The following is a 144,179-nucleotide window of genomic DNA, read 5'->3' as shown; positions in this document are numbered from 1 at the left end:
CCCCTTTAGTAAAACTAAAGAGTATCCCCTGCTAATCTCAGCAGTGTCTCACCCCAAACAACTCCAGGCCAGGGGGGCACGAGCCTTTCATCCCCCCAATCCCACGTTTTACCCCCTCCTACCAGGTAGGGATAGAAAGGCTCTCCAGCCACGGCAGGGACCCAGCTGGGAGACGCTCCGAAGTCCATCTCTTTTTACTAACCACCCGCTTCAATTGCGCCAAGTCCTGGGAAGCGACGGTTGTGGCTGATTTCTTCACGCCACCCTCACCAGGTGAACAAGCTCCTCCCGCAGCACAACGCCGGCTGCCGCGGTAGGGAACCAGCGTCAGGAGGTGCGGCAGGGAGACGGACACCGCTGCAGAAGAGCCGCTCCTGCTCGTCCATCAGTCAGGTAAGCGGTGCGAGTTTTCTTCTTTTGGAGCGCCGACTCCACATTAGGTGGAGTGAAGCTGGGTGGTTGCTGCAACAGGTGGCGGGCGGGAGGCACTACTGAAGGGCCCACGGCCTCAGAGACCGGAGAGCACATGGGGAACCGCCCGGATCTCAAGATGCTGCGAAGGTGGGCACTATCTTCACCTTCAACAGTTTCTTTTTAAGCAGAACTGAGAGCGGCCTGTGGGCCTTTGCCAAACACACCTGATGGCATGGTGACTATTGGCACCCCGCGAGGGGGTAATGCAGGAGTTCATTGCTGCAAAGTAAAGTACAACTGTTTTCACATTGTTCAGCAGCACCTCCTGACGCCAGAACAATAAAACTTCAGCTTTCTTTTACAAACTGTACGGATGTATTCATTGAACGCTCCCCAAAAGGTTAAAAAATTAGTGCTCAACTAAAGTTAACACAAACATTTACCCTCCTTACATATGAACAGGGTAAAAAGGTCATTTACATATATATTTTGTTATCTTGATTGTGTGAACTATGTAGTACGATATTTAATCATCAGTAAAGCTGAAAAATGCAATACATCTTTATTATATGTGATGCTTTATGAAAAGGTTAACAGTGTTTGGATAAGTAAAATTGTAAGCATACCTGCTTTTTTTTCAAATGCCCTGTGACAATGCCTAAGGTACCTTGAGTCCTTTCTAAAGAAGGTTCCTGCTCCCAAAGGCAAGTGTGTTAATAAACATACTTTACAACTGTTAAATAAATAAATTCTGTAGCTGGTATGAGGCATTTCAAAATTGAGCGCAATAATGTCATTTATGTGAGATAGATTTAATTAAATTACTTTTCAACGGAGACTTATATGAGCTGATTGCCGGCAGAGCAGGGGAGAATGATGAGAGCTGTCTTCAGCAACCTGCGCCGGGGAACAGCGATAGCTGTACCACTGCTTCCCAGGCACCGGTATGTATCAGACTGATGACACATGGTTATCATCCTGGTGTCATCCGTGTGCACATGCGCTGTTAAAAATGGACATCTCAGCATATTTTGCCCACAGACAAAGTCCGTGGAAGCACACTCACATGTGCACAGACCCAAACAACTAAGAAAGTAGCATTTAAAGGCAAGGATCACCATTGAATATACAAGATTTAACAAAATGATCTTTATTCAAAATTAGACAAGCAAAACAAGACGTGATTTAAAAACAATTAAAAAAAAACAAAGGTTAGATGAACAACAACATGGAAGGTCATATAAGTACCCTCCAGACTCCTCCACTATGTGCACCGGAGGTGTGCTAAGGTCAGGCACACTATACAGAAAAATAACAATATAAACAGTACAAAATATACAAAGCTCAAAAAAACTCCAAAATTACTAAATATGAAAATACATCCTTTGACTGTAAATAATTGAACCCCTTTAAACGGAATATAATAATTCCTGAGAATGGAAAGAGTAAGGAATTATCCTTATAAAATGAAAATAATAAACATGAGTCAGAGGGAAAGAAGAAGAAGAAAGAGCAAATAAATGAGGCTGTATAGGACCTGTTGGAATTTAAGAAGGATCACAAGGTCACATCATAGAGGAGGGGGAAGAGCCCATGTGCACAGACCCATTCACTTGAATGGGTCTACGTGCCTAAGTGTCTCCGATACATGGGAAAACTGTAATCACTTGTACCAGACACACTGACATCTGAAAGATATATTTCATTTTGTAGGGACTGTGAAGCAGGTTTCCAGCCAATTCCCTGTCCTCTGTGGTAATATATTTGGAAGCTCACTTTTGAAAAGTCCAACTTGTCAATGCCCTGAAAATGATTTTTCCAAAAATGGAAACCCTATGCCACTTAGCCAACACTGTCCTGAACTGTAAAGGATGTACACATCCTTTGTTGGCTGGAATGGGTTCTCGTTGATCCTGTTATGGTCAAGAATCCTGGTTGCTTTAGCTACCTAATTACTATCCAAATGCCAGTATTATGCTGTTGCATGTTATACTGTGTACATCTGAGATCCCCAACCTATGGCTTGGAGTCATCTTGCGGCTTTCAGGCCCATTTTTTTGTGGCTTGCGGCAACCTTCCTGCTTGGTGTGTTAGTGTAAACAGGTTACTAGTATGCAACACACAACTAAACTATTTATTTAAAATATCAAAAACACTGGCGCTCTCCCAAAGGCACAATGCTCCTCAGCTGCCGGGATCAAAACTGGGTAGTGCCCACCCGTGCACATAATATAAAATCAAATAATTGAATTAGAATCCGCACGTGAGGAGTGAAACATAGATGGATAATACTAGAATACTCCAAAGATGTCCCAACAAAAGTAACAATACTGCTCCACTGGAGGAACAGTAGTAACAATAGGCAAGTACTAAGATTGCGATCATTCACTGAGCTCCCCACCTCTTGAATATACAATCGTGCAGCTACAAAAACAAATGCGGCTGTCAGCTTACCTAGGTGTTCAAAGTGCTATGGCGTGCTGGTTCCAGGCTGCCGGTACCCGGGGCTGCGGCCCTGTCTATATCCGGCGGTGAAGCACTCCTTGCCGTGCACTATAGGGGTGGAACTGTCTGGGTGTACAGGGTTACGGCACTACTTGTGCCAGATGGTGGAACGCACTCGTGGGACCAGGTGCGCTCCGGCCGGTAGCGCTTCCTGGAATACCACGAGAAAAGAAAAAAATGTCCGTTAGGCTCCTCCTACCAGTGATGTCACCTGTGGTATGGATCGCCGAAGTGCTCACAAAAGGAAGGGAACTAACCAACGCGTTTCAAAGAGGCTAAGCTCTTCTTCGTCAGGGTTAGCCTATTGCTACTACTGTTCCTCCTGTGGAGCAGTATTGTTACTTTTGTTGGGACATCTTTGGAGTATTCTAGTATTATCCATCTATGTTTCACTCCTCACGCGCGGGTTCTATTTCAATTATTTGATTTTAAACTATTTATTTCATTAACATGGAGTGAAGGAGTTGTTTGTGCGAATGGTCATTTATTTGAATACAGGGTATTAGGTCAAACAATATTAGCAATAGTGAAGTAAACATAATTTAACAGCTGCAGTATCTTATTCTCTATTCTATCTAACTATCTTTCAGTAAGGACGGCGCCCTGATGGCCATTGTGTGATAAATTCCTCAGGTGGCTCTCACATTGATGAAGCCATCAATAGAATGTTTCTTCAGAGCGTTTACCAGTTAACATAATGGTGCTAATGACTGTCACCAGTGTTTCCCGCTGGGCCACAAGCCATCAGTACAGAGTCACGTACTGCTGTATGGGCCCTTCTCTCACTGGCCAGTTTCTCTACCTTCTGCTGCATAGCCCTGGCCTGAACTTTGTACCATATGTCAGTGTAGGAAGTAATAGCCTGGTTCACTAGCGCTTCCTGGTCATCACAGTGGACGTTCACTTCCGGGCACTGATCCACATTTGGAATTCAGTGGTTTACCTATGACGTCTGGCTATCTGGTCTCCACTCGACTGATGAAGGCTGGACTTTGGGTTTGGACCTCAGTAGTTGTCTCAAGAAATCTCTCCTGTCTTGATCCTCATACCCCGGTAACTCGGCCTCTGAGTCTGTCCGCTCCAATGACCTGCTGGTTTCGTTTCTTGGCGTCAATTGCTTTCTCACCTTTTCATTCCAGCCTTTTATACTATATAACTGTGTCACAGCTATCATCTGACACGGTGTTATCTTTAGATCAGAAACACTTCTTCTATCTTTTGGTTCCACCTTATTCAATTTGAACAATAGATGGTGACTAGGGTTGAGCGAAACGGGTCGATCAATTTCAAAAGTCGCCGACTTTTGGCTAAGTCGGCGTCTCATGAAACCCGATCCGACCCCTGTGCTTGTCGGCCATGCGGTACGCGACTTTCGCGCCAAAGTCGCGTTTCAATGACGCGAAAAGCGCCATTTCTCAGCCAATGAAGGTGAACGCAGAGTGTGGGCAGCGTGATGACATAGGTCCTGGTCCCCACCATCTTAGAGAAGGGCATTGCAGTGATTGGCTTGCTGTCTGCGGCGTCACAGGGGCTATAAAGGGGCGTTCCCGCCGACCGCCATCTTACTGCTGCTGATCTGAGCTTAGGGAGAGGTTGCTGCCGCTTCGTCAGAAGCAGGGAGAGCGTTAGGCAGGGTCCACTAACCACCAAACCGCTTGTGCTGCAGCGATTTCCACTGTCCAACACCACCTTCGGTGTGCAGGAACAGTGGAAGCTATTTTTTTTTTTTTTTTCCCTCAGCGCTGTAGCTCATTGGGCTGCCCTAGAAGGCTCCGTGATAGCTGTATTGCTGTGTGTACGCCACTGTGGAAACCAACTGCTTTTTTCAAAGCACATATCCTCTTGTTCTTTCCTTTCTGCACAGCTATCTTTTTTGTTTGTCCACACTTTTTATTTAATTTGTGCATCAGTCCACTCCTATTGCTGCCTGCCATACCTGGCTTAGATTACTGCAGGGAGATAGTAATTGTAGGACAGTCCCTGTTTTTTTTTTTTTTTTTTTTTTTTTTTTTTGTGGGAGATTAAGATTGGCATTTCTGCTACAGTGCCATCCCTGTGTGTGCCATCTCTCACTGAGTGGGCCATAGAAAGCCTATTTATTTTTTCTGTGATTTGTGTTCTAAATTCTACCTCAACACAAAAACACTACATCAATCAGTGGGAGAAAAATATTGGCCTCAGTCAGGGCTTGTGTGCCACTGCTGTGTGTGCTATCTCTCATTCAGTGTGCTATAGAAAGCCTATTTTTTTTTTTTTTGTTTTTAATATTATTTGGTTTCTAAAGTCTCCCTGCCAAAAAAAAAAAAAACCTAAAAAAACAGTGGGAGAGTAATATTGCCCTTTCAGCTTGTGTGCCAGTCTTGACTCCTGGGTGTGCCACCTCTCTCTCTCTAATTGTGGGCCAGAGAAAGCCTATTTATTTTTTCCGTGATTTGTGTTCTAAATTCTACCTCAACACAAAAGCACTACATCAATCAGTGGGAGAAAAATATTGGCCTCAGTCAGGACTTGTGTGCCACTGCTGTGTGTGCTATCTCTCATTCAGTGGGCTATAGAAAGCCTTTTTTTTTTTTTTTTTTTTTAAATATTATTTGGTTTCTAAAGTCTCTCTGAGAAAAAAAAATAAATTAATTAGATGGGAGATTAATATTGACATTAGTGCTTGAGTGACAGTCCTGCGTGTGTGTCATCTCTGTGATTTGGTGCCACAGAAAACAGTGTGTAACATTGTGCCTGATTTTCCTTGTGGTCTCACCAACCTGTTAAGGGATATAGAAATCATACTGAAGTTATAGCTCACCGTGTAAGTTGTTTGACAGCAAGAAATAAAGTTACTTTGGTTAAGATTTTAAAACAATGAGGAAGTCTGGTGCAAGAGGTCGTCGTGGGCGTTCATTGTCAGCTGGTAATGATGGTAGTGGTAGTGGAGCATCAGGTGGTCGTGGGGATAAAAATATTCTACCTAAGTCTGGAGCTGTGGAGCCAGTTTCGTCGTCAGGCTACACAAGGCCTCGAACGCTCTCTTTTCTGGGAGTAGGAAAACCGCTTTTAAAGGCGGAGCAGCAACAGCAAGTTTTGGCTTACATTGCAGACTCAGCCTCTAGCTCTTTTGCCTCCTCTTCAGAAACTGGTAAATGTAAAAGCAGCGCGTCGCTTGTGGATGTTCACGGTCAGGGACAAGTCGCTTCCTTGTCCTCCTCAGCAAAAACTACAACAAGAGAGAAGGATGCAGCAGGCGACACAACGGGTCACTCCATGGAGCTCTTTACACATACCGTCCCTGGGTTAGAAAGTGAAACATTTAACAGGCCATGCCCATTACAAGTAGATTCTGACATGGAGTGCACTGATGCACAGCCACAGCCAGAGTACTATGCTGCTCCTTTGACTCAGACCACCACATTGCCCTCTCAGGGTACAGATCCACAATCAGACCCTGATGAGACTATGTTGCCCCGCCACGAACGCTATACCACCGACCGACACAGTGACACAGACGAAGTTGCACACGAGCTCGAAGAGGAGGTAATAGATGACCCAGTTATTGACCCCGATTGGCAGCCATTGGGGGAACAGGGTGCAGGCGGCAGTAGTTCAGAAGCGGAGGTGGAGGAGGGGCCGCAGCAGGCATCAACATCGCAACAGGTTCCATCTGCCGGGCCCGTATCTGGCCCAAAACGCGTGTCAAAGCCAAAACCTGTTGGAGGACAGCGTGGCCATCCGGTTAAAGCTCAGTCTGCAATCCCTGAAAAGGGATCCGAGTCTAGGAAGAGTGCAGTCTGGCATTTTTTTAAACAACATCCAACTGATCAGCGCAAAGTCATCTGTCAAAAATGTTCAACTAGCTTAAGCAGAGGTCAGAATCTGAAAAGTCTAAATACTAGTTGCATGCATAGACACTTAACCACCATGCATTCTCAAGCGTGGACTAACTACCAAACGTCCCTTAAGGTTGTAGCACCCTCGGCCAATGAAGCTAGTCAGCAACGCAACATCCCTTCCGTCACTGTAAGGCCACCATTTTCCGCACCACCGGCAGTATCTGTGCAGGTTTCTTTGCCAGCCAAAAGCAGTCAGGGTCAGGGAATCACCAGTTTTGTAGGAGGAAATATTGCATCTAGGGCACCGGCAGAAACAATACCGTCTCCAACCGTCTCTCAGTCTGCCATGTACACCGGCACACCCGAAAGTTCCACGATCTCCTGCTCTCCAGTCCAGCTCACCCTACATGAGACTCTAGTTAGAAAAAGGAAGTACTTATCCTCGCATCCGCGTACACAGGGTTTTAACGCCCACATAGCTAGACTAATCTCGTTAGAGATGATGCCCTACCGGTTAGTTGAAAGCGAAGCTTTCAAAGCCCTGATGGAGTACGCTGAACCACGATACGAGCTACCCAGTCGACACTTTTTTTCCAGAAAAGCCATCCCAGCCCTGCACCAGCATGTTAAACAGCGCATTGTCCATGCACTTAGGCAATCTGTGAGTACAAAGGTGCACCTGACTACAGATGCATGGACCAGTAGGCATGGCCAGGGACGTTATGTGTCCATCACTGCACACTGGGTGAATGTGGTGGATGCAGTGTCCACAGGCGACATCAATTTAGGGACAGTTGTGCCTAGCCCACGGTCTAGGAAACAGTTGGCTGTAGGCGTTCGCACCCCCTCCTCCTCCTCCTCGTCCTCCTGCAGAAGCTACAGCTCTTCCACAGAACGCAGTCGGCCTACCACTCCATCGGCAGATGACACTGTTGCACACCAGTTGTCCCATTATGGGCCAGCTACTGCCAAGCGTCAGCAGGCTGTATTGGCTATGAAGTGTTTGGGCGACAACAGACACACCGCGGAAGTTCTGTCCGAGTTCTTGCAACAAGAAACGCAGTCGTGGCTGGGCACAGTAGATCTTGAGGCAGGCAAGGTAGTGAGTGATAACGGAAGGAATTTCATGGCTGCCATCTCCCTTTCCCAACTGAAACACATTCCTTGCCTGGCTCACACCTTAAACCTGGTGGTGCAGTGCTTATTGAAAACTTATCCTGGGTTCTCCGACCTGCTCCTCAAAGTGCGTGCACTTTGCTCACATATCCGACGTTCGCCTGTACACGCCAGCCGTATGCAGACCTATCAGCGGTCTTTGAACCTTCCCCAGCATCGCCTAATCATAGACGTTGCAACAAGGTGGAACTCAACACTGCACATGCTTCAGAGACTGTGCGAACAGAGGCGTGCTGTTATTTATTTGTGGGAGGATACACGGGCAGGCAGTAGGATGGCAGACATGGAGTTGTCCGTTGTGCAGTGGTCTAAGATACAAGACATGTGTCAAGTCCTTCAGTGTTTTGAGGAATGCACACGGCTGGTTAGTGCAGACAACGCCGTAATAAGCATGAGCATCCCCCTAATGCGTCTGCTGATGCAAAGTTTGACGCACATAAAGGAGCAGGCGTCTGCACCAGAGGAAGAGGAAAGCCTTGATGACAGTCAGCCATTGTCTGGTCAGGGCAGTGTACAGGACGAGGTAGCGGGCGAAGAGGAGGTGGAGGACGAGGAGGATGATGGGGATGAGTATATTTTTAATGCGGAAACTTTCCCGGGGGCACAGGAAATTGGTTGCGTGTCACGGCCGGGTTCTGGTTTTTGGAGGGACACAAGTGACGTAGATTTGCCTGCAACTGCCCCTCAAACAATCACAACCGGAGATTTGACAACTGGAACTTTGGCCCACATGGCGGATTATGCCTTACGTATCCTAAAAAGGGACACACGCATTACGAAAATGATGAACGATGACGATTACTGGTTGGCCTGCCTCCTTGATCCACGCTATAAAGGCAAATTGCAAAATATTATGCCACATGAGAACTTGGAACTAATATTAGCAACCAAACAATCAACTCTTGTTGACCGTTTGCTTCAGGCATTCCCAGCACACAGCGCACGTGATCGTTCTCACACGAGCTCCAGGGGGCAGCAGACTAGGAGTGTTAGGGGTGCACACATCAGAAGTGGCGTTGGACAGAGGGGTTTTCTGACCAGGTTGTGGAGTGATTTTGCTATGACCGCAGACAGGACAGGTACTGCTGCGTCAATTGAAAGTGACAGGAGACAACATTTGTCCAGTATGGTTACTAACTATTTTTCATCCCTTATCGATGTTCTCCCTCAACCGTCATTCCCATTTGATTACTGGGCCTCCAAATTAGACACCTGGCCAGAATTGGCAGAATATGCATTGCAGGAGCTTGCTTGCCCGGCAGCAAGTGTCCTATCAGAAAGAGTATTCAGTGCTGCAGGTTCAATATTAACCGAAAAAAGGACTCGTCTGGCTACTCAAAATGTTGACGATCTGACATTCATTAAAATGAACCACAACTGGATTTCGAAATCTTTTGCCCCACCTTGCCCGGCCGACACCTAGCTTTCCTATGAAACACTCTTGCCTGTGAATTACTTTTCTAATGTCTAATTTGCTGCAGCTGATTGTACAGCATACGACATGTTTACACCTCCCTAAATGGCCAAACTCCCCACACGGGGCCGTGGTATCGCGACTTGGCGCAAGCACCCGTGAGACTGCTGTTTGTCTGAAGAGGTGGGTGTGCTCGCTTTTGGTTGACGGCATTGCTACTGGGTCCCTCATAGTACAATGTAGTGTCTCTGGCGGTGGTGGTGCGCACCCAACGTCAGACACACCGTTGTAACATGAGGGGCCCTGGGGCGGTCCCGCCGGCCTCTAGAGAGTTCCCCCCTACCCCAGCTCAAAATGTGCTCTACCGCGTGCAAAATTATGTCGCACAGCTCCACCAATCTTTAGTCTATTCGCTGACATCATTCAATGTCTGGCACTGACAATACAAATTTGTAGACATCTATGATGCAACTTAAAGTAGTCTGTGTCTGTGTCCTATATTGGCACCATTAAATAGTTACTGCCAAATTACTATGTCAGAAACTCAGTAGATGAGCCCACCCCTGTACCTAAGTATGCCACCTTTTTTTTTGTTGTGGTTGTTTTGCGAGACATTAACATCTATTTATATTTTGGGAGTACTGGGACAGACACTCCTTGCACTACTCCTCCACTCACCACCAAGCTGCCTGTGTATCCATGTAACCGCTGTAAAGCTGCCATGAGCCTATTGTTTGTTATTTTAGGCCTTTGATAGCCTGTCTGCGGTCCCTACTTTAAATACTCCTCCACTCATCACCTAGCTGCCTGTGTATCCATGTAACCGCTGTAAAACTGCCATGAGCCTATTGTTTGTTATGTTAGGCCTTTGATAGCCTGTCTGCGGTCCTTACTTTAAATACTCCTCCACTCACCACCAAGCTGCCTGCCCGTGTATCCATGTAACCGCTGTAAAACTGCCATGAGCCTATTGTTTGTTATGTTAGGCCTTTGATAGCCTGTCTGCGGTCCCTCCTTTAAATACTCCTCCACTCACCACCTAGCTGCCCGTGTATCCATGTAACCGCTGTAAAACTGCCATGAGCCTATTGTTTGTTATGTTAGGCCTTTGATAGCCTGTCTGCGGTCCCTCCTTTAAATACTCCTCCACTCACCACCTAGCTGCCTGTGTATCCATGTAACCGCTGTAAAACTGCCATGAGCCTATTGTTTGTTATGTTAGGCCTTTGATAGCCTGTCTGCGGTCCTTACTTTAAATACTCCTCCACTCACCACCAAGCTGCCTGCCCGTGTATCCATGTAACCGCTGTAAAACTGCCATGAGCCTATTGTTTGTTATGTTAGGCCTTTGATAGCCTGTCTGCGGTCCCTCCTTTAAATACTCCTCCACTCACCACCTAGCTGCCTGTGTATCCATGTAACCGCTGTAAAACTGCCATGAGCCTATTGTTTGTTATGTTAGGCCTTTGATAGCCTGTCTGCGGTCCCTCCTTTAAATACTCCTCCACTCACCACCTAGCTGCCCGTGTATCCATGTAACCGCTGTAAAACTGCCATGAGCCTATTGTTTGTTATGTTAGGCCTTTGATAGCCTGTCTGCGGTCCTTACTTTAAATACTCCTCCACTCACCACCAAGCTGCCTGCCCGTGTATCCATGTAACCGCTGTAAAACTGCCATGAGCCTATTGTTTGTTATGTTAGGCCTTCGAAGCCTGTCTGCGCTCCCTCCTTCCACTAGGCCTCCACTGGCCAGACCACTGCTGCCCATGTACCCCTGGAACCAATTATAAAGTGCCTACAGCCAGCCCATTTTATTATGTTAGGCCTTCGAAGCCTGTCTGCGCTCCCTCCTTCCACTACGGCTCCACTGACCAGACCACTGCTGCCCGTGTACCCCTGGAACCAATTATAAAGTGCCTACAGCCAGCCCAATTTTAATATGTTAGGCCTTCGAAGCCTGTCTGCGCTCCCTCCTTCCACTAGGCCTCCACTGACCAGACCACTGCTGCCCGTGTACCCCTGGAACCAATTATAAAGTGCCTACAGCCAGCCCAATTTTAATATGTTAGGCCTTCGAAGCCTGTCTGCGCTCCCTCCTTCCACTAGGCCTCCACTGACCAGACCACTGCTGCCCGTGTACCCCTGGAACCAATTATAAAGTGCCTACAGCCAGCCCAATTTAATTATTTTATGCCTTCGAAGCCTGTCTGCGGTCCCTCCTTCCACTAGGCCTCCACTGACCAGACCACTGCTGCCCGTGTACCCCTGGAACCAATTATAAAGTGCCTACAGCCAGCCCAATTTTAATATGTTAGGCCTTCGAAGCCTGTCTGCGCTCCCTCCTTCCACTAGGCCTCCACTGACCAGACCACTGCTGCCCGTGTACCCCTGGAACCAATTATAAAGTGCCTACAGCCAGCCCAATTTTAATATGTTAGGCCTTCGAAGCCTGTCTGCGCTCCCTCCTTCCACTAGGCCTCCACTGACCAGACCACTGCTGCCTGTGTACCCCTGGAACCTATTTTTAATTGCCTAGCGCATCCTTTTTTAATTGTAGGCGCACAAAGTCTGTCTGCGGTACACTATTGAAATTGTCCTCCACTGACCAGAACAATGCTGCCTGTGTACCCCTGTAAGCTTTTTTAAACTGCAGTGAGCCACATTTTTGGTTTAAGGCCTACTCCATGCAGTTTTTAGTATATATAACAGTAAAGGCATAACAATAATTTCCAAACCATGAAATCTTTGAGATCTCTTAGAGCCACAATTAAAAAAAAAATATAATGTGACTCATTAGAAACACATATATAAGACACTTTCTTTTTTTTTGTTTCAATAATTTTTATTTGAAAGATAATACAAACATTTCCCATTCTGGGAATGTTAAGTGTACTTAAGTCACAATAATATCAACATTAACATGAATTTGTATGGGGGAACTTCAGTTTGAGACAAGACAGAGACAGGACAGACACAAAGGGGGACAAATTTCAGATTAGATACAATGTAAAACCATTCTACACATTTACAAAAAGAAAGATTCTACTTATATCAGCAAATATCATTCGTGCACCAACACCGGTCGGGTCAGGCCCTTTCTGTTCACCATGGAACAAGAAGTGAGTCAACACTCACGGAGAGAGGGTGAGAGCCAACTTTATCTGGTCATTCGGGAATAAGTCCAGCCATGGCGACCAAATTTGGAAAAAGGAGTTCCAGCTATCAGTTCTCGTCGCTTGGATACGCTCATATATCAAGATAGTGTTCATTCTATCTATGACAGTAGATATTGAGAGCGATGGAGACTTCCAATTTGACGCTATGTGTATTTTAGTCGCCATTCCCAATAGTACCACCAGTCTGTGTAAGTTTCTGGATAGTCCCTGCGGTTTTAATCCCAGAAGAAAAGTCAGATGGCTTCCTGGTATTTATTTTCCGCATAACCTATCGGCCAAATTCCCCACTTCCCGCCACAAACCAGCTGCTACCGGGCACTTCCACCAAATATGGCCCATGTTTCCAGGAGTATCGCAGCCTCTAAAACATTTGTCGGAGATCTGAGGGTATATGGTATGCAACCTCGTAGGGACCAGGTACGTTCTATGTAATACTCTGAGGGAGGATTCTACTAAGGCTACCTGGTGTGAGCCTTTTGATAATACGTTACAACTGCTATGCCAGTCCCCCCGCCGAGATATCGAACCCCAGGTCTTCCTCCCACTGTTGCATAAATGGAAGTTTTTTCTCCTCCCGTACAATGGCAAAGGAAGAGTATAAATAAGAAATAACCCCTCTGCCTAATGGGTCACTTGAACATTTTTGCTCAAATCCAGTGAGTCGGAAAGGTCTCCTACTTTGTACACTCTTTCTAATAAAATCAAAAATTTGATTAATACGAAAGGTTTCTCGAATTGGCGGTTCATACTTTTGTATAAATTCCTGTTTAGATAGGACTATATTAAACGGAGAACAGAGATGGCGTATTGTAGTTATACCCTTCAGGATCCACCAGGAGTAGGGTTGTGGGTCAAGACCCGGGGGGAAAGCTGGGTTGCAGAACAGTGAATTCAGCGGCGAATTCCTAGTTTGCAGTTCCCTCTTAAACCTTTCTTTTCTCCAAAGGAGCAGAGATTGGGCCGCATAAGGCGAGATGTTGGTGATATGTTTAGGAAGCTTAGCTTCAGTCCACAACAAGCCCATCAAAGAGTAGGGTTTTAATAGAAATGACTCTAGTTGGACCCATCTAGGTTTATCCACACTCGAACATACTCTAGTTAGCTGGGCAATTTGCGCTGCCTTAAAATAATTTATAAAATTAGGTAAGGAGAGTCCACCCTTTTTTTCGGTGAATGAACATAATCTGCTGTTTGATTCTTGGCTTTTTCCCTTTCCAAATAAATTTAGAAACCATGGAATGCATATCGCGAAATATTCTGGCGGGGACCGGAATGGGGAGGGAGCGGAAGAGGTATAGAAATCTTGGGAGAGAAACCATTTTTATGGCATGTATTCTGCCCAGCCATGAGAGTGTCAGCGACGACCACCTAGCTAGATCTTGCTGGAAGTTCTTTATAAGGGGAGCATAATTCCATTTATATAGTGTAGACCTGTTAGATGTAAGGTTAATTCCCAGATAGGTTAGATAGTGTTCTTTTTTTTCAAACCCAAATTGTGACACTAGATATTCTTGCTCTTTTTCAGATGTGTTCAAGAAAAGGGCTTCTGACTTATCGATATTTATTTTAATTCCTGATATCAATTCAAAATCGTGAAGTAGTGAAAATAAATTTGGGAGGGTGGTATGGGGATTGGTGAGGGTTAGGAGCAGATCATCTGCGAACAAGCTGACTTTATATTGGTCTCCCAGATCGGCAGGTCCTAAGATATCGGGGTTCTTTCTTATGGCTGCGGCGAGAGGCTCCATTGCCAATGCAAACAGAGCTGGTGAAAGGGGGCATCCCTGTCTAGTTCCTCTCATTATATTTTTCGGAATAGGATGCAATGATGGGAGTTTCAAATATGCTGTTGGCTTGTCATATAGTAAAGTTAAACAATTGATTAGTCTGTGAGGCAGTCCGAATAAAGATAGTATCTTGAAAAGGTATGACCATGACACAGAGTCAAAAGCCTTTTCGATATCTAAAGCTAGAAGCAAAGTAGGCCGCTGAGATTTGGTTGCTGAGTCTATGATATCCAGGTTACGCCTTATATTATCCGGCCCTTGTCTCCTTGGTATAAAACCTACTTGATCTCTATGTATAAGGGATGGGAGTATCTTATTAATTCTATCTGTAATAATAGATGTGAATATCTTTAGGTCAACATTAAGTAACGATATGGGGCGGTAGTTTTTAGTTAATTGATGATCTTTTTTGGGCTTGGGAATCACCGCAACATGGGCTATATAGAACTCTGGCGGCATCTGGGTACCATTTAAAAGTGCATTACAAAATTTTGTGATGTGTGGCGTGAGAATTTCTTTGAATTTTTTGTAGTATGGGGCAGTAAGTCCGTCAGGTCCAGGGGCTTTATCAGCCTTTAGCTTTTGGATTATTTGGTCCACATCCTCATCTGTTATTTCAGTCTGCAGTGCCTGAGAAGAGGATTCATTAAGTTTTGGGAGTGATAGGTGTTGCAGGAAGGTTTGTATATGATGTGGAGGAGGCGACTTAGGTGATGAATATAATTTTTGATAAAAATTATGGAACTCTTTATAAATATCTTCAGGGTGAGCAGAGATATGTCCGTTACATTTTTTAATTGAGTGGATAGTATTTAAGGACTCTTTCTGGCGCAGTTGTCGTGCTAGTAGCGAGCTCGGGTTATTTGCTAATCTATAAAAGGAGGCCTTTGTCCACGCCATGGCACGTTCTGTTCTATGTGTAAGGACGGTATTTAGCTGGAGTTTGACATCTTGTATCTGCTTAATTAGGTACCGTGAAGGGGATTGCTGGTTTGCTAGCTCAAGATTCTGTAGTTTATTTTCTAGTTTGATTTGTAGCTCCAATCTGTTTTTTTTCTTAGCTGTCGCTAGTTTAATTATGGTACCCGTAATATACTTCTTGTGTGCTAGCCATATGATTCCCGGGGATGTTTCTTCATTAACGTTCATTTGAAAATAAAGTTTAAGGTCGTTGCTGATGGCTGTCTTTATTTCAGGGTCTGTCAATAAGGAGTTATTTAATCGCCATCTGAATAGTTTAGATGTGTTGACATCAAACTTAAATACAGATAGGACTGCGTCGTGGTCCGACCACGAGGACGGTACATGACGGGAGAAGAGGACCCCCGGCAGTGTATTTGCTGTGGTTATGTGTAAATCTATTCTTGAATAAGTTTTATGTACATTAGACAGAAAGGTGTATCCCCTTGTGGTACCATTCATCTCCCTCCATACATCGACCAATCTATTTTCACTCATCAATTTAATTATTCTTCGTCTATCTCTCTTGGACATGTCTGACCGCTTCGTTGCAGTAGAGTCTAGGGTGGGGTTCAGAGTAAAATTGAAATCTCCACACCAGATCAAATGCTGATATGAGATTCTCAATATCTTAGACAATATTAATTTAAATGTTAGTGTCTGAATTACAGTGGGCATGTAGCTATTGATAATGCAGATGCTTTGTCCTTGCAGGTTTCCATATATAATGATAAATCTACCCCCCGGATCCCCAATAGTTCCCTCCACTTGAAATGGGAGGCTATTTTTGAGTAATATGGCGACCCCTCTAGTCTTATGTTCCCACGTCGCTAAGTAAAAACGAGAGTAGTTGGAATCAAAGTATTTAGGACTAGAAGTTTTAGAGAAGTGGGTTTCCTGTAGACATATAATGTCAGGCTTGTGTTTGTGATAGTCTAGGAATGCTTTTTTACGCTTCATGGGCGAGTTAAACCCATGTACATTATGGGACATTACTCTACACATGGTTGTAAAAAATTTTTACCGCTAATGATCCACCAGTATCCAGTACCCGAATTCTTCAATCCGCCATACATTCGTACACAAGATAGGTGCAGTAATGGAGTATATTGAAACCTGTAGAGAAACAAGAGGGAAAGGACGATACAGGGGGAAACAAAGACACTAAACAATGAACAATTAGACATGCGGGTAAATTACCCGTAGAAGGCAGAGTACCAGGGTCCCACAATAAAAGGGATCCTAGAAGTCGGCCTGATCAGGCAGCAAGCAATGGTACCCAACAGCCTAACCCTTGCTAATTATAAAGCTAATATGGAAGGATCATATACTTAGGTTACAATCAATTGCAATTCTAACTTTCAACTATAGCAGGTTAACTCTGCTATTAACTGTTTACAGATGCCCATCTCAGGGCCAGGGCCTCCGGACTGCAGCAATACAGTTTTCCTCATGAAGGAGATCATCATGGAGACCCAGGGGTGTTTCAAGTGATCCGCACATTTTGGCTCCTGGTTCTGGGAGCCTGCATCCATTCTTTTTGCGGGCGTGGTTTCCTCTTCGGTTGGGGAGGCATGGTTTCTGAGATTGGTATTCCTGCACGTTCAAGGGCTTTTGTTCCTTCTTAGGATCGGCAAATAAACGATTCACCTCCATAGGTAAAAAATAAAGCAAATGGAAACCCCCATCGGTACTTGGTGTTTACTGCCTGGAGTGCCACAGTGATTGGTTTAAGTGACCTTCTCCTCGCCAGCGTAGAGGGTGATAAATCCGCAAAAAGTTTCACTGAATTTGGCAGTCCAGGTAGGGATGACATTTCCCTGGTTGCTGACAAGATTAGGTCCCTTGATTCTTCATAATGCATTTTAAGCACTACATCCCTAGGGGCGTCAGGTGCTCTCGGTCTGCCTAAGGCTCTATGAATCCTTGTGATGTGAAGTAGTGTTGGATCTATATCTGGGAGTAATGCTTTAAATAATGCTGCAGCCGTGTCTTTAAGTGCTAGAATAGACTCTGGGAGGCCTCTGATGCGTATGTTGCCTCTGCGGGACCTGTTCTCAAAGTCCTCACATTTTAATTCCAGTTCCATTATGCGCTCTGTGTGGAGTTTAATGTTTTCCTGATCTTCCTCTAAGGCTTCTACTGCTGCCTCCAATTTATTTTCAAGATTGTAGGTGCGCTGCACTATCTCCTGGATCTGTGAGGTGACATTGTGCATAGCAGCCTTCAGTTCAGAGCGAAATGTCTCTTGTAATGTTCTTACTAAGGCTGCCGTGGGAATTACTGCCTCCCCTGCTGCGTTTGGATCCTCTATTTCCATGTCCGCGCTTACCGCTGTGATGGGGGTTGGTGAAGGAGCTACTGCGGCGGCCATGTTGCCCGCGCTGTTGTTGAGGAGGAGCTCCTCTATTGTGCGGTTTGCCGACTGACCTCCGGCTCCTTTCTTCGGCATAATCACTCCCGCAGTGTTCTGTGGTGAGCCCTCGCTGCAGCCGTTGTTTTCGCTGCGATCCCGGTGCTGTGTGGGGTTATTTCGGCTTATCGGGTTGCGGAGCTCAGTCAGTCATGTCCGACTCAGCTAAGTCCCACGCATGCGCCTATAAGACACTTTCTAAGCGTGTCCCGAGGAACACTCCGGTATAAAACATTAGAAAATATAAAAAAAAAAGAATTTTGCTTATAAAAAAGAAAATACTGGAGAGATATCAAATGCAGACATTTTAACATTTAAAACAGAAACACATACAACCAAAAACTGATACTGTAGCAAAATTGGCCACCAGCTACAAAAACTTTCTACTGCAAGTAGTTAACTGAAAGTTTTTTTTCCCATTGATAACACAGATATGGCATCCACCGAGTGTTGTCCTGTCGCGTCTTCTTTATATTATTGCCAAGAAGCTGCAACTGAATACAGCTGAGCTTCAACCTTCTGCCTCTCATTAACTGGTGTTATTTTAAAAACAAAATGGTGGTTCCGGCCTACTAACGCTGCCTGCCCCTCCCTGGTGTTGCCCTCAACCCAATACAGCTGAGCTTCAACCTTCTGCCTCTCATTAACTGGTGTTATTTTAAAAACAAAATGGTGGTTCCGGCCTACTAACGCTGTCTGCCCCTCCCTGGTGTTGCCCTCAACCGAATACAGCTGAGCTTCAACCTTCTGCCTCTCATTAACTGGTGTTATTTTAAAAACAAAATGGTGGTTCCGGCCTACTAACGCTGTCTGCCCCTCCCTGGTGTTGCCCTCAACCGAATACAGCTGAGCTTCAACCTTCTGCCTCTCATTAACTGGTGTTATTTTAAAAACAAAATGGTGGTTCCGGCCTACTAACGCTGTCTGCCCCTCCCTGGTGTTGCCCTCAACCGAATACAGCTGAGCTTCAACCTTCTGCCTCTCATTAACTGGTGTTATTTTAAAAACAAAATGGTGGTTCTGGCCTACTAACGCTGTCTGCCCCTCCCTGGTGTTGCCCTCAACCGAATACAGCTGAGCTTCAACCTTCTGCCTCTCATTAACTGGTGTTATTTTAAAAACAAAATGGTGGTTCCGGCCTACTAACGCTGTCTGCCCCTCCCTGGTGTTGCCCTCAACCCAATACAGCTGAGCTTCAACCTTCTGCCTCTCATTAACTGGTGTTATTTTAAAAACAAAATGGTGGTTCCGGCCTACTAACGCTGTCTGCCCCTCCCTGGTGTTGCCCTCAACCGAATACAGCTGAGCTTCAACCTTCTGCCTCTCATTAACTGGTGTTATTTTAAAAACAAAATGGTGGTTCCGGCCTACTAACGCTGTCTGCCCCTCCCTGGTGTTGCCCTCAACCGAATACAGCTGAGCTTCAACCTTCTGCCTCTCATTAACTGGTGTTATTTTAAAAACAAAATGGTGGTTAGGGCCTACTAACGGCTTCTGCCCCTCCCTGGTGTTGCCCTCAACTGAATAAAGCTGAGCTTCAACCTTCTGGCTCTCATTAAGTGTTTTTTAAAAAACAAAATGGTGGTTAGGGCCTACTAACGGCTTCTGCCCCTCCCTGGTGTTGCCCTCAACTGAATAAAGCTGAGCTTCTACCTTCCGGCTCTGATTAACTGCTGTTTTTAAACAAAATGGTGGTTAGGGCCTACTAACGGCTTCTGCCCCTCCCTGGTGTTGCCCTCAACTGAATAAAGCTGAGCTTCTACCTTCCGGCTCTGATTAACTGCTGTTTTTAAACAAAATGGTGGATAGGGCCTACTAACGGCTTCTGCCCCTCCCTGGTGTTGCCCTCAACTAAATAAAGCTGAGCTTCAACCTTCCGGCTCTCATTAAGTGGTTTTGAAAAAACTAAATGGTGGATAGGGCCTACTAACGGCTTCTGCCCCTCCCTGGTGTTGCCCTCAACTAAATAAAGCTGAGCTTCAACCTTCCGGCTCTCATTAAGTGGTTTTGAAAAAACAAAATGGTGGATAGGGCCTACTAACGGCTTCTGCCCCTCCCTGGTGTTGCCCTCAACTAAATAAAGCTGAGCTTCAACCTTCCGGCTCTCATTAAGTGGTTTTGAAAAAACAAAATGGTGGATAGGGCCTACTAACGGCTTCTGCCCCTCCCTGGTGTTGCCCTCAACTAAATAAAGCTGAGCTTCAACCTTCCGGCTCTCATTAAGTGGTTTTGAAAAAACAAAATGGTGGATAGGGCCTACTAACGGCTTCTGCCCCTCCCTGGTGTTGCCCTCAACTAAATAAAGCTGAGCTTCAACCTTCCGGCTCTCATTAAGTGGTTTTGAAAAAACAAAATGGTGGATAGGGCCTACTAACGGCTTCTGCCCCTCCCTGGTGTTGCCCTCAACTAAATAAAGCTGAGCTTCAACCTTCCGGCTCTCATTAAGTGGTTTTGAAAAAACAAAATGGTGGATAGGGCCTACTAACGGCTTCTGCCCCTCCCTGGTGTTGCCCTCAACTAAATAAAGCTGAGCTTCAACCTTCCGGCTCTCATTAAGTGGTTTTGAAAAAACAAAATGGTGGATAGGGCCTACTAACGGCTTCTGCCCCTCCCTGGTGTTGCCCTCAACTAAATAAAGCTGAGCTTCAACCTTCCGGCTCTCATTAAGTGTTTTTTAAAAAACAAAATGGTGGTTAGGGCCTACTAACGGCTTCTGCCCCTCCCTGGTGTTGCCCTCAACTGAATAAAGCTGAGCTTCAACCTTCTGGCTCTCATTAAGTGTTTTTTAAAAAACAAAATGGTGGTTAGGGCCTACTAACGGCTTCTGCCCCTCCCTGGTGTTGCCCTCAACTGAATAAAGCTGAGCTTCTACCTTCCGGCTCTGATTAACTGCTGTTTTTAAACAAAATGGTGGTTAGGGCCTACTAACGGCTTCTGCCCCTCCCTGGTGTTGCCCTCAACTGAATAAAGCTGAGCTTCTACCTTCCGGCTCTGATTAACTGCTGTTTTTAAACAAAATGGTGGATAGGGCCTACTAACGGCTTCTGCCCCTCCCTGGTGTTGCCCTCAACTAAATAAAGCTGAGCTTCAACCTTCCGGCTCTCATTAAGTGGTTTTTAAAAAACAAAATGGTGGATAGGGCCTACTAACGGCTTCTGCCCCTCCCTGGTGTTGCCCTCAACTAAATAAAGCTGAGCTTCAACCTTCCGGCTCTCATTAAGTGGTTTTGAAAAAACAAAATGGTGGATAGGGCCTACTAACGGCTTCTGCCCCTCCCTGGTGTTGCCCTCAACTAAATAAAGCTGAGCTTCAACCTTCCGGCTCTCATTAAGTGGTTTTGAAAAAACAAAATGGTGGATAGGGCCTACTAACGGCTTCTGCCCCTCCCTGGTGTTGCCCTCAACTAAATAAAGCTGAGCTTCAACCTTCCGGCTCTCATTAAGTGGTTTTTAAAAAACAAAATGGTGGATAGGGCCTACTAACGGCTTCTGCCCCTCCCTGGTGTTGCCCTCAACTAAATAAAGCTGAGCTTCAACCTTCCGGCTCTCATTAAGTGGTTTTGAAAAAACAAAATGGTGGATAGGGCCTACTAACGGCTTCTGCCCCTCCCTGGTGTTGCCCTCAACTAAATAAAGCTGAGCTTCAACCTTCCGGCTCTCATTAAGTGGTTTTGAAAAAACAAAATGGTGGATAGGGCCTACTAACGGCTTCTGCCCCTCCCTGGTGTTGCCCTCAACTAAATAAAGCTGAGCTTCAACCTTCCGGCTCTCATTAAGTGGTTTTGAAAAAGCAAAATGGTGGATAGGGCCTACTAACGGCTTCTGCCCCTCCCTGGTGTTGCCCTCAACTAAATAAAGCTGAGCTTCAACCTTCCGGCTCTCATTAAGTGGTTTTGAAAAAACAAAATGGTGGATAGGGCCTACTAACGGCTTCTGCCCCTCCCTGGTGTTGCCCACAACTAAATAAAGCTGAGCTTCAACCTTCTGCTCCAAATTACCATTTTAAAAAATGCAATAGGCTTTTCCGGCCTACTAAAGGTGTCTGTCTGTGTGCCCCTGCCTGGTGTTGTCCTCAACTAAATAAAGCTGAGCTTCAACCTTCCGGCTCTCATTAAGTGGTTTTGAAAAAACAAAATGGTGGTTAGGGCCTACTAACGGCTTCTGCCCCTCCCTGGTGTTGTCCTCAACTGAACAAAGCTGAGCTTCCACATTCTGCCTTTCGCCCTATACTATCAGATATTAAACTGCATTTGGCCTACTAGTGTGGTTAGGCCCTTGAAACAGTGTCTGCTGCTCCTGGGTTTGCTACTCCACTGAACAAAGCAATGCCGCCTGTTTAGTCCTGTTACCAATTTAGAACTGCATTTAGCCTACTTTATTCTTTGGCCCTATATCTGTGTTTCCTCCTCATCCTGCCCATTGCCCAGCCACTGCTAGATGAGTCTGCCGGTACATTGACCTACACCACTACATTCCCCTTGCACTCTACACAGCCAGAATCTGACCCTGCTGAAAGTAAGGTTCCCCTTCCCGCATGTTATACCACCTTACACAGGGACAAAGAGGAAGGTGCAGAGGAAAGTGCAGGTTCCTTCATCAGGTGGGGGGGGCATACTCGTTGGAGACGTCACTGGCACAGGGCCCCTCGGAGTACGCAAAAGTGTCGCTGCTGGTGGGAGGCGCCCCCGCCATGCAAACACACCGCCGTACTTTGAGGGGCCCTGTGCCAGTGCCAATGCGAACGAGTGGGCCCCCCCTGCTTGCTCTGGATCACAGCACTTGCAACGTTGAAATACTTACCTCTCCCTGCTCCACCGCCGTGACGTAGTCCACGTTTCCTGGGCCCACTAAAGGCTTGAACCAGCCCTACCCCCCACAACTTTAGCCAAATGACCCCCAATTTCCTATGCCCAACTATTATTACAACGTTAATTAAGAATTACAAGCTTGAGAAACAAGAATGGATGTTTTTGGCAGTAAAATGGGCACTGTAGGTGTTTTCCTGCCCTCCACTCACTGCCGGCTATGCTTCCCCATTGACTTGCATTGGGTTTCGTGTTTCGGTCGATCCCGACTTTTAGCGATAATCGGCCGACTGCACTCGACTCGACCCTGGACAAAATCGGGTTTCCCAAAACCCTCCTCGATCTTAAAAAAATGAAAGTCGCTCAACTCTAATGGTGACATTTGGTCCCAAGTGCTACACATAGTTGAGGAACCTCACCTACTGCACACCTCCTTTCATTAGCACCAGGTTTACCAAACACGTATTAGGAGAAGGTCTTGAGATGATGACTATTGTGACTATTGCTGCACAGAGGAGCAGATCTAGATGTGTATATACTTGTAGAGAGAGCAGAATAAATAGTAAAGTGAATATAACATGATGCTACAAGTTAGAGGTGTGCTTGCCCTGGGTGCAATAGTGTGGTAAATGTGCTTTATGCAAAAATACCGAAAAATTGTAAAATGGGTATCTCTAAATATACAGCAAGTATACTGTACTGACTATAAGGGTGAAGGCACAGAGTTTTGGTGTGCTTTCTGTCGGTTTTTCATTATATTGGAACCGTGGGGCTCTTGATGTCACTACTATAGTATAAGTGAGAGGTGTCCAGTTTAATGTGACTTGCAACCATCTAACAGACCTGAGTATGGCTATCAAAGTAAGAGACGCTCAATATATAGTACATTGTGTTATACAGTGGGGGAAATAAGTATTTGATCCCTTGTTGATTTTGTAAGTTTGCCCACTAACGAAGACATGAACAGTCTATAATTTTAATGGTAGTTTAATTATAACATTGAGAGATAGAATATAAAAAAAATCCAGAAAATCACATTGTATAAATTATATAAATTTATTTGCATTTTGCAAGGAGAAATAAGTATTTGATCCCCTACCAACTATTAAGAGTTGTTTCCTACAAACCAGTTACACGCTCCTAATCAACTCGTTACCTGCATTAAAAACAGCTTTCTTACATAGTCACCTTTATAAAAGAATCCTGTCCACAGACTCAATTAATCATTCAGACTCCAACCTCTACAACATGGGCAAGACCAAAAAGCTTTATAAGGATGTCAGGGACAAGATCATAAACCTGAACAAAGCTGGAATGGGCTACAAAACCATATGTAAGACGCTGGGTGAAAAGGAGACAAGTTTTGGTGTAGTAGTAACAAAATGGAAGAAATACAAAATGACTATCAATCAACATCGATCTGGGGCACCATGCAAAATCTCACCTCGTGGGGTATCCTTGATCATGAGGAAGGTGAGAAATCAGACTAAATCTACACAAGGGAAAATTGTTAATGATCTCCAGGCAGCTGGGACCACAGTCACCAAGAAAAACCATTGCTAACACATTACGCTTTAAAGGTTTAGAATCCTGCAGTGCCCTCAAGGTCCCTCTGCTCAAGAAGGCACATGTGCAGGCCCATCTTAAGTTTACCAGTGAACACCTGGATGATTCCCTGAGTGATTGGGAAAAGGTGCTGTGGTCAGATGAGACAAAAATTGAGGTCTTTGGCATTAACTCAACTCGCCGTGTTTGGAGGAAGAGAAATGCTGCCTATGACCCAAAGAGCACTGTCACCACTGTCAAGCATAGAGGTGGAAATATTATATTTTGGGGGTGTTTCTCTGCTAAAGGCACAGAAATACTTCACCGCATCAATGGGAGAATGGATGGAGTCATGTACCGTAAAATCCTGAGTGACAACCTCCTTCCCTCCACCAGGACATTAAAAATGGGTCGTGGCTGGGTTTTCAAGCAAGACAATAACCCAAAACATACAACCAAGGCAACAAAGGAGTGGCTCAAAAAGAAGCACATTAAGGTCATGGAGTGGCCTAGACAGTCTTCAAACCTTAATCCCATAGAAAACTAGGGAGTTGAAGATCCGAATTGTCACGCGACAGCCTCAAAATCTTAATGACTTAGAGATGATCTGTAAAGAGGAGAAGACCAAAATTCCTCTTGATATGTGCGCAAACCTCATCATCAACTACAAAAAATGTCTGACTGCTGTGCTTGCCAACAAGGGTTTTGTCACCAAGTATTAAGTCTTATTTGTCAGCGGGATCAAAGACTGATTTCTCACTGCAAAATGCAAATAAATTTATATAATTATACAATGTGATTTTCTGGGTTTTATTTTTGATATTCTATCTCTCAATGTTAAAATGTGCCTACCCTTAAAATTATAGACTGTTCATGTCTTTGACAGTGGGCAAACTTAGAAAATCAGCAAGGGATTTAATACTTATCTCCCCCACTGTAACTGCTGAGTACCACCAGCAATTTCTTATTTGCTAGATGATATTATGATTAGAGATGAGCAAATTTGTTAGGAAAACGCTCACCAATTTCAAATTCAGCACAAACGTAGCACATTTGGATTCGTGTTCGGTTTCCCGAGCATTTTTCCTGAAGGTCAGCAAAATTTGGTCACAGATCAGTAAATGATCGCGTTTCCACTAATGCTTTTGTTTTACTTTGTCTATGATAGCAATGCTGTCTAATGAGCAGAGGGGAGGGGGACGTGTTTTATGAGGGGGGGGGGGGTGTTTCTAGGCCAGAGGAGCGATGCAGTGTAATTTTTGATTGCTGAAGTCACATGTCACTGTCCATATAGAAAAGTGGACATCTTGTTTTGCTGGCGACATTTTCTCAGTGTAACAATGCAGAGAGATTCCTCCTGCTGATGCTGCTGCAAGTGAACTTGTCATTTAGTTATATAGGATCGTGTCTTGTGCTTTGTCCTTGTGGCAGCGAAACGTGCGTTGGAGTGGTGTGTAGGGGACACTGGAATCTCAGACCGGTTGGTATTATTCGCTTACACTGGTATTAATTTCACTTTTGGCACTTTGGCTGGTTTAACCCCTTTCTGACATTAGACGATTAGACGTACTATCCCGTCGAGGTGGTAAGAGCCCGTATGACCACCGACTGGATAGTACATCTAATGTGATCAGCCACGCTCACGGACTGCTCCTGGCACATTAACCCCCGGAACACTGCGATCAGACATGATCGCAGTGTTCCGGCGACATAGGGATGCATCGCGCAGGGAGGGGGCTCCCTGCGTGCTTCCCTGAGACCCACGGAGCAACGCGATGTGATCGTGTTGCTCCGATGGTCTCCTCCATCCTCCTACCTGCAGGCCCCGGATCCAAAATGGCCACGAGGCTCCTTCCGAGTCCTGCAGGGAGGTGGCTTGCAAGCCTCCTGCTGAGCCTATCAGATCGCTGATCTGACACAGTGCACTGCAAAGTGTCAGATCAGCGATCTGACAATATATAGTGATGTCCCCCCCCCCCCCCGGGACAAAGTAAAAAGGTAAAAAAAAAAAATATTTAAATGTATTAAAAAAAAACAACCCTAAATAAATAATAATAGAAAAAATATATTGTTCCAATAAATACATTTCTTTATGTATATAAAATAAATAAATAAATAAAAGTACACATATGTAGCATCGCCGCATCCGTAACGACCCGACCTATAAAACTGTCCCACTAGTTAACCCCTTCAGTGAACACCGTAAAAAAAAAAAAACTTGGCAAAAAACAATGCTTTATCATCATACTGCAGAACAAAAAGTGGAATAACACACAATCAAAAAGACAGATATAAATAAACATTGTACCACTGAAAACATCATCTTGTCCTGCAAAAATCGAGCTACCGTACAATGTCATCAGCGAAAAAATAAAAGTTATAACCTCAGAATAAAGCAATGCAAAAATAATTATTCTTTCTATAAAATAGTTTTTATTGTATAAAAGTGCCAAAACATAAAAAAAGATATAAATGAGGTATCACAGTAATCGTACTGACCCAAAGAATAAAACTGCTTTATCAATTTTACCAAACACGGAACAGTATAAACGCCTCCCCCAAAAGAAATTCACGAATTGCTGGTTTCTGTTCTTTCTGCCTAACAAAAACCGGAATAAAAAGCGATCAAAAAATGTCATGTGCCCAAAAATGATACCAATAAAAACGTCAACTCGTTCCGCAAAAAACAAGACCTCACATGACTCTGTGGACCAAAAAATGGAAAAATTATAGCTCTCAGAATGTGGTAACGCCAAAAATATTTTTTGCAATAAAAAACGTCTTTAAGGCCATGTTCACACGTTGCGGTTTTTACCGCGGATCCACGGCGATTTTGATGCTGCGGGTCCGCAGCAGTTTCCATTGCGTTTACATTAACATGTAAACCCTATGGAAACCGCAAACCGCAGTGCACATGCTGCGGGAAAAAACGCGTAGAAACGCAGCGGTTTACAACCCACAGCATGTCACTTCTTTGTGCAGAATCGCTGCGATTCTGCACCCATAGGAATTCATTGATCCGCTTACTTCCCGCATGGGGCTGTGCCCATGATGCGGGAAGTAAGCGGATAATGTGCGGTTGCTACCCGGGGTGGAGGAGAGGAGACTCTCCTCCAGGCCTTGGGAAGCCTAAATAGTGTAAAAAAAAAAGAATTAAAATAAAAAATGATGCTATACTCACCTCTCAGCGCTGCACGCGGCTATCCGGTCTTAGTTGCTGTGCGAGTAGGACCTGCGGTGACGTCACGAAGGTCCTTCTCGGCACAGCATCTTTGGAACCGGATCGCCGCGTGCAGCGCCGAGGAGATCCGGACATCAGAGGGTGAGTATATAACCAATTTTTATTATTTTTAACATTACTATTGATGCTGCATATTACTGCATATGCAGCATCAATAGTATAGGAGTAAACCCGCAGCGGAAATCGCAAAACAAACAGCGATAAATCTGCAGGCATAACCGCAGCGGTTTTGCCCTACAGATTTATCAATTCCGCTGTGGGAGAACCCGCAGAGCACGCCGCAAAGTGTGCACATAGCCTTAGTGTGTGACAGCTGCCAAACATAAAAATCCGGTATAGAAACCCGCCATTAATAGTAAATCAACCCCCCCATTATCACCACCTTAGGGAAAAATAATAAAATAAAAAAATGTATTTATTTCCATTTTCCCATTAGGGTTAGGGTTAGGGTTGGGGCTAAAGTTAGGGTTGGGGCTAAAATTAGGGTTAGAGTTGGGGCTAAAGTTAGGGTTGGGGCTACAGTTAGGGTTAGGGTTGGGGCTAAAATTAGGGTTAGGGTTGGGGCTAAAGTTAGGGTTAGGGTTGGGGCTAAAGTTAGGATTGGGCTAAAGTTAGGGTTGGGGCTAAATTTAGGGTTGGGGCTAGAGTTGGGGTTAGGGTTTGGATTACGTTTACGGTTGGGTTAGGGGTGTGTCAGGGTTAGGGGTGTGGTTAGGGTTGGGATTAGGGTTAGGGGTGTGTTGGGGTTAGGGGTTTGTTGGGGTTGGGATTAGGGTTAGGGGTGTGTTGAGGTTAGGAGTGTGGTTAGGGTTGGGATTAGGGTTAGGGGTGTGTTGGGGTTAGGGGTGTGTTGGGGTTAGGGGTGTGGTTAGGGTTGGGATTAGACTTGGTGGTGTGTTGGGGTTAGGATTGGAGTTAGAATTGGGAGGTTTCCACTGTTTAGGCACACCAGGGGCTCTGCAAATGCAACATGACGTCCGATCTCAATCCATACAATTCTGCGTTGAAAAAGTAAAACGGTGCTCCTTCCCTTCCCAGCTCTGCCGTGCGCCCAAACAGTGGTATACTCCCACATATGGGGTACCAGCGTACTCAGGACAAATTGTACAATAACTTTTGGGGTCCAATTTCTCCTGTTACCCATGGGAAAATATAAAACTGGGGGCTGAAAAATATTTTTTGGAAAAAAAAGATTTTTTATTTTCACGGCTCTGCGTTATAAACTTTAGAGAAACACTTGGGGGTTCAAAGTGCTCACCACACATCTAGATAAGTTCCTTGGGGGGTCTAGTTTCCAAAATGGGGTAACTTTGGGAAATTTCTACTGTTTAGTTACATCAGGGGCTCTGCAAAAGCAGTGTGACGCCCGCAGACCATTCCATCAAAGTCTGCATTCCAAAACGCCACTTCTTCCCTTCCGAGCTCTGCCATGCACCCAAACAGTAGTTTTATCCCACATATGGGATATCAACGTACTCAGGACAAATTGCACAACAACTTTTGGGGTCCAATTTCTCCAGAAACCCTTGGGAAAATGCAAAACTGGGGGCTAAAAATTCATTTTTGAGGAAAAATAAAAGATTTTTTATTTTCAAGGCTCTGCGTTATAAACTTTAGTGAAAAACTTTGGGGTTCAAAGTGTTCACCACACATCTAGATAAGTTCCTTTGGGGGTTTAGTTTCCAAAATGGGGTCACTTCTGATGGGTTTCTACTGTTTAGATACATCAGGGGCTCTGCAAACGCAATGTGATGCCCGCAGACCATTCCATCAAAGTCTGCATTCCAAAACACCACTTCTTCCCTTCCGAGCTCTGCCATGAACCCAAACAGTAGTTTTCTCCCACATATGGGGTATCATCGTACTTAGTACAAATTGCTCAACAACATTTGGGGTCCAATTTCTCCAGATACTCTTGGGAAAATTCAAAATTGGGGGCTAAAAATCATTTTTGAGGAAAAATCGATTTTTTAACTTTCACGGCTCTACATTATAAACTTCTGTGAAGCACTTGGGGGTTCAAAGTGCTCACCACACATCTAGATAAGTTCTTTAGGGGTCACTTTTGGGGGGTTTCAACTGTTTAGGCATATCAGGGGCTCTCCAAATGAGACATGGCGTCCCATCTCAATTCCAGCCAATTTTGCATTGAAAAGTCAAATGGCGCTCCTTCCCTTCTGAGCTCTGCCATGCGCCCAAACAGTCATTTACCCCCACATATGGCATATCAGTGTACTCAGGACAAATTGTACAACAACTTTTGTGGTCCAATTTCTCCTGTTACCCTTGGGAAAATAAAAAATTGGGGGCGAAAACTCATTTTTGTAAAAAAAAATAAGACTTTTTATTTTTACGGCTTACATTAAAAACTTCTATGAAGCACTTGGGGGTTCAAAGTGCTAACCACACATCTAGATAAGTTCCTTAGGGGGTCTACTTTCCAAAATGGGGTCACTTGTTGGGGGTTTCCACTGTTTAGGCACATCAGGGGCTCTCCAAACGCAATATAGCGTCCTATCTCAATTCCAGCTAATTTTGCATTGAAAAGTCAAATGGCGCTCCTTCCCTTCAAAGCTCTCCCATGCGCCCAAACTGCAGTTTACCCCCACATATGGGGTATAAGCATACTCAGGACAAATTCTCAGGTCCAATTTCTCCTGTTACCCTTGGTAAATTAAAACAAATTGGATCAGATTTAAATTTTTTGTGAAAAAAAGTTAAATGTTCATTTTTTTTTAAACATTCCAAAAATTCCTGTGAATCACTTGAAAGGTTAATAAACTTCTTGCATGTGGTTTTGAGGACCTTGAGGGGTGCCGTTTTTACAATGGTGTCACACTTGGGTATTTTCTATCATATAGACCCTTCAAAGTGACTTCAAATGTGATGTGGTCCCTAAAAAAAATGGTGTTGTAAAAATGAGAAATTGATTTTAACCCTTATAACTCCGTAACAAAACAAAAATTGGTTCCAAAATTGTGCTGATGTAAAGTAGACATGTGGGAAATGTTATTTATTACACATGGGCAACAGGATAAAATGGATCCTAAAATTTGTTGGGCAATTTCTCCTGAGTATGCCGATACCTCATATGTGGGGGTAAACCACTGTTTGGGTGCACGGCAAGGCTCGGAAGGGGAGGCGTGCCATTTGACTTTTTGAATGGAAAATTAGCTCCAATCGTTAGCGGACACCATGTCGCGTTTGGAGAGCCCCTGTGTGCCTAAACATTGGAGCTCCCCTACAAGTGACCCCATTTTGGAAACTAGACCCCCCAAGGAACTTATCTAGATGCATAGTGAGCACTTATAACCCCCAGGTGCTTCACAGAAGTTTATAACGCAGAGCCGTGAAAATAAAAAAATTTTTCTTTCCTCAAAAATGATTTTTAGCCCAGAATTTTTTATTTTCCCAAGGGTAATAGGAGAAATTGGACCCCAAATGTTGTTGTCCAGTTTGTCCTGAGTACGATAATACCCCATATGTGGGGGTAAACCACTGTTTGGGCGCAAGGCAGGGCTCGGAAGGGAAGGCACGCCATTTGGCTTTTTGAATGGAAAATTAGCTCCAATCATTAGCGGACACCATGTTGCGTTTGGAGAACCCCTGTGTGCCTAAACATTGGAGCTCCCGCACAAGTGACCCCATTTTGGAAACTAGACCTCCCAAGGAACTAATCTAGATGTGTGGTGAGCACTTTGAAGCCCCAAGTGCTTCACAGAAGTTTATAACGCAGAGCCGTGAAAATAAAAAATGTTTCCTTTCCTCAAAAATATTTTTTTAGCCCAGAATTTTTTTATTTTTGCAAGAGTAACAGGAGAAATTGGACCCCAAAAGTTGTTGTCCAGTTTCTCCTGAGTACGCTGATACCGCATATGTGGGGGTAAACCACTGTTTTGGCACACGTCGGGGTTCGGAAGGGAAGTAGTGACGTTTTGAAATGCAGACTTTGATGGAATGCTCTGCGGGCATCAGGTTGCGTTTGCAGAGCCCCTGATGTGCCTAAACAGTAGGAACTCCCCACAAGTGACTCCATTTTGGAAACTAGACCCCCAAGGGAACTTATCTAGATGTGTGGTGAGCACTTTGAACCCCCAAGTGCTTCACAAAAGTTTATAACGCAGAGCCGTGAAAATAATAAATGTGTTTCCTTTCCTCAAAAATATTTTTTTAGCCCAGAATTTTTTATTTTTGCAAGAGTAACAGGAGAAATCGGACCTCAAAAGTTGTTGTCCAGTTTCTCCTGAGTACGCTGATACCCCATATGTGGGGGTAAACCACTGTTTGGGCACATGCCGGGGCTCGGAAGGGAAGTAGTGACGTTTTGGAATGCAGACTTTGATGGAATGGTCTGCGGGCATCATGTTACGTTTGCAGAGCCCCTGATATGCCTAAACAGTAGAAACCCCCCACAAGTGACCCCATTTTGGAAACTAGACCCCCCCAAGGAACTTATCTAGATGTGTGGTGAGCACGTTCAACCCCCAAGTGCTTCACAGAAGTTTACAACGCAGAGCCGTGAAAATAAAAAATCATTTTTCTTTCCTCAAAAAAGATGTTTTAGCAAGCAATTTTTTATTTTCACAAGGGTAACAGGAGAATTTGGACCCCAATATTTGTTGCCCAGTTTGTTGTGAGTACGCTGATACCCCATATGTGGGGGTAAACCACTGTTTGGGCGCACGTCAGGGCTCGGAAGGGAAGTAGTGACATTTGAAATGCAGACTTTGATGGAATGGTCTGCGGGCGTCACATTGCATTTGCAGAGCCCCTGATGTGCCTAAACAGTAGAAACACCCCACATTTGACCCCATTTTGGAAACTAGACCCCCGAAGGAACTTATCTAGATGTGTGGTGAGCACTTTCAACCCCCAAGTGCTTCACAGAAGTTTATAACGCAGAGCCGTGAAAATAAAAAATAATTGTTCTTTCCTCAATAATTATGATTTAGCAAGTAATTTTTTATTTTTGCAAGGGTAACAGGAGAAATTGGACCCCAACAGTTGTTGCCCAGTTTGTCCTGAGTACGCTGGTACCCCAAATGTGGGGGTAAACCACTGTTTGGGCGCACGTCGGGGCTTGGAAGGGCGGGAGCACCATTTGACTTTTTGAACGCAAGATTGGCTGGAATCAATGGTGGCGCCATGTTGCGTTTGGAGACCCCTGATGTGCCTAAACAGTGGAAACCCCTCAATTCTAACTTCAACACTAACCCCAACACACCCCTAATCCTAATCCCAACTGTAGCCATAACCCTAATCACAACCCTAACCCCAACACACCCCTAACCACAACCCTAACCGCAACACACCCGTAACCCTAATTCCAACCCTAATCCTAACCCTAATCCCAACCGTAACCCTAATCCCAATCCTAACCACAACTGTAACCCCAACACACCCCTAACCCTATCCGTAACCCTAACCACAAGCCTAATCTTAACCCTATTTCAAACCCTAGCCCTAATTCCAACCCTAACTCTAATTCCAACCCTAACCCTAAGGCTATGTGCCCACGTTGTGGATTCGTGTGAGATTTTTCCGCACGATTTTTGAAAAATCTGCAGGTAAAAGGCACTGCGTTTTACCTGCGGATTTACAGCAGATTTCCAGTGTTTTTTTGTGCGGATTTCACCTGCGGATTCCTATTGAGGAACAGGTGTAAAACGCTGCGGAATCCGCACAAAGAATTGACATGCTGCGGAAAATACAACGCAGCGTTTCTGCACGGAATTTTCCGCACCATGGGCACAGCGGATTTGGTTTTCCTTAGGTGTACATGGTACTGTAAACCTGATGGAAAACTGCTTCGAATTCGCAGCGGCCAATCCGCTGCGGATCCGCGGCCAATCCGCTGCAGATCCGCGGCCAATCCGCTGCCAATCCGCTGCGGATCCGCGGCCAATCCGCTGCCAATCCGCTGCGGATCCGCGGCCAATCCGCTGCGGATCCGCTGCCGATCCGCTGCGGATCCGCGGCCGGTCCGCTGCAGATCCACGGCCGATCCGCTGTGGATCCGCTGCCGATCCGCTGCGGATCCGCGGCCGATCCGCTGCGGATCCACGGCCGATCCGCTGTGGATCCGCGGCCGATCCGCTGCGGATCCGCTGCCGATCTGCTGCGTATCCGCTGCGGATCCGCGGCCGATCCGCTGCGGATCCGCGGCCGATCCGCTGCGTATCCGCTGCGGATCCGCGGCCGATCCGCTGCGGATCCGCGGCCGATCCGCTCTGTGTGCACATGCCATAACCCTAACCCTACCCGTAACCCTAACCCTACCCCTAACCCTACCCCTAGTTCTAACCCTAGTTCTAACCCTAACCCTAGTGGAAAAAGAAAAAAAAAATTTCTTCATTTTATTATTGTCCCTACCTATGGGGGTGATAAAGGGGGGGGGGGTTATTTATTATTTTTTTTATTTTGATCGCTGTGATAGAACCTACCACAGCGATCAAAATGTACTTGTAAGGAATCTGCCGGCTGGCAGATTCGGCGGGCGCACTGAGCATGCGCCCGCCATTTTGGAAGATGGCGGCGCCCAGCGAGGAGACGTACGGACACCGGGAGGATCGGTAAGTATGAAGGGGTGGTGGGGGGGTGGATCGGAGCACAGGGGGGGTGATCGGAGCACAGGGGGGGTGGATCTGAGCAAGGAGGGAGCGGACAGGAGGACGGGGGAGCCAGCAGGCGGACGGAGGGGACCGGACCCCATAACGGAGGACTGGGGGGGCGATCGGTGGGTGTGGGGGGGGCACTTCAGTATTTCCAGCCATGGCCGATGATATTGCAGCATCGGCCATGGCTGGATTGTAATATTTCACCAGTTTTTTAGGTGAAATATTACAAATCGCTCTGATTGGCAGTTTCACTTTCAACAGCCAATCAGAGCGATCGTAGCCACGGGGGGGGTGAAGCCACCCCCCCCCCTGGGCTGAAGTACCACTCCCCCTCTCCCTGCAGATCGGGTAAAATAGGAGTTAACCCCTTCACCCGATCTGCAGGGACGCGATCATTCCATGACGCCACATAGGCGTCATGGGTCGGATTGGCACGGGTTTTCATGACGCCTACATGGCGTCATGGGTCGGGAAGGGGTTAAAAATCGTGGTGGTGTAAAAAAAGGCGCTTGAAATCTATAATGAACAGTCAGATCATTAAACAAAAGAGGCAGTGGCTGTGCATCTTAGTACACCAACCCCACAAACAAGGCAACACAAACAAGGGTTAACGGAAAACTCCAGCTGTACAAAATATTCACTCACATAGTAACATAGTTATTAAGGTTGAAGGAAGACTTTAAGTCCATCTAGTTCAACCCATAGCCTAACCTAACATGCCCTAACATGTTGATCCAGAGGAAGGCAAAAAAAACGTGGCAAAGAGTAAGCTCCACATTGGGGAAAAAAATTCTGCTCTGTATGCCCCTACCAGGTCAATAATAATATGTTAAAAAGAAGAGGGCCCAATACTTACCTCTGTGGTATCCCACTGCTATCAGCGACCCAGTCCGTGTGTGCTCCATTAATAACCACCCTTTGTTTTCTATCCCTGAGCCAGCTCTTAACCCACTTACACATATTTTCCCCTCTCCCCATTATTCTCATTTTATGTATCAACCTTTTGTGTGGCACCATATCAAACCCTTTTGAAATGTCCATATACACTATGTCCACTATGTTCCCTTGGTCCAGTCCGAAACTTACCTCTTCATAGAAATTGATAAGATTTGTCTGACAGGAAGGGTCCCTAGTAAACCCATGTTGGTATTGGGTCATGAGTAGGGTTGAGCGAAACGGGTCGACCATTTTCAGAAGTCGCCGACTTTTGGCAAAGTCGGGTTTCATGAAACCCGACCCGACCCCTGTGTGGGGTCGGCCATGAGGTCGGCGATCTTCTGAATCTGGTATCGGGATTCCGATACCGAGTTCCGATATGTTTGCGATATCGGAAATCGGTATCAGAATCCACATTTAAGTGTAAAATAAAGAATTAAAATAAAAAATATTGATATACTCACCTCTCCGACGCAGCCTGAACATCGCCGCTGGTAACCGGCATATTCCGTTCCTAAAAATGGTGCTTAAGAAGGAAGGCTGCTGGAAAGAAGCCGAGGGTGAGTATATTCCTATTAGGTATATACTCACCCTCGTACGTGCCCTGCTTCTTTCCGGCAGCCTTCCTTCTTAAGAATGAACGCGTGAAGGACCTTCCGATGACGTCACGGCTTTGTGATTGGTCGCGGCGGCCCACGTGACCGCTCAGCGACCAATCACAAGCCGTGCCGTAATTCTCATGTACCTGAGAACCAGAACAGGACCTGAGAATTACGTCACCGGCTTGTGATTGGTCGCTCAGCGGTCACGTGGGCCGCCGCGACCAATCACAAGCCGTGAAGCATTCGAAAGGTCTTTCAAGCGCCATTTTTAGGAACGGAAGATGCCGGTTACTACCAGGGCGTGTCAGAGTGTGAGTATATAAATTTTTTTTATTTTAATTCTTTATTTTACACGTAAATATGGATCCCAGGGCCTGAAGGAGAGTTTCCTCTCCTTCAGACCCTGGGAACCATAGTATCCCATTGCACTGCATTGGGTTTCGCGTTTCGGTCGACCCCGACTTTTTTATAGGATCGGCCGATTTCACTTGACCCGACTTTTGAGAAAGTCGGGTTTCGTGAAACCCGACCCGATCCTATAAAAATAAAAGTCGCTCAACCCTAGTCATGAGGTTATTCCTCGTCATATAACAGAGGAATGCCCCGGGGTGTGAAGGTAGAGAAATAAACCACAATAGGGAAGGATAAGGAATTACCACGCATGCAAACCAAGCAAACGTCACTAATAACTCCTTGAACTCTCCTTTTAATATCAACTCCACTTCCATCTCGTTATCTATGCAGCAATAAAGCTAGCTCTGACAAGGATTAGTAAAAGAGCCCAGATTATAAAGGGAAAAGGAGTGGCTAACTGAGCACAGCTGTGAGCACAGGGATTTCCAACATGGCCGGCTAACCCCTGTTCTGACAGAACAAATAATCCCATTTAAAATGAAGGAGAAGTGCTTCTTCTCAGCGCCAGAGTAGGAGCAGTCATACGCTGCAGTCTTCTGGCTCCACAATATTACGGTAACTCCATGACAGAGCCCTACTGCTACAGGCCACACACATGAAGGAGACCCAACTTGGAGTACAAACATTTCATAAAATAATTACCACATTCCACTAAAGTTTCATTAATTTTCCCAGTGTAGAAATAGAATAATTGTGCAGCTTTTTTGAAAAATTCTGTTACTGTACTGTCTACTCCTTTTCTTTTGTAACCACACAGCAGTAATATTATTATTATTTATTGTTATAGCGCTATTTATTCCATGGTGCTTTACATGTGAAAAGGGTATACGTAATAAAAAGGACAATAATCTTAAACAACACAAGTCACCGACTGGTACTTGTTAAATATTAATTATTAATTGAATTATTCTTGTTCTCAATTCTGTACTGAGCACATAGCTTCTTGCTGACATCACAAAAAACTATCTCTGTATATGTAGCTCAGAGTATAAGTTAACACCATATAGAGAGAACACGTGATCTGTGGGACACATTTATAAACACAGCTCTTAGGAGGAGGGGGGCCTTGTCACGTGGGGGCTGTCACCTCCTGCCTTCACCATCACTCTCCATGGACGTCGGACAAGTCACACAAGGAAGGAACAGCTGGTAGCCATGATTCTATTCCATGAAAGAAATATGACTTCTATTCCATCTCAGAAACGAAGAGGAACAAGCGCTGATATTTACAAATGGACAATCTGTTCGTAACTATTTCATCTATTTTTATGTTTTTCTGCAATGTGGTTTTTCTGTGGACAATTCAATAAACCACTACATTTTTTATGAAAATATCATGACATTTTTTCTTTAAGAGTAATGCACCTTGTCTTGATTAAATAAATATGCAAAATAAGCATATTTAACAGTACTGGAGGAGAGAGGACCCTGCCCATGAAGGCTCACAGACTACAACGGATGAGTAAGGATGCAATAAGTGAGGGTAGAGCTGCTTGTGCTTCGGTATGGTGGAGTGGTGGTTGGTGGAGGTTGTAGACTTGTCGGAAGAGGTGGTTCTTTAGGATTATTTTGAAGGTTCCCATGGTAGTCGAGAGATGATATGTTGGGATAAACAGTTCAAGAGTAGAGGGGATCTACAGAAGAAAACTATTATGTGATTGTGGGAATAGGAGAAAAAAGGGAAGTAGAGAAGGAGATCTTGTGAAGTTGCATGCAGGTAAGTATCAGGAGACTATGTCACAGGTGTATGGAGGAGACAGGTTTTGGATGGCTTTCTATGCCAAAGTTAGGGTTTTGAACAGGAGTCTCTGGGCAATGAGAAGGCAGTGCAGGGATTGACAGAGGGGAGAAGCTGTGGAATAGCAGGGTGACAGGTGTTATTGCACAGTTCTCTGTCCACCGAACCTCCACTTGTTTACCCACTACAGTCATGGTGAGTGAGAGCCCGCCAGCTGTTACGGAAGATGACATGCTTTTACAGAAGTTGACACCGAGCACATCATATCTTTCTCAATCCACCATGACATCCCTGCCTGCACATGTCACGGGAAGCCTAGGTATGCAAGAGCTAATAACCCAGGCCCCTGCGATCTCCCTCAACTCTGGGAAACCCTGACTGACCCTCTCCCAGAGTTTACACTGATGGTGTGCATGTCTGGGCCTCCACCCTCACCCTGTCTCCTGTTTCAACCCTAGGCTGAAACCTCCACCCACCACCCAGTGACGAGACCACACACCAATACCCACAGTTAGCACAGACAAGGATAACAGAAAATATGCACCACGCCGCAGTCACACAGGAATACACTATAAGTGCACAGGGCAAAACAAATACAAATAAAGGAAGGAGGAAATACGACAAAGGTAAATACACCACCAGATACGATACTCCTTCTCCTAGACCACCACTCCAAACCGAGATAACCAAGCACAAGACAGAAGCTATAATCGGCGACGCCCAATGTTCAGAAGAACTATTTAAAGGCAGTGGGCATGACCCAGCTTCCAATCCAAGCACCAGCTAAATTAACCCCGGAACAGCTAGATAAAAACTAGCCGACGCCACTGAGCGCATAGTGGACAAAAGCGGAATTACCACTGTCTGTCGAACGCCCCAGTATGAACAGCGTCCGACATGACAGTACCCCGCCTTCTATGAGGGACCCCAGGGCCCTCACGACTTATAGGACCCGGCTTGTCCAGATGGCGGCGGTGGAACATACTGACCTGCCGATCCGCATGAATGTCCGAGGCTGGTACCCAAGACCTCTCCTCAGGCCCATAACCACGCCAGTGTACCAAGTACTGTAAAGTGCGGCGCACTACACGAGAGTCAACCACCTTGGAGACTTCAAATTCCAAATTACCATCCACCAAGACTGGAGGTGGCATCGGCGCCGCGTCCACGGAACACACCACCTTCTTTAAAAGAGATCTGTGGAACACGTTGTGTATCTTATACACCGTAGGAAGCTCCAATCGGTACGCTACTGGGTTAATGACGGCGGTGACCCTAAATGGACCAATAATCCTAGGACCCAATTTAAGGGATGGTATTTTGAGTCTTATGTTTTTTGTGGATAACCACACAGAGTCATCCACACTCAGGTCCGGACCTGGCACACGCCTACTGTCAGCCACACGTTTGTACCTAGCACCCACACTCAGCAAGCGCTGTTTAACTCTCCTCCAGACTGATGACAGTTGTGCTCCTAACTGGTCTTCTTCCGGGACGCCGGAAGAGCCCCCCGACTCAAAGTACAAAATTGAGGATGTAGCCCATAAACACAAAAAAACGGAGACTCCCCAGAAGACTCCTGGCAGTGATTATTGATGGCAAACTCAGCCAAAGGAAGGAACGTCGACCACTCCTCCTGGTTATCAGAAACAAAGCAGCGTAAGTACTGCTCCAAATTTTGGTTCATACGCTCGGTCTGACCATTTGACTGAGGATGAAACGCCGAAGAATGAGACAACTTGATCCCCAGCCGTGAGCAAAACGCTTTCCAAAATTTTGCCACAAACTGAGTACCTCTATCAGAAACGATGTCAGACGGAACCCCATGAAGTCTGACCACCTCCTGCACAAATACCTGAGCCAGAGTCTTAGCGTTAGGCAACGAAGGCAAAGACACAAAGTGCGACATTTTTGAGAACCGATCAACAATCACCAAAATGACTGTGTTCCCGGCTGAGGAGGGCAAGTCAGTGATAAAATCCATGGAGATCTCTGTCCATGGCTTACTAGGTACCTCGAGAGGAAGTAGTGTGCCAACAGGACGGGAACGGGGCGTTTTAGCCCTAGTGCACGTGGTGCAAGCTGACACGTATGAGACCACGTCCTGTCGGATTTTGGGCCACCAAAACCAACGTGACACCAACTCCAAAGTCCCCTGACCCCTATGTGGCCAGCCAGGACAGCATCATGATGCTCCGCCAAAACCTTTAAGTGGAGATGAAGCGGTACAAACGATTTGTTGATGGGAAGCTCAGATGGTACCTCCTCCTGGGCCTCGGCAATCTCAGCCTCAACCTTGGTTGTGAGAGCCGAAACCACAACACCCTTTTGGAGGATGGGTACCGGATCTTCCCGAGGTTCTCCCCCCGGAAAACACCTGGACAGAGCGTCCGCCTTAGTGTTTTTAGACCCAGGTCTGTAAGTAACAACAAAGTTGAACCGTGTGAAAAACAATGCCCAGCGAGCCTGCCTGGGAGATAGACGCTTGGCAGACTCCAAATAAAGCAAATTCTTATGGTCGGTAATAACAGTAACCTGATGAACCGACCCCTCCAAGAAGTGTCGCCATTCCTCAAAGGCCAACTTGATTGCCAACAATTCCCTGTTGCCGATTATAATGTCACAGGAAGCCTAGGTAGGCAAGAGCTAATAACCCAGGTCCCTGCGATCTCCCTCAACTCTGGGAAACCCTGACTGACCCTCTCCCAGAGTTTACACTGATGGTGTGCATGTCTGGGCCTCCACCCTCACCCTGTCTCCTGTTTCAACCCTAGGCTGAAACCTCCACCCACCACCCAGTGACGAGACCACACACCAATACCCACAGTTAGCACAGACAAGGATAACAGAAAATATGCACCACGCCGCAGTCACACAGGAATACACTATAAGTGCACAGGGCAAAACAAATACAAATAAAGGAAGGAGAAAATACGACAAAGGGAAATACACCACCAGATACGATACTCCTCCTAGACCACCACTCCAGACCGAGATAACCAAGCACAAGACAGAAGCTATAATCGGCGACGCCCAATGTTCAGAAGAACTATTTAAAGGCAGTGGGCATGACCCAGCTTCCAATCTGAGCACCAGCTAAGTTAACCCCGGAACAGCTAGATAAAAACTAGCCGACGCCACTGAGCGCATAGTGGACAAAAGCGGAATTACCGCTGTCTGTCGAACGCCCTAGTATGAACAGCGTCCGACATGACAGCACCTCACTCACAGTACAGCAGTTTGTCATGTTCATACTACTCCACACTCAGGAAAGTAGCTAGCCCTCATTAGGGCAGTTATGGTCATGTAAAAGATTGTTTCCTCCTACACATGGCAAAGCTAAGAGCTTGAACTTCACCATCTACAATCTACTAATAATAATAATCTTCTTTTATATAGCGCAAATAGTGTTGAGCGATACCGTCCGATACTTGAAAGTATCGGTATCGGAAAGTATCGGCCGATACCGGCAAAGTATCGGATCCAATCCGATACCGATACCCGATACCAATACAAGTCAATGGGACTCAAGTATCGGACGGTATTCCTGATGGTTCCCAGGGTCTGAAGGAGAGGAAACTCTCCTTCAGGCCCTGGGAACCATATTAATGTGTAAAAGAAAGAATTAAAATAAAAAAATATTGCTATACTCACCTCTCCGACGCAGCCTGGACCTCACCGAGGGAACCGGCAGCGTTGTTTGCTTAAAACTCGCGCGTTTACTTCCTTACGTGAAGTCCCGGCTTGTGATTGGTCGCGTGCCGCCCATGTGGCCGCGACGCGACCAATCACGGCAAGCCGTGACGTAATTTCAGGTCCTTCAAGATTTTAAAATTACGTTCTGGCTTGTGATTGGTCGCGTCGCGGTCACATGGGCGACGCGACCAATCACAAGCCGTGACGTCACGGGAGGCTGGACACGCGCGCATTTTAAAATGCGCGCGTGTCCAGCCTCCCGTGACGTCACGGCTTGTGATTGGTCGCGTCGCGTCACGACCAATCATAAGCCAGAACGTAATTTTAAAATCCTGAAGGACCTGAAATTACGTCACGGCTTGCCGTGATTGGTCGCGTCGCAGCCACATGGGCGACGCGACCAATCACAAGCCGGGACGTCACGGGAGGCAGGACACGCGCGCATTTTAAAATGCGCGCGTGTCCAGCCTCCCGTGACGTCACGACTTGTGATTGGTCGCGTCGCCCATGTGACCGCGACACGACCAAGCACAAGCCAGAACGTAATTTTAAAATCCTGAAGGACCTGAAATTACGTCACGGCTTGCTGTGATTGGTCGCGTCGCGGCCACATGGGCGGCACGCGACCAATCACAAGCCGGGACTTCACGTAAGGAAGTAAAAGCGCGAATTTTAAGCAAACAACGCTGCCGGTTCCCTCGGTGAGGTCCAGGCTGCGTCGGAGAGGTGAGTATAGCAATATTTTTTATTTTAATTCTCTCTTTTACACATTTTTACATTAATGTTGTTTCGATACCGATACCCGATACCACAAAAGTATCGGATCTCGGTATCGGAATTCCGATACCCGCAAGTATCGGCCGATACCCGATACTTGCGGTATCGGAATGCTCAACACTAAGCGCAAACATATTCTGCAGTGCTTTACAAATCAGCAGTTCATATAAAACAGTTATCAGTTACAAAGTTATTGATAATCCAATAATTAAAGCAAAAATAATGACAACCCTGCTTGTAAGAGCTTACAATCTACAATGAGGTGGTGGTGACACAAAGTACAGTGGCTTATCTACAATGATGGTTCAGCGATCTTGAGGTAATGGGGGGTAGATAAAGGTTGCCTGAAGTAATCATCAGCCAATATTTGTAGTGCTTTTTGTTGCTGTGGAGATTGATGGCGAATTATGTTTAGAGAAGTAGAGAATGGGCTGTATATACAAAAAGGACTTTGATTAGGGAATGAGATAGGCCGCCCTAAACAGATGTGTTTTTAGGGAGCACCTAAAACTGTGAATGTTGTGGTTAGTCCTAATTTATTGGGGTAGAGAGTCAAAGAGGGGAGTTATCTAGGTAGGAGATTGAACAGACTAGATCAAAGGTGTTACCGTCTTTGTGCATCTCAGAGGTTAAAAGTTGTGTGAGAGGCCAAGAGAAGGGGTTATAGGTAGAAGCTGGGATGGATTTGGGGATGTGGAGCTGTTTATGGGGATGTTGAAGACTCCCTGGATAAGTGTTGGCAATTCTGAGGACATGAAGTGCGGTAGCCAGGACAAAAAGTGGTCAAGAAAGTGGGTGATTGAGCCTGGGGGATGGTATATGACTCTACTCTGAGGGAGTGGGGATGAAAGAGCCTGATGCTGTGGACCTCAAAAGAAGAATGATGTAAAATCGGCCTGTATTTATTAGAAAAAAAAAAAAAAGTATTGATAGTGGCAGTAAGTAGTGTGGGATTATCGTGGAGTTAGTAGTGATTGTACGGTGGTATATACTCATATTCCATTCATGTAATCTGGAGATATACTGTATATGTCATATATTCGCTGCTGGTTTTTCAGTAACTAATTATTGGGAATAGCCTGCGGCCTCCTCGGTTGATCGTCGCCCAACTGTGTAATTGTCTGAAAGATATGGGCCAGCTGAGAGCTGTTTGCTCCAAAAATCACAGTGGGTGGTTCTGTGTGACTCCCGGCTAGTGATCTCCGTGATATTGGGATGAAATCCTTGACAAATTGGTTGGCCAATCCAATTTGTTGGCCACGAAAATGCAGCATTTTAACCTGATAGATACAGACAGTTTCCAAAAGCTGATGGCCGTCGTAGTCCCCCAGTACCAGTTGCCCAGTCACCATTACTTCTTTAAGAAACATGTGCCTGTGCTACACCAGCATGTAGTAGACAACTTCACCCATTCCTTGAAAAAATCTATGTCTGACAGAGTGAATTTGAACACTGACACCTGGATGAGCAAGCATGGCCAGGGGCCTAAAATCTTGCCAACTGGGCACTGGGTGACTCTGGTGGCTGTGGGGTCAGGCGGGAAAGGGGCTACTCCACAAGTCGTGGAATCTCCAAGGCTTGCAGAGTGCTTGGAGATGGAGAGCTAAACCACTACACACCATAAGATGGAGAAGTAAATTACTAGACGACAGGGATTGGAGAACTAAACTACTAAACGCCTATAGTTGGATAACTAAATTACTACACACTATATGTGTGAAAATCTAAACTACTAGAGAAGATGGGTTGGAGAACTAAACTACTAGACACATAGGGTTGACTAACTAAACTACTACACACCAGAAGATGGAGAACTAAACTACTAGACATAAGGGGTTGGAGAACTAAACTACTAAACATTTGGTTTTGGAGAACTAAACTACTACACAACAAGTGATGGTGAACTAAAACATTGAACGCCAAGGTGTCTCTAGACAGCACATCTTGGAATCCTCAAGTCAACATTTCCTCCACTGCTTCTGCCTCCTTCACATCCTGTAGGGCCTCTACCTGTGCCCTCAACCTCTCCCTTAATGAGACACGCTTTCCACCAGTGCAGAGAGAATCCCCCCAACCTCCACACTGCACAGCCAGGGAAAACCGTAATCAGGCAGTGTTTAAGTTATTATGCCTTGGAGATCGCAGTCACACAGTTCATAAGTTGTGGACAGCTATCTTGGCCGAGTTTGAGTGATGACTGTCTTCACTGAACCTGGAGTCTGGGAAGGCCGTGTGCGATAACAGTGCAAACCTGGTGTTGGACCCATACCTGGGCAACCTCACACACGTGCCTTGCATGGCTCACATCCTCAATCTGGTGGTACAGCTATTTCTATGCCACTATCCCAGCCTGGATGCGCTGCAGCAGAAAGCACAGTTGGTGTGTGCTCATTTCTAGCATCAACACCCCACGTGTCATCTACTTGCATCGCTATAGATTTCTTACTACCATTTAACAGGAACCTACATCAAAAGAAGTTTATGCCACAATTCTTAGAAAATTATAGTAAGCTTTATTAGATAATTAGAAAAATAATATATAAAAACATTAAAATAAGGGGAAAATAAAGACAGATACTACACCTACAGAATAAATATACAAGTACAATTCATCTAGTAATCATAAATTCAATCAGCAATATATGCTCCACATAAATTGACATGCATCTCCACACCAATATTTTGGAGACCCCCAAAGAAGAAGCTGTACTGCGAAACGCACGTCTGGGCCCGGACTTCACCTACAGGTTATGACTTCTTTACTTGCTGTTTACTAAATATCTGCACTTTATTTAGCAATTAGCACTATGCACTTTGGCACCGCACAAATACTTGTGTGCTCTAGGTCTATATATGACCAGATGACATTTTTGTTAGTTTGATATATGCTTTGTACCATAAACTCATCACTATTGATTTAAATACAGACTGTATGGACTGTTGGCTACCGTATGCTAAATATTTGTGTGGAGATGCATATCAATCTATGTGGAGCATATTTTGCTGATTGAATTTATTATTACTGGATGAATTGTACTTGTATATTCATTCTGTAGGTGTAGTATCTGTCTTTATTTTCCCCTTATTTTAATGTTTTTATTTATTATTTGTCTAATTATCTAATAAAGCTTACTATAATTTTCTAAGAATTGTGGCATAAACTTCTTTTCATGTAGGTTTTTGTTCTTGTATTGGAAGTGCCAGTTTACTATAGGTTCCTTTGGGTGCTACCATTTGACAGGTTCATAAGTGCTGTACATGGTGGAATTCCACTCTGCACATGTTGCAGCGACTGTGGCAGCAGCATATCCCTAATAAACTGTGACATTTGACATAGTCTGGCCTAATGCAGTAAGAATGTGTAGCAAATCATGCTTGCAGAGTGGGCACAGATGAGGGACCTCTGGACCCTTCTGTCGAAGTGATAACAATATCTATAAGTTTTGGACTGTTGTCACACAGGAGGGTGCCATGGGAGAGTGGATTACAGTGATCGGGAGGCTCATGTTACCAAACGAACGGTAATTGGTTATTAAAGGTGCAGAAACCAAGGAACAAACGGAGGAGGACAAGGAAAAAGCGGTGATGGGCACACAACAATAAGGAGATGAGGATAATGATCCCCTCCCTGTTGTCCATGGTTGGTGGGAGGGGATGAAGGAAGTAAGCCTGACTGTTACCCCGCCACCAACACACCATGTACTTGTACTTCATAAAATCACGTGACACATGAGTGCCTTCTTGCTGCACTATCTGCAACATGATTGTTGGCTGTATTGTTATGATTAGAAATAGTACTGACTGCTGGGTTGCCACTCTGTTAGCTGAATGGTACGAGAGTATATTTTGCTAGATGCTTCCCCACCAGAAAAGGATGTGCACATGCTAGAGTATAGAAATACGCTTATAGACAAGCTTAAGGGTGATTTTCCCCAAGACAGCAGTAAGGCACACAGTGTACATCACAGTAATAGACTTCCAACCCTGGAAACGTTGAGTCGTCAACGCAAATACATTAGCAGTAATTTAAGTTGCAGAGGCAGCATGATTGCTTAGTGGTTAGCACTGCCGCACTGGGGTTCTAGGTTCAAACCCCAGCAAAGACAACATCTGCAAGGAGTTTGTATGTTCTCCCTGTATGTGTGTGTGTTTTCTCCAGGTATTCCAGTTTCCTCCCACACTCCAAAGACATATAGATAGGATATTTAGATTATAAGCTCCAATGGAGACAGTGCTGAAAATGTGTATGAAGTGCTGTGTAATTAATGGCGCTATATAAATGAGTAAAATAAACTAACAAAAAACAATTTCTGTGAGTCATTTCACACATTTTTTAGACCAGCCCGTGCACCAGCAGAACCGAGTATAAGTCTTACACGTAGTGAACGACTGGAGAAGATGGTGTAGAAGTATCTTAAGCTCAAAATCAATGCCCTCAGCGGGGGTTTGGACGTTTTTGCATTATGGTATTAAAAAATGGAAGAGTGGCCTGAGCTCACCTGTCATGCCTGTCACGCCTTGAAGGTTTTGTCATGCCCGGCAGCCAGCATTCTCAGAATATGCCTTCAGTGGTGCTGGTGGTGTCCTGATGGATAAGCACATTCGGCTGTCCAATGAAAGTATAGTAACATTCATCAAGATGAACAAGTCATGGATCTCCAATTACTTTTGCACCCCAGTCGTTTTAATAATGCAGAGGCTCATCTTGTGTATTTTTTGAAAGGGAAAACACCATGGGCAATATTGGAAGGTTCATATAGACCACCTCAGGGTTTGTTGTTTGCACGTAGCTTGGCAAAACAGATTTGGCGAGAAAGTAAGCGTACTTTAAAATTTACTGATCAAGTTGGGGAAATTCAGATATGGGATAATCCGGAGTTCTCACATCTCCAAAATCTACAGGACCCAAATTTCCAGAAATAAAAAGGAATATCAACACTCAATCAAATTTTTGAAAATGAAACTTTATTATCATTTGAACAAATTCATGTAAAGTTTGGGATGTTGCTGTTGAAAGTAAATGGAGGCACTTAATCCCCTCTATCACTAATGAGCAGTGGAATGATGCCCTAGAGGCACATACGATGGTGTCGCCTGCTGTAAATAACAAGTTAACCCAATTATATATACTTCACCAACCCTATTTGACCCCAAGCAGACTGTGTAGATTTGGTAGAGGGGTAAATGAAGAATGCCACAGGTTTGGGGATCCGAGGGCGGACTTTTGGCATCTCATTTGGAATTGTAAAATTATACGAAGATATTGGAGAGAAGTAATTAATACATTGGAACGGATAATTTGGATACCAATTGAATGTAGTCCTGAGTTGTGTATTCTGGGTGTTCTAGATGAGGAGACGTGGACCCACTATGATAGAATATTTCTCCGAGAAGTTCTGTTTATGGCTAGAAAGGCGATAGCATTGAGGTGGATGGGAGGGGGAGATTCCTTCGATTAACCGATGAGAAAAACTAGTGAATGATATAATTCCATATGAGAATATATTATATTCAAACAGAGGATATCCTCAGACGTTCCATAGGATTTGGGAAAAGTGGTGTGACTCACCCTTGACACACCTATCCCCTGGTGCAATGGTCTCCTCAATCTCGGCCCCTGAAGTAATACATGTCTATTATAATCTGACTTAGTGTGAACTCTAATCTCTGATAAAGAACCTGTTGGTTTAACGGTGCAATGCTTTGTAGAATACATTATGTTAAATGTTATGGTTTATTTGTTTTGTTTGTTTACTCTATTATTGGAAGTGCAATATCATATGTATGTCACTGTGAATAGTGAATATATGGATTATTTTGACTTCACGCTGTATTGTTATATGCGTGTTGCATTATTCTGTGGAATCTTTCAATAAAAAGTAATCATGTAGCTGGAATTGGGTAGCCCCCTCATAGAATATAAAGTGGCCCCATCATAGAAAATAATGTAGCCTCCCTCATGGAATATAATGCAGCCCCCCTCAAACAATATAATGTAGCGCCCCTCATAGAATAAAATGCAGCCCCCCTCATAGGGTATAATGCAGCCCACCACAAAATATAATGCCTCCCCCTCGTAAGGTATAACACAGCCCCCCATAGAATATAATGTAGCCCGCTCAGAGTATAATGCAACCCCCTCATAAGGTATAATGCAGCCCCCCATAGAATATACTGTAGCCCCATCCTCTCATATTGTATAATGTAGCACCCTGAGAGAATAATGCAGCCCCACACAGAATATAATGTAGCCCCCTGCCGAATATAATGTAGCCCCCTCATAAAGTATAATGCAGCTCCCCTCAAAGGGTATAATGCAGCCCCCCACCTCCATCATTGCTCTCTCCCTCCACCCCATCATAGTAACATAGTAACATAGTTAGCAAGGCCGAAAAAATACATTTATCCATCCAGTTCAGTCTATATTCCATCAGAATAAATCCCAAGATGAACGTCTATCTAAAGAACCTGATAACTGTAAGATACAATATTGTTATGCTCCAGGAAGACATCCAGGCCTCATCACCACCTCCATCACTGCTTTCTCAACCCCCACCCCTATCATTGCCATTTCACCACCTCCATCATTGCTTTCTCCCTTACTACCCCCATCATTGCCTCCTCCCCCACCACCACTATCGCTGTCCTTTCCACCACTTCCATCATTGTCCTTTCCATCACAACCATCATAGCCTTCTCCCCCACCACCCCACCATTGCCCTTTCCACCATCTCCATCATTGCCGCCTCCATCATTCCTCCTCCCTTACCCCCATTGTCCTTTCCACCACCAACAACATTGCCTTCTCCCCCACCTCCCCCATCACTGCTCTTTCCATCACCCACAACATTGCCCTCTCCAATACACATGCACATGCAGAAGCACACGCGCACACAGACAGACACACAGCACCTCTCCGCACATTTCCCATAGCAAAAGCATATCCCGGCAGCATCTTCTTTGGCGGCAGCTTTCTCGGTTGTAGCTAGAATGTATAGGCTCCTTCCAGGTCCTGACTACAGCCCATACCTTCTAGCTATCTCCCAGAAATGACATCACACCTGGAAGCAGCCCATACATTCTAGCTTGTAACTAACACTGCCCGCTATTAAAGTAAAATGAAAACTCACTCCTCTCCATGCCCATGGGGGCATGGGGAAGCATGAATATTCATTTCTCTTTAGCAGTGGGGACAGACACCTGTCTCTATCTGCTGCTTCGCTGGCACCGGGTGGGCTCCCTGACTCAGGGGCCCCATAGCAGCTGGGTGTGCCACTATTAGTGACATGCCACTGGTTCGGGGCCCCTGGAGCAGCAGGGGCCTTAGGCACCTGATGGCCCTGTATGCCAGCAGGTGTAAGTGCTTGTGTAGAGCCTGAGAGTCCTGGTCGTTGCAGTACTGACGCTCCGCCACTAAGGGGAGTGATGGTACGTCTGATGGCACTAAAGGAGTTCACCTGACCAGGTATCACAGTCACACATTACACTTCACACTCTGGCCTCCAGGGGGAGCAAAGGGTTCTATGTATTAGGCCACTCCTCACAATCTGGTAAAACTGGGGGTGGGATAGGAAGTTAGGGAGAAGCTGACTGGGTTTGATCCAGGCAACATCCTGTGGCAGAGTGTGTTGCAGGGGAAGATTCAGGGGGGTCTGTTGTGAATTTACCTTTTGGCTCCCTCTAGTGGCTACTCCACCTGACAGATAATTTAAGCCTCGCTTCATTGGTCCTTACAAGATATTGGAAATCATTAATCCTGTATCCTTTCACCTGGATCTTCCGGTGTAGACCCATAATCCAGTCTTGGACTGGAAGGCTAGGCCAGTATTAAATATTCTTAAGGAAGGAGTTATCTTGTCAGCTATTTCTCCAGATCTGCGACGTTATTAATTAAATTTAAGAGGGGACTGGATACCTTTCTGGAAAAGTATAATGTTATAGGGTATATACACTAGATTCCTTGATAAGGCGTTGATCCAGGGAACTAGTCTGATTGCCGTATGTGGAGTCGGGAAGGAATTTTTTTCCCCATGGTGGAGTTACTCTTTGCCACATGGGGTTTTTTTGCCTTCCCCTGGATCAACATGTTAGGGCATGTTAGGTTAGGCTATGGGTTGAACTAGATGGACTTACAGTCTTCCTTCAACCTTAATAACTATGTAACTATGTAACTATGTAACTATGTGTGTTGCAGAGATTTCAGGCTGGCACAAAACAGGCGCCGAAGTAACCTATCCACCACAGAATCCACCCCAGGACAGTCAGAAGGCTCCACATGCCCCGAGGAAAAACGAGGATGGAAACCAGAGTTGCAGAAAAATGGCGAAACCAAGGTGGCAGAACTAGCCCGATTATTAAGGGCAAATTCAGCCAACGGCAAGAAGGTCACCCAAAAGGACCTTCGGGCGTATTGAAGAAATCTCTGCAACACACGTCGCAGATCTGGAGAAATAGCTGACAAGATAACTCCTTCCTTAAGAATATTTAATACTGGCCTAGCCTTCCAGTCCAAGACTGGATTATGGGTCTACACCGGAAGATCCAGGCGAAAGGATACAGGATTAATGATTTCCAATATCTTGTAAGGACCAATGAAGCGAGGCTTAAATTATCTGTCAGGTGGAGTAGCCACTAGAGGGAGCCAAAAGGTAAATTCACAACAGTACCCCCCCCTTAGTGAGGGGTCACCGAACCCTCACCAAGACCACCAGGGCGATCAGGATGAGCCGATTTAGTTCGTGCCTTTCACGCCGCTCATCCTGATCGCCCTGGTGGTCTTGGTGAGGGTTCGGTGACCCCTCACTAAGGGGGGGGTACTGTTGTGAATTTACCTTTTGGCTCCCTCTAGTGGCTACTCCACCTGACAGATAATTTAAGCCTCGCTTCATTGGTCCTTACAAGATATTGGAAATCATTAATCCTGTATCCTTTCGCCTGGATCTTCCGGTGTAGACCCATAATCCAGTCTTGGACTGGAAGGCTAGGCCAGTATTAAATATTCTTAAGGAAGGAGTTATCTTGTCAGCTATTTCTCCAGATCTGCGACGTGTGTTGCAGAGATTTCTATTATTATATTGCGCTCCCGCAACCGCCGGTCAATTTGAATTGCCAGAGCCATGGAATCATTCAGACCTGTGGGAATGGGAAAACCCACCATCACATTCTTAAGGGTTTTTGTTGGCCATGAAGTGGGCATTTGAGGAGGGCGAGTTGGAGTCGCTGAACCTGTGGGATGTCATTCATCCCTTGTATGCTCACCTGGGTCGTTATGCTTAATCAAGCAGGAACCAGGATCAGATTATAAAAAAGGACGGATCTTTGAGGCAAAACCGCAAATTCCCTCATGGTGTCAAACTGTTATGACCCCAATGGCGAGGGTCTCAGAGATATCAGCAAGTCTGCGAAGTACAAAAATCCAGCTCATAGGGCAGTGGTAACTGGGTTGACCATATATCTACTCCTAACGCCAACACTAGAAGTAGCCGGGGAACATGCCTACGTTGGTCGCTAGATGTCTCGCGCCAGCCGGAGAGCTAACTACCCCTAGAAGAGGAAAACAAAGACCTCTCTTGCCTCCAGAGAAAAGACCCCAAAAGTAGGATAGAAGCCCCCCACAAATAATAACGGTGAGGTAAGAGGAAATGACAAACACAGAGATGAACTAGGTTTAGCAAATTACCAAATCATGCATCTTTGGCAGAAAATAAACCGCAGTTTTGGACACAGGTTACCATGTGCATGACTCCTGAACATCGGGAGGTGATACGTTTTCTTGTTCTGCATAAGATGCATGATTTGGTAATTTGCTAAACCTAGTTCATCTCTGTGTTTGTCATTTCCTCTTACCTCACCGTTATTATTTGTGGGGGGCTTCTATCCTACTTTTGGGGTCTTTTCTCTGGAGGCAAGAGAGGTCTTTGTTTTCCTCTTCTAGGGGTAGTTAGCTCTCCGGCTGGCGCGAGACATCTAGCGACCAACGTAGGCATGTTCCCCGGCTACTTCTAGTGTTGGCGTTAGGAGTAGATATATGGTCAACCCAGTTACCACTGCCCTATGAGCTGGATTTTTGTACTTCGCAGACTTGCTGATATCTCTGAGACCCTCGCCATTGGGGTCATAACAGGGGTCCCTGTCAGTGGTGGTTTCCTGACAGAGGCCTAGCGAAAAGGACAGATCGTTACAGAACCGCGCCTGCACCTGATTGCAGCGGTATCTTAAGAAAGGATAAGAAGCGAGGTTTATTGTGGAGAAGTGAGAAACGAGATCACAGCACAAAGGAGAATAGAACCAGTAGGAGTCGTGCCTTAAGATCGTGGCAACATCCTACTGAGGCGCATAGCCGGTGGCCGGAATACCGAGGAAGTATTGGGCTCCAAGCATTACTTCAAATAGAGGCAGGGCAGTTGACTTTAGGTTGGCTCTCTCACCTAAATCACCTAAACAGACATAGGAGGCAATTGTGGGAGAGGGGCGACTCTGGGGTCCCGGAAGAACTCCAGGCCTACCCGTCATACGGGTGCGTCCTAGCCATATCATCTGGGGGACGGAGAAGAACATCAAAACAGAAACGAGAGTTGTGAGGAAGAACATCAGAAACAGACACAACAGTTGTGAGGACTATCCCGTGGTGCTCAGCAGGGAGGTACTACAACACACAGGCGCTAGAAGGTAGGCACTGATTTCCACCTGCAAAGGGAACTCTGGATGTGCCTTCGGACCGGCTGGTCTCAGCCAGCCCTGTTAGCAGTGCTCTAGATTGCGGACCCTGAAGCCTTCAGTAAAGAGGTAAAGAGACTGCAACCCTGTGTCCTCGTTATTCATCGCAACTTGCACCACATACCACCATCACACCTTTCATTGGACGCCCCTTAGCAGGGTCACGGACCGGGTCTAGCCACCGTGACAACCCCAGGACAGAGACAGAGAGGCCCGGTATCGAGTACCTCGCGGCCCTGCGTCTGGGGGCGCTCCAACTTGGCGTCACGAACAGGATCTACTTAAGCCTGAAGAATCAGGTCATGTGTGCCTTGGAACTGTGTCAGAATTGTGCTTGAACTGTGACTTATTGTAAAGATTGTGCATTGCCGATTCCCGCCAAAACCGCCGCCATTACAGCGCTAGGAGGAGCGCAGGAGAAGAAGAAGGGCGTGGAAGTGGGCGTACACAAGCTGAAGAGCGCGAAAGATAATGGCCGCCCAGTCTAAATATTTCTGTACCGTGAGGACGTGTTCATCAGCAGCCGAGATCCGCCTCCTAATCCTCAATGGAGGGCGGCGACAACGAAAGAAAAACCGCCCACGAAGGAGAGAGCGGGAAAGAGACCAGGAAGTGAGCCACGTGGAGAATGCCAAGGCTGACAGCTCAGAACCAGAGTGTGGGGTGGAAGCGGAGGACTCCCCCAGCTACCCGGAAGAGCAGAACGGTCAAATCTCCACAGTTGGCACTGACCTCCTGCAGCTTGAGCTGGAGGAATTAATTGGGCAGCTCCGTCAACTGTGGATGGAGACCAAGGCCGCACCCCAGGGGACGCCAACGGAGGATCCCCCGACATCGGTTCCTGTGCTGCTGCTTGAGCTGCTGCCGATGTCCCCACCGATGTCACCGCCGGCGGAGCCAGCCGCGAGGGAGGACGCCACACCGGCCGGTAAGCCCGCCGACCCTGCCCCGCTAGCGGAGGACCTGCTGATAGGCCCCGTCGCGGCGCCATCTCCCCCTGGGACCTATCGACTCCAGCGCCTCCTTCCCTGGGACCAGGCCACGGGCATGGAGCACCTCTTAAAAGCCCCGATCTCGCCAATTACCTTGCCGGGCGAGGTCTATGCAGAGCGCACGGTGTTCCGCTGGGTGAACCCAGGGTCCAACTTCATGGGGTTCCCCGGGGTGAAGACACAGGAAGGGGAGTTGGTGGAGGCCCTTAGCTGGGAGGAATACCAGGCCCAGTTGGACCAACAATGGGATGAGAAGGAGAAGGAGTACCAGGCCCGGCGAGAGGCTCATCACCAGAAGGACCTAGCAGTGAAGGACCGAGCCCGCAAGGACCGCACCAGCCACCAGGCCCCATGCAGGCAGGGCATCGTCACCGCCTTCAGACTCCGAGGAGGCTGGGGATTCATTACGGAGCCGGGCCTGTATGCTGAGGTTTTTGTGAATCGGAGGGATGTAGAGTCCCACCTTAAAGAGGGCCACCTGGATCGGGATCTCTACAGATAATAAATGGAAAATGGAAAATGTTTAAGAACATCCTAAATAGGCACTGTAAGCGGTTTATACCTTGTGGGAATAAAAGGACTAGAAATAGGAAAAACCCAATGTGGCTAAACAAAGAAGTAAGACAGGCAATTAACAGTAAAAAGAAAGCATTTGCACTACTAAAGCAGGATGGCACCATTGAAGCTCTAAAAAACTATAGGGAGAAAAATACTTTATCTAAAAAACTAATTAAAGCTGCCAAAAAGGAAACAGAGAAGCACATTGCTAAGGAGAGTAAAACTAATCCCAAACTGTTCTTCAACTATATCAATAGTAAAAGAATAAAAACTGAAAATGTAGGCCCCTTAAAAAATAGTGAGGAAAGAATGGTTGTAAATGATGAGGAAAAGGCTAACATATTAAACACCTTCTTCTCCACGGTATTCACGGTGGAAAATGAAATGCTAGGTGAAATCCCAAGAAACAATGAAAACCCTATATTAAGGGTCACCAATCTAACCCAAGAAGAGGTGCGAAACCGGCTAAATAAGATTAAAATAGATAAATCTCCGGGTCCGGATGGCATACACCCACGAGTACTAAGAGAACTAAGTAATGTAATAGATAAACCATTATTTCTTATTTTTAGGGACTCTATAGCGACGGGGTCTGTTCCGCAGGACTGGCGCATAGCAAATGTGGTGCCAATATTCAAAAAGGGCTCTAAAAGTGAACCTGGAAATTATAGGCCAGTAAGTCTAACCTCTACTGTTGGTAAAATATTTCAAGGGTTTCTGAAGGATGTTATTCTGGATTATCTCAATGAGAATAACTGTTTAACTCCATATCAGCATGGGTTTATGAGAAATCGCTCATTTCAAACCAATCTAATCAGTTTTTATGAAGAGGTAAGCTATAGGCTAGACCACGGTGAGTCATTGGATGTGGTATATCTCGATTTTTCCAAAGCGTTTGATACCGTGCCGCACAAGAGGTAGGTACACAAAATGAGAATGCTTGGTCTGGGGGAAAATGTGTGTAAATGGGTTAGTAACTGGCTTAGTGATAGAAAGCAGAGGGTGTTTATAAATGGTATAGTCTCTAACTGGGTCGCTGTGACCAGTGGGGTACCGCAGGGGTCGGTATTGGGACCTGTTCTCTTCAACATATTCATTAATGATCTGGTAGAAGGTTTACACAGTAAAATATTGATATTTGCAGATGATACAAAACTATGTAAAGCAGTTAATACAAGAGAAGATAGTATTCTGCTACAGATGGATCTGGATAAGTTGGAAACTTGGGCTGAAAGGTGGCAGATGAGGTTTAACAATGATAAATGTAAGGTTATACACATGGGAAGAAGGAATCAATATCACCATTACACACTGAACGGGAAACCACTGGGTAAATCTGACAGGGAGAAGGACTTGGGGATCCTAGTTAATGATAAACTTACCTGGAGCAGCCAGTGCCAGGCAGCAGCTGCCAAGGCAAACAGGATCATGGGGTGCATTAAAAGAGGTCTGGATACACATGATGAGAGCATTATACTGCCTCTGTACAAATCCCTAGTTAGACCGCACATGGAGTACTGTGTCCAGTTTTGGGCACCGGTGCTCAGGAAGGATATAATGGAACTAGAGAGAGTACAAAGGAGGGCAACAAAGTTAATAAAGGGGATGGGAGAACTACAATACCCAGATAGATTAGCGAAATTAGGATTATTTAGTCTAGAAAAAAGACAACTGAGGGGCGATCTAATAACCATGTATAAGTATATAAGGGGACAATACAAATATCTCGCTGAGGATCTGTTTATACCAAGGAAGGTGACGGGCACAAGGGGGCATTCTTTGCGTCTGGAGGAGAGAAGGTTTTTCCACCAACATAGAAGAGGATTCTTTACTGTTAGGGCAGTGAGAATCTGGAATTGCTTGCCTGAGGAGGTGGTGATGGCGAACTCAGTCGAGGGGTTCAAGAGAGGCCTGGATGTCTTCCTGGAGCAGAACAATATTGTATCATACAATTATTAGGTTCTGTAGAAGGATGTAGATCTGGGGATTTATTATGATGGAATATAGGAATATAGGCTGAACTGGATGGACAAATGTCTTTTTTCGGCCTTACTAACTATGTTACTATGTTACTATGTTACCCTGGGGATGAAGTCACCTACACCCGGCACTTTGGGGAGAAGGGGTGGTTCGCTCTGAACGTCTACAAGAGGTGAAGCCCCGTGACACCCCCAACCAAGGTGCTGGAGAAATTGTCCCCCATGGTGAAGGCGCCCCCTTGTGGTGAGGCTACAGTTACCACCAAGACCACCGTTGCCACCCCGATGTGCACTATCGTCAAGACCACGACCTGCACCATAGCCACCACCGCCACTGTGGTGGCTAGGGAACTGACTGCGGTGATGGCTAGCACCCAGGCCATCCCAAGATCTAAAACTGTGGGGACCCAGACCCCTAACTGGAGTGAGGAAGCTCCTGAAGCAACATCTGGTAGCTGCAGGTATTCGGGTGGATGGCCCCGCCCATTGCTACCTGTGGAGCTGCTGCTGCCTCAACAAGAGTAAACCTTGAAACTGGAACCAATGTAAATAGTTAACTGTTTGTCTTCCTGATGTTTGCTGCTAGTACCCGACCAGGGTTATTCTTAAAGGGATCCCTTTGTTTACCCGGGATCCCTATTGTTTTTGCTTTTAGATTTTGCTTTTGTTCATCTCTGTTTTAAAGACTGCCGAATCATGGACGGTGAATGGTTCACAAACTGTGTTGTAAATAGTTCGCACCTTCTTAAAGGTGCCCCCTACTGGTTTTACAAAAAAGGAGAGCTTTTTGAAGAGACTGTTTTTGAATGCAGCACAGAAGTTCTTGCCTTTAAATGGACTTGCAGAAAGAGAGTCTGCACTACTTCAAAGAGACTTGAGTCCCTCTTAAAGGGAATGTTCATATGTTGCACTTAAGTATAATGTTACTTTAAGAAAGTTGAATGATAATAGATAGTGTGTAGTTACAGTTATATGAAAAAGTTTGGGCACCCCTATTAATCTTAAGCTTAATGTTTTATAAAAATTGTTTTTTTTTGCAACAGCTATTTCAGTTTCATATATCTAATAACTGTTGGACACAGTAATGTTTCTGCCTTGAAATGAGGTTTATTGTACTAACAGAAAATGTGCAATCTGCATTCAAACAAAATTTGACAGGTGCATAAGTATGGGCACCCTTATCATTTTATTGTTTTAAATACTCCTACCTACTTTTTACTGACTTACTAAAGCACTTTTTTGGTTTTGTAACCTCATTGAGCTTTGAACTTCATAGCCAGGAGTATGCAATCATGAGAAAAGCTACTTAAAGTGGCCACTTGCAAGTTGTTCTCCTGTTTGAATCTCCTCTGAAGAGTGGCATCATGGGCTCCTCAAAACAACTGCCAAATGATCTGAAAACAAAGATTATTCAACATAGCTGTTCAATGGAAGGATACAAAAAGCTGTCTCAGAGATTTAACCTGTCAATTTCCACTGTGAGGAACATAGTAAGGAAATGGAAGAACACAGGTACAGTTCTTGTTAAGGCCAGAAGTGGCAGGACAAGAAAAACATCAGAAAGGCAGAGAAGAAGAATGGTGAGATCAGTCAAGGACAATCCTCAGACCACCTCCAGAGAGCTGCAGCTTCAACTTGCTGCAGATGGTGTCACTGTGCATCGGTCAACTATACAACGCACTGTTTTCTTGCCACCATGCATAACGCCTTTTTCTATGACCAAACAACTCAATCTTGGTTTCATCAGTCCACAGGACCTTCTTCCAAAAAGAAATTGGCTTCTCCAAATGTGCTTTTGCATACCTCAGCCGACTCTGTTTGTGGTGTGCTTGCAGAAACAGCTTCTTTCGCATCACTCTCCCATACAGCTTATGCTTGTTCAAAGTGCGTTGTATAGTTGACCGATGCACAGTGACACCATCTGCAGCAAGTTGATGCTGCAGCTCTCTGGAGGTGGTCTGAGGATTGATGGTCTGAGCATGCTGTGCAAGCGCCGCACAACGGGGGCAGTGGATGCTGTTTTTCCACGCATCCGCTGCCCCATTGTGAGGTGCGGGGAGGTGGGGGCGGAGTTCCAGACGCGCATGCGCGGTCGGAAATGGTGGACCGTCGGCACAAAAAAAGTTACATGTAACGTTTTTTGCTGCCGGCGGTCCGCCACAACACGACGCAACCGTCGCACGACGGTTGCGACGTGTGTCAATACGTCGCAATGCATCGCTAATGTTAGTCTATGGGGAAAAAATGCATCCTGCAAAGTCATCTGCGTTTTTTCGCCAAAACGACGCATTGCGACGTATGCAAAAAAACGCTAGTGTGAAAGTAGCGCTAGGGTTAGGACTAGGGTTAGGGCTAGGGTTGGGGTTAGGGCTAGGGTTAGGGCTGGTGTTAGGGTTGGGGTTAGGGTTTCAGTTAGAATTGGGGAGTTTTCACTGTTTAGGCACATCAGGGGCTCTCCAAACGCGACATGGCGTCCGATCTCAATTCCAGCCAATTCTGCTTTGAAAAACTAAAACAGTGCTCCTTCCCTTCCGAGTTCTCCTGTGCACCCAAACAGTGGTTCCCCCCAACATATGGGGTATCAGCGTTCTCAGGACAAGTTGGACAACAACTTTTGGGGTCCAATTTGTCCTGTTACCCTTGGGAAAATAAAAATGTGGGGGCTAAAATATCATTTTCGTGGAAAAAAAATATTTTTTATTTTCGCGGCTCTGCGTGACAAACTGTAGTGAAACACTTGTTGGTTCAAAGTTCTCACAACACATCTAGATAAGTTCCCTGGGGGGTCTGTTATGACCCCAATGGCGAGGGTCTCAGAGGAACGTGGAAGTCTGCAGAATACAAAAATCCAGCTCATAGGGCAGTGGTAACTGGGTTGACCATATATCTACTCCTAACGCCAACACTAGAAGTAGCCGGGGATTATTCCTACGTTGATTCTAGATGACACGCGCCAGCCGGAGAATCTAACTACCCCTAGTAGAGGAAAACAAAGACCTTTCTTGCCTCCAGAGAAGGGGACCCCAAAGCTGGATAGAAGCCCCCCACAAATAATAACGGTGAGGTAAGAGGAAATGACAAACACAGAAATGAACCAGGTTTAGCACAGAGAGGCCCGCTTACTGATAGCAGAATAAAGAAAGGTAACTTATATGGTCAACAAAAACCCTATCAAAATCCACACTGGAAATTCAAGAACCCCCGAACCGTCTAACGGTCCGGGGGGAGAACACCAGCCCCCTAGAGCTTCCAGCAAAGGTCAGGATATAGATTTGGAACAAGCTGGACAAAAAATACATAACCAAAACAAATAGCAAAAAGCAAAAAGCAAACTTAGCTGATATAACCGGAACCAGGATCAGTAGACAAGAGCACAGCAGACTAGCTCTGATAACTACGTTGCCAGGCATTGAACTGAAGGTCCAGGGAGCTTATATAGCAACACCCCTAACTAACGACCCAGGTGCGGATAAAAGGAATGACAGAAAAAACCAGAGTCAAAAAACTAGTAACCACTAGAGGGAGCAAAAAGCAAATTCACAACAGGGGTCTAGTTTCCAATATGGGGTCACTTGTGGGGGGTTTCTACTGTTTGGGTACATCAGGGGCTTTGCAAATGCAACATGACACCTGCAGACCAATCCATCTAAGTCTGCAATTCAAACGGCGCTCCTTCCCTTCCGAGCTCTGCCGTGCGCCCAAACAGTGGTTCCCCCCCATATATGGGGTATCAGCATACTCAGGACAAATTGTACAACAACTTTTGTTGTCCAATTTCTCCTGTTACCCTTGGGAAAATAAAAACGTGGGGGCTAAAATATCATTTTCGTGGAAAAAAAAATATTTTTTATTTTCGCGGCTCTGCGTGATAAACTGTAGTGAAACACTAGTTGGTTCAAAGTTCTCACAACACATCTAGATAAGTTCCTCGGGGGGTCTAGTTTCCAATATGGGGTCACTTGTGGGGGATTTCCACTGTTTAGGTACATCAGGGGCTCTGCAAATGCAACATGACACCTGCAGACCAATCCATCTAAGTCTGCATTTCAAACGGCGCTCCTTCCCTTCCGAGCTCTGCCGTGCGCCCAAACAGTGGTTCCCCCCAATGTATGGGGTATCAGCGTACTCAGGACAAATTGGACAATAACTTTTGTGGTCCAATTTCTCCTGTTACCCTTGGGAAAAAAAAATTGCGGGCTAAAACATCATTTTGTGGAAAGAAAAAATTATTTTTTAATTTTCACAGCGCTACATTCTAAACTTTAGTGAAACAATTGGGGGTTAAAAGTGCTCACCACACATCTAGATAAGTTCCTTAGGGGGTCTTCTTTCCAAAATGGTGTCACTTGTGGGGGTTTCCACTGTTTAGGCACGTCAGGGGCTCTCCAAACACGACATGGGTTCCGATCTCAATTCCAGCCAATTTTGCATTGAAAAGTCAAATGGCGCTCCTTCCCTTCCGAGCTCTGCCATGCGCCCAAACAGTGGTTTATCCCCATATATGAAGTATCAGCATACTCAGGACAAATTGCACAACAACTTTTGGGGTCCAATTTATCCTGTTACCCTTGGGAAAATAAAAAATTTGGGGCAAAAAGATCATTTTTTGTGAAAATTAATATTAATTTTTTTTTTACGGCTCTACATTATAAACTTCTGTGAAGCACTTGGAGGTTCAAAGTGCTCACCACACATCTAGATTAGTTCCTTAGAGGGTCTTCTTTCCAAAATGGTGTCACTTGTGGGGGTTTCCACTGTTTAGGCACGTCAGGGGCTCTCCAAACACGACATGGGTTCCGATCTCAATTCCAGCCAATTTTGCATTGAAAAGTCAAATGGCGCTCCTTCCCTTCCGAGCTCTGCCATGCGCCCAAACAGTGGTTTATCCCCATATATCAAATATCAGCGTACTCAGGACAAATTGCGCAACAACTTTTGGGGTCCAATTTATCCTGTTACCCTTGGGAAAATAAAAAATTTGGGGCAAAAAGATATTTTTTTGTGAAAATTAATATGAATTTTTTTTTACGGCTTTACATTATAAACTTCTGTGAAGCACTTGGAGGTTCAAAGTGCTCAACACACATCTAGATTAGTTCCTTAGAGGGTCTACTTTCCAAAATGGTGTCACTTGTGGGGGTTTCCACTGTTTAGGCACATCAGGGGCTCTCCAATTGCGACATGGGTTCCGATCTCAATTCCAGCAAATCTTGCATTGAAAAGTCAAATGGCGCTCCTTCCCTTCCGAGCTCTGCCATGTGCCCAATCAATGGTTTACCCCAACATGTGGGGTATCGGCGTACTCAGGACAAATTGTACAACGACTTTTTTGGTCCAATTTCTCCTGTTATCCTTGGTAAAATAAAACAAATTGGATCTGAAGTAAAAATTTTGTGAAAAAAAAGTTGAATGTTCAATTTTTTTTAAACATTCCAAAAATTCCTGTGAAGCACCTGAAGGGTTAATAAACTTTTTGAATATGGTTTTGAGTACTTGAGGGGTCAGTTTTTAGAATGGTGTCACTTTTGGGCATTTTCTGTCATATAGACCCCTCAAAGTCACTTCAAGTGTGAGGTGGTCTGTAAAAAAAATGGTTTTGCAAATTTTGTTGCAAAAATGAGAAATCGCTGGTCAAATTTTAACCCTTATAACTCCCTAACAAAAAAAAATAATGTTTCCAAAATTGTGCTGATGTAAAGCAGACATGTGGGAAATGTTGTTTATTAACTATATTATGAGATATAACTCTGTAATTTAAGGGCATAAAAACTAAAAGTTAGAAAATTGCTAAATTTTCATAATTTTCGACAAATTTTTGTTTTTTTCACAAATAAATGCAAGTCATATCGAAGAAGTTTTACCACTATCATGAAGTACAATATGTCACGAGAAAACAGTGTCAGAATCCCCAGGATCCGTTGAAGCGTTTTAGAGTTATGACCTCATAAATTGACAGTGGTCAGAATTCTAAAAATTGGCCGTGTCACTTAGGTGAAAACAGGCTTTGGGGTGAAGGGGTTAAAGAAAAAGTTAAATTATTGTTCCAGAATTTGCACTTAGTAGATAGAATACCCCGCTGGGTAAAGATGGTTATTTATAGTTAGTTATTTAATAAGTGTTATTTAAAAACGTAAATATGTTTCTGTTTGTAACGTTCAAGTGTCCTTACCTCCCATAAAGGGAAGCACTGTTAAATTTACTTGTTCAATGCATTTCAAAATTTCGTATGTCTTTTACTAATATGTATTGTTGTTCTTCTTCCCAGTCTGGGAGTACTGGATTTAACCGGGGGGGGGGGGGAGTGCAGCGCCCCAGAGTCCTGGTCGTTGCAGTACTGATGCTCCGCCACTAAGGGGAGTTATGGTACGTCTGATGGCACTAAAGGAGTTCACCTGACCAGGTATCACAGTCACACATTACACTTCACACTCTGGCCTCCAGGGGGAGCAAAGGGTTCTATGTATTAGGCCACTCCTCACAATCTGGTAAAACTGGGGGTTGGATAGGAAGTTAGGGAGAAGCTGACTGGGTTTGATCCAGGCAACATCCTGTGGCAGAGGGTGTTGCAGGGGAAGATTCAGGGGGGTCCCTGTCAGGGGTGGGATCCTGACAGAGGCCTAGCGAAAAGGACAGATCGTTACAGAACCACGCCTGCACCTGATTGCGGCGGTATCTTAAGAAAGGATAAGAAGCGAGGTTTATTGTGGAGAAGTGAGAAACGAGATCACAGAACAAAGGAGAATAGAACCAGTAGGAGTCTTGCCTTAAGATCGTGGCAACATCCTACTGAGGCGCGTAGCCGGTGGCCGGAACGCCGAGGAAGTATTGGGCTCCAAGCATTACTTCAAACAGCGGCAGGGCAGTTGACTTTAGGTTGGCTGTCTCACCTAAATCACCTAAGCAGACATAGGAGGCAATTGTGTGAGAGGGGCGACTCTAGGGTCCCGGAAGAACTCCAGGCCTACCCGTCACACGGGTGCGTCCTAGCCATATCATCTGGGGGACGGAGAAGAACATCAGAACAGAAACGAGAGTTGTGAGGAAGAACATCAGAAACAGACACAACAGTTGTGAGGACTATCCCGTGGTGCTCAGCAGGGAGGTACTACAACACACAGGCGCTAGAAGGTAGGCACTGATTTCCACCTGCAAAGGGAACTCTGGATGTGCCTTCGGACCGGCCGGTCTCAGCCAGCCCTGTTAGCAGTGCTCTGGATTGCGGACCCTGAAGCCTTCAGTAAAGAGGTAAAGAGACTGCAAGCCTGTGTTCTCGTTATTCATCGCGACTTGCACCACGCACCACCATCACACCTTTCATTGGACGCCCCTTAGCAGGGTCACGGACCGGGTCTAGCCACTGTGACAACCCCAGGACCGAGACAGAGAGGCTCGGTATCGAGTACCTCGCGGCCCTGCATCTGGGGGCGCTCCACTTGGGCCCGCACCAGAGAATCCTCCAGTTCTCTGGTGGGCCAGTCTGACTCTGGCTGTGTCTGATAAAGGTGTGAACCTGGTGACGGTCCTACGGTGAGGCAAGCTCACACATGTGCCTTGCATGGCTCATGTCCTCAACCTTGTGGTACAGCATTTTCTCTGCCGCTGTCCTAACTTGGGTGAGCTGCTTCTGAAAGCACGTAAGCTGTGAGCTCATTTCCGCCGTTCACACCCCTCTGGTTATCGACTTGCATCGACACAGAGGTCTTTGTCCATGCCAGTTAACATGTTGATATGCCATGTGCCGACATGTTGGATTTCCATTCTGCACATGTTGCAGTGACTGTGGCAGCAGTAACGAGCCCTCATGCAGTATGTCATGTCATATAGCCTGGGCCAACGCAGTATGGACATGGCGCATATCACGTTTACAGAGTGGGCACAGATTGAGGACCTCTGCACCCTTTTGCACAGTTTCGAAGAAATGGCTACTAAGATGGTTAGCGCTGTTGATGCTGTCATTAACATCACTATTTCGGTTATCTATATGCTGGAGCAGACTTTGAATAGCCTGCAGGAGGAGATGGTGGTCCCAGAAGAAGAGGAGGATGCAGAGGAGGCTGCGGAAGGGATAACATTGTCTATAAGTTCAAGGCTGTCATAACACATGTGGGTGCCAAGGGAAGGTGGATTACTGCGATCAAAGGGGGCTGGTGATAAGGCCCCGTCTCACACAGCGACGCTGCAGCGATACAGACAACGATGCTGATCGCTGCAGCATCGCTGTTTTGTCGCTGTGTGGTCGCTGGGGAGCTGTCACACAGACCGCTCTCTCCAGCGACCAACGATCAGGGGAACGACTTCGGCATCGTTGAAACTGTCATCAACGATGCCGAAGTCCCCCTGCAGCACCCGGGTAACCAGGGTAAACATCGGGTTACTAAGCGCAGGGCCGCGCTTAGTAACCCGATGTTTACCCTGGTTACCAAAAAAAAACAAACAGTACATACTCGCCTTTCGGTGTCCAGGTCCCTTGCCGTCTGCTTCCTGCTCTGACTGAGCCGCTGTACAGTGAGAGCAGAGCGCAGCGGTGACGTCACTGCTGTGCTCTCACTTCTCACTGTACGGCCGGCAGTCAGAGCAGGAAGCAGACGGCAAGTGACCTGGACACCGAAAGGCGAGTATGTACTGTTTGTTTTTTTTTGGTAACCAGGGTAAACATCGGGTTACTAAGCGCGGCCCTGCGCTTAGTAACCCGATGTTTACCCTGGTTACCAGTGAAGACATCGCTGGATCGGTGTCACACACACCGATTCAGCGATGTCAGCGGGGCCTCAACGACCAAAAAAAGGTCCAGGCCATTCCGACACGACCAGCGATCTCGCAGCAGGGGCCTGATCGCTGGTACGTGTCACACATAGCGAGATCGCTACTGAGATCGCTGTTGCGTCACAAAACTTGTGACTCAGCAGCGATCTCGCTAGCGATCTCGCTATGTGAGACGGGGCCTATAGCTTACAAACTGTTATCAAAGGGGCAAGATCCGAGGAACAATTGGAGGAGGAAGAGATGATGGGCGATCAACTGTCAGATAAAGAGGATAATCCTCCCCTCTCTGTTGTTCGTGGTTGGTGGGAGGGATGGAGGAAATGAGCCTCGTTGTTACCCAGCCATCAGCACAGCATGGGCTTGGACCTTATGGTAGAGCCCGACATATGAGTACCTTCTTACTGCACTATCTACACATCTTATTGTGAAGTTCAATTGATAGCTGTAAATGCTGTCCCAGACCCCGATACCTCATGTCTGGCTGACTGCTGCAGTTCCATGCTAAAATTTGTACTGTGGGTGAATTGAGGCCTCTTTCCTGGTGTCTGTCCCTCATTTGAAGTGTTTCGGCAGCATCTGGGGCCATTACAAGGTGCTGTGCATGCGTTTGTTTTTGCCTCCAATTGACTTGAATGGCATTCGGCTAGGTTCAGCGAATATTCGATGAATTATTTGACGAATATTGCAAATTTGGCGATTGTAATCTGATCCAAACATTGAAATATTCGCTCATCTCTATTCACTACTAGCAAATGTTTTTTTTTATCTCCTCCTGCTGTTTATTTGTCGCCTTAGTGTTAGCTCACTGTGCCTTTTCAATAATTAAAAATTATTTTGTATATATTTTTCAATAAGGATTGTACTTATTGCTTATTTTTGACTATATGCCTTTTTTGTGAATAGGTTATAATTTCTTTATGTATGCTCATCTATTATTAAATACTTATTCATGTACACCTTTTTTGTCTTTTGCTTTATATATACCATATAATAAGTGAACCATACCATTTACTGTTGGGGTTCCCATCAATTTTATTCTTTGTCTGTATTGCTGTGATTTATATGTAGCCATTGTTTTTATGATTTGTACCCAGTAAAGCTCACTATTTTTTTTAGTTATTTGTATTATTAACTCTGCCCCGACACATATCTCCCTCTTCAGTTTGTCCTGTTGATCTAGTGCCTTTTTGGGACAATGACAGTGTCTAGGACTACAATCCTTGGTTGCTCAAAAATTAGATTTGCAGCAAGTAATTTTGTGGGAAAGCTTGTAATTGCTTGGAAAATACATATGGGAGAGAGGAGAGTGAGAGAGAGGACTCCACTCAACAAAAGAGCCTTCAATCTAAAAGGAGAGAGAGGACCACACTCACCATAAGAGCCTTCACTTTATAGGAGAGAGAGGACTCCGCTGACACTATGACATTCCACTCTGCAGGCAGAAGAGAAATAAGACCCTGCTGACCATAAGAGCTTACACTCTACAGGAGAAAGAGATTTATTCAGTGACTCTGGAGATAGAATACGCCATATAAACTGTGCTTCAAAGGGAACTGCTCATCTCTGATGGCCCAGGTACTGACCACCTCTCTACAAGGTATGATAATCCGTAAGAAGTCACAGCTGCAGGGCATTGTGTGGTTGTCCACACAGCAACACAAAATTGCAAGCCCACTCTCTGATGCTTCAGCAGTGTAGGAAATGTCATAGTATTCAAATTCGAGTGGAACCACCAATTTCAGGAAATGCTACTCAAACTTGACCTTCAGCTGATCGAACCACTCATCTCTAGTACAGACTTATCCCTGCTGATTGCTCAAGTTTGTTAGAATTGTATCCATGGTAGCTAATTTTTTGTGAGATGCATATGATATTATATATTTATTAAATCATACGCAAACTATAAATTTACAGAGGATTATGTAGATTACATACATGAGCAAATTATGGCGAGCTACTTTATAGGGTGGTGTTTTATGGATAATTTTTAACTAGGCACCTTTTCCCTTTTCCTTATGTTTTGCTTCTATGTTAAAATACAACAGGGTTCTGATATTACGTTGTTTTATACTGAATTGTATGAATGCCCATTTACACACTGCAAAGGAAAAATACACATTTTTTAAAAGTAGGATCCAGTTGCCCTAACTTTGGTGCTTTGCACCTAGGCACATAGGCTTTTATACAATCACATAGCTCTACAATGCATCTAACATGCTTATAAAGTCTAATAAATATATTAAAATATTTTTAGTATAATCTAATGCTTATCATACGTTGGTTAAGCATATGACTATAGTATTCAAAAACAATAAGAACTTGAGAAATGGATTTCTTCAAAAAAATGTTCAATTCTGGGTCATTACCTTTGCTAAAACTTAAGTAATTTACGTCAAAACATTGTTACCCCCTAGAGACTCGCCCAGTCCTGCTATTCAGGTAAGTCAAGTATAAGAGAAGTGCTTTCTGTCATTCATCTGCTCCTGGTTATGGGAAACACTGCACAATGGTGTCGCTGCTAGGCTCCGTGCTGCTACTGGCTACCATCGGGATTGCAGGTATGGAGCATAGGTAGCTGGAGCTCCTCCAAGAATCATTATCACATGTCTAGCAAATCTTAATTAAAAAGTATTATTTTTTTCAGTATTTGAAATATTTTTCATGTGCATTTTTGTTTGAATTAGTCTTGCATTACAATATTTGGTTTCAATGCACGTAATATTAATCTTATTGATTAAAGAACTGATGTAAATGCAGAGACCTAAATCATGGTCCCTCTGTATGCATCATTTTATAAATTACTTTATGTTTCACAGAAGAAATGTAAAAAACTGAGATAAGTAGAAACTGCATTGCCACCTGCCCACCCTACAACAATGCTGCTTTCTAGATGTTGTTTTTCCACTGCAGGTCTTATATAAATGTGCGTGAGTGCGAATTGTACAGTATGTAGGAGGAACAGATAGATATGAGATAGATAGATATGAGATAGATACATATATCTATCTATCATCTATCTGTTATCTATCTATCTATCTATCTAATATGTATGTATCTATCTCAGATAGATAGATAGATAGATAGATAGATAGATAGATAGATAGATAGATAGATAGATATGGGATAGATAGATAACAGATAGATAGCTAGCTAGCTGTCTATCCCATATCGATCATCTATCTTTCTGTTATCTATCTATCTATCTATCTATCTATCTATCTATCTATCTATCTATCTATCCCGTATCTATCTATCTATCTATCTATCTATCTATCTATCTATCTATCTATCCATCTATCTATCTATCTATCCCATATCTACCTATATGATATAGATAGATACATACATACATATGGGATAGATAGATGATAGATAGATAGATAGATAGATAGATAGATAGATATGGGATAGATAGGTAGATAGATAGATAGATAGATAGATAGATAGATAGATAGATAGATAATGATAGATAACAGAAAGATAGATGACAGATATCTCATATCTATCTATCTATCTATCTATCTATCTATCTATCATCTATCTATCTATATATCTATCTATCTGTTATCTATCAACTATTTATCAATCAATCTATCTATCTATCTATCTATCTATCTATCTATCTATCTATCTATCTATCTATCTATCTATCCCACATCTATCTATATGAGATAGATAGATAGATAGATAGATAGATAGATAGATAGATAACAGATAGATAGATAGATAGATAGATATGGGATAGATAGATAACAGATAGATAGCTAGCTAGCTGTCTATCCCATATCGATCATCTATCTTTCTGTTATCTATCTATCTATCTATCTATCTATCTATCTATCTATCTATCCCATATCTATCTATCTATCTATCTATCTATCTATCTATCTATCTATCTATCTATCTATCTATCTATCCATCTATCTATCTCTATCTATCTATCTATCCCATATCTACCTATATGATATAGATAGATACATACATACATATGGGATAGATAGATGATAGATAGATAGATAGATAGATAGATAGATAGATAGATAGATATGGGATAGATAGATAGATAGATAATGATAGATAACAGAAAGATAGATGACAGATATCTCATATCTATCTATCTATCTATCTATCTATCTATCTATCTATCATCTATCTATCTATCTATCTATCTATCTATCTATCTATCTATCATCTATCTATCTATATATATATCTATCTGTTATCTATCAACTATTTATCAATCTATCTATCTATCTATCTATCTATCTATCTATCTATCTATCTATCTATCTATCTATCTATCTATCTATCTATCTATCTATCCCACATCTATCTATATGAGATAGATAGATAGATAGATAGATAGATAGATAGATAGATAGATAGATAGATAGATAGATAGATAGATATGGGATAGATAGATGATAGATATGGGATAGACAGGTAGATAATGATAGATAACAGAAAGATAGATGACAGATATCTCATATCTATCTATCTATCTATCATTTATCTATCATCTATGTGATAGATAGATAACTGATAGATACATGATAGACATAGAGCTAGATAGGTATAGTAGATTGATAGATGATAGATAGTGAGATAGATAGTGAGAAAGACAGAAAGTAATATATATGATAGATAGATATGAGATAGATAGACAGATAGATAATCACTACTGATACGTTCACAAAACCATATACAAAATCATCCGATTTTCATCCAGAAAATACCATGATTTTTCATCTATATTGCCATCTGTATGCTGTCCTTATGCATTTTTTTATGGCATCCATTTTTATGCATAAGCACTTCATATTTATTAGACTGAATATGATCAGTACAGGATCCAAATTTTTTGCACACCCATAAACTTGAATAGGCGAGTTTTAGCCAAAATACGGAGACTAGTGCAGGCAATCCATCCTTGTGAAAAAAATGTCAACCGAACAGCCCAATTGAATAACATTGCTGCAGTTGCTGTTTGTAAGGTAATTTTTTTTTCACAGACAAAAGTTCATCTGAACATCCGTACCGTAATAGCACACATTAAATGTGGTTTATATTAGAATTATTTGTTTGCTTGTCATTTCTATGAGATTATTCTGAGTGCATTCACACTGCTTCTGCAATGTAGCCCAGCAGTATACATCATTCAGGACACATCCTCCAAGTGCCTCCAATGTATACCATTGTACAGTATAATAGGCAAACAGCAGCAGACTAACAATCTAATATATAAAGCTGAATGTGTGTGTGTGTGTATGTATGTATGTCCGGGATTGGCATCTGAACCGTAGCAGCTACAGCCACAAAATTTTGCACAGTCACACGTCTGGACCCCGAGAGCGTCATAGGCTATGTTGTGAGGTGAAATTTTAACCCCGCGCTTTCCAATTCACCAAACAATTTTGCCCCTATCTACATAATGGGGAAAAAGTGAAAGGAAAAGTGTTGGAGGCGTCGCAGCTACAGGCACAAAATTTTGCACAGTCACACGTCTGGACCCTGAGAGCGTCAAAGCTATATTGTGAGGTGAAATTTTAACCCCGCGCTTTCCAAGTCACCAAACAATTTTGCCCCTATCTACATAATGGGGAAAAAATGAAAGGAAAAGTGTTGGAGGCAAATTAACAGCTGCCAGATGTGAACAAGGGGGACTTAAAGAATGACAGCGATGGCACCAAAGAGTATATACTGTACAGTTGCTAAGGTGGGGCCCCAACATGGGATAATCACACCACCACGGGGATATGAACACACACACAAAATGCGCCACACACTACCACGTGCTCGAACACATATACCACCCTCAGTGCACATTTCACCACACATACACCAACCTCGCCACATAAAAGTAGAAACACAAAAGTCGCCGCTCAAAACTCGCCACGCGCAAAACTCTCCACATGCAAAACTCGCCACACGTGCAAAACTCGCCACACGCAAAACTTGCACACGCAGAAAAATTGCCACACGCAGAAAAATTGCCACATGCACAAAAGTTGCAACACATGCAAAAGTTGCCTCACACAAAACTTGCACATACTCAAAAGGCACCACACATAAAACTCGCCACGCGCAAAACTCGCCATGCGCAAAACTTGCTGCACACAACTTGCTACACTAACCTGTCACATGCAACTCGACACACAAAAAGTTGCTACACGCATGTCGCCACACAAAACTCATCTCACAAAAGTCCCTACATGCATGTCGCCACACGCAACTCAACACACACAACTTGACACACGAAACTCGCCCTAAAACACACACAAGTCTGGTATCCTTCAAAAATAAAAATCTGATTAATAAGCAGACAAACTACAAGAGCAACAAATGTACCATATAGGAATCCGGCAGCTGTCAGTCACATGACCAGTCTATTATGTGTATGTGTGAGCTAATATATACTGCCAGGGGGTGGGCTTACTGTTGGCTGGGGATTTATCAGGCTGCCATTTTAGCTTACAAATACTGAGGTAAAAATACTGACCAAATAACGTGTGAACGAGGGCTAATACAGGAGGAGATGGCATACAGCTATATACTATATACAGGAGATGACACACAGGTATATACTATTTACAGGGGAGATGACACACAGGTATATACTATATACAGGAGGAGATGACACACAGATATATACTATATACAGGAGAGATGACACACAGGTATATACTATATAGAGGAGGAGATGACATACAGGTACATACTACATACAGGAGGAGATGACATACAGGTATATACTATATACAGGAGGAGATGACACACAGGTATATACTATATACAGGAGCAGATTACCTACAGGTATATAGTATATACAGGAGGAGATGACACAGGTATATGCTATGTATAGGAGGAGATGACATACAGGTATATACTATATACAGGAGATGACACACAGATATATACTATATATAGGTGACATGACACACAGGTATATACTATATACAGGAGATTACATACAGGTATATCTAATATATAAAGCTGAATGTGTGTATGTATGTATGTGTGTATGTCCGGGATTGGCATCTGTACCGTCGCAGCTACAGCCACAAAATTTTGCACAGTCACACGTCTGGACCCCGAGAGCGTCATAGGCTATGTTGTGAGGTGAAATTTTAACCCCGCGCGTTCCAATTCACCAAACAATTTTGCTCCTATCTACATAATGGGGAAAAAGTGAAGGGAAAAGTGTTGGAGGAAAATTGACAGCTGCCAGATGTGAACAATGAGGACTTAAAGAATGAGAGCGATGGCGACAAAGAGTATATACCGTACAGTTGCTAAGGTGGGGCCCCGACATGGGATACTCACCACACACGGGGATATGAACACAAACACAAAATGCGCCACACACTACCACGTGCTTGAACACATATACCACCCTCAGCACACATTTCACCACACACACACACCAACCTCGCCACATAAAAGTCGAAACACAAAAGTCACCACTCAAAACTCGCTACATGCAAAACTCGCCATATGCAAAACTAGGCTCACGCAAAACTCGCCACACGTGCAAAACTCACCTCATGGAAAACTCACCTCATGCAAAACTTGCACACACAGAAAAATTGCCACATGTACAAAAGTTGCACCACATGCAAAAGTTGCCTCACACAAAACTTGCACATACTCAAAATGCACCACACATAAAACTCGCCACGCGCAAAACTCGCCATGCACAAATCTTGCTGCACACAACTTGCTACACTAACCTGTCACATGCAACTCAACACACAAAATGTTGCTACACGCATGTCGCCACACAAAACTCATCTCACAAAAGTCGCTACATGCATGTCGCCACACGCAACTCAACACACACAACTTGACACATAAAACTCGCCCTAAAACACACACAAGTCTGGTATTGTCCTTCAAAAATAAAAATCTGATTAATAAGCAAACTACAAGAGCAACAAATGTACCATATAGGAAATACGGCAGCTGTCAGTCACATGACCTGTCTATTATGTGTATGTGTGAGCTAATATATACTGCCAGGGGGGAGGGCTTCCTGTTGGCTGGGGATTTATCAGGCTGCCAATAGCAACCAATCACAGCTCAGCTTCTATTTTGCTACAGTTAATTAACCTGAGCTCTGATTGGTTAATATAGGCAACAAAGACATTCTCAGTATAACAAAGCTAATATATGTTGTGAAATGCTTCTATTTGCTTAGTTTTTGCCTTTTAATAATTACATTTCTATCTATTTGTTTTGTGGTTTTTGTGTGCAGAATAAATTTTTGTTAACACATTCTATTTTGCTAACAGCAGTCATTAACCCGGGCGAAGCCGGGTAGTACAGCTAGTCTAATATATAAAGCTGAATGTGTGTGTGTATGTATGTATGTGTGTATGTCTGGGATTGGCATCTGCACCGTCGCAGCTACAGTCACAAAATTTTGCACAGTCACACGTCGGGACCCCGAGAGCGTCATAGGCTATGTTGTGAGGCGAAATTTTAACCCCGCGCGTTCCGATTCACCAAACAATTTTGCCCCTATCTACATAATGGGGAAAAAGTGAAAGGAAAAGTGTTGGAGGCAAATTGACAGCTGCCAGATGTGAACAAAGGGGACTTAAAGAGTGAAAACGATGGCGCCAAAGAGTATATACCATACAGTTGCTAAGGTGGGGCCCCAACATGGGATACTCACCACACACGGGGATATGAACACACACACACAATGCGCCACACACTACCACGTGCTTGAACACATATATCACACTCAGCACACATTTCACCACACATACACCAACCTCGCCACATAAAAGTCGAAACACAAAAGTCGCCGCTCAAAACTCGCCACGCGCAAAACTCGCGACATGCAAAACTAGGCTCACGCAAAACTCGCCACACGTGCAAAACTCACCTCATGGAAAACTCACCACACGCAAAACTTGCACACGTGGAAAAATTGCCACATGCACAAAAGTTGCAACACATGCAAAAGTTGCCTCACACAAAACTTGCACATACTCAAAACGCACGACACATAAAACTCGCCACGCGCAAAACTCGCCATGCGCAATACTTGCTGCACACAACTTGCTACACTAACCTGTCACATGCAACTCGACACACAAAAAGTTGCTACACGCATGTCGCCACACAAAACTCATCTCACAAAAGTCGCTACATGCATGTCGCCACACGCAACTCAACACACAAAACTTGACACATGAAAATCGACCTAAAACACACACAAGTCTGGCATTATCCTTCAAAAATAAAAATCTGATTAATAAGCAGACAAACTACAAGAGCAACAACTGTACCATATAGGAAATACGCAAGCTGTCAGTCACATGACCTGTCTATTATGTGTATGTGTGAGCTAATATATACTGCCAGGGGGGAGGGCTTCCTGTTGGCTGGGGATTTATCAGGCTGCCAATTGAGCTTACAAATACTGAGGTAAAAATACTGAGCAAATAACGTGTGAACGAGGTCTAATACAGGAGGAGATGACACACAGATATATACTATATACAGGAGGAGATGACACACAGGTATATACTATATACAGGGGAGATGACACACACATATATACTATATACAGGGGAGATGACACACAGGTATATACTATATACAGGAGGAGATGACATACAGGTACATACTATATACAGGGGAGATGACACACAGATATATACTATATACAGGAGGAGATGACACACAGGTATATACTATATACAGGAGGAGATGACACACAGATATATACTATATACAGGAGCAGATGACACACAGGTATATACTATATATAGGAGGAGATGACACACAGGTATATACTATATACAGGAGGAGGGAGGAGATGACATACAGGTACATACTATATACAGGAGGAGATGACTTACAGGTATATACTATATACAGGAGATGATGACACACGTATATACTATATACAGGAGGAGATGACATACAGGTATATACTATATAAAAGAGGAGATGACACATAGGTATATAGAGGAGGAGATGACATACAGCAGGTATATACTATATACAGGGGAGATGACATACAGGTATATACTATATACAGGAGATGACATACAGGTATATACTATATATAGGAGGAGATAACATACAGGTATATAGTATATACAGAAGATATGACATACAGGTATATACTATATACATGAGGAGATGACACATAGGTATATACAATATACAGGAGGAGATGACATACAGGTATATACTATATACAGGAGATGACATACAGGTGTATACTATATATAAGGGAGATGACAAACATGTATACACTGAGGGGAAAATGAGAGATGTGAGGTGAAAATGAGGGATGTGAGGTGAAAATGAAAAGGTGTGAGTGCAAAATGAGAGGAGTGAGGGAAAATACTGGAGTGATCGGAAAATGACAGATGTGAGGTCAAAATGACAAGTGTTAGAGGGGAATGAGAGGAGTGAGGGGGAAAATAAGAGAAGTGAGGGGGAAAATGAGAGGTGTAAGGGAGAAAATGAGAGATGTGAGGGGTAAAATGAGAGGCGTGATGGGAAAATAAGAGAAGTGAGGTGCTATAACTAACCACAGATATTTACTATGCCCAGGCAACGCCGGACTCTTCAGCTAGTAACTAATAAAAACTTTGGTCATAAGCTTCTATCTTCAAAAAAACCCTGATGTGACACAAATGCATTTGATGACTTACATGATAATAGAGTCGGTGAATTATTGACATTTTAAGAGCTTTAATATAGATGTTTTTTATGTTTTTTTAGTAGTCTTTTTTTAGTAAACTAATAACATAACATTCTAGAATATGGCTCTGTTCACGTCTGTGCTCAGGCTACTATACATAGTGGGAGCCACAACAATGTGCTGGAACCATAACAGATCAGTGGTGCCCAACAAACTATTCACTTCGGAGGAGTTGTCTTTTTTTGTTGGTTAAACAAGGAACTGTAGTTCAGGATGTGGCATCTGACATAGATGTGAACACAGCATAAAGTTGTTACTCTTCGTGATAAATCTGCATCTGTCTCTTGTGCATTTCTGTGCCTGTTCACCCAGACTCTGTATCGAGCACATATGGTACATTTTCTAATAAATCATATTTAACTTCACTGATGTACTGTATGTTTTTCAGTATATAATCTCAGAGAAATTGTACCCAAATAATTGAAAGCCTATCATATATCTCCTTATGGTTAAGTTCGCTCATAAAGTACATTTAAAAGGTTATTAAACATATATTTACATATCTATTGAAATGGAGGGGAAATGTATAAAGTTAAAACTGTTAACTAAGGATGAGTGAACGTGCTCGGCGATACTCGGTTATCACTTGAGTATCACGATGCTCGGGTAAGCTCGTTACTCACCAAGCAATAGGTGGTGCTCGATGTAAAACTCAAATCCCCATCTTTGGCACCTCTAAGGCTGGGGTCACACTACAGAGCATTACGGACATATGAGAGGCAAAAAAACGCATTGCACACTGACCAATGTTTCTCTATGGGGCAGCTCCTATCTGGAGTATATTTCTCAGCCATATTTTACGGGCTGAGAAAATCGCAGCATGCGATTGTAATAAAAACTGATCAAAAAATGTCATGTGCCCGAAAATGATACCAATAAAAACGTCAGCTCGTCACGCAAAAAGCAAGACCTCACATGACTCTGTGGGCCAAAATATAGAAAAATTATAGCTCTCAAAGTGTGGTGATGCAAAAACTATTTTTTGCAATAAAAAGCGTCTTTTAGTGTGTGACAGCTGCCAAACATAAAAACCTGCTATAAATAGTAAATCAAGCCCCCCTTTATCGCTCCTTTAGTTAGGGAAAAATAATAAATTTAAAAAATTATTTATTTTCGTTTTTCCATTAGGGTTAGGGCTAAGGTTAGGGTTGGGGATGAAGTTAGGGTTTGGATTACATTTATGGTTGGGATTAGGGTTAGGGGTGTGAGAATGTGACCTAATACTATATACTTTTGTGTCCGTCCAGGAACTTCTAACTATCAGTTAGTTTTAAAGTGCTGTGGAATATGTTGACGCTATATAAATAAAATTATTATTATTTAAGACCAACTGGAACAACAATACTGTACAGAAAGTTGTTACTTGCAGCTCAATATTAGAAAATAATTTACAATTGATTATTTTAATATATATCTCTCACTATTAATCTATTTTTCTTCTTTACAGGTTCCAGCCCTTCATGTTATGGTAAGTTTAATTATGTCCTGATTACTTTAGAACACATAATAATTAGAATGTAAAATGTTTCTATAAATATTCTTCAGGAAATCTTTAATCCAGAGCCATGGAAAACTGATCAGCTAGATCTACCTCCAGCACTACTGGCATCTCCTTCATTATGGCCCACCCACCTCTCCATGATTGACAGCTCTGCTCTCCACTGGCCAAAGGCCTATTGCAGAAGAGGGCAGAGCTGTGAATTATGGAGAGGAGGAAGGGAAGCAATGAAGAATGCTTATGCCCTTGCCATGCACCGGTCAACCCCTCATCCATTTTATTCTCATTAGTATATCCATTCAGAACACTATTTCTCAGTAGTGGAGCAAACCTTTGGGACCATACAACTGTTCAGTCTCCTGTACAGTATTTTAAAGACTACACCGCTATGCATGCTGTTGGGAGGGTCTAAAGTTGAACATTGGATCCTTTGAGGCTACATTTGCATACAGCGAAAAAGCAGTGAAATTTCAGCTGAATGTTCCCTTGCAAAAAAATCAGTTACTTTTTCCAGTGCCCCCATAGTGCATGGAATTTTCAGAATTATCATGCGTACACTACAATATTTATATTAGACCGTACTGTACAAGACTCTCCTGAAGAAACTAAACTTACCTGAATAAAATAAAATACCTACAAAAAAATACCAGGAATAAAACAGCCAACATAAAAAGAAATAAATCTTTATTGAAAGCACATAATAAACGCCACTCAGGCATTTTTTTATCTTCAGAGTTGGAGTGGCATTTTAAATGTAAGCCCCCTGCTCCCTGGTCAAATACTTCCCCTCCTGTGGTCCCACGGAATCATCTTTTGATAGTAGCTTCTGACGGGCCGGAAGTCAGAAGCTACATCAAAACCTCTCAATTCAAATCTATGAGAGACAGAACAAGGCCAGAGCGAGGCTCTTATGATTGTCGAGCATCTGTGGACACATAGTGGACATCGGATTTCTTGAAATCCCATCCACTATGCTGTAACAGCTGGCAACTGCCGATTTGACGCTGCACTAGTACACAGTGTCATACCCATTGCAACTCCGGATCATGGCTAAGTTATCACTTATCTTGTTATCCCAGGACAACCACTTCGGAAATGCCATTAGCTTTACATATCATGCTCAATGTACATAATGGGTGCTTTCTTGGATTTATCAAAACAAGAATCTGGGAGGATATTTCATGAAAAAATATGACTTTCCCAGTCTTGAATGCAGGAAACTTAATATCCCTTATATTGACAACTCCAAAATCATAAAAAGTGACTGAAAACTGCATCCAAAAAGGTTATGTTTATTTTGTTGTTCCATTTTTCTCTAATCCCCTCCATGACAGCACACAGGAGGTTGCCTCCCCATCCTAATTAGGACAGGAAACAAGAGGTTTAAATAGTCCTCCCCTTCCCCTAATCCCCAGTGTTTTCCTTTCCCTAAAGGGATGAAGAGGTTTTTCATGTGTGCTCCTGGGATGGGCCGGCAACATCCTAGGGGATTACCTTTAGCCGGGAAGCCTGGGTTGATTGTTCCGGACCTTCCTCCCTGAAGCTGCTCCTGCCACTGGCAGGACTGCACCATCCTCTGGCGCCTCTGCCAATGCTAGATGGGAAGACGGGGCTTGGGGCCTCCCGTAGCCCCCAGCTTCATAACTCGCACTCCCACTCACTCCTGTTTGCCGACGGTGGCGCCTGCTCGCCGGCATCTCGGGGCATACAGAGGAAGTGACATACACCGCTGAGACACAGAGCACGACGTCACTTCCGCCCACCGTTCCCACGGTAGAATGCATCGCCATGTTGGCGGGAAATTTGAAATTTTTTTATTTTTTTGTTTCTCAACCTGGAAGGCGCCAGGATACATCCTATCACAGAGGGGGAGAGATCTCATCCCATTGGATGAGAGGGGGAAAAGTGCTGAATCTCGGTTCCTCTAAAAAGGACCCTGATGGAAGACTACATAAGGTAGGACTGAGGTCTGAATGATGGAAGTATCTTCCCTGAGAGCTGCATCTGCAGAGCCAAGTGCAAACCCTGGCCCAGTGAGTATATCAGGTAAAGGGATACCCATCTTTGGTTCAGGACCCATCCTTATGGGACCCCCCTTTTCTCTCTTCTAGAGAGACAAGGATCCTGCACCAAAAACACAGGAAAAAACTGCATACCGCAAGTGAGCCATCTGCAGTAAAAAACTCCCCTCTGGTTACAACAAAGTCTTGTGCCAGCTATGCACAAACAAAATTGTCCAGGAAGAACAACCATCCCTGATGGATGAAGTAAGAGGGATGGGGCGACAGGAGATTCAGTATTCTCTGGCTACTTTTTCCCAGTCATTCTCGAGGGGGCCCGCAGTTTCAAAAAAGAGGAAATATAACCCTGAAGACATCTTGGACTCAGAAGCTGAATTATCAGTCTCTGGGGATTGGAGGGAAGAAGGTGAATTTACTCCAAGTCAGACAGAGAATGATAAGAAACTGTTTTTCTCCTCAGAAGATATGGAGAAGCTGCTGTCAGTGGTCAGAAACACGATGGGGGTTGAGGAAGAGAAACCATCCCACTCAGTCCAGGAAGATTTATTTGGTAGTCGGAAGTCAACAAGAAAGATGGTCTTTCCTGTTCATGACAACAACCAGAATTTAATCCTGGAGGAATGGAAATTTCCGGAAAGGAAGTTGAACATTCCAAACAAGATGAAGGATCGCTACCCCCTGGATGAAGACACCTTAAAGTGTTGGACTGAAGTCCCTAAAGTAGATATCCAGATGGCTAGGGTTGCCAAAAAAACTACACTACCCTTTGAAGATACCTCACAGCTCAAGGACCCCCTTGACCGCAAGATGGACAGCTTATTGAGAAATTCCTGGGAGGCATCAGCAGCTTCCTTAAAAACAAATGCCGCATCCACCTGTGTCACGAGAACCTTGTTTCTCTGGCTACAACTGGAGGATCATATTAGGAATGGTACCCCAAGGGAAGATCTTCTAACATCTTTACCTCTCCTTCAGAAGGCGGCGGGCTTTCTGGCAGATGCCTCCGCTGAGTCAGTTCACATTGCGGCAAGGACATCGGTATTCTCCAACACTACCCAGAGAGCCCCTTTGGCTAAAGATATGGAGCGGAGACATTCTATCCAAATCTAAGCTATGCTCTATTCCGTTCAAGGGCGAATATGTGTTTGGCGCCGCACTGGATGAATTACTGTAACCGACAAGAAGGAAAATCTTCCAGAACGAAAACCACCCAGTAAAAAGCCTTTATGTCCTCCCCAGACTCAGACCCCTCATTACAGGGGAAAAGGTAAAACTGGACGATGGAGTTACCCTAAAAGGGGTAAGGTGAAGAATATTTTTCAGAACCCTTGCTCAGGCAGGAAATGACGCCAAGCAGATAGGGGGCAGGATTTCGAACCACTTCCCAAAATGGCAGGAGATAACATAAAACCAAAAGATCCTGGACTCAGTCAGAGGGGGAGTGAAAATAGAATTCTCCTCCTTTCCCCCACAAAGGCTAGAAGTAACACACCTTCCGTCTGCAAGGCTTCAGAAGATTCTACGTACAGAGCTACAACAGATGCTATCTTCAGCAGTAATAGCTCTGCTTCCAGAAGCACAGCATGGTCAGGGCCACTACTCCCGGCTGTTTCTAGTAAAGAAGCCAAGTGGGAATTACGGGTTCATCATCAACTTTAAAAAGCTGAACCAGCATATTGTGTACCGATGCTTCAAAATGGAATCAATAAAAACTACAATACAATTGATAGGGAAGAACTTTGTCATGGCTACCATAGCCCCAGGAGGCATATTACCATGTACTCATCCATCCGTCCTACCACCGGTATCTAAGATTTGCGGTTACTCTAGATCAGTATTTCCCAAACTCCAGTCCTCATGGGACTCATGTTTTCGGGATTTCCATAGTGTAACACAGGTGATGCCTTGATGATACTTCCACTACTTGCGCAATACTAAGGAAATCCTGAAAACATGACCCGTGTGGTCTGTGAGGACTGGAGTTTGGGAAACACTCCTCTAGCTCAAGAAATACATCACTTCCAGTTCAGGGTTCTTCCTTTCGGTATATCATCGGCGTCCTGAACATTTACAAAGATAATGGCCGAGGTGGTAGCTTTCTTCAGAAAGCAAGATATCTGTATCGTTCCCTACCTGGACGACCTTCTCGTCATGGCTCCCTCCAACACCACTGTAAAAGAGAACCTTCGATCAGCCCTATATACCCTGGCATCTTTGGGCTGGATGGTAAATCAGGAAAAATCGGACCTGAATCCATCAACTAAGAAAATCTTCCTAGGAATCCTGCTAGATTCCCTAAACCTAAAATCATATCTCCCGGTCTCCAAGCAGTTATGCATAAGATCAAAAGTGCGGACGCTAAAAATACAGAAGAGGGTGACCATAAGATTTGCCATGTCAGCTTTAGGATCCATTAGAGCTGTCTCCGTCTCCTGGGCAGAAAGGGCCAATGCGTCCATTGAACAAATTTGCAATTTGTTCCTCGGTCCATACCTTCACTAGATACTTTAGAGTAGATCTAATGTCAAAAAGAGATCTAGCCTTTGGCAGGAAAGTCCTGCAAGCTGTTGTCCCCCCTAACCATTATTCTTTGGTATTCTCCTGTGTGCTGTCGTGGAGGGGATTAGAGAAAATAGAATTACACTTACCAGTAATTGGGTTTCTAAGACCATCCATGACAGCATGGTTAATAAACCCCCTAATAAATTATGTTCTTTTGATTCCTTTGTGTAAATAAATAAATCAAGCATTCACTCCTTGTGGTCCTTGGAAAACACTGAGGATTTGGGGAAGGGGAGGACTATTTAAACCTCTTGTTTCCTGTCCCTAATTGGGATGGGGAGGCAACCTCCTGTGTGCTGTCTTGGAGGGTATTAGAATTACCCTTACCGGTAATTGGGTTTCTATTTTTATTCTCGATTTCATCATGAATTGAAGTTTAATCTTCCTGTAGTTGAGAGGTTTCTAGGCGAGGTCACTTAAATGACAGTTATTGAGACAAGGAATAATTAGAACTTTCTTTATTAACCCCTTAATAACCAAGCCTGTTTGAATAATAGATGAGTTAATCATTTAAGTTTTTGATTTATTCCATCCTCACATACAGTTTCACAGTTTTTTGTCTTTCCGGGTCTATACCTGTACAAATTGTATTTGTATTACCACCATTTATGGGGCACAAATACTTTATTGATCAGCTTTCCACAGCAATTCTGCTACTGTTCTAAGTGCTTTTTTCTCATATCATAAAGCATGCAGTAAAAATATCAAGATAAAGAATTATTCCCATCTTCATAATTGGGTATTGTACATACAAGCAATTTTAATATTTATGGCTTATTTTCAACCATTCTTGATATATTAACATTTTACTTTCTCTTGTTTCCAGCTCGTTGCCTAAGAACTGACCACCACTGCTAGATGGCAGAACATGCACAGTGCTTACAAGCTCTATTCAATTGTGCTTGTAAGCACTGATCTGAAGCTGGGCAAGATCGCTGGAACGTGCCGTTACTTCCTAATCTCGGCCATCTTCAACACAGTATTTACAAGTCAAACAACTGTTAGTGGTCAGTCTCCAAGGCAATGAGATGTAAACAAAAGAAAAAAGAAAAGGGTTCATATCTCAAGAGTGATTGCCAATTTTAATGAGCAGTTATATTGCAATAGTGCTTGTTTTCTGACAATATCCATCTATGAAGATGGGAAAAATCTTTTAACTTTACTCTATAGGTTGATATGAATGCAGAAATATAAAACATACATAGGTTTTTCAAATTTTTCTTTTCTTCTACTCTATCACAGTTAAAACACAATTGACAAATAAAGGAATTTTTACATCACTGAGCCATGGCTTTTTTATTTTTATGCCAATATAGCTTGTTTTAAGGGTATGAGTTCCTATAGTTATTTTCTGGCATATATAATTTATTGACTAATTTATATTTTTTTTTTGGGGGGGAGGCTTGAGTTTCTTTCACCACTTATATAATGTAGTGGAATTAATAGAAAAGGCGTTAGGTTATGCTTCTGTCATGGACTACTACCTGGCAGCCATTGTTAGACCCCCCACAGCTATGGTGTACCATCAGCACCCGGTCATCATGTTGCCTCACTTTGTCAAACACTTCCCATACTGTGGCTGCTATTGACTGCAGCATTTAGAGAGTTATACTGTAGGCATTGGAAGTAACTACAATGCCAGAAGGTGCTGTATACAATAGTAGGGTCTGCAAAGATGAAAAACACCACATGCCACAGTGTGAAGATAATCAGAGAGCAACCTGCAAGTCAGGTGCGTGCTTGGAAAGTGCAGAACCCCAACTGCCAGAACTACAAGAAAAATAAGCTAGCACAGAAGAGTTTCTTGCCAAACTATTGGTGTATTTTATTTAAAGATGTCATCCAGGCTTGGGGTACAAGTCTGCAATCACTCTATGTAACTGCAGACTTGTGAATCCTCACAGTGTGCAGTCAGTGTGCTGTCAGAATTCTTTGGTACGGCACCAGAAATGGACAGTGGTGTGACTGCAAGTATGCGATTTGTGAGGCTTCTGACTAGATGTGTCCAGCATTGCTCTTTTCTCTTGTATCGAGGAATGCCTCAAACATCTAATCAGCATGTAACTGCATGTATGCAAATCTCATACTTGCGGTGATGCGCCCGCCTGCTATCCGTGCAGGTACTGGAGAATACTGACAGCATGCACACTGCGCAATGTGAGGATTCACAAGTCTGCAGTCACATAGAGTGACTATACACTGGTACCCAGAGCCTGGACAACCCTTTAATTGGTACAGATATATGAACAAAACTTGGCTAACACTGTTGTGTTTTTTGAACTATCAGCTCTTAGTTATGGCCGCATCCAAGAAAAAAAGTAAGAACCTGCGACATTGACTGTATATGTGCACACTACATGTATTGAGTAAGCTAAGAAGCAGAGCCTGCTCTTTACAGTGCTTGTGCTGGCTTTGCTATAAAGCTGATACCGGAGTCTATGGGTACTGTCACACAGTGCAATTTTGATCGCTACGACGGCACGATTCGTGACGTTCTAGCGATATCGTTACGATCTCGCAGTGTCTGACACGCTACTGCGATCAGGGACCCTGCTGAGAATCGTACGTCGTAGCAGATCGTTTGAAACTTTCTTTCGTCGCTGGATCTCCCGCTGTCATCGCTGGATCGTTGTGTGTGACAGCGATCCAGCGATGCGTTCGCTGGTAACCAGGGTAAACATCGGGTAACTAAGCGCAGGGCCACGCTTAGTAACCCGATGTTTACCGTGGTTACCAGCGTAAAAGTAAAAAAAAACAAACCGTACATGCTCACCATCTGATGTCCGTCCGGTCCCTTGCCGTCCGCTTCCCGCTCTGACTGTCTGCCGGCCGGAAAGTGAGAGCAGATCACAGCGGTGACGTCACCGCTGCGCTCTGCTCTCACTGTACGGCCAGATCTCAGTCAGAGCAGGAAGCGGACGGCAAGGGACCTGACGGACATCAGATGGTGAGCATGTACGGTTTTTTTTTTTTTACTTTTACGCTGGTAACCACGGTAAACATCGGGTTACTAAGCGCGGCCCTGCGCTTAGTAACCCGATGTTTACCCTGGTTACCCGGGGACTTCGGCATCGCTCCAGCGCCGTGATTGCAACGTGTGACCGCAGTCTACGACGCTGGAGCGATAATCATACGACGCTGCGACGTCACGAATCGTGCCGTCGTAGCGATCAAAATTGCACTGTGTGACAGTACCCTATCTGCTAAGATTAGAGATGGCTCAGATCACTGCAATTTAACCTCTTAGATGCTGCTGTCATTTGCAGAGCAGGACTGGGACAAAAATGCATCCCTACCACACAAACTCCACCAGCCCACATACTATAATGCTCACCAGCCCCTATCAGTGAATTTTTGCTATACTTTGTCGTGCCCCTAACCACTCTCTTAAAGGAGTTATTTGAAGTCACGTGTGAATGGCGCCACAGTGTGTATGATCGACTACAGCTCCATTACATGGTGCTCTTCAAAGCTACGTTTCCCAGGATCATGAGGGTCCTGGCAGTCAGATCCACAACAAACAGAAAGTCATCCCCTATCTGGAAGATACGGGAGAAATTCCGAATTTGAGATAACCCTCCATACAGTATTATGGGCACCACAGTCATCCATACAGTACTATGAGCACCATATAGTCCTCCATACAGTATTATGGGCACCATATACTCCTCTATACAGTATTATGGGCAGCATATAGTCCTCTATACAGTATTATGGGCACTATATAGTCCCCTATACAGTATTATGGGCACCATATAGTCCTCCATACAGTATTATGTGCACCATATAGTCCTCCATACAGTATCATGGGCACAATATAGTCTTCCATACAATATTATGGGCACCACATAGTCATCCATACAGTATTATGGGCATCATATAGTCCCCTATACAGTATTATGGGCACCATATAGTCCCTTATACAGAATTATGGGTACCATATAGTCCTCAATACAGTATTATGGGCACCATATAGTCCTCCATACAGTATTATGGGCACCACAGTCCTCCATACATTATTATGGCCCCATATATTGCTCCATGCAGTATATTGAGCCCACGTAATGCTCCATTCAGTATTATGAGCCCCATAAAGTACTGCATACAGTACTATGGGCCCCATATATTGCACGATACAGTATAATGTGTCCCATACATTACTTCATACAGTATATTGGGCCCCAAATATTGCTTCATGCTGTCATGATCCTATGGTAGGTTTTGGATTGACGCTCCGGGGGTTAATTATTGTGGTCTCTCTCTGGATGTGGGAGGGCTTTTTATAGCCTTGGTTAGCTCGAATCTTTGTCAGTCATATTCCTGCCTTCGGCTGAGTTAGTTGATCCTGGTGTATTTGCGTGCTTGTGCCTGTTCTGATATATCCTGTTGCTGACGCGGTCTGCCTCCCATGTTGCTCTTGTCTGTTGATTTGGTACTGTTCTGTAAATTCTATGGTTGATTGACTCCAGCTTGATCCTTGACTATCCTTCTGTCTGCCCTCGGTACCCGTATTGCCCGCTCGGTTTTCTGACTTCTGCCTATACCGGTTTACCAATCTGTGTGTGTGTGCTTGTTGGCTTCCTCACTTCTTACCTTTCCCATTAGTCTCTGCTGCGTTCCACTCAGCTATCCATGAGCTCCCATTGCTGACCCTGCCTTGGTCCCTCCCCTTACAGTCACATGTCACAGGTCCTGCATGTCGGTGATCCGGCTACCTCGTCCTCCGGGCGTTGCCATCCACGTCCAGCATTGCACCATTCCAGACGCTTGTTATGTCTGCAACAGGTCGGTCACGTGGTCCGTTACATTATAACCGACCTGAACATTTTTTTCCATAGCATAGACCCAATGTATACGCTCTCTGAGCAGGTGAAGCACTTAACTCAGATGCTGCAGAAGTTAAACCTGGAGCAGCGTGCACTGGTCCAGTCCCACCAGCAGGTGGTGGATACGGTTCAGGGGACTCTGGCCTTGGGGATTTAGGAGGTGGGAGCCAGAGACATAACTTTAGCTCCTCCCGAAACCCCCGGTTAAGTTGCCAGATACGTTTTCCAGTAACAAAAAAAAAAAATCAGGGTGTTTAAGGAGGGCTGTAAGCTCTTTTTCTCCCTGAGACCCCGCTCCTCTGGGGATGAGAGGCAGAAGGCGGGAGTGGTTATGTCTTTGCTTAGGGGGGCTCTGCAAGCCTGGGCATTTTCCCTTCCCTATACGGCCCCTGAAAGAGTGTCTGTGGAAGCAATTTTTTTTAGGCCCTAGGGCACATTTACGATGAGCCTGATCGAGTGCGCTTGGCTGATGACATGGTGATGAATGTGTGTCAGGGGAAGCACTCGGCTGAGTTGTTTTGCTCAGAATTCAGACAATTTTGCTGCTGAGGTGTCTTGGGGTGATGCCACTCTCCGGGATTTGTTTCGTAGAGGCCTGTTTGAATGTCTGAAGGATGCCTTGGCACTTCATCCTCCACCTGACTCCCTGGAAGACACTGTGACCCAAGCGGTTCATATGGATCACAGACTACGGGCGAGAGGCACTAAGCAACTTGAAACACCATGGTTCTCCAGTGGAGGTGGGGCCGTGGCTACTACTGAAGCTATGGAGGTGGGCGCCAGCACCTTTAAGGAGAAAGAGAGAAGACGGCCCCACGAAAAGCAGTTGTGCTTCTATTGTGGGGAACCTGGACACTGGAGGAAGGACTGTCCCTCCTGCCCTTCATCATCTAAGGCAGCAGGAAACAACTAGGTTTGGGTAGTAGTCGAGGAGGCTATCCAGACCTTTAGGTACACTTTTTCTTATGTTTCAAAGTTTCACTGCAGGTGGAACTTCTAGTGGACGGTTGTTCTTCTTTTTCTACAGCTTTTGTGGTTTGCGGTTTATCCATCAACTTGGTCAACCCTCATTCGAGTTCCCAATGCAAGATAGGGACAGTTAGGCTCCAGACTCCTGTTAAAGTGGTGGCCATTGAATTATCTCCCTTCACCAAAGAAGGGATTCATTACGTCTCGGAAGTTTTCTCGTTCAAAATGGGTTCTGATCACATTGAGAAAATTTGTTGTTTTGTTTTGGAGAATTTGCCAGCTGGATTGGTGTTGGGTATGCCCCGGTTACAACGCCACAACCCTATCATCAATTGGGAGACGGGGGAGATTGTCCAATGGGGTCCTAATTGTGTTAACCATTGTTGTGAATCTGAATTATCTGAATCGGTCAAATCTGTCTCTGTGTCATCTGTCGGTCTGGAGGGTATTTCGGAGTACCTGAAGGACTTCGAGGACGAGTTCTCCGAAAGTGAGCCTGAGGACTTACCGCCTCATAGACCCTTTGATTGTACCATTGAGTTAGTCCCAGGGGCTAAGCTACCGAAAGCCCATCTGTTCAATTTGTCCGGACCTGAGCGGTTTGCCATGAAGGAGTATACTGCGGAAAGCCTCCGTAAGGGTCATATATGGCTTTCCGTTTCTCCTGCGGGTGCCGGGTTCTTTTTCGTAAAAAAAAAGATGGCGGTCTGCATCCCTGCCTAGACTCTCGGGAACTCAACAAAATAACTGTAAGAAACATTTACCCTCTTCCACTTATCCCAGATTTGTGTAACCAGTTATCAGTGGCCAAATGGTTCCCCAAATTAGATCTTCAGGTGGCTTACAATCTGATAAGGGTTTGGGAGGGGGACGAGTGGAAAATGGCATTCCTCACATCAGAGGGACTCTTTGAAAATCTGCTCATGCTGCTTGGACTTACTAACGCTCCAGCTATTTTTCAAAATGTCATTAATGTGGTGTTTGCGGACCTTACAGGCTGCTTTGTTATTATTTATTTGGATGACATTTTAGTGGGTTCCCTGGACAGTCAGACTCATTTACAGCATCTACGAACGGTTCTCTAAAAACTCAGGGAAAATCAATTGATTGTTAAATTGGAAAAATGCTCATTTTTTTGTACAAGAACTTTCTTTTTGGGTCTGATTGTTTCCTGTGAAGGGTTTCACATGCATCCCAAGAAGGTGCAGGAGATTGCAGACTTGGTTCAACCACGAGATCTTAAGGGGCAGCAGCGCTTCTTGAGATTTGCAAACTATTATTGGAAGCTTATTAAGGGATTTTCACAAGTGGTTAAACCACTTACTCATCTCACCCGCAAGGGGGTGGATGTAAGAAATTGGTATGGTTGATTGACTTTATCTTGATCCTTGACTATCCTTCTGTCTCTGCCCTAAGTACCTGCATTGCCCGCTCAGTTTTCTGACTTCTGCCTATACCGGTTTACCTCTCTGTGTGCTTGTCGGCTTCCTCACTTCTTACCTTTCCCGTTAGTCTCCACTGCCTTCCGCTCAGCTATCCATGAGCTTCCATGGCTGGCCCCGCCTTGGACCCTCCCGCTGCTGTCACATGCCGCAGGTCCTGCATGTCGACGGTCTGGCTACCTTGTCCTCTGGGTGTTGCCATCCACGTCCAGCGTTGCACCATACCGGACGCGTGTTATGTCCGCGACAGGTTGGTCACATGGTCCGTTACACATACAATGTAATGGGCGCCATATATTACTCCATACAATATAATGGACCCATATATTACTGCATACAGTATTATGGGCCTCATATATTGCTGCATTCAGTATAATGGACCCCATATATTACTCCATACAGTATTATGGGCACTGTTGTGAATTCCGTTCTTGGGCTCCCTCCGGTGGTTGTAAATGGCACTTTTGTGAATTCTGCCCTTGGGCTCCCTCCGGTGGTTTTAAGTGGAACTGCTGCTCCTTGGATTTAGCTTAGAAGCTGCTTCCACTGATCGTCTCTCCTGCTCTGCTATTTAGCCTGGCTCTGATCTTCAGCCAGTGCCAGCTATCAATGTTTCTTGGTTGGATTCAGATCTCTCCTTGGATTTCCTTGATAGTCGGTCCTGTTCAGCAAAGATAAGTCCTTGCATGTTCATTTGTTGTCCTCTTGCTGTGGACTTAATCATTCAGCTCATTTTATGTTTGCTCTAGTCCAGCTTGTCAGTATTCAATATTCAGTTAAGCTGGAAGCTCTGGGGAAGCAGATTTGCAGTAAACTCTGTGATGGTTTTAATACTGACCGCACAGTACCCTTTCCTATTCTGTCTATCTAGTTAGAAGTGGCCTCCTTTGCTAAATCCTGTTTTCATTCTGTGTATGTCATTTCCCTCTCCACTCACAGTCCATATTTGTGGGGGGCTGTCTGTCCTTTGGGAACTTTCTCTGAGGCAAGATAGCTTTCCTGTTTCCATCTTTAGGGGTAGCTAGTTCTCCGGCTGTGACGAGATGTCTAGGGAGTGACAGGAACATTCCACGGCTACTTCTAGTGTTGTGGTAGGTTCAGGAACTGCGGTCAGTAAAGATACCATCTCCTCAGAGCTCGTCCCATGTTGCTCCATAACCACCAGGTCATAACAGGGCACCATATATTACTCCATACAGTATGATGAGCCCCAAATATTACTTCATACAGTATAATGGGCCCCATATATTACTCCATACAGTATAATGGGCCCCATATATTACTGCATTCAGTATTATGGGCCCCATATTTTACTGCATTCAGTATAATGGGCCCCAAATAATACTTCTCCCCGTTTCTGGTCTCCTCAGCATATTCTGACCCTTTGCACTGCTCAGCACAGAGGATGCGCTGTAGTGACAACATCATGCTCTCTTCACTAAGACGTCACAGAGCTCAATCTCAGAGGGGGAATGATGGGAGAGGGAGCATCAGTGGATGGCTCACTCACTTATTGTTTTCAACTGTGTTTTTGCTGGCACCGGGGCCCCACCACTTACGAGCCCCATAGCATGCCATGTCCCGGACAGCTTGAGGACCCCAGCACTTACTCGCTTGCTCCGGGTGGTTAATGTCGGCCTTGATATACAGCTCTGGCAAAAATTAAGAGACCACTGCAAAATGTTCAGTTTGTCTGGTTTTTCTCTTTATATGTATATTTATGAGTAAAATGTAAATTTTTCTTTTATTCTCTAAACTTCTGACAACAAGTCTCCGATTTTCCAAGCAATTTTGTATTTTTTTTCTGACAAAGAAAAATGGTCAAAATGAAAAAAAAAACAGTGCTTTCAGACCTCAAATAATGCAAAGAAAGCAAGCTCATAATCATTTAGAAACAACAATACTAATGTTTTAACTCAGGAAGAGTTCAGAAATCAATATTTTGTGGAATAATCATGATTTTTAATCACAGCTTTCATGCATTTTGGCATGCTTTCCACCAGCCTTTCACACTGAATCTGGTGCAAAAATTTAAGCAGTTCTTTGTTTGACGGCATGTGACTATCCATCATCTCTTGATTACATTCCAGGGGTTTTCAATGGGGTTCAGGTCTGGAGATTGGGCTGCCCATGATAGGGTTTTGATGTGGTGGTCTCTTAATTTTTGCCAGAGCTGTATGTGTCATAACTAAGCACCATCAAATATTAAGCAGGGGGTGAAATGCTTTTAGGACACACACCCTTAAATCAAAGGGATTGATAAAAAGAACATAAACAGCACACCGATTAAAGAAGAGAAAATAAGAAGACTCTTTATTAGCCCATGTGGTAACATTTCAATTCCGTAGCAGACAAATTATCTGTTATGCATTCGAAGCGTTGTCACATGGGCTAATAAACAGTCTGCCACTTTTCACAATTAATCGGAGTGCTTCTTATCTTCATATACAGTATACACACACTTAGAGCAGATACTTATATTTAGGAGGAGTATACACAATGTGCACAGCTCCACAATACATACTGTGGTAAGGAATATAGAGTGAAGTGCTGTATATACTATTTAGTGTAGAGATGTGCCAGTGTATCAACTTGCTGCAGATGGTGTCACTGTGCATCGGTCAACTATACAATGCATTTTGCACAAGGAGAAGCTGTATGGGAGAGTGATGCGAAAGAAGCCGTTTCTGCAAGAACGCCACAAACAGAGTCGGCTGAGGTATGCAAAAGCACATTTGGAGAAGCCAATTTCTTTTTGGAAGAAGGTCCTGTGGACTGATGAAACCAAGATTGGGTTGTTTGGTCATACAAAAAGGCGTTATGCATGGCGGCAAAAAAATACAGTGCGTTGTATAGTTGACCGATGCACAGTGACACCATCTGCAGCAAGTTGATGCTGCAGCTCTCTGGAGGTGGTCTGAGGATTGTGCTTGACTGATCTCACCATTCTTCTTCTCTGCCTTTCTGATGTTTTTCTTGGCCTGCCACTTCTGGCCTTAACAAGAACTGTACATGTGTTCTTCCATTTCCTTACTATGTTCCTCACCGTGGAAATTGACAGGTTAAATCTCTGAGACAGCTTTTTGTATCCTTCCCCTGAACAACTATGTTGAATAATCTTTGTTTTCAGATCATTTGACAGTTGTTTTGAGGAGCCCATGATGCCACTCTTCAGAGGAGATTCAAACAGGAGAACAACTTGCAAGTGGCCACTTTAAGTAGCTTTTCTCATGATTGCATACTCCTGGCTATGAAGTTCAAAGCTCAATGAGGTTACAAAACCAAAAAAAGTGCTTTAGTAAGTCAGTAAAAAGTAGGTAGGAGTATTTAAAACAAGAAAATGATAAGGGTGCCCATACTTATGCACCTGTCAAATTTTGTTTGAATGCAGATTGCACATTTTCTGTTAGTACAATAAACCTCATTTCAAGGCAGAAACATTACTGTGTCCAACAGTTATTAGATATATGAAACTGAAATAGCTGTTGCAAAAAAAACAATTTTTATAAAACATTAAGCTTAAGATTAATAGGGGTGCCCAAACTTTTTCATATAACTGTATAATGTATATACAGCAGTATCACCTATATAATGTACTAGCTGAAGAGCCCGGCGTTTCCTGGGCATAGTAAATATCTGTGGTTAGTTATAGCACCTCACTTCTCTTATTTTCCCATCACGCCTCTCATTTTGCCCATCACATCTTTCATTTTCCCCCTCACATCTCTCATTTTCTCCCTCACACCTCTCATTTTCCCCCTCACTCCTCTTATTTTCCCCCTCACTCCTCTCATTCCCCCCTAACACTTGTGATTTCGACCTCACATCTGTCATTTTCCGATCACTCCACTATTTTCCCTCACTCCTCTCATTTTGCACTCACACCTTTTCATTTTCACCTCACACCTCTCATTTTCACCTCAGTATATACATGTTTGTCATCTCCCTTATATATAGTATACACCTGTATGTCATCTCCTCTCCTGTATATAGTATATACCTGTATGTCATCTCCCCTGTATATAGTATATACCTGCTGTGTGTCATCTCCCCTGTATATAGTATATACCTGTATGTCATCTCCTCCTATATATAGTATATACCTGTATGTAATCTCCTCCTGTATATAGTATATACCTGTGTGTCATCTCACCTATATATAGTATATATCTGTGTGTCATCTCCTCCTGTATATAGTATATACCTGTATGTCATCTCCTCCTATACATAGTATATACCTGTGTGTCATCTCCTCCTGTATATAGTATATACCTGTATGTCATCTCCTCCGGTATGTAGTATGTACCTGTATGTCATCTCCTCCTCTATATAGTATATACCTGTGTCTCATCTCTCCTGTATATAGTATATATCTGTGTGTCATCTCCTCCTGTATATAGTATATACCTGTGTGTCATCTCCCCTGTAAATAGTATATACCTGTGTGTCATCTCCCCTGTATATAGTATATACCTGTATGTCATCTCCTCCTGTATTAGACCTCGTTCACACGTTATTTGGTCAGTATTTTTACCTCAGTATTTGTAAGCTAAATTGGCAGCCTGATAAATCAGCAGTATATATTAGCTCACACATACACATAATAGACTGGTCATGTGACTGACAGCTGCCGGATTCCTATATGGTACATTTGTTGCTCTTGTAGTTTGTCTGCTTATTAATCAGATTTTTATTTTTGAAGGATAATACCAGACTTGTGTGTGTTTTAGGGCGAGTTTCGTGTGTCAAGTTGTGTGTGTTGAGTTGCATGTGGCGACATGCATGTAGCGACTTGTGTGAGATGAGTTTTGTGTGGCGACATGCGTGTAGCAACTTTTTGTGTGTCGAGTTGCATGTGACAGGTTAGTGTATCAAGTTGTGTGCAGCAAGTTTTGCGCATGGCGAGTTTTGCGCGTGGTGAGTTTTATGTGTGGTGCCTTTTGAGTATGTGCAAGTTTTGTGTGAGGCAACTTTTGCATGTGTTGCAACTTTTGTGCATGTGGCAATTTTTCTGTGTGTGCAAGTTTTGCGCGTGGCGAGTTTTCCATAAGGTGAGTTTTGCACGTGTGGCGAGTTTTGCATGTGGAGAGTTTTGCGCGTGGCGAGTTTTGAGCGGCGACTTTTGTGTTTCGACTTTTATGTGGCAAGGTTGGTGTATGTGTGGTGAAATGTGCGCTGAGGGTGGTATATGTGTTCGAGCACGTGGTAGTGTGTGGCGCATTTTGTGTGTGTGTTCATATCCCCGTGGTGGTGTGGTGATTATCCCATGTCGGGGCCCCACCTTAGCAACTGTACAGTATATACTCTTTGGCGCCATCGGTCTCATTCTTGTTTACATCTGGCAGCTGTTAATTTGCCTCCAACACTTTTCCTTTCATTTTTTCCCCATTATGTAGATAGGGGCAAAATTGTTTGGTGAATTGGAAAGCGCGGGGTTAAAATTTCACCTCACAACATAGCTTTGACGCTCTCGGAGTCCAGACGTGTGACTGTGCAAAATTTTGTGCCTGTAGCTGCGACTCCTCCAACACTTTTCCTTTCACTATTTCCCCATTATGTAGATAGGGGCAAAATTGTTTGGTGAATTGGAAAGCGCGGGGTTAAAATTTCACCTCACAACATAGCCTATGACGCTCTCGGGGTCCAGACGTGTGACTGTGCAAAATTTTGTGGCTGTAGCTGCGAAGGTTCAGATGCCAATCCCGGACATACACACATACACACATTCAGCTTTATATATTAGACTAGCTGAAGAGCCCGGCGTTGCCTGGGCATAGTAAATATCCGTGGTTAATTATAGCACCTCACTTCTCTTATTTTCCCATCACGCCTCTCATTTTCCCCATCACATCTTTCATTTTCCCCCTCACATCTCTCATTTTCTCCCTCACACCTCTCATTTTCCCCCTCACTCCTCTTATTTTCCCCCTCACTCCTCTCATTCCCCCCTAACACTTGTGATTTCGACCTCACATCTGTCATTTTCCGATCACTCCACTATTTTCCCTCACTCCTCTCATTTTGCACTCACACCTTTTCATTTTCACCTCACACCTCTCATTTTCACCTCAGTATATACATGTTTGTCATCTCCCTTATATATAGTATACACCTGTATGTCATCTCCTATATATAGTATATACCTGTATGTCATCTCCCCTGTATATAGTATATACCTGCTGTGTGTCATCTCCCCTGTATATAGTATATACCTGTATGTCATCTCCTCCTATATATAGTATATACCTGTATGTAATCTCCTCCTGTATATAGTATATACCTGTGTGTCATCTCACCTATATATAGTATATATCTGTGTGTCATCTCCTCCTGTATATAGTATATACCCGTATGTCATCTCCTCCTATACATAGCATATACCTGTATGTCATCTCCTCCTGTATATACTATATACCTGTAGGTAATCTGCTCCTGTATATAGTATATACCTGTGTGTCATCTCCTCCTGTATATAGTATATACCTGTATGTCATCTCCTCCTGTATGTAGTATGTACCTGTATGTCATCTCCTCCTCTATATAGTATATACCTGTGTGTCATCTCTCCTGTATATAGTATATATCTGTGTGTCATCTCCTCCTGTATATAGTATATACCTGTGTGTCATCTCCCCTGTAAATAGTATATACCTGTGTGTCATCTCCTCCTGTATATAGTATATATCTGTATGTCATCTCCTCCTGTATTAGACCTCGTTCACACGTTATTTGGTCAGTATTTTTACCTCAGTATTTGTAAGCTAAATTGGCAGCCTGATAAATCCCCAGCCAACAGTAAGTCCACCCCCTGGCAGTATATATTAGCTCACACCTACACATAATAGACTGGTCATGTGACTGACAGCTGCCAGATTCCTATATGGTACATTTGTTGCTCTTGTAGTTTGTCTGCTTATTAATCAGATTTTTATTTTTGAAGGATAATACCAGACTTGTGTGTGTTTTAGGGCGAGTTTCGTGTGTCAAGTTGTGTGTGTTGAGTTGCGTGTGGCGACATGCATGTAGCGACTTTTGTGAGATGAGTTTTGTGTGGCGACATGCGTGTAGCAACTTTTTGTGTGTCGAGTTGCATGTGACAGGTTAGTGTAGCAAGTTGTGTGCAGCAAGTTTTGCGCATGGCGAGTTTTGCGCGTGGCGAGTTTTATGTGTGGTGCCTTTTGAGTATGTGCAAGTTTTGTGTGAGGCAACTTTTGCATGTGTTGCAACTTTTGTGCATGTGGCAATTTTTCCTGCGTGTGCAAGTTTTGCGTGTGGTGAGTTTTCCATGAGGTGAGTTTTGCATGTGTGGCAAGTTTTGCATGTGGAGAGTTTTGCGCGTGGCGAGTTTTGAGCGGTGACTTTTGTGTTTCGACTTTTATGTGGCGAGTTTGGTGTATGTGTGGTGAAATGTGCGCTGAGGGTGGTATATGTGTTCCAGCACGTGGTAGTGTGTGGCGCATTTTGTGTGTGTTCATATCCCCGTGGTGGTGTGGTGATTATCCCATGTCGGGGCCCCACCTTAGCAACTGTATAGTATATACTCTTTGGCGCCATCGCTCTCATTCTTTAAGTCCCCCTTGTTCACATCTGGCAGCTGTTAATTTGCCTCCAACACTTTTCCTTTCATTTTTTTCCCCATTATGTAGATAGGGGCAAAATTGTTTGGTGAATTGGAAAGCGCGGGGTTAAAATTTCACCTCACAACATAGCTTTGACGCTCTTGGGATCCAGACGTGTGACTTTGCAAAATTTTGTGCCTGTAGCTGCGACGCCTCCAACACTTTTCCTTTCACTTTTTCCCCATTATGTAGATAGGGGCAAAATTGTTTGGTGAATTGGAAAGCGCGGGGTTAAAATTTCACCTCACAACATAGCCTATGACGCTCTCGGGGTCCAGACGTGTGACTGTGCAAAATTTTGTGGCTGTAGCTGCGACGGTTCAGATGCCAATCCCGGACATACATACACACACACATACACACATTCAGCTTTATATATTAGATAAACAGAAGTAGCAGTTTCACCTATATATTGTATATAGAGCAGTCTTTATACTGGATCACCCCATGGGCAGTGGGGTACTTAGTACCGGGTCCTTCGGTTCTCAAGGGGGATGTCACGGTGGCTGATCCGGTCCGTGACCCTCAGGAGGTCTGTGTAAAAGGGAAAGGTCTTTAAAGGGGAAATGTTCGTAACGCCACCTGTGGTACTCGGTCAGGGTGACCGACACTGCTTTAAGGGGTCCACTGGGGTGATGTTATGGCAGCTAGATGGTATACCTTCCCACAGATGAAGTATGTCCCCAGGGCTTCCCAGAGTATAGATGGTGAATGGTGAGAGGCGCAGTGAAGAAAGAGGACACAAGGTTGCAGCCTCTTTACCTTTTACTGAAGGTTTCAGCATCCACAGTCCAGAGCACAGACCACAGGGCAGGCAGAGTCCAGCCGGTTTAGAGGCAATTCCAGAGTCCCCTTATCCAGGTGGAAATCAGTAGCCTTCCTCTAGCGCCGTGGTGTTGTAGTACCTTACTGCTAAGCTTTTCATAAGGTCCTCACAACTGTTGTAGATGATACAGATGTTGTCTCTCTCTCTGTCCCCCGGATGGATAGGACAAACCCGTATGACCGGTGGCTTGAGGCATTTTACAGGGACTCTATCATGCCCCAGCCTCTAAGGGGTGCCACCTTGCCTCCTGGGTGTAGGGGTGGACAGGTAACATGAAATTAGCTGTCCTGCCGGTCTCTGGAGCAAGGCATAAAGGATCGTTGCTCCCTCGGTGTTTCGGCTGCCGGGATCCTGCACCTCAGAAGGAGGCAGCCTGTGTAGGGCAGAACTCCTGTGATATCTACTCCTTTGCTATGACTTCTTCACCCTCTCTACAATACAGTTCTCCTTCAGTGTCTCTTTCTAGAAGCTGCCACACTCAGGGCAGGCACAGCTCCGTGTCCTTCTGTCTCGGCCTCTGACAGCATCCCACCCCTGTCAGGGACCAACTACCTGAGCGAAGCTCAGCCAGCAACTACCTAACTTCCTCCCCAGGCAACCATTTTACCTAAGTGTGAGAAGTGCCCTAATAAATAGGAGCATAGATTCCCCTGGTGGCCTGGAGTGCGAAATGTGTTGCATATTTTTTGATACCTGGATTCAGTTTCAGTCTTTCATTGCCTCCAAACGTAACATTACTCCCCCCTAGAGGAGAACTATATTACTGCAATGACCAGGACCCTGGGGCGCTGCAATACAATATGTAGGTGATACTGCTACTGATTATATAATTGCAGTATCACCTATATATTGTATATATAACAGTTGCAGTATCACCTATATGATGTATACAGACTGCTCTATATACATTATGTAGGTGATACTGCTACTGCTTTATATACATTATATAGGTGATACTGATACTGTTCTATATACATTATATATTGTATATAGAGCAGTCTGTATGCAATATGTAGGTAATAATGCTACAAATTTAGATAATTGCAGTATCACCTATATATTCTATGTCTAACAGTTGCAGTATAACCTCAAAAAGCAGCTAAGTAAAGAAAAACGAGTGTCCTTCATTACTTTAAGAAATGAAGGTCAGTCAGTCCGAAAAATTGGGCAAACTTTGAAAGTGTCCCCAAGTGCAGTGGCAAAAACCATCAAGCTCTACAAGGAAACTGGCTCACATGAGGACCGCCCCAGGAAAAGAAGACCAAGAGTCACCTCTGCTTCTGAGGATAAGTTTATCCGAGTCACCAGCCTCAGAAATCGCAGGTTAACAGCAGCTCAGATTAGAGACCAGGTCAATGCCACGCAGAGTTCTAGCAGCAGACACATCTCTACAACAACTGTTAAGAGGAGATTTTGTGCAGCAGGCCTTCATGGTAAAATAGCTGCTAGGAAATCACTGCTAAGGACAGGCAACAAGCAGAAGAGACTTGTTTGGGCTAAAGAACACAAAGAATGGACATTAGACCAGTGGAAATTTGTACTTTGGTCTGATGAGTACAAATTTGAGATCTTTGGTTCCAACCACCGTGTCTTTGTGCGATGCAGAAAAGGTGAACAGATGAACTCTTCATGCCTGGTTCCCACCGTGAAGCATGGAGGAGGAGGTGTGATGGTGTGGGGGTACTTTGCTGGTGACACTGTTGGAGATTTATTCAAAATTGAAGGCATACTGAACAAGCATGGCTACCACAGCATCTTGCAGTGGCATGCTATTCCATCCGGTTTGCGTTTAGTTGGACCATCATTTATTTTTCAACAGGACAATGACCCCAAACACACCTCCAGGCTGTGTAAGGGCTATTTGACCAAGAAGGAGAGTGATGACCTGGCCTCCACAGTCACCAGACTTGAACCCAATCAAGATGGTTTGGGGTGAGCTGGACCGCAGAGTGAAGGCAAAAGGGCCAACAAGTGCTAAGCATCTCTGGGAACTCCTTCAAGATTGTTGGAAGACCATTCCCGGTGACTACCTCTTAAAGCCCATCAATGCCAAGAGTGTGCAAAGCAGTCATCAAAGCAAAAGGTGGCTACTTTGAAGAACCTAGAATATAAGACATATTTTCAGTTGTTTCACACTTTTTTGTTAAGTCTATAATTCCACATGTGTTAATTCATAGTTTTGATGCCTTCAGTGTGACAATTTTCATAGTCATGAAAATACAGAAAAATCTTTAAATGAGAAGGTGTGTCCAAACTTTTGGTCTGTACTGTAGGTTATACTGCAATTATATAAATCAGCAGCATTATTACCTACATATTGTATACAGACTGCTCTATATACAATATATTGGTGATACTGCTACTGCTGTATATACATTATATAGGTTACACTGCTACTACAGTATCACAAACATAACATATATACACCACTAGCAGTATCACATATATTGTATATACATGGAAACTTTTATCTTGAGACTTAACCAGATGAGGGGGAAATTAATAAGTAGCTGAAGCACAGAGGAGCTGATCCCGAATTTTACTGCTGATGGTGAGCAGGAAGAATCTTTGGAATAAAACAAGCATGCGCACACTACCTTGCTTGCCCGCAATCAGGGATGTCGCGGCCGCCGTACACTCACTACAAGAGCCGCACAGCTGCCGTGCGCGCGTCATTATAAGGGCCGCTGTGTGCATGTCAACACAAAGGCCGCCATGCATGCATCACTACAAGAGCTGCGCGCAGCTGAAGTGCGTGCGTCATCATAAGGGCAGCTGTGCGAGTGTGCGCGTGTCATCATAAGGGCCACCACAGATGCTTTCATGTATGGTGGTAAGGGCTGCTGTGGCCGCCGCACGGCCTTGTTGCCACGTGCACGCGAGGCAGCATGCACAAACAGGAGTTAAAAGTTTTAAAGGGCTGGTGGCCACTTTGGAATGCAGAGCCGCCGGCCCACTGGGCATATGCCTGCCTGGGCAGATTACCAATCCGGGCCTGGTGAGTTGTGACAGCTGCATTTAAGCGGCTGCTAATGTGGAAAAGTGCCTCTTCCAATTCCCATTGGCCACCCCTGCAACATAATCTCATATATCACATTTGGACAATTGAGAAGCCCAGGCTCTTGGTGGGCGTTCATATGAGATGTTATTTCACAATATACCATAATATTACAGTATTGCAGTGTATGGTAAATGCGATCAAGTGATCCTAAAAAGATATGAGGAATGCTAAAGTAGTAAGTATTGAAATGGCAAAATCACTGATGTTTGGTCACTTTGCCTCCACCAAAAAAAATGAATAAAAACAGATCAGAAAGTTGTTTTGACCCCAAATTGTAATGGTAAAAATTACAGTTTCATAACACAAAAAACAAGAACTGATACAAATAAAAGAATCATAGCTCATGGAAGTTAAGGATGAAAAATTGAAAGTTCCAACATACGGTATCTGCCAAGCAAACCCCTCATCCAAAGTTTCATTTACCTAAGCAAGGCTGCTTTTGAGATTTCCTGCTTTCTTCAAAAAGCTGGCTATGTGATCTTCAATATAGGAAGTTTTAAAAAAGTGTCTCTTATTTCAGGTAACGTTTCAGAATAATCCGTCATGCGAAATTACACTGTTTTACTTGTATTCTGCAGTTTAATCAATTTTCTCTTCTTCAGACTCTGTCTCTAATTTTTAGTTGCTTTATACAGTACCCTCATAGAGATGGATTCCTTTTTTTATTTCTCTGTAACATATGGATAAAAGCACCTGTAGCAGCATGGAAGACATTATGCAGTAGTAGTTAGCTGTGTGGCTGTGAATCCAGCCCTGAAGTAAATAAAAGTTGCTAGAAACTGAAACTCAATTTGTCTATGACTATCTGATATCTCGCCGTACTGATTACTTCTCACTATTTCTCCCCTTCCTCCCCATAGAATTTCAGTATGCTTAGATAGATATGAGCTTGGTTTTATTCCAGAGTGAATGAGGAATTCAGGATGCACAGGGAGGAGAAGAAGTGGTGAGAAAGTGGAGAAAGAAGGATATTTCTCTGATAAAATATATCATTAAGTTGTTTAAACTTGTGTTCTATACATTTATGTAACATTTGTTGAAACAACAATGTCAATTTATAAGCTGGGAAGAATAAGTGTTTAGAAAAAATATAAGTGGGAAATCTAAGGTGGCGAATGCACAACAAGAGAGTGAAGAGGATTTTATTGCTTTAAATTATACAAAAGTGTATTTTCAGATGGGTTTAAATTTAACACCTTCATAAATTTACTATTTTCCTAAACTGCTGTTATTTTTCCTGATAGGTGGTATAAATGGAGATCCACCATTATGTTCCACATGCAGTGGAAACTGTACTGTAAGTTCGGGCTGCAAGTGTACCACTTCTTTGTCATCTTGCCTTCCTGATCCCCATACATGTCCAATGAACTCCTCTAGCTGCTGCCTCTCAAATCACTCATGGTATCCGGATTTGGCCTGCTGTATAGGTGAGAGATTTATTTATTTTCTAGAAAAATGCATTCTTTTCTTCACTATACGCACTATTTGGGAATAGTATGTTGTGTACCGATATACAGTTGAAACCAGATGTTTACATACACTATATTAAAAAGACACATATACATGTTTTTCTCAATATCTGACATGAAATCAGAATAAACCTTCCCCATTTTAGGTCAATTAGGATTAATTATTATATAATTATTAATATTTGCCAAATGCCAGAATAATGAGAGAGAGAGAGAGAGAGAGAGAGAGAGAGAGAGAGAGAGAATGTTTTAAGGCATTTTTATTACTTGCTGCAAGGTCAAGAGTTTGCATACGCTAAGATTACTATGCCTTTAAACAATTCTGGACTGCCCATATGATGTTATGTTTTAGAAAGCATCTCATAGGTTTTTTGGCAACATCTGAGTTAAGGGACACACATGTGGATGTATTTTTCGGGCTAACATAGTACAACAATATAATTTTTTATTGTACATCATAATTGACTTAGTAAAATGTATGTTTAATATCCACCTCAGCAACTTGGCTGCTGTCACCTGTCTAAAAGTCTGGTTGGTTGGCGACCAATTAATTTGAAGCCATTGCTGATTATCCATTGCAGTTTAGTCATCCCCCTTAGCCTTCCATAAACTGTACATTTACTAGACTTTTTTATTATTGCCTATTGTCTTGCCCCTTGAATTGTAGTTTCCAAGGTATTTCCTGGTTTTATATCCTGCCAAAAACTGACCATCTGATTACACTCAAGTTCCATTATAGCTTCTGCGCATCAGTGACTACTGAGAAGACTGCAACCTGGGGAACCAACCAAAAACCTCCTATTAGCAGTAAAGACTGGGATAATCCCTTAAACACCGCACCTCTTTTTACTATCTGCCATAGGGCAACTACACATGTGTTTGGTTTATGGGGACTTTCTACAATTATTTAGTAACATGCATGTTGCATGTCTGTGTGAGCGGCAGCCAGGGCCATAGTCATGGTCCGCACAAGTGTCTGCTTTAGCATGACCTGGCCACCCGCATCACATACATAGTCTCACTGTCTTACTTGCCTGATTCTCAGAGGCCTCCCTTAAACACAGAGACACTTCTTCACATAGAGGCAGAGTCCAATTTCAACTTTAAACGTAGAACATTACAGCATCAACACCGAGTTCTGCATAGTTCACATCCTTCGCTTTCCCTGTGCTCTTCCCAATGTCCTTCAGCTGGTACCCGGGTCGTACCATCTTGACCACTACTGCAGCGTCCTCCCTGTTCAGCTTCACTACGTTCAGAAGTTCCCTTATCTGTTTTACTCCAGACATGAGGGCATCTGCCCAAGTAGTAAGCTGCCACATTTTAGAGCGACCTGCGTTCCAATGCTGCTGTACTTCTGGCTCCAGGGCCGTGGATGGCTGGGATTTCCACTTCCCAATGTTGCAGAGCCGTCCGCCTTGTACGGGCTCTGTAGCCCTTCTCCCTGTAATAGGGAAAAACCCTCTATCTTAACCACGGTTGGCTCCTCCTGTATAACTATATACACTAGTGTACCCCATAACTCAGTGGCATAACTGAGGTACTGCTCTTTCCATAGCAGCACTAGATGCAGCATGAAAAATACAACAATAAATACACAGTTTAACAACATTAAACTGGGACATGTTTGGGGCACAAGACTGTTTTTATGACCCCCTTACATCTGTAAATGAGGAAGGGTGGGATCCATGCGAGGTAGTATCTTGTTGGCTACAAAGGTCTTTTAAGACTCAGAGCAATCACCCTAGCTAAGGTGAGGTAGGATGTGGTAGAGACTAGCCTCTCAGAGATCAGTGTGGTATGACTGGATGAGGAGTCTACAGTCACTTTGACTCAGCCCTGACTTCTTGGAATCTCCTTTAAAAGTCTAGATCCCTGACCTTCATAGTGACCTCTCTGTAGTTATGTCACTTCCCATAACTTCTTCAGCTGCTGCCCCTGTGTCATCATGGGAAGCACCTCTGACCAGTCTACACATGTAAAAGATCTTTTACAGTATGGGTGTGAGATATACAGGGTGGGCCATTTATATGGATACACCTAAATAAGATGGGAATGGTTGATGATATCAACTTCCTGTTTGTGGCACATTAGTATATGGGAGGGGGAAACTTTTAAAAATGGGTGGTGACCATGGAGGCCATTTTGAAGTCAGACATTTTGGATCCAAATTTATTTTTTTCAATGGGAAGAGGGTCATGTGACACATCAAACTCAATAAGTTTGATGTGTCACATGACCCTCATCCCATTGAAAAAAATAAACTTGGATCCAAAATGTCTGACTTCAAAATGGCCACCATGGTCACTACCCATCTTGAAAAGTTTTCCTCCTCCAATATACTAATGTGCCACAAACAGGAAGTTGATATCACCAACGATTCCCCTTTTTATTTAGGTGTATCCATATAAATGGCCCACCCTGCATACTGTAATTGTATATTTACTTTAATCTGAGATATTCTTGTTTTCCTGACAGAGGAGCCATACTGCACCCCAGCCTGTTTTGCAGATGAAGAGTGCACCTATGTAAATAACTATGCAGCCTGTGTAGCTAATACAACCTACTATCAAAATCTGGGCCTCAGTAAGTTGGTTTAAGAGCTAATTTGTTGCACAACTTACAAAAAAGTTAAAAGATCAGGTAGACATTGATGGGAATGAGTTGACCCTTGTGACATTTCATCTTTGCAGGTGTGTATAATGTGAGCACTATGATAGACTGTAAAGGAGCAAACATGACGGTGTCAGTGGGAAAGAACTTGTTGGAGACCCTACACTATAACCCATCTGCCCTAACTCTGTCCCAGTACAACTGCACAGGGGCTGTGGTGAACACACTGAATGGGCAGCGCGTGTACTCATTTACTGTACAAACAAAGGATGGTCTCTGTGGGAATACAATGACGGTGAGTCAGGAATCATATACACAAGTATATGTTTATATATAAATTTAACTGAAATGCGTGTTTTGGAATGGAATCCTTATCTTTTAAAGTGTGCTATTATCTGGTGAGATACCTGTACAACATTTATTCATCTACAATTGTATCCCAGAGAGGATCATTTTCTGATATATTGATGGCCTATCTATGGAACAGCTAATATGAGATTGGTGATGGTTTGTGTAGATTTCTACTGAGTGGTATGGGTGATGAGTTTCCGACCTCCAACAATAGAATATATCAGTACTGTACAACCCCTTTAATGCCTGAAAAAGATGTCTATAACGTTAAATTATAATGTATTTTATAATATGGGGATTGGACACGATGATCCAGGAGGTGCCCTCCAATTCTAACCCTCTATGATTCTATGTTTCTAGATGAACTTGGGTTTGATGATCATGTTCTTTAAAGAAAAAAAATACTGATGGGATTATGTATAAATACCTTCTGACCTGCAAATTGAAAACTGTAAAAAAGAAGGGTGAAAACCAGCTATGATTATTTGCAGTATGTTTATCACGTCCATTATGTCATTTTTCATTTCATCTCATTGCTAATGACACCTACACATTGCGGCTTTAAGTCTCCTCATCTCGACATGCTTAACATGTTACTCTCCGCAAGGAGATAATATACTTTTTGGATCCCGGTCAGATGCCTCTCACTCAGCCAAATTAGATCTCCACTTCGCACTGACGAGGGGCAGTACCCCGAACACAGTTTCTACAAATTGAGATTCTTGTTTGGCTTTTATCCTAAGTCATGTGAAAAGGCTTGTTAAAGGATTGACATGACTGTTAGGATTGCTACTTCCAATAGGTGGCACTAGAGTTCTAGTCCTCTTTCTCTCTGAAGAGACAATTTGCATATTTCCCAGAGGTGCATTATGGCTTTAAGTCATCTCGACATGCTTAACATGTCACTCTCCGCAAGGTGAAACGATACTTCGTGGATTCCGATTCTAATGACACCTAAGTATTTTAGCTTGTTATTCTGTTAAGGAGTTCTGTAGTAACCATACTTTCAAGTTTTCCCATCTATAGGTGTACGATAATTCTGTATCTACGTCTGCTTCTCTCCTCTTTCTGCTCCTCATTCCTCCTCCACCTCCCCTCTCCATAGATTTCAGTAAGCTGTGTCATATGACATCTCAAAGATCTAGCAGTCTGTCTTGAAGGATTTGAGCTGTTTTCTCAAAGTGGATGACAAGTTCAGAATGGGAGAGGAAAAAGTGTCTTAGAAATAGGCATTGATTCCGATTTTTCAGATCAGATATATTACAAAGTATCTTACATTCGCCTGTTCCATTAAGTTATGTGAAATTTGTTAAAAGTCTGGTTCCCACTTAATATCATTTTTCAAAGAATTAATGTATAAACAAAATTAAACATTACTAAGTAGCCCACTAAATAAAACTGAAATAAGAATTGTCAAAGCACTGGTTACAAACTATGTGGAAATGGGGGTTACTTAAGTTGCAAAAATAGCTATTCAGTACAATGGTCAGGCCATCTCTTCTAAGAGGGAACCTGTCACCTGATTCATGCTAACCAAACCATAGCAAGAGACATGTCAATCACCTATGGGAAAAGCTGGCCAAGGTGGCGCTGGACCACTCTCATCTCCAGCTATGGTCCTCAGCTGGCTTTTTACCCTATATTTTCTCTGAAATTCAAAAGCATTTCAAATAAAAATATACATAGATGCAATCATATAGCCAAGCTCTGATATTTGCTGCATGTGATATGGTACAGCATGAATCACATCAAACAGGATAGCTTTAAATAAGTTAGCACTGTGAGGCAATGAGGCGAACCATATAGGAGGGCCAGTTTGTGTCCTCCAGGATGTGTATAGAGACATATTAAACCCGCTGGAGAGCATTTTGATTACAGCGAAACGTCTGTGATTACAAGGCAGAGTAAAAATGAGTGTGAATTTAGTCAAAGCAGTTAACCAAGTCAGATTTTAGGAAAACCCAACATGGGCTTTTATTTTTAGAGGGATTTGCAGGATTGGTAGTGTTATGGAAATTTGGTTTGGATAAATCTATCCCTGTGTGTGCTGCGGCCGTTCCCAATAAGACTGAGTATTTTGAGCGCTCATCAACAATGGACTGTACACCATTGTGTCAGAAAAACATTCCATCAATACTGATGATTTATTGTTGTACATACATAGTTTTATAATTGCATATAGAAAGGAGTGGTTAGGGGTGGTTAGTTAATTACCATATTGTCTAGCTCCTCTGTTATTGGTTATCTAAATATATATATATGGAATATTGTGATTAATGCACATATGAATGCTGATTAAGCAACTAAAATGTAGCTCTCTGCATCTAGGACAAAGTTGAGACATCTGATCAGCACTTAATACATCTGGCACTGTTCCGCTTTTCGGGTATCTGGAAAGCACAGAGGAACCATCTGGCCTAGCTCATGTGGTCAAATTGAGCAATTGATTATAAACTAGCTGTGGATATATGAGTATATATGATTATAGAGGAGTATACATGCAAGTGAGATCTACATGATATATATTTCTATGACAAGCCCCCCTTAGATATCACTTGCCCTAATCCTAGCCTCCTGTCCCAAAGTGCTGCAGCTCTTTTGTGCTGCCGGTGAACTGACGCAAGCCTAGCGCCTACGCCCCACTTTGTACAGACTTTTTGCAAATGGGCGGTCAGGAGATCTGTCCCTAATGGGGGCTCGTTGGAATCAGTCTTTTAGTCAATAGCATGTGTAGTGTATTCTTTATCAGGTTGGTAATCTATTCGGTCAGGCAGGGCATCCACAACATCATTATGGCTTAGGTGTCATCCTCTGGTAGGGGAGCTTTCTTGTAATGCGATGAGTGGATCCAAGTGGTTCTTTCCTCCAGCTTCACAGAGGTTGGTGTCATCAGCGGCACTTGGAAAGGACCATCAAATCTGGGATTGCGTGGTGTTCTCCTTATAAACACCTAGTCTCCTGGCTTCAAGGAGTGCGTACCGGACACTGAATCTGGATCTGGCAATGAAGAAAAAAACTTGAGAATGGATGTTAGCAAGTTTCTTGGTGAATTTAATTACATAAGCAGACAAAGTATCATATTGCATAGTCAGCTGCTGAGGGAAAGGATACCCCTAACCTGGGACTAGACCCAAACAAAATTTCATATGGTGTCAGCTTTTCTGGGCCTCTGGAAGTGTGCCTCAGGGTATGTGCACACGTCAGGATTTCTTGCAGAAATTTCCTGAAGAAAAACGGAAATTTTCTGCAAGAAATCCGCATTTTTTTTTGCGTTTTTTTTCCCGTTTTTTCGCGTTTTTTTAGCATTTTGCAAGTGAAATTAGCTTGCAGAATGCTAAAGTTTTCCAAGCGATCTGTAGCATCGCTTGGAAAACTGACTGACAGGTTGGTCACACTTGTCAAACATAGTGTTTAATAAAAAAATTAAAAAAATTGTTATACTCACCTGCAGACAGCCGATCTCCTCAGCGGCGTCCGATCCTATAGATGGTGTGTGCGAGCGGTCACATGAGCGGTCACGCGACCAATCACAAGACCGCGACGTCATCGCAGGTCCTTCACACACACCATCTATAGGAACGGAAGCGGCAGCATGCACCACTGAGAGGCGGGAAGACTCCGAGGCCATCGAAGGTGAGTATATCACTATTTTTTATTTTAATTCTTTTTTTTACCAATTATACGGTGCCCAGTCCGTGGAGGAGAGTCTCCTCTCCTCCACCCTGGGTACCAACCGCACATGATCTGCTTACTTCCCGCATGGTGGGCATAGCCACATGCGGAAAGTAAGTAGATCAATGCATTCCTAGGTGTGCGGAATCCCCGCAATTCCGCAAATTTAATGAACATGTTGCTTTTTTTTCCGCTATGCAATTTTTTCGCGGAAAAAAATGCAACATTTGCACAAGAAATGCGAAATACACTGTAAATAATAGGAGGCATATGTAAGCATTTTTTTTTTGCGTTTTTATCACATTTTTATAGCGAAAAAACGCGAAAAAAACGCTAAAAATACTGAACGTGTGCACATGGCCTTACACTAAGTAGTGTGATTGTGAGTGTCTCCTGCCATGGTTTGAAGGTCTCTTGGGCAACTTTCAATATCCTGTTCTTAAGTGTCCCATTCAGTCTTTCCACTTTCTCGCTACTCTGGGGATTGTAGGGAGTGTGTAGGCCTAAGTCTGACCCTACTGCTGACTAGATATCTCGTGTGAGATTTGCTGTGAATGCGGGTCCCTGGTCACTCTCTATCACTTCTTGGACCCCATATCTGCTTATCTCATCTCTGAGAGTAGCTTCTTTGCAGTAGTCTTTGCTGACTGGTTCCCCACTGGGAAAGCTTCTGGCCATCCTGAGAACACGTCCACGACCACTGTTATGATCCTAGTGGCAAGGATCGCAGGACGGACTAGCTAAGTAACTGAACAGACGACTAGCTCTGGGGAGGTGGTAACTAGATTGACCGCAACCTGATCCTATCCGCAAACAACTATAAGTAGCCGTGGAACGTTACCTGAAAATCCTAGACGTCTCGTCACGGCCTGAGAAACTGACTATTCCTGGAGGGAAAGAAAGTCCTCTCTTGCCTCAGTGGAATGACCCCAAAGATATAGAATAGCCCCCCACAAATATTAACGGTGAGTTAAGGGGAAAGCACAAACACAGAGATGAAATCAGATTTAGCAAATGAGGCCCGCTAATACTAGATAGCAGAAAATAGGAAGGAAACTGTGCGGTCAATAAAAAACCCTATTCAAAATATCCACGCAGAGATTGCTCGAGCCCCCGCACCAACTAACGGCGCGGGGGAAGCAACTCCGTACCCCAGAGCTTACAGCAACAAGAAATCACATATTAGCAAGCTGGACTAGACTCATCTTACACAGAAATCATATTGCCGGCAGATGAGCAAAAAATATTCAAACAGAACTTAGCTTATCCTGAAGAGGCAGAAAACGAGATAATCAGGAATAATCAGAATAGCACTGAATACATTGACAGCCGGCAACAAGTGGAAGTGAAGCAGAGCTAAATAGGAACCTCCCTGGTGAATAACGAGGCAGCTGATCCAGCCAGACCCGCAGGATAATAAACGAAAACCACCAGGGGGAGCCAAAAAAACAAAGTCACACAATACCATCTGTGACCACAAGAGGGAGCCTGAAAACGGAGTTCACAACAGTACCCCCCCCTTGAGGAGGGGTCACCGAACCCTCATCAAAACCCCCAGGGCGATCAGGGTGAGCCACATGGAAGGCACGAACCAAATCGGCCGCATGAACATCAGAGGCGACAACCCAGGAATTATTCTCCTGACCATAGCCTTTCCACTTAACCAAATACTGAAGCCTCCGTCTAGAAATACGAGAATCCAAGATCTTCTCCACCACGTATTCCAATTCTCCCTCAACCAGCACAGGGGCAGGAGGCTCAACCGAAGGAACCACAGGCACCACATACCTCCGCAACAACGACCGATGGAACACATTATGAATGCCGGGAGGTCCAAACGAAATGACACAGGGTTAAGGACTTCCAAAATCTTATAAAGACCGATAAACCGAGGCTTAAACTTAGGAGAGGAGACCTTCATAGGAAAAAAGCAAGAAGACAACCACACCAAGTCCCCAACGCGAAGTCAGGGACCCAGTCGTCCTGATCAGCAGAAACAAAACATCTTAAATAGGTTTCCAAAGTCTGATTAGTGCGCTCGGTTTGGCCATTCATCTGAGGATGGAAGGCCGATGAAAAAGACAAATTAATGCCCATCTTAGCACAAAGGTCCGCCAAAATCTAGACACAAACTGGGATCCTCTGTCGGAAACAATATTTTCAGGGATCCCGTGCAAACGAACCACATTTTGAAAAAACAGAGGAACCAACTCGGAGGAGGAAGGCAACTTAGGCAAGGGCACCAAATGGACCATCACACACCACCCAAATGACAGACATTCTCTGAGAGACAGGGAGATCTGAAATAAAATCCATGGAAATGTGCGTCCAAGGCCTCTTCGGGACAGGCAAAGGTAACAACAAGCCACTGGCACGAGAACAACAAGGCTTAGCCCGAGCACAAATTCCACAAGACTGCACAAAGGAACGCACATCCCGTGACAAGGAAGGCCACCAGAAGGACCTAGCCACCAAATCTCTGGTACCAAAAATCCCAGGATGGCCTGCCAACACCGAAGAATGAACCTCGGAAATAACTCTGCTGGTCCATCTATCCGGGACAAACAGTCTCTCCGGTGGACAACGGTCAGGTCTATCCGCCTGAAACTCCTGCAGCACTCGTCGCAAATCTGGGGAGATGGCAGACAAAATCACCCCTTCTCTGAGGATACCAGCTGGCTCTGAATCACCAGGAGAGTCAGGCACAAAACTCCTAGAAAGAGCATCAGCCTTCACATTCTTCGAACCAGGCAGGTATGAGACCACGAAATCAAAACGAGAGAAAAACAATGACCAACGAGCCTGTCTAGGATTCAGCCGCTTGGCCGACTCGAGATAAATCAAATTCTTGTGATCAGTCAAGACCACCACACGATGCTTAGCTCCCTCGAGCCAATGTCGCCACTCCTCAAATGCCCACTTCATAGCCAACAACTCCCGATTACCAACATCATAATTCCGCTCGGCAGGCGAAAACTTTCTTGAAAAGAAAGCACATGGCTTCATCACAGAGCCATCAGAGCTTCTCTGCGACAAAACAGCCCCCGCTCCATTCTCAGAAGCATCAACCTCGACCTGGAAAGGAAGGGAGACGTCTGGCTGACATAAGACCGGTGCCGAAGAAAACCGGCGCTTCAGCTCCCGAAAGGCCTCCACAGCCGCAGGAGACCAATTAGTAACATCAGAACCCTTCTTGGTCAAATCCGTCAATGGCTTAACAACACCAGAAAAATTAGCGATGAAGCGACGGTAAAAATTAGCAAAACCCAAGAACTTCTGAAGACTCTTAACAGATGTAGGCTGAGTCCAGTCATGAATAGCCTGAACCTTGACTGGGTCCATCTCAATAGCAGAAGGAGAAAAAATGAAACCCAAAAAAGAAACCTTCTGGACTCCAAAAAGACATTTTGAGCCCTTCACAAATAAAGCATTGGCACGCAGGACCTGAAACACCATCCTGACCTGCTTAACATGGGACTCCCAATCATCCAAAAAAACCAGAATATCATCCAGATACACAATCATAAATTTATCCAGATATTCACGGAAGATGTCGTGCATAAAGGACTGAAAGACAGAAGGAGCGTTAGAAAGTCCAAAAGGCATCACCAAGTACTCAAAATGGCCTTCGGGCGTATTAAATGCAGTTTTCCATTCATCACCCTGCTTAATACGCACAAGGTTATACGCACCACGAAGATCTATCTTGGTGAACCAACTAGACCCCCTAATGCGAGCAAACAGATCAGATAACAATGGCAAAGGATACTGAAATTTGACCGTGATTTTGTTTAGAAGGCGATAATCAACACAAGGTCTCAGGGAACCATCCTTCCTAGCCACAAAAAAGAACCCCGCACCAAGAGGGGAGGAGGAGGGGCGAATAAGTCCTTTCTCCAAAGACTCCTTTATATAACTCCGCATAGCAGCATGCTCCGGCACTGACAAATTGAAAAGTCGTCCCTTAGGAAACTTACTAACAGGAATCAAATTTATAGCACAATCACAATCCCTATGAGGAGGTAGAGAACTGAGTTTGGGCTCATCAAATACATCCTGGTAATCCGACAAAAACGCAGGGACCTCAGAAGGAGTGGATGAAGCAATAGACACCACAGGAGCGTCGCCATGAATTCCCTGACAACCCCAACTTGACACAGACATTGCTTTCCAATCCAGGACTGGATTATGAGTCTGCAACCATGGCAGGCCCAACACGACCACATCATGCAAATTATGCAATACAAGAAAGCGAATCACCTCCTGATGAACAGGAGTCATGCACATGGTCACTTGTGTCCAGTACTGAGGTTTATTCGTAGCCAATGGTGTAGCATCAATTCCCCTTAGTGGAATAGGGAATTTTAAAGGCTCCAAAACAAAACCACAGCGCCTGGCAAATGACAAATCCATCAGACTCAGGGCAGCACCTGAATCCACAAAAGCCATAACCGGGTAAGATGACAGGGAACAAATCAGGGTAACAGACAAAATAAACTTAGGCTGTAAAGTACCGATGGTGACAGATTTATCAATCTTTCTTGTGCGCTTAGAGCATGCTGAGATAACATGAGCTGAGTCACCACAGTAAAAGCACAACCCATTTTGCCGTCTATAATTTTGCCGTTCACTTCTGGTCAGAATTCTATCACATTGCATAGACTCAGGTGTCTGTTCAGCAGACACCGCCAAATGATGTGCAGGTTTGCGCTCCCGCAAACGCCGGTCAATCTGAATGGCCAGAGTCATTGACTCATTCAGACCTGCAGGCGTAGGGAACCCCACCATGACATTCTTAATGGCTTCAGAAAGACCTTTTCTGAAATTTGCAGCCAGGGCACACTCATTCCATTGAGTAAGCACCGACCATTTCCGAAATTTCTGGCAGTACACCTCTGCATCATCTTGCCCCTGAGAGAGGGCCAACAACGCTTTTTCAGCCTGGTTCTCAAGATTAGGTTCCTCATAGAGCAATCCAAGGGCCAGAAAAAACGCATCCACACTGAGCAATGCAGGATCCCCTGGAGCCAATGCGAAAGCCCAATCTTGAGGATCGCCACGCAAGAAAGAAATAATAATCTTAACTTGCTGAACAGAATCCCCAGAGGAACGAGGTTTCAAAGAAAGAAACAATTTGCAATTGTTCTTAAAATTCAGAAACCTAGATCTATCTCCAGAAAACAACTCCGGAATAGGTATTCTAGGCTCTGACATAGGACTGTGCACAACAAAATCCTGAATACTTTGTACCCTTGCAGCAAGATGATCTACACTGGAGGCTAAACTCTGGATATCCATATCAGCAGCTGAACTCAGAGCCACACCAAGATTAAGAGGAGGAGAGAAGCCAGACACACAGCAGCTAGACACACGGCAGCAAAAAAAAATAAAAAATTTCTCCAAGCTTCTTTTCTCCTGCTTCTGCCATGCAATTAACACTTTACTGGCCGGCTGTACTGTTATGAGCCTAGTGGCAAGGATCGCAGGACGGACTAGCTAAGTAACTGAACAGACGACTAGCTCTGTGGAGGTGGTAACTAGATTGACCGCAACCTGATCCTATCCGCAAACAACTATAAGTAGCCGTGGAACGTTACCTGAAAATCCTAGACGTCTCGTCACGGCCTGAGAAACTGACTATTCCTGGAGGGAAAGAAAGTCCTCTCTTGCCTCAGTGGAATGACCCCAAAGATATAGAATAGCCCCCCACAAATATTAACGGTGAGTTAAGGGGAAAGCACAAACACAGAGATGAAATCAGATTTAGCAAATGAGGCCCGCTAATACTAGATAGCAGAAAACAGGAAGGAAACTGTGCGGTCAATAAAAAACCCTATTCAAAATATCCACGCAGAGATTGCTCGAGCCCCCGCACCAACTAACGGCGCGGGGGAAGCAACTCCGTACCCCAGAGCTTACAGCAACAAGAAATCACATATTAGCAAGCTGGACTAGACTCATCTTACACAGAAATCATATTGCCGGCAGATGGGCAAAAAATATTCAAACAGAACTTAGCTTATCCTGAAGAGGCAGAAAACGAGATAATCAGGAGTAATCAGAATAGCACTGAATACATTGACAGCCGGCAACAAGTGGAAGTGAAGCAGAGCTAAATAGGAACCTCCCTGGTGAATAACGAGGCAGCTGATCCAGCCAGACCCGCAGGATAATAAACCAAACCACCAGGGGGAGCCAAAAAACCAAAGTCACACAATACCATCTGTGACCACAAGAGGGAGCCTGAAAACGGAGTTCACAACAGACCACAAAGGCATATTCGAATCCTCCACTTGGCGACATTTGGATGTGGTCTATCTGGACCCTCTGGAAGGGGTACAGTGGTCTGGCAAGATGATGTGTGGGAACTTTCTCCATTCTTCCAGGGTTGCATTTGGCGCAGGTCAAACAGCTGCTAGTGAACTTGGCTGTTAGGGTGGAGATCCCTGGAGCGAACCAGTAAGAGCCAATCAGATAATTCATCTGTGTCTTTGATCTGTGTGTGGGCCCATGTGCCCACGGGACCACCATAGGGTACATGGTTCGGGGTAAACAGGGTTTGTAGTCCATTGCGTATACCCTTCCCTCTTCATGTGTTGCTCCCTTCCTCCTCCAACATTCCTTCTTGTCCTTTGGGGCTTGCTCTTGCAGCTTTTTGAGCAGATCCCAGGGCGTCATCTGGTCAGGTTTCTTGTCTTCAGTCGTCATGTAGTAGCCGTCCGGCTCTACAACCTCTCCCACTTCTCCATATTGTCTTCCTTTGACTGCCATATCCACCATGTTGTTGCCTCGTGCCTCTACTGTGTTTAGTTTTCCATGCGCTTTGACTTTTAGTACTGCCACTACTTTTGGAAGTTGAAGTGCATTCAGCAGGTCCTTAATGGCTCCATGATGCTTCACGGTTGTTCCGCTTGCTGTGATGAAGCCCCTTGCAGCCCAGATGGGTCCAAAGTCGTGTGCTATGCCATGCGAGTACCTCGAATCAGTATACATTTTCGCAGTCTTGTCTTCTGCCATCTGGTAGGCCTTCGTCAGCACTATCAGTTCTGCTTCCTGGGCTGACAGACTAGGCAGCAGACTTGTGGACCACAGGATCTCTTGATTGCTGGTCACTGCACATCCCAATGGGAATCTTCCTTCATCATCTGCAAATCTGGAGCCATCCACATAGAGGATCAACTCTGGTTTGGTCAGTGGCTCTTCTGCCACCTTGGGTAGTCCTGCTGTTTCCTGATGCTGAAGCAATCATGGTCACCTGTCCAGAGCAAATCCAGATCCCTACGGAAGGTATCATGCAGATTTTGATCAGAATTTTGATCTGAGGATCCATATCTGTATCCCCCCTTGGGAGGGATACACAGTAGTGGGGCGAATCCCTCCCTCCACTCCAGTTTTCTGGGCGTGTCCCTATGTCCACGATTCTCACTTAAACTTTCAGTTTTACTGTGGGAGTGTCAATTTTTGTTTTGCAAACTGCAGAGATTGAGGGTCTGTGCAACCCAAGCCTATGTGAAGTTAGCACTAGGGTTGAGCGAAACGGGAAATTTTCAGAAGTCGCCGACTTTTGGCAAAGTCGGGTTTCATGAAACCCGACCCCTGTGTGGGGTCGGCCATGAAGTCGGCGATCTTCTGAATCTGGAATCGGAATTCCGATACCGATTCCCGATATGTTTAAGATATCGGGAATTGGTATCGGAATTCAGATTTAAGTGTAAAATAAAGAATTAAAATAAAAAATATCGCTATACTTACCCTCTGACGGGCCCTGGTACTAACCGGGAACCTTCCTTCCTTAGAATCAGCCTTCCAGGACCCTGCGGTGACGTCACGGTGACGTCGCGGCTTGTGATTGGTCGCGCGGCCGCCCATGTGACCGCTCGCGCGACCAATCACAAGCCGCGACGTCACCGTGACGTCACCGAAGGTCCTGGAAGGGCTGATTCTTAGGAAGGAAGGCTGCCGGAATGAAGCCGAGGGTGAGTATATTCCTATTAGTTATATACTCACCCTCGGACACGCCCTGCTTCTTTCCGGCAGCCTTCCTTCCTAAGAATCAGCCCTTCCAGGACCTTCGGTGACGTCACGGTGACGTCGCGGCTTGTGATTGGTCGCGCGAGCGGTCACATGGGCGGCCGCGCGACCAATCACAAGCTGCGACGTCACCGTGACGTCACCGCAGGGTCCTGGAAGGCTGATTCTAAGGAAGGAAGGTTAGTACCAGGGCCCGTCAGAGCGTAAGTATAGCGATATTTTTTATTTTAATTCTTTATTTTACACTTAAATATGGATCCCAGGGCCTGAAGGAGAGTTTCCGCTCCTTCAGACCCTGGGAACCATTGGAAACCCAATGCATTGCATTGGGTTTCGAGTTTCGGCCGACCCCGACCCCGACTTTTTTATAGGATCGGCCGATTTCACTCGACCCGACTTTTGAAAAAGTCGGGTTTCGTGAAACCCGACCCGATCCTATAAAAGTAAAGGTCGCTCAACCCTAGTTAGCACAGAGCCAGGGACTGGCTGCTGCTGATGCACCCAAGAGATACGGCGGTGCAATTGGTTTGGATACGGACTGTTTTGAGGACCCAGTTGTGAACTGGAGGATATCATTTACTTGTTTTTGTGAGTTTTCTTTAATAAAGACGTTTTATGTTGAGCTTTCTGAGGTCCTTGCCTATATGTCGCACTGTGTGAACACCACTGCATTACATATGGTGGAAAATGCGGACATTGTGAATTGAGGCGTACTCCAAAACAAGTTGCATGTCCATAATTAAGCTCGAGACACTACAGTCCAGACTGGCCAATAAAATGGAGGAGCTGCAAAAGAACTATGGGCAACTGAAATGTGAGATTCTTGCCCTATTGGGGGTTAGAGGGTTGACACGTATGTATCGGCACAGCGTGTGTTTCAGTGGTCCTTTGTGGAGGCCCGACCAGCCAGATCTCAGGCATAAGAATTGCTACAGTATTAGGCGTTTGCAGTGCCAAGGGCCTGGACATATGTCTGCCAGCTGTCCCCTGACAGCTGATCCCATGTACTCTGGGTTTACTCTCCGTTTATCAAAGGATGCCCAGGATGTCTTCGCCGTGGATGAGTTCTCTCCTGCAGATGACCCCACCTGTCCCAGGTGCATGTCAATGGACACCAGGCTGATGCTCTCCTGGATTCAGGGAGCCTAGTGAAATTTGTGCATAGGTCATTGATCTCAGGGTTAGAATCCTCTGGGAAAAAAAGTTGATGTCATATGCATTCATGGTGAACTCTGTGTGTATGGAGAGTCCGCCAGGGCTGTGGGGTACTCAGGCCGGGTCCGACAGCTCTTAAGGGGGTGGTCACGACAACAGTGACCCGGTTGGTGGCCCTGGGCATCCAATAAAAGTCAATTAAAGGGGGAATAAAGTTTATAAGGGATTAGTTTGTGATGCCACCCGTGGTGCTCGGCAATAGGGAAATAGCTGACGCTGCCGTTCAGGTCCACTGGGGCAGATGGTGACACAGCAGAGTTTTTATGGCTCTCCATGTGTAGAGCTGGGCACCAGGGCAATTCTAGTGTTAAAGCTGTTGGTAATGGTTGTAGTGCAGGGTGGATGGTGTAGTAAATAACTCTGAGGACACAGTAGGGTACAGTTTCCACACTTTACTCACAGTTCTTATATGCAGTCTCCAACCGGGTGCTGTGTCCTCCAGGTCTGTGGTCCAGCCAGCTCTCAGGTAATTTGGGGTTCACTTTCCTGAGACTTCTTTTCTTATGTTCCTCCCCTGGCCATTTATCTGCGCTGGCTCTCGCCCTCCTGCCCTGTACCGCACATGCAGTGTCCCAAGCCAGCAGCCTTGGATTCTGTTGGGCGGCGTCCTCCTGGCCCCCTTGATCCTATGTGGCTGCCTGTTCAGCGAATGTGTGTGGATGTGGCTGTGGCACATACAGATACCACAGCCTCAGGCTTGCTAGTTGAGTCTTGTAGTTCCTCCACTAGTCTGGGGGCCGATTCCCTCACTGCGACCTGGTCCTTCCACCCAACTATGGTCAGCATGGATTTGGGCGTCCAGGGTGGAATCCTCACTTCCCTGGCCCTTAGGACCCCTTCCTTCCTCTCAGGAGCTTCTCTCAGACACTTCATCTCACTCCTCTCTCCTCTCTTTGACTGACTAACTCCTCCCTCTTGTTTCCATGACAACTCCTCACAACTGACACTCTCCCAACCCACACCTTGTACCTTGTCCCTCCCTGGCCTGGAAAGGTCCAGTGTTGGGTGCTAGTGTGGGTCTCGAGTAGTGCCCCCTCTGTACCCAAGAGTGGAGCACCACACCTGTGGCCGAGATGCAGTACCTCTGTGGCGACTGGACCCTCAGGTTTGCCACAAGTATTTGACAGCAGAGGTTCCATTTTTTACTCCATGTGGAGAGGTTAAACATGTGGTGGGAGTGGTGAAGACCCTTACTTACGGGGCTGTTCTGGTCACTGTTGAGAATGAAATTAACCCTCCCGAGGTAAATATGTTTCTGGGCACAGAGCCCAAAGACCTGAGAAAGGGATTCCTGTTGTAGGGGTCACCCACATGGGGAAAGAGTGTGAACCCGATAGGTTTCTCCTAGAGGTGTTGGCAGGAGAGGTCAAGGAGACTACAACCATTTCAGAGTTTTGGGACAGCTCAGCTCCAGGATCCCACTCTGACCTTGGCACGGGAAAGGGTGATAGAAGTAAATGGGGTGGCTGAAAAACAGGGTGTGGAAGCATTTTTTCTGCGCATGGCGGTCATCCAGGAGTTACTTTATAAAGTTGACAAAATCCATGACAAAGTAGTGGAGCAGCTGGTAGTGCCCCAATTCTACCATCGGGCGGTGCTCAAAATGGCTCACACATATGCTGGGTGGGCACATAGGGGTTAAAAACACACAAGAACATATTTTACAATGGTTCTTCTTGCCAGGGATTTATGCTAAGGTGCAGGGCTTTTGTGAGATGTGTCCAGAGGGTCAACTCACCATACTCACCTCAAACTTCCAGAGTCCATTGGTTCCTCTACCTATTAAAGAGGTACAGCCCGTCGCCACCAACATACTGTTGTGCTCAAAAATTTGCATGCCCAACATAATTCTTGCTTTCTTTACCTTTTTTCACAGAATATGAATGCTAACACCAAAATTTTTTCTCCACTCATGGTTAGTGGTTGGATGAAGCCATTTCTTGTCAAACTACTGTGTTTTCTCTTTTTAAATCATAATGACAATCCAAAACATCCAAATGATCAAAAGATCACATACCCCATTTCTTAAAACCGTGTATTGCCCCTCTAACATCATTGACAGCTTGAAGTCTTTTGTGGTAGTTGTGGATGACGTTTTTTATTTTCTCAGATGGTAAATCTGCCCACTCTTCTTGGCAAAAAGCCTCCAGTTCCTGGGCTGTTTAGCGTGAAGTGCACGCTTGAGATCTCCCCAGAGTGGCTCAATGATATTGAGGTCAGGAGACTGAGATGGCCACTCCAGATCCTTCACTTTGTTCTGCTGTAGCCAAAGACAGGTAGACTTGGTCTTGTGTTTTGGATCATTGTCATATTGGAATGTCCAAGTACGTCCCATGTGCAGCTTCCAGGCTGATGATTGCAAATTTGCCTCCAGTATTTTCTGTTAATGTTCTGCATTCACCTTTCCTTCAACTTTGACCAAGTTTCTTGTGCCTTTGTAGCTCACACATCCCCAAAACATCAGTGATCCACCTCTGTACTTTACAGTAGGAATGGTGTTCCTTTCATCATAGGCCTTGTTGACCTCTCTTCAAATGTAACGTCTATGTTAGTGGCCAAAAAGTTCAATTTTCGTCTCATCACTCCAAATTACCTTGTTCCAGAAGTTTTGAGGCTGGTCTCTGTGCTGTTTTGCGTATTGTAGGCAAGATACTTTGTGGCATTTGCGCAGTAATGGCCTTCTTCTGGCGACTCGACCATGTAGCCCATTTTTCTTCAAGTGCCTCCTTATTGTGCATCTTCAAATAGCCACACCCCTAGTTTTCAGAGAGTCCAGTATTTCAGCTGATGTTATTTGTGGGTTTTTCTTTTCATCCCGAACAATTTTTCTGGCAGTTGTGGATGAAATTTTTTTAGTCTACCTGGTCTACCGTGGTTTTGTTTTTACAGAGCCTTTTCTTTTCCATTTGTTCATCACAGTCTGAACGCTACTGACTGGCATTATCAATTCCTTGGATATCTTTTTGTATCGCTTTCCTGTTTTATACAGTTCAACTACCTTTTCCCATAGATCCGTTGACAATTCTTTTGCTTTCCCCATGACTCACAATCCAGAAAGATCAGTGGTTGGATGCAAGAGTCTGTCTGGATCCCAGAAACTCACTCAGCTTTTATGAAATTGTTTGGAGGTAACAGATCCCCTCAGTTGCGCCCTCTCCTTCTCAGTGTGGTCCCCCGTGCGTCCAATAAATATATGTTGCATACTTTATTGTAAAATGTCTGTGTGTTGTCATGTGTAATACTATGTACCATTTAATGTTATCCCCTTGTGTATTACACTGCACTGTGTTCGTATGGTGTAATTTGGAGAGTTGCCCTTCAAGTATCTATGTGTTGCACTAAGTTAGGGACAGTTGATAGTTAAATTGTGGGCTGGGTCAGCAGCAGGAAAGGTGGAAGGAAGCTGCTGTCCCCAGTCAGAAGCTTGGGTACGTTAGCCCTGAGCAGATGTATAGTAACAGCCGGGGCACTGCCAGACTCCCAGATGGGGAGAGATCTGTTGTCCCAGGCTCAAGGAGACTCAGAGGAGCCATAAAGGACACAAGATGACTCAAGAGGGGTCCCATAGACAAAAAAGGACTAACGTTCGCAACATGGGCCCCAGGACTCTGGAAGGGCCCCCCGCTGAAGGAGTTTTAAGCTCCCAGATCCCAGCGAGTGGACTACTGTGAACCTTCGGCTGCTGTGGGTGCGATTGTAGAGAGTGTCAGGAAAAGAGCAGGAATCCAGTGTTGTACTCTTTTCTTTCTATTCCATCCCTGTTCATTAAAAAGTTATTTCCATTTGGACAACAGTTGCTTTCTTGGACTCTAATTCACTTGGACCACCATAGCCAGAGAGAGAAAAAGGTAAACTGTGGGAAAAGCTGTGTCAGTCCTGTCTATTTATGTACAAGGGGTCGGGGGTGCTCGCTGACCGTTTGCTCAGTGGACTCTGTCTGTGGACTGTGACTTTAAGTATCTCAGCCATAACTACTCCCCAGTCCGCCTTGTTACACCCATTGATTACAAGCAAACAGGTCACAGGTGAGAATGTTATCTTTGGTAGCCATTCAAACCCATTTGTGTCAACTTCTGTGCATGTCATCAGACCAAAATCAACAGGGTATGAATACTTTTCATCAGGATCATTTGGATGTTTTGGGTTGTCATTTTGATTTAAAAAGAGAAAACATAGTAGGTTGACAATGAATGGCTTCACCCAACCACTAACCATGAGTGGAGAAAAAGTTTTGTGTTATCATTCATATTCTCTGAAAAAAGGCCAAGAAAGCAAAAATTCTGCCGGGGTATGTAAACTTTTGAGCACAACTGTATATTCGTGGTAGTTGTTTATGCCACCCCTTAACCAGAGGCAATTCTGCTTCATCACACCTCTGCTAAACCTATCGACTCTGAGCTGTTTATCATGTTCTGTTGCCTTGGGCTACCTAAGGAGATCCTTACTGATCAGGAGACTCCTTTTATGTCCAAGGTGACAAAGGATCTATACAAGCTTCTCCAAATGAAACATTTGTGCATGTCAGTGTATCACCCACAGACCAATGGATTGGTCGAATGGTTTAACAAAACCCTGAAAACAATGCTGAAAAAAGTGGTTTCCAAGGATGGAAGGTATTGGGACCTGTTACTGTCATATTTAATGTTTGCCACCTGCAAGGTACCACAGACTTCAATGGAATTCTTACCCTTTGAGCTATTGTATGGCAGGCATCCTAGAGGCCTGCTGGACGTAGATTTGGGAGCAGGAGGCTACTCCGTAAAAGTGTAATAGAGAGCATGGCCAGTATGCACGACCAGATGGCGGCAGTCATGCGTATAGTGATAAAACATCTTGTGGATTCTCAGGCAGTGCAGAAAGGCCTTTAACCCCTTAAGCCCCGAGGGTGGTTTGCACGTTAATGACCGGGCCAATTTTTACAATTCTGACCACTGTCCGTTTATGAGGTTATAACTCTGGAACGCTTCAACGGATCTTCACGATTCTGACAATGTTTTCTCGTGACATATTGTACTTCATGATAGTGGTAAAATTTCTTCTATATAACTTGCGCTTATTTGTGAAAAAAATGGAAATTTGGCAAAAATTTTGAACATTTCGCAATTTTCCAAATTTGAATTTTTATGCCCTTAAATCACAGAGATATGTCACACAAAACACTAACATTTCCCACATGTCTACTTTACATCAGCACAATTTTGGAACCAAAATTTTTTTTTGTTAGGGAGTTATAAGGGTTAAAAGTTGACCAGCAATTTCTCATTTTTACAACACCATTTTTTTTAGGGACCACATCTCATTTGAAGTCATTTTGAGGGGTCTATATGATAGAAAATAACCAAGTGTGACAACATTCTAAAAACTGCACTCCTCAAGGTGCTCAAAACCACATTCAAGAAGTTTATTAACCCTTCAGGTGTTTCACAGGAATTTTTGGAATGTTTAAATAAAAATGAACATTTAAGTTTTTTTCACACAAAATTTATTTCAGCTCCAATTTGTTTTATATTACCAAGGGTAACAGGAGAAAATGGACCACAAAAGTTGTTGTACAATTTGTCCTTAGTACGTTGATACCCCATATGTGGGGATAAACTACTCTTTGGGCGCATGGCAGAGCTCGGAAGGGAAGGAGCGCCATTTGACTTTTGAATGCAAAATTGACTGGAATTGAGATGGGACGCCATGTTGTGTTTGGAGAGCCCCTGATGTGCCTCAACATTGAAACCACCCACAAGTGACACCATTCTGGAAAGTAGACTCCTTAAGGAACTTATCTAGATGTAAGGTGAGCACTTTGACTCAACAAGTGCTTCACAGAAGTTTATAATACAGAGCCATAAAAATAAAAAATCATATTTTTTCACAAAAATGATTTTTCACCCTCAATTTATTATTTTCCCAAGGGTAAGAGAAGAAATTGGACCCCAAATGTTGTTGTGCAATTTGTCCTGAGTACGATGATACCCCATATGTGGGGGTAAACCACTGTTTGAGCACATGGTAGAGCTCAGAAGGGAAGGAGTGCGGTTTGACTTTTCAGTGCAAAATTGACTGGAATTGAGATGGGATGCCATGTTGCGTTTGGAGAACCCCTGATGTGCCTAAACAATGAAACCCCCCACAAATGACACCATTTTGGAAAGTAGACCCCCTAAGAACCGTATCTAGATGTGTGGTGAGCACTTTGACCCACCATGTGCTTCACAGAAGTTTATAATGCAGACCAGTAAAAATAAAAAATATTTTTTCACAAAAATGATTTTTCGCCCCCAATTTTTTATTTTACCAAGGGTAAGAGAAGAAATTGGACCCCAAAAGTTGTTGTGCAACTTGTTCTGAGTATGCTGATACCCGATATGTGGGGGTAAACAACTGTTTGGGCGCATGGCAGAGCTCGGAAGGGAAGGCTGGAATTGAGATGGGACAACATGTCGCGTTGGGAGAGCCCCTGATGTGCCTAAACATTAAAACCCCCCACAAGTGAAACCATTTTGGAAAGTAGACCCCCTAAGGAACTTATTTAGATGTGTTTTGAGAGCTTTGAACCCCCAAGTGTTTCACTACAGTTTATAAAGCATAGCCTTGAAAATAAAAATTCTTTTTTTTTCACAAAAATGATTTTTTTAGCCCCCAGTTTTGTATTTTCACAAGGATAACAGGATAAATTAGACCCCAAAAGTTGTTGTCCATTTTTTCCTGAGTATGCTGATACCCCATATGTGGGGGTAACCACCGTTTGGGAGCATGACAGAGCTCGAAAGGGAAGGAGCGCCATTTGGAATGCAGACATAGATGGATTGGTCTGCAGGCGTCACATTGCATTTGCAGAGCCCCTGATGTAGACCTCCCAAGGAACTTATCTGGATGTGTTGTGAGAACTTTGAAACCCTAAGTGTTTCACTACAGTTTATAACGCAGAGCCGTGGAAAAATAAAAATTTCCACAAAAATTATTTTTTAGCCCCCAGTTTTGTATTTTCCTAAGGGTAACAGTTGAAATTGGACCCCAAAAGTTGTTGTCCAATTTGTCTTGAGTATGCTGATACCCCATATGTGGGGGGGAACCACCGTTTGGGTGCATGACAGAGCTCGGAAGGGAAGGAGCGCCATTTGGAATGCAGACTTAGATGGATTGGTCTGCAGGCGTCACATTGCATTTGCAGAGCCCCTGATGTACCCAAACAGTAGAAACCCCCCACAAGTGACCCCATATTGGAAACTAGACCTCACAAGAAACTTATCTAGATGTGTTGTGAGAACTTTGAACCCCCAAGTGTTTCACTACAGTTTACAACGCAGAGCCGTGAAAATAAAAAAATCCTTTTTTTTCCCACAAAAATGATTTTTAGCCCCCCAAATTTTTATTTTCCCAAGGGTAACAAGAGAAATTGGACCCTAGAAGTTGTTGTCCAATTTGTCCCGAGTACGATGATACCCCATATGTTGGAGTAAACCCCTGTTTGGGCGCACGGGAGAGCTCGGAAGGGAAGGAGCACTGTTTTACTTTTTCAACACAGAATTGGCTGGAATTGAGATTGGATGCCATGTCACGTTTGGAGAGCCCCTGATGTGCCTAAACAGTGGAAACTCCCCAATTCTAACTGAAACCCTAATCCTAACCCTAACTTTAGCCCCAACCCAAGCCCCAACCCTAACCCTAGCCCTAACCCTAACCCTAGCTCTAACCCTAACCCTAGCCCTAACCCTAGCCCTAACTCTAGCTCTAACCCTAGCCCTAACCCTAACCCTTACCCTAGCCCTAACCCTAACCCTAACCCTAACGGGAAAATGGAAATAGATACAATTTTTAAATTTTATTATTTTTCCCTAACTAAGGGGGTGATGAAGGGGGGTTTGATTTACTTTTATAGCATTTTTTATAGCGGATTTTTATGATTGGCAGCTGTCACACACTAAAAGACGCTTTTTATAGCAAAAAAGTTTTTGCGTCTTCACATTTTGAGACCTATAATTTTTCCATATTTTGGTCCACAGAGTCATGTGAGTTCTTGTTTTTTGCAGGACGAGTTGACGTTTTTATTGGTAACATTTTCAGGCACGTGACATTTTTTGATCGCTTTTTATTCCAATTTTTTTGAGGCAGAATGACCAAAAACCAGCTATTCATGAATTTCTTTTGGGGGAGGCATTTATACCGTTCCGAGTTTGGTAAAATGGATAAAGCAGTTTTATTCTTCGGGTCAGTATAATTACAGTGATACCTCATTTATATCATTTTTTTTATGTTTTGACTTTATTCTGAGGACTATAACTTTTTTATTTTTTCACTGATCATGCTGTATTGTAGCTCGTTTTTTGCGGGAAAAGATGTCGTTTGCAGCGGTACCATGGATATTTATGTACATCTTTTTGGTCACGTGTTATTCCACTTTTTGTTCAGCAGTATGATAATAAAGCGTTGTTTTTTGCTTCGTTTTTTTTTTTTTTTTTTTACGGTGATCACTGAAGGGGTTAACTAGCGGGACAGTTTTATAGGTCGGGTCATTACGGACGTGGTGATACTAAATATGTGTACTTTTATTTTGCTTTTTATTTAGATAAAGAAATGTGTTTATGGGAATAATATATATATTTTTTTCTTTATTTAGGAATTTATTTTTTGTTCTTTTATTACACATGTGGAAATTTTTTTTTTTACTTTTTTACTTTTTCCCAGGGGGGGACATCACAGATCGCTGATCTGACAGTTTGCACAGCACTCTGTCAGATCACCGATCTGACTTACAGCGCTGCAGGCTTACCAGCCACCTGGTAAGCCACCTCCCTGCAGGACCCGGATGCTGCCCCGTGGCCATTTTGGATTTGGGGACTGCAGAGAGAGGCGGTAAGAGACGCTCGGAGCAACGTGATCACATCGTATTGCTCCGAGGATCTCAGGGAAGCACGCAGGGAGCCCCCTCCCTGCGCGATGCTTCCCTATACTGCCGGAACACTGCGATCATGTTTGATCGCAGTGTGCCAGGGGTTAATGTGCCGGGGGCGGTCCGTGACCGCTCCTGGCACATAGTGCCGGATGTCAGCTGCGATAGTGAGCTGACACTCGGCCGCGCTCCCCCCGTGAGCGCGGCCGATTGCATATGACGTATTATGCCGTCACTGGGAATTATGTCCCAGGTCACCTTGACGGGATAGTACGTCATATGGGATTAAGGGGTTAAACAAGGGGATCGGGTATTAGTCTTAGTGCCCACCACAAAAAGCTTATGGTCAAGTGGCAAGGGCTGTATGAAGTCCGCAAAAAGGTTATGGAGGTGAATTACCGAGTATACCAGCCTGGGAAAAGAGATGCCGCATAATTGTGTAATATAAATCTGCTAAAAGCATGGAAGGACCGGAAGTGTATGATTACAGATGCGACTCTGGTCATATCACCTGGGGACCCTCTGACACTGGCTCGGGAGGAGGTAGAGAGAGATAAAGATAAGCGACACTCTCTAAACGGCAGCGACGGGAGGCTCTGATATTAGTGCAAGAGAATATGGATTTATTCTCTGGACTGCCAGGCCCTACTTCTGAGATCCAACATGACATTATCACCGAGCGTCAGGTAAGGGTATGAATGAAACCATACCGTGTGCCAGAAGCCCATAGCCAAGCCATCGTGGGCGAGGTAAGACAAATGCTTCAGCTAAGAGTAATTGAGGAGTCCAAGAGTGAGTGTGCTAGCCCCATTTCACTGATTCTGAAGCCTGACGAATAGCTACAATTTTGTAACTGCTTCCGAATATTGAATGAACTGTCAAAATTTGACTTTTATCCAATGCACAGGGTGTACGAGCTGATTGAATGACTGGGGCAGGCCCAGTACTTTACCACACCTGATCTGAAGAAGGGTTACTGGCAGGTGCCTTTTACAGAGTTGGGGAAAGAAAAGACCGCCTTTATAACGCCGAAGGGTCTTTATCACTATGTCATCTTGCCTTTTGGATTACATGGGGTCCCAACCACGTTCCAGAGGCTGATGGACATAGTGTTAGAGCTCATCGGAAGTATGCGTCAGCGTATTTGTGTATTATCATCTTTAGTACTGACTGGCATACCCACTTGTCCCAGGTACAAGCGGTAGTGAATTGGGTATTATTGACAGTTAGTACCTTATTTTGCTGGGAGACCGGCACCCCTGACCAATCTCTTAAAGGGAACGAAGTCAGTCATGGTTTGTTGGAACACCCAGGTGTGGACAGCCTGTCCTCACCAGCCCTAACTTCATCGTACAAACGGGTGCCTCAGAGGTAGGCCTAGGAGCGGTTCTGTCACAGGATGTGAACAGAGAATAACATATGGTCACTTACTTGAGTAGGAAACTTGCCCTAGCCTATAAAAATTACAAAGTAGTTGAGAAGGAGTGCTTGGCTATTAAGTGGGCCTTGAAGTATGTACGTTATTATTTGCTCGGGAGACAGTTTCACTTGATGATAAACTGTTCACTATTGGTATGGATGAGAAATGCCAAGGAGAGGAATGCTCAAGTTACCAAATGGCTCCTGTCACTGCAAAATTTTAGCTTCACGGTGAAACATTGGGGGGGAAGGCACAAGGAAGTGCGGATACCCTGTCACGGGCACCCTGTATGGTGTCAGGTATTCATCCCCACAAGTTTGAACAGAAGGGGGGAATATTTGAGGTTGTGAGGAGAATCCTATATGAGGGCCAGTATGTGTCCCCCCGTATGCGTATAGAGACATATTAAACCCGCTGGAGCGCATTGCAATTACAGCAAAACGTCTGTGATTACAAGGCAGAGTGAAAGGGAGTGTGGATTTGGCAAAAGTAATTGACCAAGTAAGATTTTAGGAAAACCAGGATCGGTAGTGGGGCGAATCTCTCCCTCCACTCAGGGTTTTGGGAGTGGCTATATTTCCACGATTCACATTTAAACTCTCAGTTTTGTCTTGAGAGTGTGTTTTTGTTTTACAAGCTGCAGAGCAGGAGGCTCTGTGCAACACAGAGCCAGGGACTTCAAAGCTGCTGACGCACCCAAGAGATACGGCGGTGCAGATGGTTTGGACTGTTTTGAGGAACCGGCTGCGAACCGGAAGATATCTCTTACCTGTTTTTGTGAGTTTTCTTAAATAAAAACGTTTTATGTTGAACATTCTGGGGTCCCTGCCTTTCTGTGATACTGTGTGAAACGGCAGCACTACAATACAAATAAATTTGCATGAGACACTAACCCATCCATTGTCTGTCAAATATCAGAAAAAGTGAGTTTTGACCACTATGAAAAAAATAAATTAACAAACTGAATGGAACCTAAACAAACCCCACAGCATTCTCTTTAAGGAAGGGATGTCAAACTCAAATTCACAGAGGGACAAAATTAAATGCTTGGAAAAAGTTGTGGGTCAACCATGATATTTATTAAAACAATTTCTACAAATGAGGAAGTTTTTCCTTATCATAAAATATAACAATGAACCTTTTCATAAGGAAACAAAAGTACAGTGTAATTAATAGATCTTATCACATTGAAATAATATAATATGTTATGTGGCCCAATGGCCTAATTTAAAGAAGTTATAATAAATGATAAAAAAATTGAATAATGTAGATAATAATGTATGATGCCAACAAAAGTTCTCCAGTTCTACAGTAACCTTTGCATGCACGGTATGATGACCCTACTGTACCCCCTCAAATCCCCTGACAAATTAAGGTGACCCCATCACAATATGATTCCCCAACAGTAATCCCCACACGGCTGCGGGGGTCTGTGCCGGGCTGCGGGGGTCTGTGCCTTGTGGGGGGGTCTGTGCCGGGCTGCAGGGGTCTGTGCCGGGCTGCAGGGGGTCTGCGCTGGGCTGCGGGGGGTCTGCGTCGGGCTGTGGGGGTCTGTGCCGGGCTGCGGGGGGTCTTTGCTGGGCTGCGGGGGTCTGTGCCAGGCTGCGGGGATCTGTGCTGGGCTGCGGGGGTCTGTGCCGGGCTGTGGGTGGTCTGTGCCAGGCTGCGGGGGGTCTGTGCTGGGCTGTGGGAGGTCTGCGTCGGGCTGTGGGGGTCTGTGCCGGGCTGCGGGGGGTCTTTGCTGGGCTGCGGGGGTCTGTGCCAGGCTGCGGGGATCTGTGCTGGGCTGCGGGGGTCTGTGCCGGGCTGTGGGTGGTCTGTGCCAGGCTGCGGGGGGGTCTGTGCCGGGCTGTGGGGGGTCTGCGCCGAGCTGTCGGGGGTCCTTGGGGGTGTGTGTGCATGCAGGCATCGTCCAATGGAACTACAAGTCCCATCGGGCAATGCATGCTACAGTGACAGTGATTGACACATTAGCCAATGATGGGACAGTAGTAGTCCCATCATCTGGCAAATGTGTTGAATGTAAAAAACAAACAAAAAAACGAACATACAACATACTACATACATACAACATACTACATGCATACAACATACTACATACATACTACATACATACAACATACTACATGCATACAACATACATACTACATACAACATACATACTACATACATACTACATATATACATACATACATACTACATAATACATACATGCAACATACTACATACATACAACATACATACTACATACCTACTACATACCTACTACATACTGCATACATACAACATACTACATACATACAATATACTACATACATGCAACATGCATACTACATACAACATGCTACATACATGCAACATACATACTTGCAACATACATACAACATACATACTACATACATACAACATACATACTACATACATACAACATACTACATACATGCGACATACATACTACATACAACATACTACATACATACTACATACATACTACATACATGCAACATACATACAACATACATACAACATGCATACAACATACATACTCTACACATACTACATACATACTACATACATACAATATACTACATACATACAACATACTACATACATGCAACGTACATACTACATAGAACATACATACTGCATACATGCAGCATACATACTACATACATACTACATACAACAAACTACATGCAGCATACTACATACATACTACATATAGTTGAGGCCAAAAGTATTGACACCCTTGCAATTCTGTCAGATAATACTCAGTTTCTTCCTGAAAATTATTGCAATCACAAATTCTTTGGTATTATTATCTTCATTTAACTTGTCTTAAATGAAAAAGCACAAAAGAGAAAGAAGCAAAAAGCAAAACATTGATCATTTCACACAAAACTCCAAAAATGGGCCAGACAAAAGTATTGGCACCCTCAGCCTAATACTTGGTTGCACAACCTTTAGCCAAAATAACTGCGACCAACCACTTCCGGTAACCATCAATGAGTTTCTTACAATACTTTGCTGGAATTTTAGACCATTCTTCTTTCGCAAACTGCTCCAGGTCCCTGATATTTGAAGGGTGCCTTCTCCAAACTGCCATTTTTAGATCTCTCTACAGGTGTTCTATGGGATTCAGGTCTGGACCCATTGCTGGCCACCTTAGAAGTCTCCAGTGCTTTCTCTCAAACCATTTTCTAGTGCTTTTTGAAGTGTGTTTTGGGTCATTGTCCTGCTGGAAGACCCATGACCTCTGAGGGAGACCTCAGACGTCATAATGCCATGCACACGGTCAAGCAGTCCAGTGCCAGAGGCAGCAAAGTAACCCCAAAACATCAGGGAACCTCCGCCATGTTTGACTGTAGGGACCATGTTCTTTTCTTTGAATGCCTCTTTTTTTCTCCTGTAAACTCTATGTTGATGCCTTTGCCCAAAAATCTCTACTTTTGTCTCATCTGACCAGAGAGCATTCTTCCAAAATGTTTTAGACTTTTTCAGGTACGTTTTGGCAAACTCCAGCCTGGATTTTTTATGTATTGGGGTAAGAAGTGGGGTCTTCCTGGGTCTCCTACCATACAGTCCCTTTTCATTCAGACGATAGTACGGGTTGACACCGTTGTACCCTCGGACTGCAGGGCAGCTTGAACTTGTTTGGATGTTAGTCGAGGTTCTTTATCCAACATCCGCACAATCTTGTGTTGAAATCTGTTGTAAATTTTTCTTTTGCGTCCACATCTAGGGAGGTTAGCCACAGTGCCATGGGCTTTAAACTTCTTGATGACACTGTGCATGGTAGACACAGGAACATTCAGGTCTTTAAAGATGGACTTTTAGTCTTGAGATTGCTCATGCTTCCTCACAATTTGGTTTCTCAAGTCCTCAGACAGTTCTTTGGTCTTCTTTCTTTTCTCCATGCTCAATGTGGTACACACAAGGACACAGGACTGAGGTTGAGTCAACTTTAATCCATGTCAACTGACTGCAAGTGTGATTTAGTTATTGCGAACACCTGTTAGGTGCCACAGGTAAGTTACAGGTGCTGTTATTTACACAAATAAGAGAAGCATCACATGATTTTTCGAACAGTGCCAATACTTTTGCCCACCCCCTTTTTTATGTTTGGTGTGGAATTATATCCAATTTGGCTTTAGGACAATTCTTTTTGTGTTTTTTCATGTAAGACAAATTAAATGAAGTTAATAATACCAAAAAATTTGTGTTTGCAATCATTTTCAGGAAGAAACTGAGTATTATCTGACAGAATTGCAGGGGTGTCAATACTTTTGGCCACAACTGTACATACTACATACATACATACATACTACATACAATACATTCATACATTACATACATATAGACATACAGTACATATAACATAGATTACATACTCACCATCACTTGTCACTTTGTTCCCCGAAGCCAGTGTCACCTGTAAAAATTATTAAAATAACAAACAAACAATATACTCCCTGATCCGCAGAAATCCACGATTGTCCCACGACGATCTCCCATGGAGAACAGCAGCATCAGCTGATGCGACTGCTCTCTAGGGGCTCCAGGAATACAATGACGGCAGAAAGGTATCCTTCTGCACTGTATTCCTCCACCACTGTAAAAAAATAGTCCCTAGTCTTACTTTTGGCATTGCTGTGTGAGAAAAGTTCCCACGCAGCTTTTGCCATAAGGTGACACCAGTGAACTAAGGTAACCTCTCAGTGATGCACTGGAGGAGCCATTGTCTCCTGTCAGTGTGTCACTGAAGGTCCTATAGAGCAGTGACATCACCCTATAGGGAAGATTGTCATGGGACACTTGTTATTAATTGGACTGCGTCGGACAGGGAGTATAAGGTTTATTATTTTACTTTTTTTGCAGGTGATGAAGTATGGTAAGTATGGTGAAATTAAGAATAATAAAATACTTTTTTCTGGCTGTGTCTTTTTTTTAACTATTTCACTACTCTAGGATTAATAATGGATAGGCGTCTTATTGACGCCTCTCCATTATTAACCAGACTTAGTGACATTAACCCTTTATTACCCCATATCCCAGAGGAGAGGGGCTAAGTGCCGGAATTGGTGATTCTTACAGAACAAACTTACAGAACAGGAAGAAGCAAAACGCGAAACGCGCGTCGGGGCTGGCAGGATCAGCGGGCCACATGGCCAAGCATTTTGTGACAGACACAGAGCAGGTAATATGTATGGGGCAGGGGGTGCTCTTGCAACCTATTGTATGACCACAGCAGTAGCACTTTGATATCTAGTGCAGGGAGTTGTTTATTCATTTATGGTGTAATGTCATTGTGCAAACCCATGCCACAGTATTTGCATGATTGCAGCTAACTACATGCGCTTTATCTTACCCCTGCTAGTATAGTCACAGGACTATAGTAATTTATGTGTCCACATCTTGACATTAAATAGGAAGTGCATGGAATTTTGATTGTTTATGGTATAGGCGACAGGAATTGAAGGGAAGATGCATGTAGAAATGCACGTATATTTTGCTATCGTCCTCTAAATATACTAGCAGGGATTGAAAGAAGCGCATGCATTCTGCTGCAATCTTCAAAATACTGAGGAAGGACTTTTAGCAAGAGTCTTGCTAAAAGTCCTTCCTCAGTATTTTGAAGATTGCAGCAGAATGCATGCGCTTCTTTCAATCCCTGCTAGTATATTTAGAGGACCATAGCAAAATATACGTGCATTTCTACATGCATGTTCCCTTCAATTCCTGTCTCTGAAAATTATATGTCTGGCTCTAGCTGGCATCTAATTCTGTTGGTTTGTTTTGAGGTACCTTACTGACGTTCTTGTTTGTGTATATGTTTTTAATTATTTGTAATGAAAACTCAATTTTAACGGAAAAAAAGGTCTTTTGAGACACTTCTTTGAACACAGTCCATGTAGCTGTGGTTCCGTATGTTTTCAGTGTTATATGAAGTGTTGCCCACTCCTTAGGGGAATATGGGCTTGGGTATTTGTGCTTACTTTTACACAATGCAGATTTCCTCAAAATATTGGTAAACTTGCAGCAAGTGAAGGCATCCTGCTGTACAGGTCAACACTATCCATATTATTGTAATTATTTATTTTACTCCCTTATGAAGCGCCATTATTTCCGCAGCACTTTACAGACACGATAATCACTGTTTCTATTGAGGCTCACTACCTAAATTCTGTATCAGTAGAGTGCAGGAGGAAACCAACACAAATCCACATTTCTTATAATCATATATTTGCAGGTAGATTTACTATTCAATGAATAATCTTAGCTTTCATCTTCTGCTTTTTTTTTGTTACTTGCAGAAAAATGTGACCCATGTAACATTTGCAAATACCGTTAACATTCCAGGACAAAACAGCAATGGAGTTATCACTGCAGGAAACATTAGCATGCAGTTCTCCTGCACTTACAACATTACCATGGAGACTTCCCTATACACCGTGTTCAAACCCGTTATGACGTATGTATGCCAAGAATTAAACATAATAATAGCTACAGAGTAAAACATGAAAACTCATTGAGTGGTGCTGATCTATCTGTTATGTACTAATACTTCCATTGACCCTAACAGAAGCCAGAATCTGAATACAGGTGGTGTTGCGGGTGATGCTGGCACCACACTTGCAGCCTATGTGAACCCATCATATACTCAGCCCCTACAACAGTCGCAACAGGACGATCTATCAATAGGATCAACTCTATATTTTGGGATGATGACACAATTCCCAGACCCTGCGTTCGTTCTTCGAGTAGATCAATGCTTTGCTACTCCGACTAGTGATGGCAGTGGAGCAATAAAAGTGCAGCTAATTCAAGGAGGGTAAGCAATTGACTATATATTGACTGTTTATATAATACATGAAATTATTAAGACTCTATTACTCATACATCAGTATTATGATGAGATGCCATTTTACCACAGTATTCAGTTCGAGAGTGTGAAGCAGTATGAATGGTAATGTGTGAATATGGCCTGAAGGCCAAAAAAGCCCAAGTGTGACACCAGGGTCCAAGAAGCTGATATGGAGAGTTGTCTGAATAATTCATCATACCAGAGAGGTAATAGTTTCTGTGCAGCCTAACAAGATTGTGCTTACGTAGGTTGTTAAAGTGCAAAAAAAAATTTATCACTTAACAGAGCTATTGTTTTAAAAGAAAATCCGCTATGGTCACTGATGACTGACTAGCTTTCCAACACAAGTCCCATTCTTGGTGGCATGGAGTCATACTTTAGTGTTAATGCTTTGAGTGAAGATAGACTTTAAAGCAAATCTCTATCTTTTATGATCGTGCTATTTTGAGGTCCAAAATTCTTTGTTTTTAACATGGTTTTATAGGTAATCATTTTTTTTCTGAAACAGAGTATCCTGCAGTGGCTTATAGCTTATTTTAACTATAACCTGCTGACTTCTGGAAACCACTATTAGAGGATGCTTAGGCAGTTACTAAATTTCATTTTTAATAGCATCAAGAAGCTTTTATACTCTCTGGTGGTGGTTGCAGATATGTCTTACATAGAGTGTGTGTCGTTGCTTCTGCTTACAGGTTCCCATTGTCGTGTGCCGTTGGTTTGCTATGGCAGCAATCTTAGCCTAAGATTCGTAGGCCTTCTCTGAAGCTCATATTTGCTGATCTTCAAAAGGGACCTAGATTTACACTATATGATGCTTATATAGTACTAGATTGTGGCCCGATTCTAATGCATCGGGTATTCTAGAATATGCATGTCCCCGTAGTATATGGACAATGATGATTCCAGAATTCGCGGCAGACTGTGCCCGTCGCTGATTGGTCGAGGCAACCTTTATGACATCATCGTCGCCATGGCAACCATTATGACATCTACGCCGATACTGTGCCCGTCGCTGATTGGTCGAGGCGAATTCGCGGCAGACTGTGCCCGTCGCTGATTGGTCGAGGCAACCTTTATGACATCATCGTCGCCATGGCAACCATTATGACATCTACATCGATACTGTGCCCGTCGTTGATTGGTCGAGGCCGAATCAGAGACGCGGGATATCCATTATGACATCATCATCACCATGCTGTGCCCGTCTCTGATTGGTCGAGGCCTGGCGGCCTCGACCAATCAGAGATGCGGGATTTCCAGGACAGACAGACAGACAGACAGACGGAAAAACCCTTAGACAATTATATATATAGATAAGTGATCGGACAATCACAGATTTAAGTTCCCTAAGGAAACCAAGAAGTAAAAAATAAAGAAAAGTTTTTAAACATACAAAATATGATAAGAAGCCCAATATGGTGGCAATGTTTTTTTTTTTTAAACTACTGCATCTTTAAAAGGGTTTTCTTGTTGAAGTATGCAACTTATGGGGAAGTAAAACATTGGAAACCTTAACAGTCTGTAATACACAGGCTTCTGCCATGTTTCATCATTCCGTCAGTCTTCACAGGTATGCATATATGCAAATCATTTATAAGCAGTCACAATGACCAGTGTAGCTGTGAAAAATAGCTGAATCCTAACACTGCATATATTACATGTTGTCACGTTTTCCAGTGTTACACTCCCCTGCAGTTGTGTACTTCGCCTGGAAAACCTCTAAAAGACTAAATAGGCTGAAAGACAAATACAGCATATTTTTACATTTTCTTGGACAGTTGTGCTGTTGGAGATGGACCATATACTCAAGTGGTTGAAAATGGAATATCTAAGGAGGTCAGATTCAGTATTACAGCATTTGCCTTCCAAGACTACACTACTGTCTACATATTTTGTGATGCTCGATTGTGTTACACGCCAGCTGGCAGCTGTTCGAAAGTAAGTAATCTCCATTAGCCTCGAAGGTAAATCCTGTATTTTTCCTTGCCACTCAGTATCCTCCATTTTCAACGTGTAGTCTTTCTTTTAAACATTTCTGCTCTTTTTCATGCAGTGTTCATCATCTCGTGAGGCAACTCAGGAATCTGTTCAATTTGGTCTTGGCCCTTTTTCATTTCAAGGTAATGAATATATTCTATAAATTTATACAAATTTGAATATGCAAAATAAGGAATAATTTCCCTAAAGAAAGAAAATACTGAAACTTTTTTATAAGCTTCTTCATATCTCATATATAACTGTCTATTGGTTTCTAACCATCTTATATTGCCTTAGCACCATTGAGCCCATGTACGGGGATGAAACGCAAAGCACTCACAACCAGTTAAAAAAAAGAAACAGTTGTTTTCTAATCCCATATAACCACTTTCAATGGGTTGTCTGACCTCAGGCTGCACCACATAATCACCAATCACACATTAACAGTTCCCATTGTTCCTATCGAACACCATATCACAGCCATTCGCTTTTGTTTTGGCCAAAATACATTTTAAGCCGCCATCACAACAAGTTAGACTTTTTGGCAGGTCCCATACTCTTTTTAGGTATATTTTTATTTATTTTTCTTTCATTCCAAATATAAATTGTAATCCACCACCGTGCCCCTCCTATTTATACACAGCCACTTTCCCCAACCAATAAATATATAAATTAATTAGTAAATGTACTCTGTCCCACAATTCATTACCAGTCACACGCCGTCATTCTCAATGCCTCCCACTATACACCTCTGGCTCCCCTGTATCATTATATTTACATGCGCTCCTCTGCCCCAATTCATTGTCATGTCCTCTCTCTCTCCCACCCCTACCTTCTATTCATCATCATTTACTCTCCCCTCAGCCCCATTTCATCATCATTTTTTATCCTCCACCCTTAATTTATTATTTGTTCTCCCCCCAGTTCATTACCATTTGATATCCCTTACCCTCAATTTATCGTTTGCTCTCCACTATCCCACATCCTCAATTTGTCATTTGCTCTCCCTCACCCCCAATTCATCATTTGCTCTCCCCGCTCCCAATTCATCATTTACTCTTCCCCACTCCCAATTCGTCATTTGCTCTCCCAACCCCCTCCCACTCCCAATTCGTCATTTGCTCTCCCGCCACTCCCAGTTCAGCACTTGACCTCCCACCCCCCACTCCCAGTTCATCACTTGCTATCCCATGAGACCATTCAATTAACTCTATTAAACAAAAGTTTTCTATACTTACCTCTCATACAATCCTCTGCAGCTCCACTTCTGGACTGGCATCTCAGCGCTCTTACATGATGATGCACACATGATGATGTCATCGCATACGCGCCATCAGCAGCACCTCAAAAGGGGGGAAGGTTTGCCTTGGAGCTGCATGATCGTCACAGCCATGAAATCTCCAAGTCTCCCTGCACCGAGATGTATGCTGCCGGTGATGCGCGCCGGCACACGATACCCTGGGACCAGGTCAGCAGAAGCAGAAGAAGGGGCATCGTCCGGGACCCCGGTCTTTTCTTCTGTTCACCGGGCCCCATACAGCAGTAAGGGCAGTAATGCCCTGATGATGGGCCTGATGCTACATACCATGTTTATTAAGGATTTTAGACTTTTTTGTACCTCACTAGACAAGAGAAAATATTTAGAAGTTCGGGTACTGCTTACTGTGCTTGTAAAATATACTAAATTTACTAAGGATGTGCTTCAATTTTTTGCTTAAAATATAAAAGTAAGATTACAGTAATTTACAGTTAATACCACAGATATGGCCTAAATAATGACAGAAATGCATTTCAGCCCTGGCTGGTTTACAATGTTGGCAGTGGCACACTGCAGTTGAAAGATGCTCCTAATGCTAACCCATTATAGAGGTACTCACTAGTGTTGAGCATTCCGATACCGCAAGTATCGGGTATCGGCCGATACTTGCGGGTATCGGAATTCCGATACCGAGATCCGATACTTTTGTGGTATCGGGTATCGGTATCGAAACAACATTAATGTGTAAAATACAACATTAATGTGTAAAATAAAGAATTAAAATAAAAAATATTGCTATACTCACCTCTCCGACGCAGCCTGGACCTCACCGAGGGAACCGGCAGCGTTGTTTGCTTAAAATGCGCGCGTTTCCTGCCTCCCACGACGTCACAGCTTCTGATTGGTCGCGTGCCGCCCATGTGGCCATGACGCGACCAATCACAGCAAGCCGTGACGTAATTTTGAGGTCCTGGAAGCTTAATTCTAGGCATTCAGGATTTTAAAATTACGTTCCGGCTTGTGATTGGTCGCGTCGCGGTCACATGGGCGACGCGACCAATCACAAGCCGTGACGTCACGGGAGGCAGGACACGCGCGCATTTTAAAATTACGTCACGGCTTGTGATTGGTTGCGTGCCGCCCATGTGGCCGCGACGCGACCAATCACAGCAAGCCGTGACGTAATTTCAGGTCCTGAATGCCTATTTCTGCATTCAGGACCTGAAATTACGTCACGGCTTGCTGTGATTGGTCGCGTCGCGGCCACATGGGCGGCACACAACCAATCACAAGCCGTGACGTAATTTTAAAATGCGCGCGTGTCCTGCCTCCCGTGACGTCACGGCTTGTGATTGGTCGCGTCGCCCATGTGACCGCGACACGACCAATCACAAGCCGGAACGTAATTTTAAAATCCTGAATGCCTAGAATTAGGCTTCCAGGACCTCAAAATTATGTCACGGCTTGCTGTGATTGGTCGCGTCGCGGCCACATGGGCGGCACGCGACCAATCAGAAGCCGTGACGTCGCGGGAGGCAGGAAACGCGCGCATTTTAAGCAAACAACGCTGCCGGTTCCCTCGGTGAGGTCCAGGCTGCGTCGGAGAGGTGAGTATAGCAATATTTTTTATTTTAATTCTTTATTTTACACATTAATATGGATCCCAGGGCCTGAAGGAGAGTTTCCTCACCTTCAGACCCTGGGAACCATCAGGAATACCGTCCGATACTTGAGTCCCATTGACTTGTATTGGTATCGGGTATCGGTATCGGATTAGATCCGATACTTTGCCGGTATCGGCCGATACTTTCCGATACCGATACTTTCAAGTATCGGACGGTATCGCTCAACACTAGTACTCACCTCCTCATAAATTTAGCTCATATTACTCTAGCGTTCTTCCAAAGACTGCGCTACTAATGAATTGAGGCCTTATACTAAAAAATGGACCTGATTTCTCATCTAGCATGACCCACTGTGATAAATGTGAAGCATTTTAAGACTTTCTAGTCTACATTTATCTTGTTTAAGCCCCCTTCACATGTCCATGTTTCAGGTACATGTGGCATCCATTTTATTCACAAATACCACTTGTACCCAGTATAGTCTATGGTGCTGCACACATGACCATGTTTCAGACATGTCCGGTTTTTTCCCTCTGTGTGCTGTACGTGTTTAACATTGCAAAGTGTTGGAGAATTAATTAATTTTTCTTAAACCATACTGGAAGAAAAGTGATGACACAGGTATCGTCTTTTCTGGTACCAATATTATACTGATGTGTGAAGGGGGCCTTACTCTTGCATAAGTTTGGTAAATCTCAGTCTACATCGATTTGTCACTAAAGCTAATTAATTTAGATTTTGACTTCTGTAAAATAAAAAAAAGATCTGTTGGATGCTTCAAGCTTATACGTTAGCAATCAGAGGAAAATTAGAACAAAACATTCATCCTTTATTTTTCTTGAAGATGCAACCTAGTGTACTTGACTCTGCTTTTCAGTGCGGTGGTATCACACAAAGAAATGCATATACCACGCGGTGTATATTTATTTTGTATTAGACATTATTAGACCTGAGACAGGGACAAGAGGGCATCCTCTACGTCTGGAGGAAAGAAGGTTTAAGCATAATAACAGACGCGGATTCTTTACTGTAAGAGCAGTGAGACTATGGAACTCTCTCCCTTATGATGTTGTAATGAGTGATACACTACTAAAATTTAAGAGGGGACTGGATGCCTTTCTTGAAAAGTATAATGTTACAGGGTATATATATTAGATTCCTTGATAGGGTGTTGATCCAGGGAACTAGTCTGATTGCCGTATGTGGGGTCGGGAAGGAATTTTTTTCCCCAATGTGGAGCTTACTCTTTGCCACATGTTTTTTTTTTTTTGCCTTCCTCTGGATCAACATGTTAGGGCATGTTAGGATAGGCTATGGGTTGAACTAGATGGAATTAAAGTCTTCCTTCAACCTTAAATACTATGTCACTATGTATTATGTGTGACATAAGACTCTATGAGTGACCCCCAGCATCTGCACTGAACATAAGAATCAAACCAATGCGAACTTGTGGTCAGGTCACATTAGACCCCCACATTTACCATTTACACCAGGAAGTTATTTTTACAAATAGGAGATAAAATAGTGTCCTTTTACAATACATTGGGTTAGTATATTTCAGAGTAGCCTTTGTTTGCTGTATAAAAAACTGCAGTAGATTATACTAGTCGTAGAAGAAGCAGCCAGCAAAGGATGCTACATGGTAGACTTTGATAACATGGGGACCTCCTACACTTGTACTCTAATATAATAAAAAATGATTGCATCCTTATATATGTACTTCTAAAATGTCTGACATACTGTATCAAAGATATACCTAAAGACTCTAAAACACTTGTGAAGCCTCATAAGTCTTGTTTTCTGCTTGTTTTTCCTTTGTCTACAGATATCCTAGATGATTCTGCCAGCAGTCAAAACGGTAAGATATCCATTTCTGTACAAAATATATCATATATGATTGCAGACATTGATACTTTTACCATTTCTCTTAAAGAAACACTCCTCTTCCCATCAAAGTTTTTATCCTCTCAATATATTGCAATCATCATATTATAGCACTGTGTACTTACAATTGCTAATTTTGTCTTTCTACACAGAAAATTGTTCTCTTTTCCTGTAGGTCTATGATGTCACGTGATCAAAAACTGACTAGCTGAATTCTTCTAAGCTTTATGTAGAAACAGGACTTCTCTTTTCCCTGCATGAGTCATCCCCCTCTTCAAATCCTGACCCAGCTGCTCCCTTCCCAATCCTGCCAGGGACTTTTGCAGTGACTTATGATCCATGCAGGGAAAATAGTCTTCCTGTTTCTTCATAGAGCTTAGATGGATTTACTGTTTAATCATGTGATGTCATTGACCTAATGATGAAGAGAATAATTAACTGGATAGATGGGCAAAATGAGCAAATGTAAGTACATAATGCTATATAATATCATGACTGCAATATATTAAGAGGATAACAATTTTGATGGGGGTGCTTCATAAGTACATCTTGAGCACAGCCTTTTCATGGTAATTGCCTTAGGGAGACAACCAACGTCAAACTCTTGTGTTTCCAGTTATTTGACTTTAATAACAATTCATGTTAGCTGCCCTATATTCTACTGCTTACCTTCCTCATTCCTCTGTTGAGAAAGCAGTCTGCAAAATCCTTCTGTTCTACCTTTCCCCTTAAACATCCCTGTTTTCTGAACTGGTGAAATTTTTTCATGCAGAAGATGTATGAATGCTAGAATTGTACGTTTTAGAATGCTGAATTGTACATTGTGCATCATTTCACAATTTGATGAAATCTGGACCCTAAAAAAAGCTAGAATTAATGATTTTGATAGTAATGTTAAAGAACTGCTCTTGATGTGCACAGACATGCATGAAATAGTGACACTTCCATACTATAAACCAATATTACGATGTATAATGAAAAATTATATTAGGCACTGTATTACCCAGAAAAAGCTATTTAAATAATTGTATCCCCAAAAAAGAGAAAAGTATCCTATCAGTGATACCTATAATTTTTCTGGTTAGCCAACAAGGGTATTCTCCCTAGGATACTTTTGTCTTGTTTGGGCATAAAAGTATTTACAGAATAAACCAGAAATCTGCATCTGACTGTATAGTAGGTTTTGCTATTGTGGGATCATCTTTGCCCAATTTTAAACTTGACTAGAGATGAGCGGTACCATGGTCCAGGGGCCACATTAATATTCTGTGGCACCTTGACAGGAACCCTGTGAATCGCCTTGTATCTGCAGGCATCCTGAGCGCAAATAAATGCATGCAACATGTCGCAACAATGATGTTGCACAGGGTCTACAATCAGAACGGGCCCTGGAGATTCCGACAGAGAGGGGATGGATGGCAGGACCCCCTGTCTGGTGGCCACTGAATACTGATGTAGCCACTGGGCCAGAGTCCTGCAAATTATAGTAATAGGCAAATATATAATATTCTGTGTATGTCCTCTTTATCTACTGTTTTAGTAAAGGACTAATATAAAATATTAGTGGGTTGCCTCTATCCAGAATGTATTTCATTATTATTACATAAAGGATCTATTAATTAAGTGAATCTGTCAGCTGATGCATGCTGCCAAATCTGTGGGCAGCTGTAACAGACGCTGGCTGTATGAACACAGCCAAACATGGTTCACTTTGATGTATTTTGTTCTTGGGACAACGTCTTTATCAAGAAAACTTTCTTCCCAGGTCTGTCGGTTACTATGCTGCTGGGCAGTCTTCTGTGCCTTTGGATGCACCTATTTAAATGGTGAAGAAGTTACAATACTATGGCTTTCTCCTGGATCAAACCACTAATCAAATCAACCAAGTATAGAATTTCTGCTGAGCATATCCTGAACTATATTGTCAATTTTATTAAATTGTTTTCTTTTACTTTTCTCCAATTCAATAAAAATGTGATCTGATGTGTTATCAGTTTATTGAAGAACTGAGTAATAAACATTTAGATGTGAAGTTCTGTCATTCATTCATAAACGAATCCATCCAATTTATATTACTCCTAATAATCATTCATAATTTAGATTGTGTTTTCCATAGATTCATATTGAAATATTTGCAAGATTTATAATCAAATTAAACAGTATTGATGTATGCTCAAAATTGTTAATAACCAGTGATGAGCGAATAGTGAAATATTCGGATTGGGGAAAATCGGCACAAATAATTTCTAATTTCCGTGTATTCGTACCGAATAACGAATCCAATGCAAGTCAACGGGAAAGTCAAATATATTTC

At 43.9% G+C, this 144,179-nt stretch overlaps 1 protein-coding gene across 1 annotated transcript; it reads left to right on the top strand.

The window, feature by feature from the left end:
* The first annotated feature begins 67,473 nt into the window (after positions 1-67,473).
* Positions 67,474-143,897, top strand: LOC143815766 (uromodulin-like). Its single transcript, XM_077295358.1, has 11 exons — positions 67,474-67,603; positions 77,225-77,245; positions 101,846-102,028; positions 104,549-104,656; positions 104,764-104,978; positions 134,571-134,728; positions 134,840-135,088; positions 136,900-137,059; positions 137,175-137,241; positions 141,807-141,839; positions 143,631-143,897. The coding sequence occupies exons 1-11, from the start codon at positions 67,552-67,554 to the stop codon at positions 143,693-143,695; spliced, it is 1,311 nt and encodes a 436-aa protein (XP_077151473.1). The 5' UTR covers positions 67,474-67,551; the 3' UTR covers positions 143,696-143,897.
* The last annotated feature ends 282 nt before the right edge of the window (positions 143,898-144,179 follow it).

This window comes from Ranitomeya variabilis, chromosome 3 (assembly GCF_051348905.1).
Source record: "Ranitomeya variabilis isolate aRanVar5 chromosome 3, aRanVar5.hap1, whole genome shotgun sequence".
NCBI lineage: Eukaryota > Metazoa > Chordata > Amphibia > Anura > Dendrobatidae > Ranitomeya > Ranitomeya variabilis.
Note: the sequence above shows the minus strand (reverse complement) of the source record. Positions and strands in the feature narration are given on the sequence as shown.

Coding starts and splice junctions, on each gene's coding strand:
- LOC143815766 (XM_077295358.1), top strand. CDS start 67,552: ATGGTGTCGCTGCTAGGCTCCGTGCTGCTACTGGCTACCATCGGGATT. Junction 67,604..77,224: donor GGCTACCATCGGGATTGCAG/GTATGGAGCATA, acceptor TCTTCTTTACAG/GTTCCAGCCCTTCATGTTAT. Junction 102,029..104,548: donor GGATTTGGCCTGCTGTATAG/GTGAGAGATTTA, acceptor TTTTCCTGACAG/AGGAGCCATACTGCACCCCA.